This window comes from Ambystoma mexicanum, chromosome 13, assembly GCF_040938575.1.
Source record: "Ambystoma mexicanum isolate Mex_15411 chromosome 13, UKY_AmexF1_1, whole genome shotgun sequence".
In the NCBI taxonomy this organism is placed as follows: domain Eukaryota; kingdom Metazoa; phylum Chordata; class Amphibia; order Caudata; family Ambystomatidae; genus Ambystoma; species Ambystoma mexicanum.
In genome coordinates this window covers 137,320,423-137,464,601 of record NC_090938.1, presented here as the reverse complement: position 1 = coordinate 137,464,601, position 144,179 = coordinate 137,320,423, and the positions used below count along the sequence as shown (strand labels likewise).

General features: G+C 46.1%; 1 protein-coding gene across 1 annotated transcript; it reads left to right on the top strand.

Annotated features, from left to right (window-relative positions):
* The first annotated feature begins 27,243 nt into the window (after nt 1–27,243).
* Nucleotides 27,244–134,745, top strand: PPARD (peroxisome proliferator activated receptor delta). Its single transcript, XM_069633470.1, has 7 exons — nt 27,244–27,375; nt 109,064–109,294; nt 109,763–109,914; nt 124,174–124,312; nt 124,549–124,751; nt 125,672–126,122; nt 130,269–134,745. The coding sequence occupies exons 2-7, from the start codon at nt 109,162–109,164 to the stop codon at nt 130,514–130,516; spliced, it is 1,326 nt and encodes a 441-aa protein (XP_069489571.1). The 5' UTR covers nt 27,244–27,375; nt 109,064–109,161; the 3' UTR covers nt 130,517–134,745.
* Nucleotides 134,746–144,179: the final 9,434 nt, after the last annotated feature.

The window sequence follows — 144,179 nt, the reverse complement described above, 5'->3', positions numbered from 1 at the left end:
TAACTGTTAATGCAGTACTTTTAAAAAGCAAAAACTGTTAGTAAGCTATTATTCATTACAAGAATTCCTAGATGACTTCATGATAATACTTGTAATGTTGCCCTTACTAATGATACCGCAACACACACAGGAAACATTCATGCTAATAGGTTAAAACTTATATGAAGTCAATGCTAAAGAAAAAGAAAACCTATTTGCCCTCCATAATGCTCCTTGAACACCTTGGCTCTTATTATGAGTATGGAGTTAATGGCATTTAAAGGGACTAACTGCCTAATTGGGTGGAATTGCAGCATGCAGTTATTAACACAGCTGGGAACAAAATGTACACTAGCCACTGGCTAGTGTTCATTTACCCTTGGTGAGTTAACAAATGGTGGGCTGTCTGTGTGTAGAATTGAGGGTGATTCACTTTGCATGGCTGGCTAGGAGCCACAAACTTGAAGATTGTTACACCTGACCACAGTATTATACGGTTAAATGCATTATTGTTGTTAACACCAAAAGCAAGAGCTTGCATTCAATACAGGAAAAAAGCGGTTTTATTTGGCCGTCCGGATGGTGTGAAAAGGGGGCATCTGTGATGTCCATCTTTTCAACACTTTTGTATGGTACGATATAGAAGGATCAATGGGCTTCATTACGAGTTTGGTGGTATCTTGGTGGTAATTCCACCCAGATACCACCAAACGGTATTACCGCTAACAGCACTTGGTCCAGCGGTATTACCGCCGGATCACAATGACGGTGGTGGTGTAAGTCCCCATTTTTTTGAGTCCATAGGACTCCATGAGGCATTTTCAACGGAATTACTGCAGCGGTAATTCATAGCTGGAGGTGAATCCACCAAGTTTCCGCCAAACTCCTATGTGGGCGGTGCAATAATGTAGCAGTATATGGTAAAACCACTGCATTTAACCCGCACCACTCAACTTGTTTGAGGCAATTGTATAGAAGGGTCCATAATCCCACTGTGCGTTCTTTTTAAAGTGCTTCAAAGGAGTGAGTTTTCATCCACTTGTGTATGCAATCCATTGCCATTCTCAAAACAAAGGTGGAAATGGAGTTTAATAAACAGAACAATGTATGCAAATGTTCAGAAATACACCATGTGGTACAGGGAATACACATATATTAGAGCTGGTGTAGCTTTAATGAGGTGGATTCACAGAATTACAGCATGGGGTAACCAGCAGACAAAACCTATCGACGTCATGCTAAGGCCCGTATAACCTATATTCTCGGGTCGATCACCAAAGAGCCTTGCCCCTTCAAAATAAATATTCAGAACTGCAGTCTACTGGGGCGCATACATGTTTCAGCATGAAGGAGCATTAGAAGGCTTAATACTTCTTTAGCATTTCCTTTTCAGCTTTCTTCATGGCATATCTAACAATCTGCCTAACTCTTGCTTCTGATATGGAAGGAAACTTCCACTTTCACGCTCCTATGCTATCTCCTGTGGACCCTGACTTAAGAAGAGGGTGTAACCAAAAGTCCTTGGACTGTTTTTATCTTCACTTACAAGTCACAGTAATCATGCACACTCACAGTGAGGGACTCCTTAGTACCAACACACTGGGCCTCATTATAAGTATTGCGGAATGGGTTAACGGGTGCCGCTAATGGTGGCGGACCCGTTAAACCAATTCCGCAATATTACGAGGTCCCCTCGCAGGACCCGATGTGGATGTCTGGTTTTACCAGACGTCCTTACCGGGTTCCGCGAGGGGACCAGGGAGCTAACAACGGGCCGGTCGTAATCGGCCCGTTGTTAGCTCCCGCACCCATTTCCATTGAGCCCTATAGGGGCTCAAATGGGAATGGGGAAGGTCTGGGCCCGGGTTCCCTGAGGGAGGAATTACTGGGCCCTCCAAACTCGGAATAGCCCGGTATTTCCCCATTCAGGGAACCCGGACACGGTTTTGGAGGCAGCCGTGCCCTTATTAAGGGCATGGCTTCCTCCAAAGTCGTAATGAGGCCCACTCATCTGTGCAAAGAGCAGGGGTAAACATTTAAAACTGCAAGTTACTAGCAGGACATAAAACGTAACTTGCCATCTCAATTCTACACATGCATACAGCACATAATTTCTGACTTTTCAATAATCCATTTTCACAAGCCAATGGCTAGTGGCAAGTGCAAAATGTGTGCCCTGCAAGGAGAATAAGAGAAGCCTATAATGGGTGCTCCCATAGCCACGTCCGGCCTCGTGTGTGCTTGCACAGCCAACTTGCTACCTAGTAAAATAAGTCAACAGGCATAGAACAAAATTAGGTGGTGCTTAACCTAATGAAACGTAGCACTGTACCAACAGCACAGGGTAACATGGATAAGATAAGAAATGGCTTGAGTTTAGTAAATTGCAATTAATATGGTATAGCTGAGGTAAATATTTCAAGTTGCAAGCTTCTAGAGGGGCATAAAAGTCATCTTTCTTTACTGTGTCTAAGTCTCCTACATAAACCTGGGGGTACCATGGATGGCATCAGAGGGCACATTACCCAGGACCCTGCAAAAGGGCAGAAGACGTTGACAATCATCAGGACTAGACTCCCACTCGCCAGGAGTACATTGCTGTTGGTCAGCCATATTAGGAAAACCTTGCTGAAGGGTGCGAGTTGGGTTGCCCGAGGGATGAATGGATGGATCCTCAATGTACCACCTTCATAAGTCGTATCACGTACTTGCGGGCCTCCCCTGACCAACAGAACTTTCAGCCTCCCTACCCTCCACTCTCCACAAATGTTACCCTATCACACAGAGGGAATGTACATTTCATTATGTATTTATTTATTTAATTTTTTAAGTAAGGCCCTACATACCCGAAGGCCTTGGAGCGCGGCAAGCCAGAGGAGAGCGAAACAACAAGAATGGGGCCAATCAACAGAAAGGCATCAGTCAGGCATATCAAATTGAAGGGTTTTTATGTTCTTCTTAAAAATGGCTACCGATTGCGAAGCTTTGATGGCGGGTGGAAGAGCATTCCATTCCCGTGGGGCATGGAAGTCAAAGGTGGTTTTGCCAAATATTTTTAAACGGAAATGCGGTTGAGTTAGCTGAGGAATGTCCGAGGAGCGCAGTTCCCAGCGGGAGGGCTTCAGTGACAGCCTCCGGGATAAGTAGAGAGGCGCGCACTTATTCTGGCATTTATAGGCAAGAGATAGTGGGGGTCATTACGAGGTAGGAGGTAACCATGCCGCTATTAGCAGCATGGCTACCCCCATACCGGGTACCGGGTCTGGGTCCCTTGAATGAGGAATTACCGGCCATTCCGACCTTGGAGGGCCCGGTAATTCCTCATTCAAGGAACCCATCCCCATTCCCATTCAAGCCCCCATAGGGCTCAATGGGAATGGGGAGGGTGCTAACAACGGGCCCGTTAATAACGGGCCCGTTGTTAGCACCCTGGTCTGCTCGCGGGACCAGCTAAGGGCGCCTGGTAAAACCAGGCGTCCTTAGCGGGTTCCCGCGAGCAGACTCGGAATGGGGCAGTAAGGGATTGACGGCTCCGGCACCTTTACCGGTGCCGTTAACCACTTACCGACTACCTCGTAATGACCCCAGTGACTTATGTCTTATTCTCTGCTTTACTGGTAGCCAATGCAGTTTCCTCCTAAAGAAAGTTACATGATCTCACCTAGAGAGCCCAAAGACTGCCCTCACAGCCCCATTTTTGTGGTCCGGAGGCGATGAAGATTGCCTTGTGGTGTGCCTAACAGTAGGCTTTTGCAATAGTCTAACCTAGAGTTCACAAGCGATGATGCCAGGAACGCTCTATTAGCAATATATAGATAAGTCCTAATCTGATGGAGCAACTTAGTTACCTGACCACATGATGAGCGTCGCTGTGATACCTGTTTCTTCATAGATAATTCAGCATCAAAATATAACCTCTAGAGTTTTTACTGATTTACAGACGGCAATACTAGTGCCTGCGATTTCAAATTGTGAATATTGAGTGTGGAGTTTCTTCAGGCGGGGACCAGATGCCATAATAAGGAGCTCAGTCTTGGAGTCCTTAAGGGCGAGAGAGTTTTCTGCCATCCATGTCTGAATTTGATGATACACTACATTTACTGTATCTGAGTTCCTGGAATACTCTCCAGAAAATTCAAAGAGGATCTGGGTGTCATCCGCATAATTTGCTAATTGGACACCCAGATCATCCAAAAGATCAAATAAATTCCTGCTTGATCTGATCTGCAGTGATGAATATTATATTTCGTTGTGTTGAATCAGAGATCTAAGTACAATTTGGGACATGCCAACATTTTCAGAGGTTTCCATTTCCATAGTTTGTTGTACGAAAATAAATAAACATTAAAAATATATGTCTAAAAATGTAAGCATGAGTAAACCCGAATTGTACTGTATCCTGCAACAATGCAGGCAGACCTGCACATCAGTCAGTCGAAATTGTGACTGGCTATTGGAAGGAAGGCATGGTATTAACAATAAGACAGACACAAGTGACCACAATCCAAGGGTATTTATTGAACTTTCACAAGGGTGTGATAAACGCCTGTTTAAACCTAAATCTACAGATGGGAGAAAGCTACGAACATCAAATAATAATAATGCAGTCCTAGAGGAGGCTTGTCAACATATAAGGGCCTATACTAAAAAGAACTATTGCCAATCCTTACCGCTAATTTACAAATAGTGTGGGGGAATGTTTATGAAAAAGAAAGAAGTGTTCACAAAATGATATGCCAGGATGTTAGGGCCGTTGGCCTCCCATCCCCACGTTTTCAGCACTGGGTAAGGCGGTCACTCGAGCAAAGCACATACTCTGGCTTCTTCAACACAAGGATACAGTTCTATTTCCAGCAACAGGGCCTTCTGTGCCCAAGTCTCTTTTCTCATCAAAGTCTCTTGATTCAGAGGGCCTGATGTACAAAAACAAATAAAATACAGTTCTTTTCTTGTCACAAGTCTTCAACTTGGGTGCTTTACCCTGGATCCCCCTCATCTGGGCTCAGATCCCTGTTATTTCACGATCGTTACTACGGATCCCCCTCTTCCGGGCTCAGATCCTTGTTGTTACAAAGTTCAGAGAATATTCATTATCTCGGGTGACTCATGGTTCCCCGGATCCCCTCAGCCGGGCTCAGATCCTTCCCTTTATTCAATTAGTCTCCCTCAGCCGGGCTCGGACAAATTTGTATTTCACCTTGGTTTATCAAAGACTTTCGAATGTACACAGGATTTGGCTTGACCTGTTACAGGACCACATTGATGCAAACTTCCGTTTCACAATACAGTTGCCATGCAGTTGTATGCCTAACAGAGACCTTCGAATGAGCACCCATGTGGTGCCGGACCACTCTGTATACCGTATTTCACCTGGCCTCCCAAAGTTCATTCACTCCTTTGGTTTCCAATTATATTTGCCTCGCTCGTCACATGCGTTTCACACAGTGTTCTGTTTGGATTTGCTTGCAACCTTGGTTCAAATCCAAGCTGGTTTGGTATGAGTCCCTCTGACTCACCGGCTGTGCTGTCTTTACTGGCGCTGCTTTGTTGTAGCCTCCAAGGACAGCACCACAGCGGGAATCGCTCCTCCCCGCCTTGGTTATTGACACAGGGGAGCCCTGGGTACCTTCGATGCACAGTGTAGGTTGGTTCGGCTTTAGTTCCCGGTCGTAGGCCTCTTACTTTCCAAGGTTCACAAAAGTAACGGTCTTTAAAGGTCAAATGCACTTCCTTTCTTGCAACCCTTTCTGGTCTCCCCGTCTTTCTCCTTGTATTAAACTGCCATCTTGGAACTGCTTTTTCCTCGTTTGCTTTTCCTCGCTCAAAGTGTGCTTTTGTGCTCCGCCTTTTATCCATGTGGGGAAGTGTAATGGAAGTCAGGTCTGTGTAATGATCTGTAATTACCTGACCTTGCCTGACCATGGTATCGGGACATCATGGGTATACGTCTCTGGTGTTAAGTCTGTTGTCGCACACAGTGAACTGTTTGTGAGAAAGTGTTCAGGAAGGGGTGGTTCAGTTCCTAGGTATTCTACTTGGTATGATGGGGAAAAGGTGTTACAGGGAAGGAGATACCATGTCTCACCATCCAGTGTCCCACTTCCCTCCCCGAAGGCCCCTCATCCAGGTGATCCTCCCGCACTTGTCATACCCCAGGAACTGGATCCAAAAGCGATGGCCGTATCCTGGCCACCTGGATGACAGATCCCTGGGGATTAGCGGGTGAGACACCTACAGGTGTCTCATATTATACAATTATGAATGCACCAACCTTTAGTTTGTATTTTGTTTGCATAATGCTTATTTTTATAATAAACTGTTGGCAAACACAAAAAAACAGATTGATATTTATTTAGTTAGCGCTCTCTTTTTTATCTGTGACAAAAGCAAAACAAGAAATGGCGCGTAAAACCCGGGAAATAAAATTAATGCAAATGGCCACCTACTGCAACATGGCACAAGGTAAAGAAACCATACACAGTTGTGGGTGATAGCTTTCAAGGCAGGTGCCTGGAAAGATGTTTCCCTGAGTGGGGTGATGCAACCCTTTAGAACATGGCTTCGAATATTTGCCATTCCCAGTCAATCATCTGCAAGTAAAACCTGTTAAAACATTGTTCCAACAGGAATGTGGAGACTACACTCTGCACAGCCCTCAACCAGATGACATCTGCACATGTGTTGGGATGGAAATGAGTATATCCCACCACCTAGGCAAATTAAGGTGAGGCAAATCCTCTATGAAATAGTGTAGTGAACAAGGGGGGAGAGAACCGCACTATGAGACCCGCTGCTGATATAATATAGCGCGAACAGCAGATGCATAACCTTAGAAGGCACATAGAAAGAAATGCCATTTTGTAAAAATGGCAGAGGCGCAAGCCTGCATGGCCACGCTGCACCAATAGAGCTTCATGGAAAGATTTGACTAGGCCTAAAATCATTAAGGTAGAATGAGCCCCCACCACCATTTCTCATGGAAGTTCACTTCCCCCTTGTCCCTTCACTGTTGCAAACATTTAGTATCATTGGGAGGAATGCGCCCTGCAAGGCCGCAAGACAACTCCAGGCTTCTCGCAGTGCCCATTCATCACACCCAAGCTGCCAGCAGGCCTCTAACACCCACCCAGCCAACCCAGAGCCAGAGCCCACACCACTGACCTGACCCCCACACCCTTGCATTGCTTGATAAGCGAGCGTCCCCCCAGCGCCTAGCATAAACCAAGCTACCACAAAAGATCTAAGCATGCACGACTGTTTCACCCCTAAGCATAAAACACATCCTTTGCAACACAAGGTACAGGGAGGGATACATTATAGATCAAACCTAGGGTGGAAGCCTTGAGTGAGAGAGAAGCGGCATCAATAAAGCCTAAAATGTGTGGGTCAGTGTGACTGTATTTCTTCCTCCCTCCCCCTGGCACCAATCCCCCAAGCGTCCCAGGTGCATGCCACAGTGATGTAGTAGTAGGCTTAGCATGCTAGCATAGTTGTAACAATGTAACTTATGAGAGACCTAACCTTCACTTTGCGGAGAGATGAGCACAGCTGACCCACGTGGAGCCTGAAAGACGGCAAAGAGACCAACCAATTGTAGCCTGGCATCCCCTATGGAGCAGGACCTTGTATACGTTTTTACCAATCAGCTGTGTTGGTTTAGATGTCATCAGTGATGCTGTGGCCTCTTAAAAGTTATCAACATTCAGTCTGAAGTCAGAACGTTCTCGAGCAGCAGAGTCCTTTGCTGATATATTGTACTCTGTACAATTAAACCTTATTATCCTTGTAAGCTATCTCCGGGCTTATTTACCTAGAGGGTTGTAGTCATTCTGGAGTGTGCGTAGACAGGGACTTGCCTTCACATGGACTGCCACAACAACTATAGACCTGCATGTAGAGCATGGTGAGGCAACCACACAATATGAATTGTCCCCTATGATGAATCCTGCGGAATCCTCTCAGAATCCCAGCCTAAAGTCTCCTCCCATGTGGCCAGGGAAGGCAGCCACTACCTGATCCCGTCCGTGGGGGTGGTATTAGCCCGTGGATCACATGGGCGGAGAAGGCCATCTAGGGCAAGTGAGGACTCGGTCAGGGGAAACACAGTATTTATCCTCTTTTGAGGGTAAAGGTTCCCTAATGCTTGAATATCTAATGGCTTGTTATCATAGTAAAACCTCCTCTCCCAGATTTCCCCTAGGCATAAAGTATGGAAATCCTTATGGTAAACAGGGAAATAAAGTATGTAGAAGTATGGGAATGAATACTACTTCTGATTGTCATCATTCTTCAATATATTTGAACGGTGAAAGCAGGACACAACCATTCCTTCCTTTGAGAAATCTCCCTAAATATATATCTTATAAAGCACCAAACCGGAGTAAGTTGAATAACTATAAGAGGAAAATGAACATTAGGGATTTCAAGTCCCATAATGCTTTGTGTAATGAGATGAGGAAGAGTGGCTCAGACTTGCAGAACCATAGTGTGCAGTCTAGTGGTTATAATGACCAACACCTGACGAGAACTAACAAAATATTGAAAGCCGCTTCGGGTGCAGGCCATGAGAGAGAAGCAGTGAGAGCAGCAGAAGCAAAAAGAAGATGCTGGAACCGCTGCTGTGTTGTCTGCAGGACACAGTGACAAGAGAGTTGCAGGAGTCGAGAATCCTCAATGCAGAGAACATGCAGCAGGAAGCTGGGCAGGGACTAGGTGTCCCATAGGAGAGAGAGAAACTCTCATATCCTACCCTGGTGGTTGGCGTTCACCAGAGTATGCGAGAAGCAAAGAAGGCTCCCTTTCCAGGAGGCGCAAGCACCAGGAGTGTGACTGGAGCTGTCAGACGCCCAAACGATCCGGATGACTGAAGAAGTCAAGGCAGCAGCGTGTCAAACAGAAGAGCAAGGAAAGACTGGTGAGTTGGCCTTCGCAAAGTAATCCCGGGGCGCACCGCAATAGACCGCTGACTCAAAGCAACCCCTTTTGAATATCGAATGATTGCACTAAAGCAATGTTGGCGAAAGTCTTGTGTTGGTGGAGATCGAATGAAACAATATTGTTACCACCATTGCCAAAGTAAAGAGGGGGCACTATTGGAACAAAGTGACATAACCCCCATTGCCAAAGTAAAGAGGGGGCATATTGGAAAAAAGTGAATGTAACCACTATTGCCAAAGTAAATACAGGGCAATATTGGAACAAAATGAATGAAATCTACAAGAAGAGAGATTACCTGAAAGGGAATATAGCAACCAGCAGTGCCTAAGCCAAAGAAAGGCAATTATAAATAAAAAGGGATACATCTTTCCTAATGAGGGATACCTGAGAAACATTACCAGCAGCTAATTGGTGGTGTAGAAGGAACTCGGAGATGGTAGAAGAAAAGCCATCCTTGTAGAAAACATCAAGGATGGAGAGGAATATAACCTTCATTGCATGGGGCAAACAAATCAGTGGGAAAAACAATGTCACTGTGTATTGTAACATTGTGGAAGACATTGTGATCCTCGTTGTTGTTAAAAGTCAAACACTTTTTCAAAGAAGCAGTTTTTAAAAGATTGGCATTCCACAATAAGAAAAATTGGAAAGTGTGAAGCAAATCTCACCACAGAGTACGTATAGTAGTGGTAGGAGTTTTATCCTGGCAGGCAAGTATACCAGGAATGGGACTATTAGTGGTTAGTCCTGGCAGGTTAGTAGAGCAGGAAGAAGATAATTGAAGTACTGCAGTGTGGTAGAAGGTTGTGGTGGAAAGAAAGTGGCAGGTCCAATAATGTGAACGTGGCTGTTCTTCAGAGAAGAGAAATTATATTGAATAATGACTGGAAGTGTGAAGACAAAGGGCCTCATTATCAGTTTGGAGGTAACCATGCCTATAATACAGGCAGGCAACCTCCAAACTTGCGAAAAAATCCAGCACCCGCGAATGGGCAATTAGCTGGTCATGCCGAGTTTGGTGGACCCGGTAATTTCCCATTCGCGGGTGCTGGTAATAAGGGACTCCCCATCCCCATTTGGCCCCATAGGGATGAATGAGAATGGGGAGGGTGATAGCACCGGTACCGTTAATAATGGTACCGGTGCTACCTCATGTTCTGCTCATGGGTACGGCCACCAGGTCAGACCTTGTGGCTGCAAGGGCACCTGCAAGCAGAACTTGTAGTATGGCGGTACGGTAGCAACGGTGCCGGGAGCGATACCGGCACCATTGTTGCCTTACCGCCATACTTGTAATGAGGCCCAAAGTTTTTGTGGTTTATCAAGCAAGAACTTGTGGAAACTTTGACAATCATGCTGAAAAGTGATACATTCTGTTTTACAATAAAACCCTCAGAGAGGCAAGTGAAAGAAGTATGGAATGAAAAGAACTGTGTGGTGTACTTGGAGCAAAACCTGGTAATTGAAAAGAACTTTGTTGAATTCAACTTCGGTTTGAAATATCCTGAAATAATCCAAGGGAAGGGGATCCGACCCTGGATACATGGATTCATGTTTACAAAGTTTACGTTTGAATATAACTGTTGTTTTATGGAGTTTAAAAGGCCATATGATACCTGTATGATTCTGTTTTATGTATAAGTGTGAGGGACAGATAACTTTTGATATTTGAGTGTTTCCCTTTAGTCTTAGTTTGACCGGTAGGGAGATCCTCGTTAGGTTAGGGAAAGTGAGGTGGTTATCTCACCTTTATTATTTAATAAAATGGCTACTTGTGAGAATTCTCTATCTATGTGTCTGTCTCGCATTTCTTTACCCCTCAAACCAAATAGAACCCTCAATACATAGCCCATCAAGATCATGGTCCATAAGAGAGGTAACAATTTCAAGTTTCAAGCTACTAAAAGGCATAAAAAGTAACTTGCCCCCTCAGTTACCACATATACAGGGATCGAAATTAAGATTGGATAAGCAGGAGGTAAAAGCAGCTCCTGGGTATCCAGCATTAACCACTGACCAGGAGCTGCCACTGGGGAACAAGGAACTAATACCTAAAGTTCTACAAATCCAGCTTCCAATTAAAATGCAAACATATGATTCTGTCCATTATTTATGTCCTGTGGTAAGTCACACTCAGGAAACGGACAAGAGGCCATTTTCGATACAGTATTTTATTAAGAAGAAGAGAGTTAAGTCCTCTCATAACCCTACCTCTATGGCACTTTCACCCTACTCTATAAAGAAAACTATAAAGGGTGCTTGTCAGGATGTCTAACCAACATAAAATGGCGTTCTGTCCAAAGCATAATCTTCCCATGAGTTCTGTCCCTAGAACTAACAAAAGGATTAACACAAACTCAACCAAGAAAGGTCTGGTAAGGAGTTTCTCCACTCAAATGTGTCTCTGGTTTCTTCCAGGCTGCATGACCAGTTGTACAGCTTAAAATTCAGGACTGCACAATGTTTCTTTATTCTTGTATAATAGTCTCTGACTCTTGCGTTGGACCGTAGCTACTAACCCCTGAAATATGGTTTCTCTTACCCCACCTTGGGGTTGTGTGCCTCTCTTCCCGTCTTGGGATATTGCTGCTATCACCCTGCTTTGGGATGTTGTTTCTTTCTCCCTGCCCTGTGGTCTTGTTTCTCCCACCCGGTCTTGGGAAATTGCTTCTCACACCCCGCCTTGGGTTCTTGCCTCTCACACCCCTCCTTGCGGTCTTGCTGATCACACCCTGCCTTGGGATCTCTTGTCTCTCACCCGACCTTGGGTTATCTTGTTTCTCACCTCACCTTGGTGTATTGCTCCTCTCACCCCACCTGCGGGTGTTTCTTTCTCCCCGGCTTGGGGTCTTGTTTCCCCCACCAATCCTTGGGGTATTGCTTCTCACACCCTGCCTTGGGGGCTTGCTTCCCTTACCTTGGCTTGGGGTTTGGCTGACCTCTCCGCCCTCCTCTGGGTTCCCTGGCACCAACACGTACCTTGTTCATTGTGGCGGTGTTCCTTGGGGGAGGCTGTCTCCTCAGCTGGTACAGAGCAGTGGCTCCAGTTTCTCTCCGGTCTTCAGCATCGGTTCGGCTGGCTCGGTTCTTCCCGTTGGGGCTCAACTGGGCCTTGTCGTCAGTTCCAGCAGAGCTGCTCGTCCACTTCCTGTGCAGTCTGGATTATTTTTCGTTCGGCAGCCTCGGGCCTCCCTGGCTACCAGCTGTGCAGGAAACAGATGCGCTCTGTGGGCTCTATGGCTTCTCCGTGCTGTGTGCATGGTGCCACTTTCCGCCTCTGCCTCCCAGGCTGAGGGCTCCTCCTGTGCGCTACTCTGCTGGCTTTTCTCTCCTTCATGTGTCAGTCCCTACAGGACCTTTATGTTCCACCCCACAACGAAAGTAGGCAATCCAATGTTCCCGAGCTTCATACACAGATGGCAGAGTGAAAGTGTTAGAAACTACAGCAGCCACTTCCATGGGGCCTTCACACAGCTATCTTTTGTAATTCCCATACAGCCACCAAAGAAATGTTGATCTTGATACAAGCAAGGATAACTCATATCCTTTCCTGTCCTTTAAGTGGGGAGGGATAACTCATATCCTTTCCTACGCTTTAAGTGGGGGAGGTCACCCCCCAGTTGGATCCCACTTGCCCCATCCACTAGGGGTTGTTAAGCTTAGCAGGCTCACCACCGTAGTCCCAAAGGGGTTTGGCCCCCCTTGGGCAGAGGAGACGAATACTCTGGATCATCACAGATCTCCTATGCTTTAAAGGGCATATAATTGTGTCCTAATGTTTATTTATAGACTGTCTCAAACGTACAGAGTTGAATTCACATAGGTGTGTTTGTTCTGCATCAGTTGTCCTGGGGAGTCAAATGTAGCACCTGGGAGCTGTTTATGTCAAGCTAACAAATCTCTTCTAGATGACAAGCAGAGCTCTCCCCAATTTCGAACCCTGCATATACACAGTACACCATTTCTTACTCGCCAAGTCATTTATCACTAGCTAATGGCTATTGGTAAGTGCAAATTGAGGTCTGGACTGTAATACCTCATGCACATCTTCCTTGTAGCATTTTCCTAGAGTCAACAGAATTCTGCCCTCTCTGAAATACCCACTCTGAATTCCCCTCAAAACATATTTTCATCCATTGTCTATTTGGTAGCCAATGCTACAAGCTCCCTCTGTCTTACTCTACATGTTTCCCTACTCTCATTCAGGACCGGTCACTGCACACTGTCCCCTGCCATAGATACCAGCCCACTCAAGAGTGCCTATGATGTTTTCTCAAAAGCACTTTACATGAATAGCACCTTTGCCGAGATGCGATCATGGGCACACTGGATTGATCATCCATATTTCCCCCTGGGCACTTCCACTAATCTCCCAGCACTACAATTTTCATGCTAGATGCCCAAACACACACCACCCCACCAACTGAGCCACTCACACAAGGTAATTGAATAAACATCCCAAAAGACATCAAACACCAGAACACTATACCGCTACAATAAAGTAATGCATCCTGGCACAAGGGGCATGCAAGGTCCCATGTACACAAAAAGGCCTCTATGATCATGCATTTTCCTCTCCCTCCCCACTAAACCTCTATTTCTTTCAGGTCTGCAAGAGCACCTGGACACCATGCAAATAACAGCACTATGGGGTTTACCAGCCTGCGCAGCCACACTCACCAGAGGCTTTATCAATGCTGTTGTGGAGGCATACAGCCACTTACCACCACCGGCAGTAGCAGCAGCATCAGGAACAAGGGTCAGGACACATAACCTTTCTTCCTGCCTCGTAGCCTTATGCCACCAGTGCTCCGCCCTTCTCCATCATGCACACCTTGGGCATTATCAACAATCTCCACTTGGCAACCTCAGTAAAGGAAATACAAAGAAAAGGATGTTGCCTCTTTTTGCCAGGGAACAGACATCGTGTTCCTCTTCCTAGGAGGTCATCACCATGTGTCTCCCTATACCCAGGCTCATCCCTACGCTTTCCAGGAACCACCCATTCAAACACTTTCATCCCCAACGGTTACCCGACTCAGTTTACCTCCTCAAACTACCTCTGTGACCCCAAATCCCACACACTCTCTAAGCTCACACACCGTCATGCTGATCAACACCCAATCAGCCATCACAAACGCACCAGAAATCTCAGACCTCATCACCTACCACAAACTAGCCAGAATCGTCATTACCAAAATCTGGCTGACTCCAACCTCCTCCCATAACTTCAATGTCCTCGTACCACCCAGGATATCATTCATCATGCAGTCCAATCAGGGAAAACAGGGGGGGTGGCAATCATATGCAAAATTGACTGGCCATATTTGGTTCAAAGCCAACCACCCTCAACACAATGGAAACCATTACGTACAAATTCCCCATCTCGCATAAAGACTCAACCACCTTCCATCTCAACCACATATCCACCTCACAGATTTAGTACCTTCTTAGATGAGATCACAAAATTAATCTTGATAGCCTCTACCTTGTATGAAAATAATGTCTTTCGCGGAGGCCCCCGTATACCGGGACCCACCTAACCAAGAGGGAAGCCCTTCATTCATAGCTGAATCGGTAGGCCTACCTCAACATATACTATCCCCCACTCACATTAACAGGGACACAGAAGACTTAATCCTCTCCTACACATCCCTCCTAAATTGTGCTGACCCCATAGGCCTGGAGTGGCCGGATCACATGGCCATACCCTCGCCCCATAGCTGCCCATAAGGGCCAGGATAAATGCCCTATGCTCGCCTAACGATTATTCAAAACCTTCCCGGTACACACTGTGGAAAAAAGATTCTCATACATGTTTATAAGATCCTCCTTAAATACATCGAAACAAACGGAATACTCAACCAGTCATAAGTTGGCTTTAGACCAATGAGAGGAACAGAATCAGCATTCCTATCGATATGGGACGACCTGAAAATTAACACAGACAATGACACCCAATCGGCGCTCACACTACTCGACATATCAGTGGCATTTGAAACAATCAACCATGCAACACTAATAAAAAGATTGATGGAATGTGGCATACAGGAATTTGTACTAAAGTGGCTCACCTCATTCCTAACAAACCAAACCAAAAGAACCTACCTACCACCGTTCACCTCAAACACCAAAAATATATCCCGCAGAGTCTCAAAGGGATAAAGCTTCTCTCCTCTGCTTTTCATCATCTACATGTGCCCACTGATAAAAATCATTTGAACCCACAGACTTACCGCCTAAAACTATGCAGACGACAAACAACTGATTGTGAAAACAAACAGAACCCAGGAACAAAATAACTGGCTCAACAACTGCCTCACAGACATCTACAATTGGATGACAACGAACAACCTTAAACTGAATCAGGCAAAAACTAAAATAATGCTCTGACCCGCAGGATTCAACAGAGGGAACACACAACTGCACTGGCCGCCTGGAATGGGAACGCAACCGGAGACTACTGATGTTGTAAATAACCTAGGAATACTAATGGACAAGGGACTTTCCCTGCAACCGCAAGTCAAGGCAATCACCAAAAAATGCTTCTTCTTCCTAACACTACTCAGAGGATTACTCCCCTACCTCTCCTTCCCTCACAGAACCCTCACATTCATTTCCCTGATACTCACAAGAAGTGAATACGCAAACAGGAAAACCGGAAAGACTCACCAAGAAACTCCAAAGGGTGCAAAATACAGCAGCCAGGATCCTATTAACACTAAACAGAAGAGACCCCATAACCCCAGCACCGAAAAGCCTACACTGGTTACCAGTAAAAAACACATAAAATTCAAAGCACTCTGCACTGCCCACCAAGCCTTGTGCAGACAAGGAGATAAAGTCCTCCAAGACAAGATTAGCCGATACTGCCCGAAAAGGGACTTAAGATCCAGCAACGACCTACAAATAGAGACAAAACATTATGAAAAATGGAAATTCAGCAGAACAGCGTTCTCACATCTGATTGCTAGCCTCTGGAACACCATGCCCCAAGAAATTAGAACCACAGAAGATAACATCACCTTCAGGAAACAACTCACAACCTGGTTATTCAGCAGACAATGACAACCGCAAAGGAACACTGGCAACAATAACATCACAGACAAACTACTACAGAGAAGGTGAGATGGGCTGACGAACCCCAACCAAGAACCCAGAAGATATCATAAAGCAGCAACTAAAGAGTGACACCAGAAGCTCGAACAAACCGACAGACTTACTAAACCACTTCCCAACATAACCAAGCCACTACACCAGATCTTGGGCTAACCACACTACACATAAACAAACCAAGAATCAATTCTATGTTCACACCCATCATCTCTGACATGCTGGAAGCACAACTAGAGTGAACCACCCACACAGTCCATAAAACCGTCAACAACTCAAGTACACCCCAAGACACCAGATAGTTTTACAGCTACAGGCAACCGTGACTCTGGATCACTTATGGACACTATCCAACGAGTGCGCACAACCACAACCCACCCAACACCACACAACACACTAACACCAACACAAACAGTAGCACACACTTGAGGCATTGAGTCTTACCCTTACAGTTACAACGCACTGGGGCCTCCCGCACAAACTCCCACATGCAACACAACACTCACAGACATCAGTTCCTCCTGGTTCTGAACCTATCCTCTCATCCTATCCTCACTAACCTCCCAACCCCATTTCTTGCAGAGCCACGCGAGCACCTGGAGGCTGCACCAGGGTGGTAGTGGTGCACAGTATAAATCAACATAACATAACATAACATACTTTCCTTCCTTGGAGAAGATGTCCTCCCTTTGGGACTACTTTTGCCAAACCTGAAAGTAGTCATCAGACACCTACGCGCCAATCAAACTAAGCCGGACCATGGCAACCATCTGCCTCTTGGTACAGCAAAGAACTCCACAGTAACATACGTGCAATTAGGCCATTAAAGAAACAGTGGGGCAATACAAACTAGAAGACCTCCTAGCCATCAAGGCCTTATGGTCCAACCACTGAACCCTCATAACTGGAGCCAAAGATACCCATTACACCAACACTATTGCAACAGCCCTAAAGGGGAGCAAAGCTTCTTGGCAGCTATCAAGCAGTGCTATCCCCCACACCAGACTCAGTGGTACCAGATTCACAAAGGAAATCAACACTATCATGACACACATTGAGTCATCTCGCCAATTAGGCCTCTCCTAATCCAATTTGATCCATACAGCCCTGGACAGACCTCTCCCTCCTATCATCTGAGGACCGCTCTAAAACATTAATTTCCCTAAAATCTGCTGCCTTCTAGGATGACATTATCCAGACAAAAATCTAAAACAACCAAGAGGTGTGATAAGGCCAGTAGTTTGGCCCTTTCCAGAGGGGATGGGAACCCCTCTTAGCCGTTGGTGGGATGCCTATGTGAGAAACCTGAAGGTGTCTCACCCGCCAGTCCCCGGGGATCTATCATCCAGGTGGCCAGGACATGACCATTGCTATTCGATCCAGTTCCTGTGGGTGGATCACCTGGATGAGGGGTCTTCGGGGAGTGGAAGTGGGACACCGAAGGGTGAGACACGGTATCAACCTTCCCTGTAACACCTTTTTTCTATCCTACCAGGTACAATACCTGGAAGCTCAACCCCCCACCCCCCTTTCATGACCCAAACACTTTCTCGCAGACAGTTCATCGTGAAGGACAATGGCCTAACACCAGAGCCATATACCTGACATGTCCCAACACAAGGGTCAGGCAGAGTCAGGCAATTACTGATAATCACACACACCTGAGTTCCATCACACTTCCCCACAAGGATAAAAGGCGGAGCAGGAAAGCATACTATGAGCAAGGCAAAACACACAAGGAATCAGCAGTTTGGAGATGGCAGTATAACACGAGGAGAAAGGCGGCAAGACCAGAAAGGGTCGCAAGGGGGGAATTGCCCTTGGCCTTTTCAGAGGAAGAAAACCGCTTTCATGAGCCCTCGAGAATAAGAAACATAAGACCGAGAATTGAAGCTGCAGAAAGGTTCATTGTGTTTTGATGGTACTTGGGCTCTCCCGCATCGATAGCCGAGGTGGGGAGGAGCAATTCCCACTGTGGTACTGTCCTCGGCTCCTACAAGAAAGCCGCTCCAGTAAAGTCAGCACAGCCGGTGAGTCGGGGAGACTGATAGCAGACCAGTCTGTGTTTGAACCAAGGTACAAGCAGCAACATTGTATGAAGAAATTGCAATGAACAGAGTGTAAGGCGTATGTGATGAGCAATGCAAATATAATTGAATACACAAGGAGTGATAGAACTTCTGAAACCAAGGTAGATGCCAAATATAGAGTGGTCCGGCACCACATGGGTGCTCATTCGAAGAACTATGTTAGGCATCCAACTCAGAGTATAAAATTGTGAACTGTGAATCGAAGTGTTCCTGCAACGGGTCAAGCCAAACCCTGTGCACATTCGAAAATCTTTGATTGCTAATACGAACTGTAATTGGTCCGAGCCCGGCTGAGGGAGACCAATTGTGTAAAAGGGATCTGAGCCCGGGTGAGCGGGATCCTGGGTGAACCGTGGGTCACCAGAGAAAAGATATTCTATAAACATTGGAGAAGAGGATCTGAACCCAGAAGAGGGGGATCAAAACTAAAGATTGTGGTAGAAAAAGGATCTGAGCCCGGCTGAAGGGGATCCACGGTGAAGAGTGAATCCCCCTACTTAAATACTTGGAAGGGAACTTTTTTGTTTGTTTGATATTTCAGGCCCTCTGGATTAAAAGACTTTTGCTAACTTAAAAGACTTGGGCATAGAAGGCCCTGATGCGTGTAATAGAACTGTGTCCTCATGCCGAAGAAGCCCAGGAGTGTGCTATGCTCGAGTGAACCTCCTTGTCCCGTGCTGAAAACATGGGGAAGGGAGGCCAATGGCCTGAACATCCTGACTTATCATTTTGTGAACGCTTCTTTTTTTTTCATGAACATTACCCTGCACTATTTGTAACTTAGCGGTACGGTTTGGCAATAGGTTTTTTAGTATAGGCCATTTTATTTTGACAAGACTTGTCTAAGACTGTATGGTTGTAGCTTGCTCCCATCTTAGATTTAAATTTAGATAGGCTTTTATCACCCCCTTAATAAAGTTCAATAAACACCCTTGAACTGTGGTCACTTGTGTCTGTCTTACTTTGATTCCATGCCTTCCTTACACCTACCAGGGAGGGGTCCAGAGGCAGTCCTGGCCAAGGCAGATAGTGGCAATAGAGAGGTCCCCAGTTCATGTTCCCTCCCCTAGTATCAGCATGTTTTCTAGCAGATACTTATCTCCAGCTTTACCTTGTAAAAGAGATGCTTGCAAGTCCCTGTCTGTTATTTTTAGAAAACCTGCACCGGCAGTCACAACTCAGCCCTAACAGAAAAGAAAACAGCACTGCCATTAGAACAACATGGGGCCAGAAAAGTGGGAAAAGCTGTAGACGAGAGCCTCGGCAAAGCTGGAAACACCAGTACTGCTCAACGGAGGGAGAGAGGAGCCGCCAAGCTGTCCAGCCACACTGAAGGTCTCGCAGAGCTGTCGATGCAAATCTGCAAAGGCACCCTTAAGTCCCCTGGACCAATTAAGATTGGATAAGCATGAGCTAAAAATCAGTTCCTGGGCATCAGGCATTGACCAGTGAGCAGGAGCTACAACTGGGGAACACAGACCTAGTACCGTTTTCTGCAAATTGAACTTCCCCAAAAGATGCAAACTTAGCATTGTGTCCATTATTTATTACCAATTATGCTTTAAATGACAAATAGATATGCCCTAATTCTCACTTAACAATCGTCCAAAATGGAAAAAATTTATGTCACATAGGCATTTTTGTTAAGCATGAGTTGACTTGGGAAGCCAAAAGTAGCACCTATAGCTGTTGGTGTCACGTTAGCCAGGCTCTTTTCGGCTGCAAGCAGATGCCAAATAGCTCCCAGCTTCGCTCAATTTCGACCCCTGCATATTCACCCTGCCGAGAGATACTTGCCACATAAACGCGACTGCAAGGGGAACTGGCCTCCCCTGGCATTTAAAGGCTATTGTAAACCATTTCCCCTCATTCATACCATTATAATACTGGGACGAGGAATAGGCAACTAGGAGTAGTGCCCAGTAACATGTCACTTCACCACTCTAGTACTGAGACGAGGAAGAGCCCTGCAGACTGTTGTAAGGGTCAGGCATGTCAAGAGTACTCCACTAACTGTGCTCAGGCAATAGGGCCCGAGGACTCACACCTGCAACCTGTCAAATGGCTGCAGGTGTATAAAAGGTGGAGCCGACAAGGAGAACAGAGAGACCAGCAGGAGAGAAGCTGGCCAAACATTGTGGGCCTGAGGGGAGAATCCTGTGCAGAAGGAGACAGCCGCGTACGGTCTTGCTGGGAAGCCAGGATGCCGGCAAGTATCATATCTGTACCTCCATCCCCCTGCGCTTCCTCCCGTTTCCGCTCCTTCCAACTCCTTGCTCCGCTGCACTGGAACTCTCTCCCTCTCACAATCCGCTCTACCCCAACCTTCTCCTCATTTCGCACTTCCCTTAAATCCCTCCTCCTCCATTCTCCTCCTTAAAAACTCCACCTCTGCTCTCTCCTCTTCCCCCCTTCCCTGATTCCTCTTCCCCCTTATCCTGCTCTCTCTCCCTTCCATTTTCCCTCCAATCCGTCACCACCACCCCCACATCTAGTCCCACTCCCCTTTCCCCACCCCTTCCGTTAATTGCCCTTTCCACTGTTTTATTGAATGACTCATGATGTAAATTTTTGCTCCCACTGTTACTGGTTCTTGTTATCTTGTATTTTGTTGTTCCAATGTACAGCGCTCTATAAATAAATCAATCAATCAAGTATCCTGAAGGAGCTGTGGAGCCGAGGCAAGGGCGGGCTGTGAGAAGTTCACAGTAGAGGAAGCCTCACTGGTCGAGTGTCCGTAGCAGGAGCTCCGAGCATGGAAGAAATATGATAGCTGCAACGTGTCTGCGGACCAGAAGGTGAGAAAGCAGCTGTCCGTAGGAGACCGCAGGTACCAGTGAGTGCACAGGAGGGAACACTCGAACCGGGGCGCTCCTGGGGGCTGTTAGAGAGCAAAAGTGAATGCTGAATGAACAAAAAGATGACATGCAAACTATAGTGAAACCAAAGCATTGGGGTATGATAATACGAATAAGATGAACTGTGAGCAACAGAATAAAAGCTCAAAACTATTGAATACCGAACTAAATGGAAACTTTTGACAAACCGATAATCAGATTACAAGTTTGTGTGATGTACATGCAGTGGCGTCGCTAGGGGGAGACCTGGGGGGCCGAGGCCCCTCCTGTGAAACCCTGTTCCCCCCCTTGTGCGCCCCCTACCTAAGACGAGCAGTGACCATGTTCTCCCCCTACTTTTCTCTGTGCCCCCCTACTTTTGTCTTTGGCCCCCTCTGTGTCCCTCCTAAATTTGATTCCTGGCGACGCCACTGAGTACATGTACACTATAGTGGAAGCAAAGAATGAATCTTATGAAATGCAGTGAAAAGCAAAGATTGAATATTGCTGAACAGCGTGAAAGCAATGTGGGGAAGGAAACAGAGCATCACAAATGAACTGTATGAAAGAGCACATTGTGGCAAAGTTAAGAGACGGACAAAGAGAAAAAACACATTGTGGCAAAGCGGTAAAGGCTGGCAAGGAGAAAGCCAAGTGAATGTGAACCAGAACACAGGTGCAGTTACATAAGTATTTTGTGGGCAAGAAAGCCTAGGGTTACCGGTTAAGTGACCTGTAATGAGTGGACAGTGTGGTCAAACAACTGCGCCTAGACCGGGGATATCCTATCTGTGAAAGCCAAAGAAACATATAGAGAGCAAACCCAAGTGTATGAAAGAGATTGCTGAAGTGAAGCAGAAGAAAGCAATCTGTATCAACTGTCAAGAGAGACCAGAAGGAGTATAAAGTTGACTTGGAACTGGTTTTGAATATTGAGAGACTGAGACCAAGTACACGTTAGCATGCTGAACAAGCTGAAGTCTTGGGGAAGGAAAACCTGAGACTGTATGAACATTGTTGTGGTATTGAGGAAAGGAACCCCAAGATCCCTTTTTGGAACTGTGTCTTTTTGGGGGAAGGGAACCCGAGACTTTGTGGAACTGTCTTGAATTTAGGGAAGGGGAGCTGGAAAGGAAGCCAAGAGCTGGAAGAATCCCACAACTTGATTTGAACACTGTTTCTTTTGTTGCTGACATCCCTACACATTGTTTAGCTTTAGTTGAGGGCAAGTATAGGTTTTGAACACAGTCAGATTTTTAATTTTAAACTTACTGACTCAGACTTTCCTTAGTTTCTTTAGGTAGGGATATCCCACTTTAGCATAGGGCAAGTTAGGCCTTCAACCATACTGTCACTTAAGTTAATAAACCATTTTAGTTTGAACTTTGAATCTGTTGTCTGTGTCTTTCTTCATGATGCCTTCACAGTACATAAAACTAAGAGGAACTTTGAATCGAAGACAGAGAATCCGACGCAGAGGCGAGCCTCTGGCAGAAAGACGTCCTGGAGTGACGAAACCATGCTAGACCATGGAGCCAGCGGTAGCGTAGAGAGCGGACAAGAGGCTCACAAGAAGCTGGAAGGCTGGTGACTTGTCTAGCCAAGAAGCCATTCTTGGAGAGATGGAGATGGATCAGTGACCGTCTCACCTGGTGGCGCGACCACATGGAAGCCGTCATGGGCCTGGGGCCCGTTAACTGATGCTGAGACCAGAGTGCAACAGAGAGCCCAGAATGCCGAGAAATATGTTAGCTGCAGAGCCAAGCAATAGAAGAGGTAACTCCATGGGTGAAGGCCAACAGAGACATTGAGGCTGGAAGAGCTATCAGGGTTATGGGAGCCTGTAAAACACCAACGGGCAGACGCCCTACTGAGGCCCTGCTAACGCAAGCTTGACAGAGGGGCAGAGGGTTCGGAGAATCCTAAGAAACAGAGACTTTCAAGTTAGTGAAAGCCGCAAAGGTTTCGGGAACCAGACAAATCTAAACAGAGATGAAACAAGCCTATCATAGGGCCACAGGACTTTGGAGTCCTGAGAAACTGAGAAGTAGCCCGAACTGGAGAAAGAGAGAACCTGCAGGGTTCCAATAATTAAGTATCATATCAGAACATTGTCAAGCCCCGAGTCCAAATGGGGGTATCGTATGAAAAAAACCTTTCTTCCTGCAAAGAGGAAACCGTTTGGAAGTAAGACTTGTAACAACAGAACCTACAGAGAATTATAATTTTTTGTAATTGTAATTGGTTATTAATTATTAATAACATGCTTAATACCCAGAGGTTTCTAATCGTGGACCCGGGATCAAACCTGTGTTGCTCTGTGTCGTCTTGCTTCCTAGGCAAGCATTTTGCCCCTGAGCTATCCTCCCAAGAAGTTGTGAGGTGCGTTGCGAGACATTGACAAACTTTTCAAACTTAATTAGCTTAAGATAAACCTTTCTTCCTGGAGTGAGAGAAGCATAGGGAATTGAGATTTGGAGTACATAATATGCAGAAAGGTTGTGAACTGAGTTACGAGAAAATGATTAACTTTTAAAACCTCTTGGAGAAAGAGATCCAGGTGATTGGGCCAGGCAGAGGCCCAAAGATAGAGGCCATTGTTCCAGCCTCCTTTCTTTTTGTTATTTTTCTTCTAAGTGGCAGGAACATGTTAGCTAATAGGATTTGGACTAAGGACTATTTCTTTGGAATTTGATGAGCACCCTTACTTTTTAGTGTGTTAGGCAAGGAACTTCCATCATAGCAGTAAAGTTAGATAGGCCCTTTTTTTGTTTAAATTAAACATCTTAAAAATGGCACACCAGAGTCCTTCTGGTGCGCCACAACTGCACAGAGAGGGTTGGCAGGCTTAGCCCCCTTTTGAAGACTTTCAAGTAGAGTGAAAGAAGGGTGCTTGAGTAGCTAGTGGGAGGAGGAGAGTAAAAGAGTAAAAGTATGGAAATGGGGAGTAACAGTGGAGAAGAGGAGTAGTGGTAACACCAAAGGGTGGCAAGAACTAAGAGGAGTGAAACATCAGAGGGATAGAAGAATGGTGAGTGGATTAACCAAGAGGGGTAAGTGAACTATCCTGAATCCAATCGAGTATGTGCAAGGCACTATCCCAATTTACATTACAAATACTAGAAACGCTAACCACTCGATAGAGTAGGGACAGTTAGCAAGTCCCGTGATATGATATTTTATTTGTTTCGCGCACATACACAAGTGTTTTGGAGCGCAACAAGGGAGGACAAAACAACAATTTTACTAGGCCCAGTGACATTGAGAACGCTCAAGTGCAGGGGAGAGGGAAGTGGGAAAGTGCAGGGGAGACGGGAGAATTGGAAAGTGCTAAGCAAGGGATAAAAACAACAACTGGTAGTGCAGCCAACAGGGTGGCAAGTGCAGGGTTTAACATGGAGACAAGGGGTGTCTGATAAGTGCAGGTAAGGGGACTGTAGGGTGACAGATACAGTCCCTAGTACAAGGGCTGCCAGGAGGCAGTGCGGGTGAGTGGATGGGTCAGCAGGGACCTAAGCCCGAAGTCAGAGGGTAACCAGGTGCAGGTTACCGAAGCAGTCAGATCAGCAAGGGATAGGAAAAGCAAAGGCAGAAGCAAAGAGGTGGTCCTCCTCAAGTTTTAGAGTGTCAGGGAGGCTGCTTCAGAGGGAGGCCCCATCCTAGGAAAGAGATCTACCCCCAACTCTTTGCCTGGAGAAGCGACTGACCCTGAGGGAGTTCGAGTTGGAGGAGCAAAGAGCTTGTGTGGGAAGGTATTTATGGAGGGAGAGTTGAAGGTATTTTGGACCTAGGCCCCAGAAAGCTTGTGAACAATGGAAAGGGTCTTGAATGTAATCCCTGCAACCACTGGGAGCCAATGAAGACAGTTCAGGGCTGGAGAGATACAATCCCAGGGCTTGAGGCCTAGGGCAAGTGTTGCAGTCCTGTTCTGGATGAGTTGCAGAGGGTGGAGAGTAGAAGCAGGCAGATTTAGAAAGAGGTTGTTGCAATAGTCAAGCCTAGAGAGAACCAGAACTCGAGAGACAGTAAGCTTCTGGGGGAAGGAGTCGAAAGGAAGAATACTTCTGAGGAGGTGCAGTTGGTAGTTTGTCTTCTTGGAGACGTCAGAGATGTGAGGAGAAAAGGAGAGTGTGGAGTCGAAGATGACCCCGAGGTTCTTAGCCTCACAGGTGGGAGCAGGAAGAGCACCAAGGGAAGCCGGCCAGAGAATGACAGGGAAGGAGGGTGCAGGTATGCCGATGAGGAGAATCTCCATCTTGCTGGCGTTACGGCAGAAATCATTGGCGGCACACCACTCCTGGATAGCGGACAGTCAGAGATGAGAGAAGGAGAGGAGGTGGCAGAGGGAAGCCTGAAGACCAGCTGAGTGTCATCAGCATAGCACTGACAGAGCAGAGAGCGGCAATGCAGTGGGCAGGGGTGCTAGGTATTGGTTGAACAGCCATGGAGAGAGGTTAGACCCCTGGGCAACACCAAATGTAGGGTGTGCGATAGAGGAAAAGAAGGACCCAAGTTTGACCTGGGAGGGTTGATAAGAGAGGAAAGAGGTCAACCCATCCTCAACTTGGAAAGTTTAGACAGCCACCATCTTAGCATTCCACCTGCAGTATAAGTATAAGATTACTTTCTAGACAGTCAGAGTCAACATTCGCTAGCACCAACCAGGGGTTACGGACCCCTGGGTTAGGGAGGAGGTTCGAAAATAGGCAAGAGAGAAAGAGCAGGCAATAGGCCCCACAAAGGAAAAAAATAAAAACCCCTTGAACTGTTGCTACGTCTTGGAGTGATTTTTATGAAAACTGCAACAGCAGTCCCACCATAACTGCCTTTCTCAGGAGAGTCAACATCTAACTCAGCGAACACACTTTTCAAGGGAGACTTCAAATAGGGCTCATCATGTTGAAAAAACTCTTCTTCGGCTAAAAGGATCTGACAAACTACTGTCCTATCTTTAGGACAAAGATGACCTCCGGTGTCATACTCTTGAATTCATTTTTGCAGAGGTCAACAGGGTGGTCGTCCATGCAGTCTTCCCTGTGGTTTGGAGCGACCATTTTATTATCCACTTTACCTTTCTGACTTCTGGCTACAAAACGGCCATCAGGCCGATATGTTCCTCTTTTCGATCATGGAATCAGGAGATTTACTCTCTGTGGCTAGCGCTATTAGGACGCATTTTAATGCCATCAGTACCAAGTCCTGTATGGATCCTTTTTCTGCTTTTTACTCGGCTCTTATTGCAGCAGCCGATGAGCTTGGCCCAGTTAGGCAGCTTCAGAGACCTCAGAATGTCTCGACCCCCTGGTTCACTGAAAAGGAGTGCGCTCTCATACTTTTGTATAAACTTGCTGAGCGCAAGTTGCGCCAAGGTTATTCCGAGTCTGACAGATCCTTCCTGAAAGCTCAACGGTTTGTGTATCATCAAGCTATTAAGCCAGATAAAATAGCTTTCTTTTCTAATTGTATCCATGAAGCAAAAACACATTCTAAAGAGCATTTACTCTGGTACAGGAGCTGGCTCAGCCCGCTGTAATCTCACTTAAAGTTTTGGGATTACAAGCTTTCCTTGATCTACGCACTGATGTTTTTTGTCCAAAAGATTATCAAGATTCAATCAGACATACTGGCCTCTAATGATGTTCAGGTGGCCTCTTTTTCTGTGGAGCCACCCTCTTCAACTCATACTGATCATTGTTTTCTTTCTCTCTTGCCCATGAGGGGTGAGTCCTCCAGGTTAATAACCTTCTTAAATCTGTTTCCCTTTGGACACAGTTACTCTTCGGTCCCCTGTTGTGCATTTAAATTTAGTTGTGCCAATAAACACCCTGCCAAGCATCCATCTGGTCCTGTCATTATTCAAGGCCACTACAATGTGGTCACCCTAACCTATGCACGAGAAAACGATCCAAAAACCAACTTTCCGCCTAATTATACTGGAAATTCGTACCCAATGTATCCCCCTGCTCAAAACACACATCCTCTCCCCCAAAGTACCCCTCTGCAGCGAGCAGGACAAAAAAAAGCCTCCCCACGAGAAAACGAAAAAATGCGCGTATTAATGCAAAGTGGTATTCTGGAAATTCGCCTAGGAACAGAGGAATGCCAGTGCTCTGCCGCACTGCGAAAAAAACACACTTTTGCACACAAAGAATTCCCAAAATACACCGGACTATCCCTTTTTCTGGCAGGCCAAATCGCCCCAGCTCTCGGCCACCGCCATGCACTGCCCTTCCCCTCTCGGCCACGAGGCTGCGCCAGCCTTCCCGCTCGCGCCACGCCTTGCAAGACGACACGTTGAAGAAGTGCTCAACCCCGAGGCACGTGACGGTGGCCCACGTGACGCCGAGGAGGTGGAGCGTTGCTAATGTCCGTTTCTCGGATGGGAACTAGACACTACCGGAGAGGCATGGAGCTGCCAGGTAAGGGAGCCGGGCAAGAAGAGGTGAAAGGTGAACAGCCCGCCCCCCCGCCCCCACAAGCAGGTCTAGAGTAATCCAGTCATCTGTTCACCAGAGGGGTGACTCAGGCAGGGGTACCGACTTCTGGTTTTCATGGGAGCGCCCAAAAAAACAACAGCCCCTCAGGACTCGGGAATGCAGAGCCTCTGGGACCATGGAGCGGATGCAGGCTGGGACTGGGTTCAGAGTCACCCTGTGGGGGTGTGTGTGACGGCGGGGTGGGATCTAGATAGCGAGGCGTCTGTGTGCCACTTCTTTCTGTAGCCCCTCTTTGCCAGTGTTCAGTTATTTGGTGGTTTAAATATCCACGCTGTATGCAAAATGCAAACAAGATGCCGGGGCAGTGGTGCAGGAGTGGAGAAAAGGGGAAAGGCAGACGGGGGGCGGGGGGGGGGGACACGCGCTTTTTGGGTAATCTTGAAAGGGTTAAACCAAAGTCATCGGCGGCTAGGCAAGTGCAGTATGTGCTGCTGCACTTGGCCTCGCACTTTTGGGGCCCTGCACAGAGGCTGAGCCGCTACGAGAAAGAGGGGCCGCCTCTGGGAATCTCCAATGCTGTCGTCAGTGGTGGCTCCAGCCATCATGCGGCTGCATGACCCTTCTCAGCCAGGCTGGTCTTCTTTCAAAATATGATCGGGAAATGAAAGATGGCAGGGCTTTCATGTGTGTGTTTACATCGTGAAAGAGAAGCCAGGACAGGCCGAGAAGGGTCTCCGTCCCTGCAGTTCAAAACAGTGGCAGATTTTCAGGCAAAGATGACGGGATGGGGGTCCCAGGTAAGCGGGTCATGGAGGCGGATCTAGAATGGGCGGAGGTGCACAATGGGGACAAATGCTACACTGTTGTGTATTTTATAGTTTTCTTTGACAACCGCACCTCCTCTTGAGGTTTTCCTGTCAATGGTGGTAATATTGAATGATGAAGTCTGAAGCTAATGTTGGAAATTATAGGGTTGGGGCAATGGGAAAGAACATAAGAGGTGAAATCCCCCAGATGATTCACACAGCATGCAGATCCATTTTGTGCATCTCCTTGGTGTTCTTACCCCCCACACTTGAAATGTTATTGAACGTCGCAGACTTAAAGGCGTTCCCCTTTTAATCTCAAAACCTACTAGTAGTTAAGTTTTTTTTGTGGATGCTGTTGTGGCACTTGAACGACCCCTTAACTCTAACCACGCCCCCCAGCTCCACAGTGCCATGAAAAAGGCACTGAAATGCCATGCCCCAGACCTGACGCCGAGCAGATCTCCCCTCACACATGCAAGACCCCAACACACACAAACATGCGTGCCTATGGGGGTGCGTGCACACATGCATGAAAAAATAACAGTGGGTATAACTAGCCTTAATGAACTGAAAGACCTTGTTTTCAAGTGCAAATAAGTCTATGTTCTCAGCCATAGAGGCACTGCGTGCATGCACCTTAAACCCACAGTACAGCACCTTTTGCAGAGACCAGTGTGGACCATGCAGGTGATAAAGGCTGATCTGCACCATTATCCTTGGGAGTTTCCACGAAATAGTCATCACAGAGCCTGGCAAAAAAATGCTCCTAATTAATGCACCAAGATAAATAATCTATCTTCCATAACCAGCAATATTACTAACTGCAACGACATTACGCTACAAATGCGTTCGGGAAGTCTAGACCACACTCTAAAAAAATAAAAAATATATGTTTTTCTGGTGTGCATAAACTGAATTGTCACTTTCTGCAGTACTATACTTATTTGTACCCATCTCTATGGTACTATACGGAAGGATGATGATCAGAGCTGGGATTGCTGAGACTTGCAAATTAAGCACAGATCGCTGCCGTAAGAACTGAACCCACTGTGCTACCTGAATGTCTAAGTGCTCTGAATAGGGGTTTACACTGGAGTGCACCCGTTGGATTTGTTCTAAAGTGGAAATTTACACATGGTACCCCCAGTATGTATCATTGCGGTCCCCACACCTCTTCATTCATTAAAGGCAACGTGTGTAATGGCACTTGTAAATAGATCATCCTCTGAATAGCCTATATAATCTGCCAGCAAAGTCTGTGGTCGCCAACCAGATGAAGACAATGCACCATTCAGCTGACAGCCTAGCTCAGTGAAGTAATACACCTGCTGCACAGATCGGTTATGATTATTTCCTGGGTATTAACCTTTTTTCAAGCCAAAAAAAGTCCTTGGTGCTTATTACAAACATCTAGAATCATTTAGTTTAAAATATGTGCAATAATACTGGATTGCGACTGAAATAAAACCTGGTTACAACAGTTGCCGAAAACTCTTTGGCGTTCAAAAGAACTGTATTCCATCAATCTAAGGGTGAGAAAAGTATCACCTTTTGTTTGAATTACAAAAAAAAATTGGTTATAGAGCTTTGAAGCTAAAATCCTGGGTCTAAGCACTATATTAAAATTGCATGTACTTCGTTGTTAATTTCTATAGCTGGCACAGTATTTAAAGACCCAGCACTGCTTTGTTGTTTTACAGTTCTGCTGTCAGATAATTCAATAGTTGAAAATGTTCCCTGTTATCCACAATACGGGGGTATAAAAATGTTCACTTGGGAAAAATCCATTTTGTATATACGGAAGTTTTAGAGAACTAAGTTTAAACACTGTTATATCCTAAAAGCTGTTTTGCTTTTAAAGGTAGCTTTACCGGTCGACACAGGCTTCTCTCAAAGATGTCTAACAAACATAGATGTGTCTTGCCCAGTTTGGGGGCTTATAAGGGTTATGCGGCTGGCATGCCTCTAAGCGCAATGAAGTTGAATGACTTGATAGGCTTGTGTCCTGCAATCCATGGGAGCTTTTAACAGCGATGTTTTCCTTTTCCACTCTCATTGACGTTCTATGTTTTCTCCTTTTTGATTCCTGTTTTCACGCCCTTGCCTTCTCCTTTCTTTCTAGGCTTCACCTCCTGTTTCTCGAAACTTGCCCCTTCTCTCGTCCCTCACCTGCTCACTCCTTTCATTTCAGACCCCTCGGCTCTGTAATGATCTCTCTCTCTTGGGGGAGTTAATTGTGACACCACGCCGAAGGCATGCAGGGCTACAACAAAATTGCGTGTTGGCCTTGCATATGCAACGTGCCCCTTTCTCTTATCTAACACACCCTTTATTTGACACTCGTGGGCTCCTTACCTTATCAAGAAGCAAAAGGGTATTCACTTAAAATAAAGCTTCACTTTTAAAGGATTTCCATGATGTCTGACAAGTACAAAAAAAGAGGGGGTTGCTTTATATGAATAGGCACAAACTCTTAACATCTTGCACAATAGCCTGCAGAAAGTTTGTGAAATAAGTAACTTTTATCGAAGTAGTGGTCTTAAAAAAAAGATTTTCTTTTTTCAAGCTTAACATATTTAGCATTTTTGGCCCTCTGGTTTTCCATTCGGGATGTGGAAAATCAAACAGCAATCTTTAGCTTTACCGTGTGTCTCTAAGGACTGTCAGAGCTCTGAAGTTTCTCAGGGCCATGAAGTTCTTGTTTTTTTCAATTTGGATTCTGGGACCTGTAGTTTTTGCTTTCCTGTTTTGAAATTCAGGGCAACTTAAGTCCCAGAATTCCAGTGAAAATAAGGACTGGATGGAATTCTCATGCATGGTCATAAGAAACTTGAGAGCTGTGCTCTAAACGATATTATTGTAGGCCTTGAAGTCCAAACTTTAAATATGTGTGCTAAATGGGGCTTGGCAGGTCTGTGTTTATGGGGTTAAACTGTGCATGGGTTAACATCCCAACTTCACCGTTTAACTACAGTGTGTAATCCTGGACAAATAATGTAATCCCTTGCAGTTTAGAGGTCTGGCCTCCTCAGAGCCCTCATTAACTTCTTCTCATTTTCTGCCAGTTGCCAAAGTGAAATGGGCCATCCAGAGTACTGCCCAACAGAGAATGAGTGAACCTTTTTGCAATACCCTGTTATGCTACTGAATTTTGCACAGTCTACATAAAAAAGCTATTCTCAGGCCCCAGCCCCTTGCACCCCTTTCCATGGCCCCTTTATAAAGCAGAGTATTGTTGCTAGCCAAACCGCGGGTGTGGAGGGGAGATGAGAGCAAGTGTGTCATGAATATTTAGCCAAGATGTGGCACGAGAGTTTGCAATCCTGGAGCAGTTTTTTTCCCCTGATGTTGGACCGGTGCTGCTTTGCAGGGCAAAAGGAAAGAATACATGTGGGTGGACGGTGCTGCTTTTTTTTCCAGAGGGCAGGCGCAGCAACCCTTTGGGTGTTTTTGAGGCCAGCAAACTTGCTCAAGTGTTTGGCTACCAGGATTTCACCCAGGTTGTCACGTTCCCAGTGTGGACACTTACGCACAAAACCACATAAAATTGTCATCAAAGCACATGTCTCATCTCTGTATATTTTGTTTTCCAAGGAATATTGCACTATAGTTTTCTGGGTTAAAAAGTTGAGCACCTTTTATACTTTGCCGGTGTTGTTATTGCAAAGGAGCAGCATGAAAGAAATTGTACCATTTTAAAACTCTTATTTTGAACATTTCCTTTGAGCAGAGTTCAACTGCCAGCTCTGCCCCCCTGAACTTTGCCTCCTTGGAACTCCACCCTCTCCTCCAAACTCTGTCCCCACCCTGGCCCTTGTGGGATCCCCCTTTAAAAAAAAACATCAATTTCCTCCACTGGAAAGGTCTAGAGCCGGCTTGTCCAACCTTTTTGAATGTGGGGCCGAAGCATTCACTTTTTGTCACCCGGAGGGCCGGCGAGCCAAAAGTGAACACCCTGACCCAAAGCAGTATATTCAAAAGCGATGGTGTGTGACCTTTGACACGATAGCATCACAGGCATAGCCATGCAGTCCCAAAGATAGCTTTTGGTGTCAGGGGCAGTGATCAAAGGTTAGTTTCTTGTGATTTCTTCCAGTGTGTATGTGTTGATATTTCTCAGAAATAGTCGGGGCGACCGAGCGTAGCGAGGGAGCTATAACAATCAAGGGAGTGTTTGGGGGGGGTCTAGCCCCTCTCCCCCCCCAAGATTTTTTTCCAAATATGGGGCTGAAATTGTGCATTTTACAGCAGGAAAGGTGACCAAAAAGCCATAAGCTTACAATCCGTTCTAAAGGGGAACATGTACATTCCATGTCACTAACAGCAGACAAGAACATTGTAGAACACAACACATTTTAATGATCAATGTGTCCACAGTGTAAAACGGCACTGTCACTGATGTAACACATTGACATGCTGGTTGTGCCCAAAATATGCCTCTATAGCAACATGTCTATGCTGGCTGTTCCCAATTTAGGCCAGCATTGTCCTCTACAAAGCATGATTGATGCTGCCTGAGCATGTGCAGTGTGCCCAATACATATGCCAGCTTATCTCTGTAATACACATTCATTACTTCTGTGGGAATGAAAGAAGCATAATCCAATTCCAGGGGGCACCTGAGGCAGTAAAAGTCCTCCGCCACGGCCTGGTTTGTTGGTCGGACCCAACATTGCAGAAATAAATTAATCGTGTCCACGGACCTGACAAACATTGAACAAATAAATAAATCTGGCAGGGGAGCCGACTTATGAATTTCCCGGGGGGTGCCCAAATATAGGAAGTGACATAACCAGCACTTATATGACCGCATTTGCACGTAGTCGCCAACTTGGTGCGAGGGGGACGGGAGGGTGCAGAACAGTGGAAACATTGGCTAGCATGTATTGCATATACTAAAGGCAAGTAAGAAGGAGGTTTAAGCCTTCCAGTTGCATTCAAGTTGGCCAATATTGCCCCTACTCCACATCCAGGTTGTAGTAGCCCTCAAAAGGCAGAGCAACACAACTAGGATAGGAGAACGAAATGCCATCCCATCCTGTGAGTGTGTCCAACCTCAGAGCAAAGACTGTGCGTGTGCCTTGGAGCACAATCTCACTAATTTGGTGCAAATCTCGCAAGCGGGAGCATGGCAATCCCCTGCATGTGTGTGGGCTGCATACCCCGGATCACTTGCTCACTTCTTCAGTGTGAAACTCTGTCCAAGGCAGTACTGTCCCAATGGTGAGAAGTGTAGTATTTTCACATTAACTATGCTTAAGCACTTTGGGTTATTGAATAGTGCTGCTACATTCAGAGTAGTTCCATCCCTTTAAATATATTAGCTCTGTATAACCACAACAGTGTTGATTTATTCTGATGATGATGATGATGATGATGTTAGACTTGCTCAATAGTTCTGGTTCTGTATCATTAAATGTACTTCAGATCTTCAGAGTCTCGGGAGGATAGCTCAGGGGCAACGTGCTCGCCTTGGAAGCAAGACCACAAGGAGCAACATAAGTTCGATCCCTCTGGGTACATTATACCTCTGTACATCTGTGCACCCCTCTTGGAAAGAGGTGTGCACAGATGTACAAATACACCCAACCTAAAACGATTTTTAGAAATTGAGGGACAGACTTGCTTTGCATCTGTGCCTCCATTTCTAAAAATCGTTTTGGGTTGGGTGTACCTCTACATCCGTGCACACAGATGTATACCCGAACCAAAACGATGTTTAGAAATTGAGGGACAGATGCAAAACAAGAGCATCTTGCTGTGCATCCGTCCCACAATTTTTAAACATTGTTTTTTACCCGGGCCGCCAGAGAGAGACACAGTATGGATGGAACAAAGGGCCATCCATACTGCGTCTCTTCTCTCTGGCCTGGTTGGGGGGGGCGGAGCACCCGCATACTCTGCGCCCCTGACGCCGGGCCGTGGCCTGTAACTGCCTCTGGTGCTGGGGGCACCAGAGGCAGTTACAGACCACGGCCCGGTTTATTTTTATTTATTTGTTCAATGTTTGTCGGGTCTGTGGACCCGATTAATTTCTGCATTGCAGAAATAAATAAATTAATCAGGTCCACAGACCCGAAAAACATTGAACAAGTAAATAAACCGGGCCGTGGCAGAGGCAGTAACAGTCCTCCGCCACGGCCTGGTTTATGTATTTATTTGTTCAATGTTTGCCTGGTCTGTGGACCCCATTTATTCATGCAATGTTGGGTCTGCCCAACATTGCAGAAATAAATTAATCGGCTTATTTCTTTATTTGTTCAATGTTGTCTGTACAGCCTCGCGGGCCACATGAAGTGGCTTGGAGGGCCGCATTGTGGTCTACAGGCATCGAAGATGGTTGGCAAAGAGGAAGTTGGAGAACAAGAGGAGCAGTGACAAATTAACGAGTTGTGAGGAGCAGTGAGCATAACCTTTACAAGTGTACACTGTCCGGATGGGAGGGAGAGGTAGCTGAGTGCAGCGAAGACTGGTATGAGACAGAGGGTAGCTATTCAACCATCTCTTTGAAAGCTGTTTAAATATTCGGGGTAGGTGGTGTGCCTTACGTAGGTCCAGCAATGATAAGTAGGTGAAGAAATGTTGAGGAGGCATGCAGCTGCCCAAAATGTGTTCAGCATCCATTACTGGCTAATATATATTAGTAGATATAGTAATTGATGTCGTCTCTGGGGCATAGCCACTAAGCAATTCCTTGAGTCAGATGGGCCGATGCATCACTGACAGCATATGAGTCATTGGTGGCATGCAAGCCACTTGGAGAGGGTGCGACAAAGGCCAGGGAAGTGGATGCCCAGGGGAAGGGGTAAGATGTCCCAGAGGTCACATGAGCCCCTTTGGGAGTGGGGGTAACGGATGCCATGTGAGCCCTTTGTGGATGATGGGCCTCAGTGGAGATAAACAGGGAGGTCAGGCAGGTATATGTGCTGACTCCCCCCGCTATTTAAGATCTACTTGGCTGACTTACCTTACACCGATGCCTTCTGGTGGTGGAAGGCTGTCCTATTAGGGTTCTCCCATTAAATTGGGTTCCGGGCATATAGCAAGCCTACTGTATACAGATGACCTCATCTTACTTAATTGTACCATAAGTAGGGCCAAAAATGTAAGGAACTTATTGAATATGCAAATTTAAACAACCTAGTCATTAATACAAATAAGACAAAGATGATGGTTGTGTCAGGGGGTAAGATCAACCGGGTTAACCTACAAGTTGATGAAGCTCGGGGAACTTTTTGTGCAGTCACTCTCGGACCTCCGCGACTTAATGCAGCATAACAGTGTTAGTGTCGCACTGGTGGGAGCAGAGAACGGAGACATAGAGTTCCCCCACTCCGTTTGCAAAAAGTGAAAAAGGGTTTCTGCGCCCATCTATTACTGCGCCACAGTGAAGTTCAGGTATCAACCAAAACCAGATAATATGATTGGTATGCATTTGGTCTTTTGGGAACCCCTGGGAATCTGTTTTATTTATACATCACATAAATTCACTTTAATTTTATTGTAATTCCGTTATCTTGTATATAGTATATCGAGCCTTAATGCCCAGATTTGAAAAGGGCACATTTAGGGTGCCAAAACACGTGTCATCCTTATGGGCTATCAATAAATATAAGATGAATCAAGAAAAACTGGTTTTGGTTGATACTTGAACTTCACTGTGGCGCAGTAATAGATGGGCGCAGAAACCCTTTTTAACCTACAAGTTGATTCCCATAGGATAGACTGTGTACAGTTAACCATATTTGGGACTGGAGTTGAAAGCGGATGGGGACTATAGAGCAATTATAGGTGGTAAGAAAAGAAAGGCTCGACAGTTGACTTTTGCAATTAACAAATTCTCCAAGCAGACTGCCGGATACTCAGTGGAAGGAATTATCAAGCTTTATAAACAGAGCTTTACACCAGCTATACTTTGAGCTTGAAGCCCTGCCTATGAAAGATTTGTTATGGTTGCATGTAGCAGAGGGGATGTTCTGGAGGAAACTCCTGAACTTATCACTGTCTACACCTATGGCTTATCTTAGCCTTGATCTAGGACTGGTGTCTTTTTAAAGAATCAAGCTCTGATACGAAGAGGTACGCTCAATATTTTTAGATCTAGGCTCAAATGCCAGTTGCTGAAATTCATGGGCTCTATTTACGTGACGGAAGCCAATGGTCGAGCCAGTAGTGTACGTTTCTAGAGCTAAATGAGTGTTTTTCCACCATTGATTGGTTTCCTGATTTCAAACGAGGCACAATATTTGAAATACTCGAGGTTATATTCCGAAATAAGATCAAGCAATGGGATTGGACAAACAACTACACCCACCTCCAAACATTACATGATTACAAATATGTAACTAATATTAGCCACCAGTATTTTAAAACGCAATGTTATCTTTTGAAATGTCCTAGCTCGGCAGTGAGGAATTTTGTGTTGAGACTTCGGACTAACCAATTGTCTGTATTAGCGTTGCAAGGGACTTTCTGCAGGATACCCAAGGAACAGAGAATATGCAGGTCCCAGGCGAACTTCGAATCACCCAGGCACGTTATGACACAATGCTCAAAGATGGGTCCTACATATGACAATATTGGGGCAATTTGTAGGTAGCTACGAGTCCATAAAAACGGATGATTTGGGAGTTTTTGCGTTAAAAAAAAAGACGCAAGTGCACATATAGCTGTTTCGAATATGGAAATTGGCAGCTCAGCATTTGGCGATTTGAGCAGATGTGATGTGGTTATAGGCACCAGGGTGCAAGGAGGAGCGAAGGAGGATGCGATCAGGGGTACAGACATGCAATGGAATGAGCAGGGGAACAGAGCATCTGCGGAAGCCATTGATAGAGAGTGCCTTTGCTGATGAGCAATAGGAAATATGGGCGAGAAAGGGTTGGAGAGTAAGACAAAAAGTGAGTGTGAGAGGAAGGATCAGAGAAAAGTAAGGGCTGAAAGCAAAGGTTAGAGTTGGAGAACGGAATAAGGGGATATCTTAAAGAGTGCCAGAGGGAGAGTGACAGCACGGCAGAGAGGGAGAGTTTACGCCACCAAAAACCACCAAAACCAAAAATCGGGGTTAGGCACGCACATGGTGGTGGGGGGGGCAATTGGTGCGTGCATTTTAAAAGTACCTTTCGAAAATGTGAACCACAGCTAAAATAAAAAGCAAAAGGTGCAAACGTTTTAAAAAAAAGCACTCCCGGAAAAATAAGGGTGAATGAGATAGAGTAAAGGGCAGTGTAAGCAGACTGGAAGGGCAGAAGACGGGAGAGAGAGAAACAGAGCGAGAGAGAGAGAGGCAGGATTTGGCAGTGAGAAAGTGAAACGTGCTGTGTTTGCAGAGGCTAATGGTAGGAGAGTGGATATTAGGCCTTTTCATGCACCACAGTCACTTTTCAAACCTTGGAATGCCACGTTCAACCTTGTTAAATGGGACTTATTGATTTTATTGCAACCCTCACTAACCTGCTCACCATTTTACTTTGGACCATTTGCTACATAAATCAGTTAGCTCCTCGTGCACTGTTAGTGGCACTAGCAAGTACACAACATGTCGCACACAGGCCTCCAGTATCCCTCTACCCATCTTTGTTCTCGGGGCATACCTTGTTAGTAGGAAACCTAGTGGGATACCACACCTAGAAACATACCACCACACAGAGCTTAGTTTCTTCTGACCTTTATGCATCAACACAACAGCAAAGCAATGTTGCACTGCTCCGACTTATCAAACCCAACACTTCCTGCGGCCCCCATAGTGCAGGAATAACCAGAAAATGGCAGCAGTGCCCGATATAAAAACAATGAACATAGCTCAATTCTGTGGCCGATTATGCCGATCTCGGCAGCAGTTCATTACCTTTATCCAGCAGTAGCGCCAAGAGACATAGGGCCGCCCAGCCACCAAAGGAGTTTCATACATCGCCCTTTGCAATGGAAGTCTGGTCAGAGATCCTGTTGTACTGGAGTCTAGTTGGTCTAGTTGGGCTGCTCTTGTACTTTACCATGCAGCACTGTTCACCTTAATACTCCAGACGTACAACTGTATTATGTGTATCCTTGTAGTCTGTATTCTTTTTGCCTTTTTAAGGTATTTAATTGGTGCTGGGACTTGATATGCAATATTGATGTGCTGAATGAGCCACAGTATGGCACTTAAAACCAACTCAAAGGCTTGATATGGACTGAAGACAGATTCGGGCTCTAATATGCCTATAGTAACCATAGATAGAACTTTTTTTTTTTTTAATATCTATTTTCGTGCCCGTTTCTTATTATGCCTGAAAGTATATATGGTTCCGTCGGGATGACTGTATTTTGTGACTTGTTGACATTATGGTGATTTTTAGACTTGTATGCATGCATTCCCAATTAAAGCTGCGTTGAACGACCTATACTGCAAAAGATTGCCATCAAATGTTCAGGTACGAACCCGTTGATCAGTGCCATGAAATGCCAAGGAGCAGATGTTTGCCCCATTGTCACGGATTGCTATCAAATGCCCAGGTTTTCACATGTACACCACTGTTGAATGCAGATAGTAAAACAGTACTTCTGCAGCACAGAGGCTGTGGTCCCCTGACAGGATGAACATACATGGTATGCCAGTACCGTCTCAAACTACAGTCGGGCAAGCGAGAAAGCAATCGTGTATGTGTGTAATTGTTTCCGCAGTACAAGATTGATGAGAAATGATGTGCTTTAAAGACGTTTTAGAAAATAAGTCCAGATATGAAATGATAGTTTATTTATATAGCGCCTTTACACAATGTGTTTCAAAGCGCTTCAAGGCAAGGGAGGGAACAAGGGAAAAAACAATGACATTCTTACAGGCCATGAACAGTAAGGATGTGAAATTAACTATCATACTCGGCCTGACTACATTTCAGATAGTGCAAGAGCTAAGACTTGGATGAGGAAGGGAGGGGGAGAGTGGGAAGGAAATGGAAAGAGACAGGCAACTACCGTATTAGGCCTCACAACATTTTTGGTAGAGCCGTCGAAAACAAAAGATGAGGGAGTGGGTTGCAGAAGGGGAGGGGTGGAATAAAACGAGCAACTATCATACTAGGCATGCTGACATTTCAGATAGTGCTGGGGGGGTGGCGAATAAGGGGAGGAGACGGAGGTTGCTATCATACTAGGTCCAGGGACAATTCTGCTAACAGTAAGTGCATAGAAGAAAGTAAGGGGGGGGATGGGAGAGGAGGAGAAAACGGATAGTAAACCGTCAAAAAAAGAGTGGAAAAGCAAGTGCAGAGGGCGAATATATTTGCAGAAGTCAGTAGTAAAACATAATGTTGCAAGCATGGACACAAGATGAGGGCTGTAGCATCCCTGCGTGACCAGCTTCCCCCAACAGGCTTTGCCACTATGGCTTTGGGAAAATGGGCATCGCAGGAGGGAGAACTAACATGGGAAAGTAGCTACACAATGCCCCTCTCCCCCAGCTTTCAACAGGAGAGCGGCATGGCATACCAGTCATGGGTCCAAATTAAGCTTGGCTAAGCAGGAGCGAAAAGCAGCTCCTGGGTATTCAGCATTATCCAGTGACCAAGAGCTACCACTGGGGAACGAGGAGCTAGCACACAACTTTCCACAAATCTAACTTCCACATAAAATGCAAACTTTTTCATTGTGTCACTATTTGTGACTCCTTTATGCTTTAAATGTCGTATAGATGTGTCCTTATGTGTATAGATTGTCCTAAATGCAGAGTTAAATTCACATGGGTATGCTTGTTCTGCATAAATTGGCTTGGGTAGACAAAGATAGCTCCTTGTAGCTACTGGTATCAAGCTAGCCATGCTCTCCTAGGCTACAAGCAGGAGCTAAATATCTCCCAGCTGCCCTCAATTTCGAACCCTGCTGTTCGACCCCTGCAGGCCCTGCCAGACTGTGCGAGGACCCATGAGATTCCTAGAGGTGTGTTGTACCCAAACACGCTTTCTGCAGCTAAATACTCCAGTATGTCTGTCCACATCTCTGAAATAATACAAACCGCAACAAGATTTCTATTTTGCTCCAGCAAAGAGCCACAAATATACATATTTCCACCTGCGCTCACTCAGTAGGCAACGTCTGTGGCACACGTACCTAACAGGCATCATGAAGCCAAGAGCTAATGCTCTTTGAACCGTATGTCAAGAAACCGAAGCTCGCCTGAATGGCTTTGAAAACCACAAAGATGTCTGTGAGCAATATTGCCTAGATGGCATTGCACAGAGGCTGCCTCATGTCAAGAAAGTTGATGGGATCAAATATTCTTCCTGCGAAAACCTCTCAGGTCTGGATTTATAGAGCCATAACATATACACACGAGCACCTATAGGTAACAAAGGGGTGTCATGAAAAATGACCATCCAAATATAAGTCTCCGGAACATATTTGCCATAAAACGTCCCTACGATGTAACACTCATTGCCTTTCAATCTGCACTATTTATGGCATTGGCTGTCAGGCTCACTAAAGGGAGCCAATGCTTGTTGTGTTCGTCCTAAAGCAGTGCAGAAGGGTAGGGACGTGCCATCACATTACAAAGCACGTATTTTTCAGAACTTCTCTTTTCGTGCTGTTGGGCAATGGGTCGTCACAAAACAACTTAATGCAAATTGCCATTAATCAGTAGGTTGCAACTACAGTAAGTGACTCTGCTTTAGCACGTGTATTCAGCACACACGTTAACCACTGAATATTATCTAACCTGTTTACGGTTTGCTCGGGTCACCAGAGATCAAAAGCTAATGAATGCGCGCACTCGGCCCTATCGCCACTTGCGACTGCTATTTCCACGATCCTAGCTTCTATAAAAAAGAAATAAAGGAAGGGGAAAGAATTTGCAAGACTGCCCATGCACCATAGGACACGCCGGTGGCAGTACTTTTTAAATGGGATACTATGCTATTTTCACTGCGGTTGCCCCCAGCCTTGTCTGATCCCGGCAGTTAAATAAATAGCCCTTGTTTTTATTTTATGCCCAATTGAAATCAATGTAATGTTTGGCAGGGGAGCTGAAATGTGTTCTAGAAACAAAATGGACAACCAATCCAATCCAATCCCATTCATGCTGACATCACTAACTACATATTTAATCAGCTCGTGTGTATATCACAAGACGCTTTAACACCACCCACAAATGAGTACATGGACAATCTGAAAGCCATTTTACAAAACACGTATCTTTAACAGAAACTTCTTTATTTTGAAAACCAAATACATCAAAATATGTAACATAACTTAAAAGAAGCCATACAAAATGTCAAAAGCATGAATCAAGTCAAATAACCTTTTAATAACATTAACACAGTGCGCCCATTGTTTGGGAGGTAAACATGGCTGACAAATTTAGCACACAATGCAAATGCAGGAAAGAGTGCAAAAAGGGGTGTGGTTTGAGGGAAGATGGGTGGGAATGGGAGGAAAATCCTATAGATTTGACTTGGAGATGGCCGTTAAATGGGTGGGACACAGCCTAACAACACAGATCCATCCTCCTATGTCATCTGCATTGAAAAGCATTAGAGACCTTCATTCAAAGCCCCTATTTCAAGCTCTTACTTTTATTTTAATGACAATAGTTTCGGCTTAAAGGTAGCGCTTTCAGAACCACCTCACAGCCAAAACTAAAGAAAGTATGAGACAATTGGGATTCTCTTTTTCATATTTACGACTGTAAGCCAATGGAATTGTGTTAAAATCTGTCAAAACACAAATTGATTTCCTCCAAAGCAGCCTCCCAGACCGGAGTACTTCTCCAGCCGCAGACTAAATGGAGAGTCGGAGAGTAAACAGGATTACAGGAAAACATGAAGAAGACAACATTAATTTGTGCTATCTCTGACTCCCTGAAAAGGCATTTTTCTGGCAGCACGAGAAGTGCATTTTAGCTCATTCAAAAATGTCTGTCTGCTTCCTTCAAGTGGTCTATTTGAGATTGGGCATTCTCCCAGAGACCGATGGGAACAATCCTCCGAAAATCACTGTATGCAAGACTCTGAATGTTGTCCTACAACGGGAGTCTGCAACCTGCAGCTTTTCAGATGTTCTAAACTATGCTGGCTAGGGCCGATGCGAGTGGTAGTACGGAACGTCTGTAGAGCCAAAGGTTGCTATGTCCTAGAAACATTTACATCTGTTCTTGTAGAACATGGTTGATGTCGCTTGCCCCATCATCGCCAAAGGGCGATGTGATGGATCTCTTTTGGGTTCTTTCACCCGATAAATGTATGTCCCCTTTATATACTCTGAATAATAGACAAAGTAGCCTCGTACCGTGACAGGCGTTTCATTTCAAGTTTATATTGCACACATAGCGGAAGGCTTTTGCTGTAACTTTATCATATATCGATTGAACGCCGATACATAGGCATATGGCGCCTGTGTGCCATAGCGCCTGTGTGCCATGGCGCCTGTGTGCCCAGGCGCCTGTGTGCCCAGGCCAGGTTGAAAGTAGCAGGCCTGGCTCATTGTTTACCCTGATGCACCCTCCCTGTTTGCAAAGCACTCATGTTTGCATATTATTGTTGTTTTTGGCAGTTTATTTGAAATTAGAAGCAATGGCTAACCTTCTCCCCTCAGCCAAATAAACATGGGCTTTTGTCACAAGCCCCATCTGTTCTGTTTGTTTGTTTATTTAATATAGCGCAAAATCAAACCCGCAGGTAGCCGAGTGCAAACATTACAAGGATACTTGAGAACTTAGTTACAGTGACACACACAAAATAGGCAGTAGGACAGTTCAACAACATTACAGTCTGAATATACTTATACAGTTAATGCCAGGTGTCGGAAGCATAAAGAGCTAAGTAACAATCAACCACAGTTTTGTAGTCCCGGTAGGATCCAGTGAAGTTCCTAGATACTAGCAGTGGTAGTCGGAGGTCCCTATGGGTGGACAGGTTAACTATGGGCATAGTCGGGAGGTGTCACTCAGAACGAATGTTTCTAGTAAAAGAGGGTGACCACATTAGATGTCATTAGATCGTATCCATGAAAGAACCTTGCGCCTGAAACTTGCGTAAGGTTGGTCCGTTCTAAGGGGAGTTTGTTCCAGGTTTGGCCAGCTATGACTGGAAAGCTAGCTTTTATTTATTTTATTATTTTTTTTTTGTATCTAGGCACCATCAAGGTATAAGAGTTGGTCATTCTTGTGGGGCGGTTTGAGATTCTCTTGTTGATTCTGTTTGCTAGATAGGGAGGAGCTATATTGTTGAGGCATTTGGACGTGAGCGAGAGAGTTTTGAGGGTGATCCTGTCTTTTTTTAATTTTTTTTTAAATATATTTTTATTAGTTTTACAACATGAACAATCAATATAACACCCTCCATCCCCCCCCTCTCTCTCCCCCCGAGATGTCCACCCTTCTATTTAGCTTCTGTTTGTAGAGTCAGTGACTTATCTGAACATATCAAGAATTCTAATTTTATGTGGGCACCACTGTTCCATATAGTCACTTTGTAGGTACTCCAAGGTGTCCGACAAGTCCTCCCTGAATTTCTGATAGTTCCCTTGTAAGTTGTATGTCATATGTTCCATTGTTATATGGTACCATGCTCTTCGTGTCCAGTCTATTGCAACGGGCAGGGACCTATGCTTCCATTTTTGGGCGATTTCCAACCACACCCCAATTAGAAGACCCATGAAGTTTCTTTTCTGTGTTTTGGAGAGGGTTTTGTCCTTCGGGTTCCAAATCCCACAAAGCCACACCTCCTCCCCCAGAGTCTCAGCCCCCTGGAACATTGAGCTCATGTGGTCTTTCACATCTGTCCAGTATTGTTGAAGCTTTGGGCAATCCCACCAAATGTGTCTCCAATGCCCTTCCCCTCCACATGCCCTCCAACATACATTGGGAGAGTCCCGGAACATTCCGTGGAGCCTTTCTGGCGTGTAGTGCCATTGTAGGAGAATTTTTCATCCACATTTCTTTTGAGTGGATGGCTCTCGTTAATTTAGATATCATTCCCCACGTGTATTCCCACTGTCCCCTTGGGATCGTCCTTCTCGGGATTTTTTCCCACCTCTTAATATATTGCCAGGTGACCTTCTGTCCTGCAGAGTTGATGAAACTATATGTATTTGATACAAACTTATTTGACCCGTCGTTTGACATGATGTATTGCTCAAATGGGGTTAGTTCTCTGGTGGCTGCTTGTCTTATTCTCGGTGTGTCTAGCCAATGGTACAGTTGGTCGTATTTATACCTATCCGTCCCCTTCAGGTGCAGTAGGGTCGTGCAATCTTCAAAGGTCCTTATTTGTTGTTCCTGATACATATCCCCTACCATATTGCAACCCCCTTCCTCCCACTTTTGGAATGCCTTATTCTCTAGACCTGGCGGAAATTCTAGGTTTCTGAATAGGGGCATGAATGGGGCTGGGTCTTTGGTTAGTGTACCTTTCTTAGTTGCTCCGTCCCATATTTGCAATGGTGCCTGCATGATTTCGCTTATGCTTAGATTGGGATGTCTGTGTGTCTTCCCTGCCCATAGCATGTGTCTTGTCGGGGTATTCGCTAATGCCCTATCTTGAGCAACCCACAGTTTTTGGGACTTTTCCGGAATTCATTCCTTCAGGACCCATAGTTGGGCTGCCTCATAGTACCTTCTAAAGTGGGGTAGAGCGCAGCCCTCTTCTTTCCGTGAGGCTGTTAGTACCGAGCTTGAAATTCTAGGGGTTTTCCGTTGCCAGATATATTCCTTGACTGCTTTCGTTAGGGATTTGAAGAACGCCCTCAGGAGTCTTATTGGTAGGGACTGAAATAGATATGAGTTTGGGTAAGATGGTCATCTTGACGACCGTTATGCGCCCCCACCATATCATCGATAACGGGTTCCACCTTTCCATGTCCCGTTTGACTTGTTGCAACAGGTTTGGCTAGTTTTGGGAGTATAATTGCTGTATTTTATGTGTTAAGGTGATACCCAGGTATTTGGTCCCTGTTGTAGCGATTTTTAGTTGGAGGGCGCCTGCTACCGATTGGATTCGGGTTGTGTCTCCCGCCAGTATCAGTAATTCGGATTTCTGTCTGTTTATCTTGAGGCCGGATATAGACCATAGTTGTCTATCTCCTGCACTAGTATAGGGAGAGAGTTTTTGGGATCTCCCAACGTTATCAACATATCATCAGCATATGCCACAGTTTTGTGGGTAATACCTCCCGTGTCTATTCCCTTTATGTTTTGGTTGTCTCTTATTCGCGCTAGCAGTGGTTCCAGGAAAATTGCGTATAATAGGGGGGATAGTGGGCAACCTTGTTTCGTCCCTCTCGATCCGTATTTTATTAGACAGGAACCCATTCACCGCTATTCTAATGCTGGGGGATTTGTAATTGGCTTTTATCATTTTAATAAATGTTTCTCCTATGCCCATTTTCCTCAGTATGTGGAATAGGAGGGACCATCCTACTCGGTCAAACGCTTTCTCTGCGTCCAGAGTTAGTATCGCTGCAGGCGTGCCCGTTATTCCCATCTTTTCCACGATGTGGAGGACCCTCCTAATATTATCGTGTGTTTGTCGTCCGGGGACGAAACCAGACTGATCCTGATGGATCAGTTTTGGAAGCACTTGAGTAAGTCTGTAGTCCAGAATTTTAGTATACAGCTTGGCGTCTAAATTTATCAATGATATTGGTCTATAGGAGGTCAGAGATTCGGGATCTTTCCCCTGTTTGTGTATCACCAGCATCTTGGCCTCATTCATCGTTGGGGTGATGTCGTGTTTTTCTTTGAAGGAATTAAATAATTCGGTCAAGGTCGGGGCCAGTATGTCCCCATATTCCTTGTAGAATAGCGCCGTGTAGCCATCAGGACCCGGGGCCTTGTTTCTGGGGAGGTCCCTGATTGCCTTATTGACCTCTTCAATCGTTATGTCCCTATCTAATGTGAGTTTTTCTGTGGCGGATAGCACAGTAAGGTCCACCCCCTCCAGATATGTTTTTTGGAGATTTTTATCGGGATGGTCTGTGAATTACAACGTTCTGTAGAACCGCTCCATTATCTCCCCCGTTTCGGATGTTTGGCTCTTTCTGTTACCTTTATCGTCGCGGAGGGCCAATATCGTCCTATCTAGTTGCTTCCCCTTAAATTGTCTAGCTAGAAGTTTATCTGCTCTGTTAGCCTTAGTGTAGTACCAATGTTTTAGCCTCAGCAGGTGCCTTTCTGCCTTCTTAGTGCGGATCGCTTCTAATTGTCCTTGGACATGCCGCAGGGCTTTTTGTAGCTTTATAGTTGGTTTCAGCAGTATTTCTGCCTGAATATTGGCCTCCAGCTCCTTCTCCCACTGATAGTTGAGCTTTTCTTTTTGGGCCTTCAATGCAATTAGGTGTCCCCTGGTTACTGGTTACTGCCTTTAGAGCCTCCCATTGTGTTTCAATTGATATGTCAGGGTGGTTATTACTTGTAAGGTATTCAGTGATTTGTTCTCGGATTTTATTCCCCATTACAGGATCTCTAATTATGTCCTCTGGGAGTCGCCATTTCCATAGCCCAGATGCCAGTGGGGTTAATGCTATCCCCGCCCACAATGGGGCGTGATCCGACAGTGATATGGACCCAATATCTGTCTTTCGTGTTTTGCCCAGTATGCCCGGTGAGGCTCATAGGTAGTCTATCCTAGACATCGTATGGTGTACGTGTGAGTAGTATGTATATCCTCTGAGATTAGTATTTGTGTCTCCAGATGTCCCCCAGAGCCATATTAGACATTTTCTTTTTTAGGGCCTCCGGGGAGGGATTTGCCCATGCTGTCTGGGGGTCGATCTATCGAAGGAGGGGTCCCATGCGATGTTCAGGTCTCCCCGCAATATTATCTCCGCTGTGGCGAAGTGTTCCAGCTTCTCAAGCATATCCTTCAGAAAAACCCCCTCCTGTCCTGTGTTGGGGCATATACGGCAGCCAGAGTTAGAGGGAAACCTTCTATAATCATGTTGGCTAGGAGATATCTGCCCAGAGTATCAGCCTCTGTTTGGAGCACTTGTACCTTTATGGAGTCCCTGAATGCGATCAGGACCCCCGCCTTTTTGTCCTTAGCGTTTGCCTGTATTATCTGGTTGTATCCCTTCAGCCGTACCTTTCCCCTGACCTGTCTCTTTATGTGTGTTTCTTGTAGCAGAATGATGTCGTACTTGTCTTGTTTTAGGTAGTGTTCCACTTTTTTCCTTTTGACAGGGGAGTTAAGGCCTCTGATGTTATATGTTAGTACCTTCATACCCATCCCGTCCATAAATGGAAAGTGTCTGGTTGACTCTTACGATAAGAGCTATGGTGGTTCCTGGTATCCCTCCCCTCGCCCCCTAGGCATGCCCCAACTTACCTTCCTTCCCCCCTCCCCCCAAAACTGCCCTGGGATGAGCCCTGGTTCCTATGTTCGCTCAGGTGTTTCGCCGTGTGCGCCATGCTCCTCTGACCACAGGGGTAACTTGTAGGGTATTCTAAGACCCTCTGGATTCCAATAGGTGTCACCGGAGCCCCCTCCGCACCTTATCTTTTGGAAAAAATCGCCTTCTGCCATCTTGTTTTCTTCGTGTATGTCTGCGTGGGCAGGCTGTATTTACTCCGATGGGGGCTTCTAGAGCTTCCATTTTGGCGTCGGAGCTCTCCCCTTTTTCTCTACCCTCGTCCAGTGCCATTCTGATCTTTTCTGGGGTTTTATCTCTCTGCTCTTTGTTGTTCTACTTCTCGATCTTGCGTGCCCAGTAGTTGTTTCCCTTCCTCACATGTCGTTATTCTCCATTGCTTGCCTTCCCATGAGAACAGGAGTCCGAAAGGAAATGTCCATTTATATTTGATCTGTTTTGACGCTAGGATCTTCACCACCGGACCCGTTTCTCTGCGTTTCTGTAGTGTGGACTGTGCCAAATCTTGGTATAGTTGTACCTCTTCTCCATTCATCCTGATGTGCTCCATTGACCTGGCTTTCCGTAATATTAGTTCTTTCTGGGGATATGAGGAGAGGGCAACTAGAACGTCCCTTGGCCGCATGCCAGGTCCGGTCCTCTTCGGACCCACCCTGTGGACCCTGTCGATTCCTACTTCCTCTCCCTCCTTTGCGTCTAAGATTTCTTTAAAGACCTGTTGCACTGCTTCTTTAAGGTCTCTGTCCTCCACAGTTTCCGCCATATTTTTTATTCTTATATTCGATCTTCGTGATCTGTTTTCTAGATCCTCGCACTGTAATTCAAGGTTATGAGTGCGGGTCAAGAGTTGTTCTTGGAGTTCCGCATTCTGACGTGCCTCCTCGTCTAGGTTTTAGGTTATTTTTTCCAGGGTGTCCATCCTTTCTCCCAGAATCGTAATCTCTGTTCGTAGGTCTTTTATGGCAGTTTGCATGTCTTTTTTCATGGCTTCGAATTGTGACTGTGTTGTTGCTAAGAATTGCGTCTGGAACTCCCCGAACCACGATTTCATGTCTTCCTTAGATGCCATGCCTGTGTCCTGCGAGTCCGTGTTCTGTGTCGCGGAATGGACCTTTAGAGTCTTCTTCCTAGTGGATGTGGAAGGATTGGAGTGTTCTGGCCCCCACTGTTGCGTCAGGCTCTGATCCCCTCTTTTCTGTGATGCTTGCTGATCTTGTTGCGCTGTCCTCCCTCTAGATTTTGACATAGGTGCGGTAAGATTCTTCTGTAGTATTGGAACTGTTTCTCTACCTCCCTCTTGGGGGTATCTGCTCCTCTGTTTGTCCGCTATTCACTGTGGAGTGTTATTTATTAGCCCAAACTTTGTCTCCACTTTGCGTGTGCTTTTCATGCCGGGTGGGGTAACATCTTTCTGGTGTTTTCCGACTTCCCGTTGTCTGTGTTTCCCCCTCCTCCAGTGTATTAATGCTGGTTACCTCCGTTCTGTGTCGGCCTTAGGGAATCGCTGTCACCGTATTATTGATCCACGATATGGGTAGGGGGAGGCCCGCCCCTGCGTTTTGGGTATTTGCTGGTATCAGTGTGTCCCCGTGCAGGGAGTGGGGGTTATGGTGAAGGGTCCTGTGAGGTCTGCCTGAGGCCTCTACATGCGTTCCGTACGCCCGGCCCCTCTGCCCCCTGCTCTGCGTACCTGGAGTGTAGGAGTGTGGAAGACGCCCGTGTTCCCGCGCACTGGTCGTCCCCCCGGGCCTCGGGGCCTCTGATGTTGTCCTGCTCGGTCCGTAATATGATCTCCACTTAGTGCCGCCTTGTATTCGCTCCGGTCCCCCGCGGGATCGGGTCGCTGCTACTGCTGTCTGGAGGTGGTGCTTCAGTGCTGCGTTCCTTCTGGTACCTTCTGGTGCGCTCCTTGCCTCCTGTCAGGGCCGCCTCCTGCTGGATCGCGACACCTCCCCTCCTCAGCCTAGAGGCGACGCGTCTACGGTTCTCCTCCTCGCGGACACAATCCACACAAGCGCCGTCTTGGTAGCCCAGTCGCGGAGTCTTAGCGTTTCCCAGCTGGGGAGCGACGGGGCCTCTATGGTCTATCTCCCGGGGATGTTCTCCGGCGCCGGAGTCCGCGACACGTCCCCGCCCCAGGGAGTCGCCTGCAACGGGGTACGCCACCGGGCTTGGGTTGCTTATGTGGTCTCGATTCACTCCCAGTCGAGCGTAGCATTTGCTGCCCATGGTGAGTTCTGCCGTAGATTAATTTTTCCGCTTAATTGATGTGTTTTGCTGGCGCGGCCTAATGGGGGGACGGAGCGCGTCTCACACATGTCTGTTTCCCAGCGCCGCCATCTTGGAATCCTGTCTTTAATTTTTTGCCAGTGGATATTCCTTCTGGCGGTAGAGACATGGGCTCTGTTAGGAATGTTTAAGGCTACTCAAAGAGCGTTATTTTGGAGTGTTTGGAGTTTAAGGATATAATTGTTAGATCCCACATATAGGGCATTACAATAGTCCAATCTGGATATGATAAGTGCATTAGCTAGGGTAATACAGCTAGCCTTTGTTAGGAATGGTCTACATGCTTGGATCAGTTTACAAGTATAGGCTGTGGAGGAAGCTAGGGAGTTAATTTGTTTCTTAAAAGTGAGTGCTGAGTCCAGATAGACCCCAAGGGTTTTGACTGCAGGCATCACTTTGATGACATTGTTGTCAATGTTAAACGAGGCATAGTTAGGTTCAAGTTTTTTAATCGCTGTCTCTGTGCCGAGGATTAGTATCTCCGTTTTGTCGTCATTCAGACAGAGGCCAGGGGATGCCATCCATGCCTGAATGAGGCTGAGTCTTCCAAGAAGTTACCTGAAAGGGGGATGAGGATCTGAGTGTCATCTGCATAGTTAGTGTAGATGACACACAGTCTATCCAACTTGTCAAACAAAGGTTTGGTAAAGATGTTGTACATAGTAGGAGACACACATGATCCCTGGGGGACACCGCAGGAGACTTGTATGGGATCAGCAGCTGCTAGGGGGGAGAAGACTCTCATAGTCCGGTTAGCAAGGAAGGATTGAACCCAGGTTATGGCATTGCTTGAAAAATGGGCAGCGGAGCCGAGGTGATTCCATAAAACTGCATGATTACCAGGTCAAAGGCTGCCGAAAGGTCAAGGAGGAGTAGCATAGCTGATTTCCTATTATCCTTCAACTCGTCAATTTGAGTCTTAAGATCAATCAGGGCTGTTTCAGTGCCGTGAAGGGGGCGGAAGCTGGATTGTCGTGAGTCTAGAAGGTTATTAGTTTCAAGGTAGTCCTGGATTTGCAGGTAGGCTACCCTGTCAATAATTTTGAGTAGGAATGGGACGGTAGTGATGGGTCTGTAATTTGTTGGGATGGAAGGGCCGAGAGTTTTTTTTTTTTTTTTTTTTTTTTTAGCAGAGGTAGGACCCAAGACTGTTTAAGGTTATTGGGCACTAGGTTAGTCTTAAAGGAGGCGTTGATCAGTTTAGAGATGAAGGGAGCTAGGTCTCTCGCTGCATCTTTTATAATTTGAGGAGGGCAATTATCTCCTTTACAATTAGAAGGCTTTAGGGAGAGTATAATTTTTCTGTCTCTAGTATGGTTATTTGTTTGAAGCTAAATGGGTGAGAGTGTTATTGGACTGGTTTAGGGAGGGCTGTACCTTGTGAGTAGGCTCCGCTGGCAATAGCAAGGCAGCTTTTTTAATTGCAATTTTGGTTTGAAGAGAGCTAATTTTTCCTGCAAGGGCATTTTGTATATTAGTGCACCAGAGCTTATTTTTGGGAGTATTATCAGTTTGCGGTATGGGTGATTCCATTTCACCCAGGATGGAGAATAATTCCTTAGTGTCAGATTTGTCTTTAGCTATTCTGTCGTTGTTGTTTTTTTTTTTTTTTTGTGCTAATAATTTCCTTTTTATATTGTTTTGCATGGGTGGCTAACTTGATTTTGTTCTCCTCAGTAGGCGAGTGTCGCCATATTGATTGCAGTTTTCTTTTTTGAGTTCTAAGGTCTTTCAGTTGAGGTGTGAACCAGTTATTCAGGTGGGAGAGTTGGTTGCCTTTACGGATTTTGGTGGGGGCAATCAGATCTAGTGCCTTGGTCATGGTGCTATTATAGGTTTCCACAAGTAAGGTCGGGTCTGTAATATTGTCTAAATTGTTAAGGGTGGGGAGGAGGTGTGGAAGGAGTTGTTCTACTGGGATGTCTTTTTTTACTTCTAGTGGGGAGTGGCGGGCCATAATTATAAGTTTAGGTTGGGTAAGGTCAGGTTAGGCAGAGAAGGAGATTAAATGGTGGTCTGTCCATATTTGAGGAGCTATACTGGTGATACTGATGTTGCAGTTCAAGTCAGCAACCCAATCTAGAGTCCTGCCTTTAGAGTGTGTAGGGGTAGTGGCTTTTTGCGTTAATCCATAATCATGCAGTAGTGTGGCGACAGATGTTGCATGTTTGTCATTACAGTCATTGAAGCCAAGGTTGAAGTCTCCTAATAGTAGGATTTGTGCATGGTCTTTTGTATTGTTAGTCAGGATACTAGTTAGGTCGTCCTCGAAGGTTCCTAGTGGTCCAGGTGGTCTGTAGATCACATAGATGGTGAGAGTACGGTTCCATGAGAGTTGGAGTTTGGCAATGAGGAGTTCACAGGACAGAAATGGCATAGTAGTAGCTAGTCTGATAGGCAGGTTGGCTTTGTGGATAATAGCTAAACCACCTCCTTTGGTGTTAGGTCTGTCAACTCTTAGCAGTTGGTAGCCGTCTGGTATTGCTAGCATAATAGCAGGGCCAGCAGCCTCATGGAGCCAGGTTTCAGTTATGCATAGCAGGTCTAGGTTCTCATTAGTTAGGTGTCTGAAATCTCAGTGGCGTGGGCTACCATGGATCTAGCATTATTGAGGGACCCAGTTAGCAAAAGGGTGCTAGTTGGTATGGTAGTGGAGGGTTGCATCTTTTTAGTTAAAGTAGCTACTTGAGATAGTAACTGCTTGGTAGGTGAGGCGCCTAGGGGCAGAGGAGTGGGCTTGGGGTGTTATGAACGTTTGTTTGTTGGGTTAGTTAGGTTGGTATAGCCCCTAAATGTGTGGTAGGATGATGGTTCATGTAGATGGGACAGTCTAGCCCTTAGTCTCATGTTTCTATCTTTAGGTGGGCAAGAGGCAACGGGTGCAAGTGCCATGATAGTAAGGAGGCTCAATGAAAAGTGTGCTGTATGCTTTTGGGAAGTTTTCATTATGGTCGTGGGCAATGAGTAACTAAATTGGTTGGTGCAAGTTAGGCTAGGACCTGGCCTTGTATGGACCTGTGTAGTTTAGACAATGTGCTGGAAGTTGGCTGGACTAGGCACGCGCAATTATACTATAAGCTACAAAGGCATAGACATATGCAGATTAGGCAAAGTACTGGGCATAATGCTGACTAGACAAGTACAGATATGCTATGAACTGCAGAGGCAAGGTCAAATGCAGTCACAAATTAGGCTAAAAGCATTGTGCAGGCAGGTAAGAACCAGTATGGCAACAGGGTCTGTCTAGGTTTGACAATCGCAGATTAGGCTAAAAACACTGTGCAGTCAGGTAAGAACCAGTATGGCAACAGGGTCTGTCTAGGTTTGACAATTGCAGATTAGGCTAAAAACACTGTGCAGTCAGGTAAGAACCAGTATGGCAACAGGGTCTGTCTAGGTTTGAAAATCACAGATAAGGCTAAAAAACACTATGCAGGCAGCTAAGAACTAAGGCAACTGGCAGTAGTAGTTCTGTTTCCTTCATCTCCACAAGAAGACCTTTTAGTATTGGGTCACATGGATTTCTGTGTGTTTGGATGCTACTATTTTCTCCCATTGAAGATTTTGATCCTGGTGTCTAAAAAAATAAAAATAAAAAAGTGATTCATTTGTAATTTTGCATCACGCTAGAAACGTGCTTCTCCCTGTTCAAGTTGTAGTGTAGTAATTCGTTGATGATGGCTTAGTTGCATTATCGGGATATAATCCAAATGCCAACCGTTTTCTCAAAGTAATTTTTATAAAATGGGGAAATACCATCCAGCCTATAAACCAAAAACACAGATTACGTTGGGAATGACAAACGCACATACTGAAATTGTTTTTTTAAACTTGTTTGTCGTATATACCTTTTAACCAATTCATTGTGGTTACATTCTAGCTGTTCACGTAAAGGTACTGCCTTGCATGATAGCATTTGAAAGACTGTTCACTATGCCTAGTTTAGGCAAACCCCGTTCTGTTGTACATCATTTGTATGCCTCATAATTGGGACTTAAGGTGTGTTGTTACATTGATGATGCCACGCTGGATGCATCCGAGATCGAATGTATTTCATGGGCCTTGATAGTAGTGCGTGCGTGCCTCTGTTGCTGGTTTAAAATGTTTAATCAGCCAGCACTGGCTTACGGGTTACTTATTAATGCTCAGATTGACTGTCACTTTAGCGTTGATGTTCTTTGCGCCCAACTTAAATCCTGAACTACTAATGTAAAATGCAACGAAGAACGTCAACGGACAAAGGTTTTGATTTGCTAATGCTTGCTTTGTATTCTCAACTTTAGGCTGTTCTATATCTGTACCGCCATTTCTGAGAAGAACTAGTTTCTCTTCAGTTTGAACTTTCCCCTGCATGACGTTTTGTCGTGTGACTTTTGTCCTGGCGCCACACCTCTGCCAGCGAATGCCTGATTCCTCTTTATGTGTACGTATTATGGTCTTTAAATAGCTCCCTCCCATCCTCCACTTTCCGCATACTAAATACATTTGGCCCAGAGATGTAACAAGGTAGACATTTACACATTGTTACCCAGTTTAATCATTTGCATAGACTTGTGAATTTACCGTATACATTTGGGGCTGATTTAGTGACTAACCCTGCTAATGTAGCCAGCCTTTTATACAAGGTAAGATGTGGGTTGGGTTTTTAAGCTGCCTAAGCCAAAAAGGTGTATGTCCAATGGTTACAAATTTGGTCAACAGAATTGAACGGCAACGTTTTAAATAGTTCAGCTTTTTTAAAGTGTGCATTAGCCTATGCTGCCTAAAATCTACCCATGAAGGGATGGCTTCCCTTTTCAAATATACGAATTCTCGATCCTTTTATGCAGGTGCTTTCGCGAATATGATTCCCGCTTGCTCATTGAGATCCCACAGTTCTAGATTCAATTTCAGGTCTCCTGCTAGAATTGACTTAATCACTTACATAATAAAATGAACAGCACTGAACACAACACACACACACTTATAAAGATAACTTTACGAGTCCTCTCTGCACAAGAAATGATGTTCCTGCACTTGTAATGTATGCGTTGTATCCTCTTCTTACCTTTTCCTGCAATGCCATGTGCTGTTTGAACATGTAATGTTCTCCTGAACTCCGAGACAAGCTAAACGACCTCGTTTGTGGCCGAGAGCTTGTTTTTAATTCTTTCCATGTGCTTCTCTGGCAGCAGCCATTTCTTTTAGGTCGGCAAAGTCTGGGGCTCTAGTCTTTGCTTCTTTCACATTAGCACTAAGGTTGGGCTCGAGTTTGTCTGCTAGGCCCTCAGGTTTTTTGCTCGACTTGTGCAGCATGCTCAGTTTCGTGTAGGGAGGAGTATTGTACTGATCTATTTTTTATAAAATGTTCATTATGTTGGCGAAGTGCCCACTCAACTTCGATTTACGTGCTCCTTTTCGTTGCGACATCTACCCTGCGTTTTTCCCAAGGATCTTTTCTTCTGCGTCCTTTCATTTAAATAATTTTTCCATTTTAAACAATGTATTGCTTTTAACTGGGACCTTGATGTTTTTCTCCCCATCAATGTGTGTGTCACTAGGGCAGTAGACTGTGTTCTTTGCAATCTGGAACATGATGTCAGATTTGAGTGCGCAGTGTTCCTTGGACTTCGTTCTATAGTATTGCTCATTTGCACGCTCCTACGGGCACCAGCTATTCATCAGGATTCAAAACAGCACATGCTATGCCCAAGTAGCTATAGTAGGTATTTATCGGGACAATGTGGTTTGCCCTTTTCTTTGGACTGGTCAGCGTTGAGTAGATGGATGCCCCTTGCTTCATGCATTTAATGATCACTCCAACTGCAGGCACCATCCAGGATTTTTCCTGAAACTATATTTATTTATTTGCATTTGTAATGCGCACAACTGCCCTCAGGCATGTTATGTTATAACATTTATAAAGCGCCAAAGCCCTCAGGCATCTAAGCGCTCCTACACAAGCAGAAAAGGTTCAGTGAGGTTGAGCCGAGAGTTGGACAAAGAGTCGTTTTCAAACGTTTTCGGAAAGATAGGAGGTTACTTTCCTCTCTAAGTTCCGGAGGTAAATTGTTCCATGCCTTGGATGCAAGCACTGGAAAGGGGCGTCCATTTGTCTGGCTCTTAGTCTTTGCCACCTGTAAAAGCCAGGTGGAGGTAGAGCGGAGATTTTTTGTAGCTGGTATATAGTAATCCTGTTCTTAGCTAAGTTGGGACTGTCCCATGGATGCATTTGTGACACATAGTACTTTAAAGGAAATTCTGGCTGATATCCGCAACCAGTGTAGTTCCCTTCTGGCAAGAGAGGTGGGTTCATGCCTTTTCATGCCATAGATAATACGCACGGAAGTATTTAGAATTTTCTGCAATCTAAGGACGTCTTCTCTGCTGGCACCCCCCAATACGGCATTGCAGTAGTCCAGGCGTGGCAAAATAACTGCCCTTACTAACTTAGCTCGATTTTCTTTGGAGATTAAAGGGGCAACTTGTCTCAGTACTCGCAGATGGTATTGAGTGTTTTTTTCGATAGCATTACCTGGGCTCCTACGTCCAAGGAGGCCCCCAGATATGCACCCAGGGTTTTCACCTTATCAACCACTTCGATAGGGCTGTCCTCGATCATGAAACTTGAAAAAGCAGGAACTAGCCCCTCTAGATTTTTTGGACCCATAAATCATGAGTTCCGTTTTGCCTGCGTTTAGATATAACCAGTTTGAAGTCATCCAGTTCTTTATCACTTTATAGATTTCGTTTAGTTTATACTGATCCTCCTGGTACTCCCCTGACAGCTACATAGAAAACTGGAAATCATCTGCGTAATTAGTATAGAAAAAGCCCAGCTTTTCCAATTCTCTGCAGAGGGGAACAATGTAAATATTAAAGAGCAGGGGCGACAAGCATGCTCCCCGAGGGACGCCACACAAGATAGTTTCTACCTCCAGAGAATGCGTCTCCCCAGTGTACCCTGGATCTTCTGCCCACAGAAAGGATCTAACCCAGTTTATAGTCTCGGTGGCCAGACCACCCGTATCTAGCAGCCTATGTAGTAGGATCTTATGATCCAAGAGATCGAAGGCAGCACTAAGATCTAATAGTATTAACAGTCCTGGTCTACTCCTTTCCACTAAAGTTAGCATGTGGGTTTGGAGGTCCACTAGGGCACTTTCTGTGCTGTGGAAACGACGGAAGCCTGATTGTCTTTTGTGTAGCCTACCTGTATTTTCGATATGAAGTTGAAGGTGGATTGTGGCTACCTTATCGACCAATTTCAAGAGAAATAATGTGTTTGTAATTGGCCGAAAGTTGGTGGCATCTTTTTGGTCTAGGCCTGCCTTTAAGAGAGGTGTGACTGTTAGGAAAGATTTCTTAATTGTAGGTAATTTTCCTTCCATGTGGCAACCCCTGATCTTTTTGCTTTTGTTTTCATCCTGATCTAGACTTTGCCAGAGAAGCGCAGCCTTCCGCCGCACTCCTCTGGGCTTTCGCTCCATTCTTACGGGAAAACTGACATGCCCTTAAAACAGTACCGGGAAACGTTGTTTTCCATAGTTCTTTTATCATGTTGCAGCTTTCGCGCAACATGACACAAGAGGGCACTGTAAGCTAAGTTACTGCTCTCTTGGGCCTCTAGTCTTCTACAGGTCCTAGATACTCTCTTTGGATTGTTAACGAACGGTGCAAGTGAATCACGGACAGGACTGGTGGCAGCGATCGTTTCTTTGTGTTTTGAGCTCCTTTTGGCTGTTTAAGCGCGTTTCTCGCGCTTAGCCCAAAATGGTGGCCTGGCTTCCAAAATGGCCAGACCACGAGGCTCTTTGTCCTGCCCGCTGACCGTCTTGCCCCCTTCACCTTCCCCAGGTCGAGCCGACCCGGGCCTTCCTTATTTGGGCATGTACTTTCCCGCGAAACACAGATGCTTTCGCTGGCTTCTACAGGCCTTGTGTGTGCCTCCAGGATGTGGGCTGGGATGTCTGGTCCCAATACACATCCTGGGTGCCAGAGAGTCTAGTGTGTCTTGAATGCCTGGGACCCCCGTGGTCCGTGATAGGTCCACGTATGGTGTGAGTGTTTTGTGAGCGGGTCTCCCATTGGGTCCCCTCCGTTTTGGCGCGAAGAGAACTCTGGATAAGAGGAGATTGGAAACACCACTGCCATGTCGATCTCCTGAGTTCTCATGAACGACGGATACAGGAGCCAAGTATCCTGCAGCTAAGAGGCCGAACCGAGGAATCGCTGGTGACCCGCTGAAGGACTGCTCCTCTGCACTGCTGTCGCCCTGTGAGACCATTCTGCCTCTGATCGAACGAGAAGGCCTGTACTGGTACTTCGACCCTTTGGAATAGTGGGAACAACTATTCTCGGCATCTTATCTCCTGCACGTAAGCCTTCGGATACGTCTCTGGGCCATCCAGTGGACTGCCCAGCCTACACAGGAGTCTTGTTCTGTTACCGCCGTCAGGTTGTGTTGTATTCCGAGTCCTTAGCGCTCTCACACGATTCGTACACTTGGCATTCCCAGGCCTGAAGTGAGAAGTGTACATTGGGCTGAAATACACACAGCCGCTTCGTTGCCCTGCTGTGGTAACAATATGTGCGGGTTCATTGCGTTTGGGACATCCTCAATTCTAACTTCTGCTGCCGCGGAATCTACACGACACCGAGACGTCCCCTGCTCGTATCTGAACCTGCCAGCACTGAAACTGATGCGGAGAAGCCTGGGTCTGCCTGTGTCAGGATTAGTCAGGCGAGTACAAAGGCAGCGAATATGGCAAGGGAAATGTGCACCCAGGAACTACGACTCAGGTATGCTAGAACCCAGGAGTGCAAATAGAGTGTGACATCAAAACCAATATATGAAAAGGGATGTGGGGTAAGCACCTGACCGCGAGGAAAGTCGGCAAGCGCCTTACCCCCAATTGCTGTTACAGGTACTGACAGCGCTAAACCCACGTGGAGGGCAAGCAATGACAGGATCTGTGTACTAACACTCTTGATGGTATTACAGAAGGGAACTTAAGAACTGTACTCACAAGGACGAGATAAACCTCTTGAATGTCAGCTAGCCCACGAATCCTGTTGAAGAAACTGGGACCCCGAAAGGCTAGAACAGCAATGGAAGGAAAACTAAATACCTAAGTGGGAATAGTGTTTACAAAATAGTGAGGAAAACATAAGCATTCACACAGGAGCTAGCTACTACCGCACACCACACCTAATAATCAAAGGGAAAATAAATGCAGAAGTGCAGTGGAAAACATGGAATGGATCCTCTAGAAAGTAAGGATCAGGAGCAGGGAAAAACGAAATAACCTATGCAAACTTCTCCCTACCCCTCCAAGGAAAAGACAGGAAACTAAACTAAGAGGAAGGCTAAGGCAAATGGGTAACAGCAGCAAAGGACAGAGTCAAAGAAATATAGAACACAGACAAACTGGGCTGCATCTAAAAGGGGAAAGCACTGAGAATTGCTACCTGCAAAGAGAGGAAGACAAAAAGGGAAATCAAGGGAGCAGAAATCAATTAGCTCATGAATCTGAAATTCAGGGCGGAGGAAACAAGAAAACAGGAACAAGGAAGTAGGTACAAAGGCAAGGAACCAGGAACTAGTCAAAAAACAGGAACACTGCAAACGATGACCAGCGCTGGACTGAAGTAAGACTGAGGCTTTTAAAGCTGCTTAACGAGCACACGCCTCGGGTGTGCTGATAGCTGCACCTGCCGCCACAGCTGTTACCTATCCTCCACCCAACCTTGTGTTGCAAGGGTGGAGGTGGAGCAGTGGGCCAGGCATTCTGGGAAGCATAGTCATTTGGTTAAAGAAGCATGCTGGCTGCCAAAAACCTGGAATGGATCCGGAAGGGAAGTAGCTGGGAAAATAGGGATTTAGCGCTCCCAAATCATCACAGCACTGTAGCATAAAGTTCGGAGGAAAAGTCCAGTAGGGAATAAACCCCAAATCATGCCCCCAAATGGTGGGAACGGGAGCGAAGGGAGCGAGTCGTGACAGCCTGCATCGGGGACCGGTGAGTAGCAACGCTAGGAACCGGTCGCCCTCCTGCAGTAGCCTGTAACCTTTCCTCGCTGTGTTAAACAGCACGCCTTTTTTCGCACTCGCGCTCTGCTTCTGCCCGCAAGTGGAGGCCGCGCTTGAGTAGCAGAGATTTGTTCGCCCTCCTTTGTTCACCACTCTGAACTGCCCGATTCCCTTGAAGTGACTCCCCTTGGCCCGTTGGCACCAGTGTGTGCAGGTACTTTTGAGCACAAGGCTCCACTCTTCGTAGGGCTCGGACTTCCTTCTAGTTAGGTGGCCTCTGAAGGCGAACTGGGTTTAACGATTACTTGCACTGCCTGTTTTCCTCCCCATCTAGGTGATCTGCATATTTCGTGCTTCTAACTGTTTAGACCCTTCGGTAATTGTATCTATATTGTATTTGATGGTGATGTGTTGGTTTACTTGAGTTTTATTGTGATTCTATGCTATGGTCAATATTACAAAGGTCTTGTAATGTGTCTATATTTTTAATATAACACCTGCTTGGAGTAATTTGTAAGTGTCCTTGCTTTGTGTGCTCATTGCGGGCTTTCAGTCACTCTCACCCCTCTTGAGACCTAGTCTTGACCGCCGAAATCGCTACCTTGATTGGTCTGGCTTGTCCAGAGGTTACCCTGTTCCAAGAAACTAGGCTGGCCTTCTGAACCTCTGCCCCTCCAGGACAGAGTTCAGAAATCCATCTTAACAGTGACTGCCATTGTTTTAATGGCTTGCGGGACCATACCGTGTCGGGTTCATGGCTCTCATAATGTCTTCAATCTCCGCAATTGAAATATCTGCAAATTTAAATCCTATATGAATAGATTTCAGTTCCTCATTTATAGTAGGTGTCTGATCGATCGGATGTTTGATTCCTACATTCTGTAAATTGGGGGAAATTTTACTTGAGGTTTGATTCTGTAGCTCTCTCCTAATTTTGTCTTGGGCGCTTAACAGTTTATTTGTGAAAGCTTTCTGTGTTCTAACGCAGTCCTCCTCAGTCGGTGTCATTAAGAACTTCTGGCTTCTCCCAGGATCTGAAGAGGCGAAAGAGTTCCTTAGTATCATTATCTGCTGATTCAATTTGATCATTATAATAGGTTCGCTTGGCCTCCGTAATTGTTTCTTTGTATACTTTCTCGTGTAGTTTCCAAGTGGCCTTCTTATTTGAGTTTTGGTCTTTAAGCCAGATAGGTTCTGCGCGCCTTTTGCTCGCCTTCAATTTAGTCAGCTCTGGTGTAAACCAACTTTGTTGGCGCACAGATTTCCTAGTAGTTTTGGATTTCAATGGGGCCACATCATCCAGTAAATTAGTTATGTGCGTATTATATTCTTCCACAAGTGTATCAGGATGGTCCGACTCATTGGTTTTGTGCATAAAAGAGTTCATACATTCCGATAGATTAACTGCGATAAGTGCCTTGTAATTTCTAAGAGTAGTTTTACGCAGTGGCTCATGCTTGGTCTTTTTAGAGTTGGGAAGCAATATTTGGCTGGAGACAAGAAAGTGGTCGGACCAAATACATGGTGTAGTAGTGATCCCCGATAGTGTGATATTCTGGCTCGCCATCCAATCCAAAACGTTCCCTTTAATATGTGTTGGATCATTATTATGCACCAAGATGTTATTTTTTTTTTTTTAGGTTTTTCCAATTCCTTAGCTTTTTTATCTGCAGTATTTCCCTTCCATAAATTTAAGTCTCCTACTAATATGATGGCGGAGTTCGTGGTTTGGATAGCATTGAGTACATTTGTAAGTTCCTCATTGAAATATTGTGAGACTCCTGGTGGTCTATATACCCTTATCGAGTGTATGCTAAAATTGGGATTAGGAATACATTTTGTATGTAGTTCATCGCATTCCTCAGTCAATTTGGGTCTCATACATTTTCAAGTCCACTTTACAGATAACTGCGACGCTACCACCATGGCCCTTCTTGCGATGTTTCCCAAAGAATGTAGAGCCTGGTGGGGTGACCTGTTCTATAGTGGGTACATGCTCCTCGGATAGATAGGTTTCAGTTACACACATGATATCTATATTGTTATCGCTGATGTAGTCCCGGACATCCAAGGTGTGTTTGACCAAAGCACTAGGGTATTCAGGGGAAAGGAAGGTACTTTGTTTGACTCGGGAGAGAGGCAATTTGCCATGTCATGTGTCATTTATCGAGCTAACTTGAATGATGTCATCTGCAATGTTGACATTTCCCTTATCCGTGTTTAACTTACCCTTTCCATTAAATGGGAGTACGATCACAGGATCCACATTACCATTCTCTGTAACCAGGGATATTTCTATAGTAGGGATGGTATTTATAGCAAGCTGACTGATCAGTGGCGGTGATGTGTCACTGGTATACCTAGAAAATGTTGTTGGCTCCTCAGCCGGTGCTACTAAGGGCGGTATTGACAACCTTCTATTTTGGGCTTTAACAGTACGGGCTAGTGACCTACCGCTTGCTGCTTCGATGGCAGCAAGCACTTCCTGAAGACCCATCTCGTCGGGGGAGTCGCCACACCCACACTACTCGCCACGGACCTCCTAGTCACGTGCGCGCCGGCACGTTCGCGCCTGGGGGGCGGTATAAATCTGCCGGAAAGAACTACAGTTGCACTGGGGATTGTAGTTTTAATACAGGACGAGCGAATCAAGTACGTTCAGATAATTCAATCGACTTGCAACTTAGGGGTACAAGTAGGTTTCTGTTTCGAGTGACTAGGAGTCACAGCTGCAAACACAATTACACAACAATTTCTAAAACCTGTTCCTCAAAAAAGCTAAAATTCCTTAATTGTGGCGCTGTTAAGAAGGCTTACTTAGTTACATAAGTGCCTGTGAGAGTTCTTAATTACAGAAGTCCTAGCAAAGAAACATACAGTTTGCCTGACCCCTTTTAGACGGGGGATGGCAGCATATGATGCAGAGTGTCAAAATGTGTGGCACAGACATGAAGCACACCCCGTCTTGAAGGGCGGCCTCTGCATACAATGCAGAGAGTCAAAAAATATTGATTGATTTGTTTATTTATAGAGCCCCTTACACCAAGGCACTGTACAATGGAACAACTCATACAGTGAACAACAATAAACATTGGGAGCAAAATTACATAATGAATCATTCGACAACAAAACAGTGCAAAAAGCAATTAACTGAGGGGGAGGGGAAGTGGAGAGGGAGTAGGATTGGTGAGGGGGAACAGAGCAGGATAGAACGATTGATTAAAAGGGAGGGAGAATTAAATGGGAGTGGGGAGAGAGGAGTTAGAAGAGGGAAAGGGGGGGGAGGAAGAGAGAACAGGGGAGACCTTCAAGGAGGAGAGTGGAGGAGAAGGGATTTAAGGGAAGTGCGAAATGAGGGAAGGGTCGTGGAAGAGCGGATTGAGAGGGGGAGTGAGTTCCAGTGAAGAGGACCAAGGAGTTGGAAGGAGCGGAACCGGGAGGAAGCACAGGGGGAAGGAGGTACAGTGAGGAGGAAATGGTCAGCAGAACGAAGTGAGCGAGAGGGGGAGTAAAAGGTGAGAAGGGAGGAGCAAGACCATGTAGGGATTTAAAAACAAGGCAGAGAAAGCAGAATTTTAACTAAGTGGAAAGGTAGCCAGCGAAGGTGAGAGAGCGAGGAGGAGATGGAATCACGGGAGGTAAGGAGACAAAGAGTACGAACAGCGGAGTGGTAAATGGATTTAAGGGGGGCAAGCTGGGATCCAGGAAGTCCAAAGAATAAGGGGGAGCAGTAGAATAGTCGGGGAAAAGATGAGAGAGGAGATAAGGAGTTTGGTCGCATGGAATGTGAGGGAGGGACGGATTTTACGAATGTTATATAGGTTGTAACGGCAGGAGCAAGAGGTAAGTGAAATGTGTTGTGAAAAGTTGAGAGAGGAGTCAAATATAACGCCTAGATTGCGAGCATGGGAGGAGATGGGGAGGTTGGAGGGAGGAAAGTGGTTGAAAGGGGGAGGAGAGGGAGGAGGAAGTGTGTTAGAAGGGAAGAAAAGGACTTTGGTTTTATCAGTATTAAGAGAGCGGAAGCGGGAGGACATCCAGTTCTTGATGGCTGTGAGACAGGAGGAGAGTTTGAGATGGTCAGGTGTGAAGGAGGAGAAAGAGAAAAAGAGTTGAGTATCATCAGCATAGAAGTGATGGGAGATATCAAAGGAGGAGATAACAGGGGCGATGAGTGAGGTGGAAAGAGAGAAGAGGAAAGGACCAAGTACAGAGCCTTTCGGAACACCGTATATGAGAGGGAAGGGAGAAGAGGTCTGGCCCCACCATGAGACGGTAAAGGAACGAGAAGAGAGGTAGGAAGATGGCCATTTCAGAACAGGGCCTTTGAATCAGAAGAAGGAGAGAGTGTGTAGGAGGAGTGGGTGATCGACAGTGTCAAAAGCTGCAGAGAGATCAAGGAGAATAAGGATGGAAGATTGCTTAGCAGAGAGGAGAGAATTGAGGATAGAAGTGAGAGCGGTTTCAGTGGAGTGTTTGGGTCGGAAGCCATATTGGAAGGGAGGAAGGAGAGAGGAGGAAGAGACGAAAGAAGAGAGTTGAAAATAAGCGAGACGCTCGAGGAGTTTAGAAAGGAAAGGTAGAAGGGAGATAGGTCTGTAGTTAGAGGTGAGGAGTGGATCAGCAGAGGGTTTCTTTAGGATAGGAATAATCGTTGCATGTTTGAAGGCTGGGGAAAGGTAGGAGAGGCAGGAGTTGAAGAAAGTGGTAAGGTATGGGATAAGAAGAGGGTAGATTTTGGGGATGAGAACGGAGGGGAAAGGGTCGGAGGGAGCGGATGTGGGGTGGGCTTTGGTAAGAAGGGATGAGACATCCGAAGCAGAAACAGATAAGAAGACAGACATAGTGGAGGGGGGGGGAGAAGAGAGGGAGCTAGAGAATAAGCAAATACTCGTCCAACAGACCTACCAGAACCTCCAACGCTAATCTACTCACCGTCCCCAGATTCAAACGCACCAAAATGGGGGGGGGGGGCAACAGCTTCCAAGTGAAAGCAGCCCAGCACTGGAACTCCCTACCACCCCCACTAAGGACACCCCAAACCTACTCACACTTTAGGCGCAACTACATACACTGGATAAAGAACAATGACTGCTAATCCCATCCTATCCAGGCCCGGTACACACCTTGTAAATAAGTTTACTGGCAAACCTGCATACCCAACTTGTAAATATGTATACTTGTAACCTGCATACCTCTTTGTCTTTATCATGATTGATGTAACTGTTTTCTATCCGATTGTATTTACTGTAACTACTGCAATGCAATGCAATGCTATGCGAAGTGTAACTAAGCTTTGAATAACCTTGCTTCTCCTGCGCTCTCCTACCCTCGGGTTTGGTGCGCATTACAAATGAATAAACTAAACTAGAGGGGGGGGGGGTTCATTTGTTTGGTGGAGTGAGATGATTTTGTAGGAAAAGAAGTTGGCAAAGTCAGAGGGAGAAAGCGTGGAGTTGGATGAGGGATCGGGAGTAGGGGGAGAGAGAAGACGGGTAAGAGTTTGAAAAATTCGATGAGGATGAGATGCTTGAGACTGGAGAAGGTTAGAGTAGTAAGAGGACTTGGTGGTTGCAAGACAAGAGTTGTAGAGAGCTTGGTAAGAGAAGTAAGAGGTTTGATTAGAAAGCGAGGGAGTTTTGAGCCAGAGTGTCTCTAATTGCCTGAGGAGGCATCGCATAGAGCGGAGATGGGAGGTAAACGAAAGTTGAGAAGGTTTCCGAGTAGGGCGAAAGAGAGAAAGGGGGTAAAGTTGGTCAAGGGCAGTGGAGATAGAGGATGAGGAAGAGAGAGCATCATCAGCAGAGAGTAATGCAAAGTCTTGGTGAGATGAGAGAGAAGAAGAGCAGGTGTCGAAGAAGAGGGTAGCGTCAAAGCGCCGGAGGTCCCGACGTGAGTAGATTGGGGGAGAGGGATTAGTAATAGTAGGTATAGAGAGTAGGGCATGGTCAGAGAGATAAACAGGGAGAGAAGAGCGGGGAGGAGGGGTGGGATGAGTAAAAGATGAGGTCAAGAGTGGAACCAGAGGAGTGAGTAGAGTGTGAAGGAAGGAGGGAGAGGAGATAGGAATCAAGGTTGGAGAGGAAAGGAGAAGATTGTGGGGGAGAAGGCAGATGGATATTAAATATGTGGCACAGACATGAGGGGACAGACATGAGGGGCACCCCGTCTTGAAGGGCGGCCTTCGCATACAATGCAGGAAGGGGCATGTTTGTTTATATAACTGTGGTTGATATTTGCCTGAGCGACCTGCCTGATCTCTGCCTGATTGGAAAATGGCAAACTTTTCAGACATCTTCTTGGTGCTCAAAACGTCGGATACCATGGCTTTGTTGCGGCTGCATGATCTGGGCCACCACTGCCAGGGATGTGGCGCCTGCTGCTTCCATCACACTATTTTTAATTGCTTCATGTATTATTGTGCAGCATTCAATGGCTGGTTATGGCTTGCCTCTCCAAATATTTTCATCTTTCTGTACGAGGTCCAATTCTTTTTGGTGTTGTATTGCAAATTAACGGTGTAGAACATCATATCTTTTGTCCTACACAATAATATTTCTGTTGAAACACAGTTCCGAGTCTCTGTTTATTCCCAATCTTTTGATGTGTACTATTGATAGAAACATTAACTGAGTAAGAAATAAGTCTACTCAAGTTAAAGTTCTTACTTTAATTTTTTACTCTTGTATTATTCTCATTTTATATATGCCTGCCTTGGTATGTGGCATCCCTCGACGTTACGACGAGGCATCTACAATAATCGGCAATCCTTTCGTGTTGGGACTTTGTCGATCAAGTAGAGTCTTTGTGGTAAAGGGATATGATCTGTACAGTAAATCCTGTCTATCGCCCAAGGGCTAGTTCAACAGAGGATCCAGGATGTGTTAATTTTCCGTGAAGATCTTTTCACACATTGCCTTGTATCAAGTACAGTGAAGGAAGTATGCATTTTGATGAGGGGGAGAACTAGCTTGTCTTTGGGATCCATGAAACTCAACTTAGAAGAGCTGAAATTAGCTGGTGCTCCACAGGAATCTCCCGTTTGATGCTCTCAGTGAATTCGCTTTTAATGGGCAGTGAAACTTTAGACTATAAACTAATTTTAAAAATCGGAGTGGACGTTTGTACTTTTTTTTTTTTTTTTTGTGTGTATGCATTGAAATCTACACCGTACTACTAAGTAACGTCTTGTATAGGTTTCTTTGTGTAGCTTTTTTTTTAAAGAAGTTTTACCTCACTTAAAAAGTGATTCGTTGTGATTGTTTTAACCTGAAAGAGGTGATTCTGTGCGAGCAAATTAGTGTGTGTTTGCAGAGGTTTAGGGATGCAATGGTTTTGGCCGGGTAGCGAAAGGTGGGCCAGGAGGTGGGAATAAAATATAAACTTCATAAAAAGAAATCCTACCAACCTTGTAGAAGGTGGGGGCGCGTAGGGGAAGTGTCTCCAAGGGTGGTAACCCCCTTGAAATTGCCATTTTACTGCTCGTTGAAAATCGCCCCAAAATAGGCTGGCTTTTTTGGGTGCAGTGTGTATAACGGGGAGGTTTTAGACATAGAGCTGTGATTTCAGGCTACAAGTAGGTCAAATTTGTGAGAGGCACCGCCTATTTAAAAAATGTTGCCACCTACATACGAGTGGGCACTTCGAAACACAATTTCTTGATGTATAAGTGCCTTACAAATGCACAATAAATAAATGTCAGCCTGTAAACAATTAGTCCACGAGTAGGGTCTAATTTTCAAAGCTAGTCATCACCATCTATGTGTTGATCTCTGGCTGCAACAGATTCAAATCCTCAAAGTAGGTTCAATGCTTAGAGATGTCCCAAACTGTGTACGAGTGCCACCCAAGTCCATCAATGTGACCTCCAGTACTTGCTACTCCAAGCCATTCATCTGCTTCTATTCTCGATGTTGGAATCTGATTTCAAACTGCAGATCATTGAAACCCTGTGTGGGGGCTCGGGGTAGTGGTTTGTGTTTGTATGAATTCATTTTCATGTATTTAATTCATTTATGTAGTGCTTTTATACAAAGGGATTTACATAGCACATATTTACATACATTATTACTTTTGTATTATTGTTACCCAATCGAAATTGGTGCTCACTTTATCGTCCTCGGAAGGATACAATTCTGAATCGACCTTGCCAGGATTTGGCCTTGTGACCTGCCGAACAAACACAGATCTCAGCAACGAGTGCTTGACCCGCTGAACTATCTTACCGATATTGTGCCTAGTCGATCGAGTATAGGCTCGGACTAAATTACATTTGAGTCCCGTCTGTCCATGCTACAGTAATACCCAAGCGAGTTCTTATACGTCACGCCCAACCCAAGGAATGCTTTGGCTAACTTCATGCAACTAACAGCGATGTAAAAGGAAGACCTTCAGTGGGAGGACGGGCTGCCCTGTACCACAGTGACTCTTTACCGCCTGTCTCTGTACAGTGCTTACAACATTCGGCTATAGTGAGTATGCAACTCCATTTTAATGAGGTGCTGCTATAAAAGGCTCTCCACTCAATCGACGATACTAGTTCTCCAGAGCAAAATAAATGTACACACAGATCATACCATTTTATGTAGTATGTGTATTAAACCAGTGAGCTCTCATCAGGTGTGTGTGGTGAAGGGTATATGCATGATAGGTTGGCACAGACGGCATGGGAATGTATTTTTTCAGCGCCATTCTTACTGGCATAATTGGCAATGCCAATATGAGTGCTCTTTGTGGGACTACAGGTATATATTAGCACAGTCTGTGTGTAGTTGTCTTGAATGGCATTGCTGGTGAAGCCAGCCTAAGTGTGTTCTTATGCGTTAATACTGGCAGATCTATGAGCACATTTTCCTTTGGGCGTTCTGCGCAAAGCCAATAGGAGTGCTTTTGTATATGCAGACGAGCATGAGCTCGTCCTCTTACGGTGGCATTACTGGCATTTGACGCCACAGCATGAAAACGTCTTCACGCACTGGTAGAATACAGGCAGATATTGTATGCAAAAGCATCCTTAAAGTGGTGAAAGGGCTGCTATGTGCTTTTGGTGGCCTGGCATCCATTGGATTATGTGTAACGTCTTACCCTACAAAACCGATTGTGAATTGCGTGGCCTTTATCCAGTTTTTCACACAAAAAAGTGTGCTTAATAATGAACTTTTTCTTGAAGCCATTTTTTTAAACCTCTATTTCAGAGGTAGACTTCCCAGACGCCTCCTTCTGCTCTGTCATTCGTGTGCATGTATGTGAAATAGTGATCACATTCAGCAGCAGCCATTATGTATCACTACAGCACCCGTTTAGGTCGCCGTTCGTCGCTGGGTTTAGTTTCTGTGTTGTCTATAGATGATGCATCTTGTTTTTTAAGGCATTAGTTTTATGCACAGCACCTAGGCTATATAAAAGTGCTATAAGTAGAATTGTTTAGTACTCGTTTAGGATTGTAACTGATCGGTGCAAGTGATTCACGGACGGGAATGGTGGCAGCGATCGTTTCTTGTGTTTTGGCTCCTTTTGGCATTCTAAGCGCGTTTCTCGCGCTTAACCCAAAATGGTGGCCTGGCTCCCAAAATGGCCAGATCACGAGGCTCCTTTGTCCTGTCCGCTGACCGTCTTGCTCCCTTCACCTTCCCCAGGTCGAGCCGACCCGGGGCCTTCCTTATTTGGGCATGTACTTTCCCGCGAAACACGGATGCTTTCGCGGGCTTCTACATGCCTGATGTGTGCCTCCAGGATGTGGGCTGGGATGTCTGGTCCCAATACACATCCTGGGTGCCAGAGAGTCTAGGGTGGTGTGAATGCCTGGGACCACTGTGGTCCGTGATTGGTCCACGAATGGTGCGAGTGTTGATGAGCGGATCTCCCATTGGGTCCCCTCCGTTTTGGCGCAAAGGGAACCGTGGATAAGAGGGGGCTGGAAACGCCACTACCATGTCGATCTCCTGAGTTCTCACGAACGAAGGAATACAGAAGCCAAGTATCCTGCAACCAAGAGGCTGAACCGAGGAATCGCTGGTGACCCGCTGAAGGACTGCTCCTCTGCACTGCTGTCGCCTTGTGAAACCCTTTTTACCTTTGATCGAACCAGAAGGCCTGTACTGGTACTTCGACCCTTGGAATAGCGGGAGCAGCTATTCTCGGCATCTTCACCATCTCCTGCCAGTAAGCCTTCGGAAGCGTCTCTGGGCCATCCAGTAGACTGACCAGCTTACACGGGCGTCTTGCTCTGTAACTGCCGCCAGGTTGTGTAGTATTTCGAGTCCTTGTCACTCTCACACGCTTCGTACACTTGGCGTTCCCAGGTCTGAAGTGAGTAGTGTACATTTGGCTCAGATACACACGGCCGCTCCGTTGCCCTGCTGTGGTAACAAACTGTGCGGGTTTCTTCGATTGGGACGTCTTTTACTCAACTCTGCTGCTGCAGACTCAACACGACGACGAGACGCTCCCTGCTCTTCTGAACCTGCCAGCGACTGAAACGGACGCGGAGAAGCCTGGGTCTGCTTGCATCGGGGACCGGTGAGTAGCATAGCTAGGAACTGGTCGCCCTCCTGCAGGAGCCCATAGCTTTTCCCCGCTGTGTCAAAACAGCACCCTTTTCCGTACTCGCGCTCTGCTTCTGCCCACAGTGGAGGCTGCGCTTGAGTCGCGTAACTTGTTCTTCTTCATTTGTGCACTGAACTGCCTGATTTCCTTCGAAGAGACTCCCCTTTTTGCCCGTTGGCACCAGCGTGTGCAGGTACTTTTGAGCACAAGGCTCCACTCTTCGCAGGGCTCGGACTTCCTTTTAGTTAGGTGCCTCTGAAGGCGGACTGGGTCTAAGCATTATTTCGCACTGCCTGTTTTCCTCCCCTTCTAGGTGGACTACACATTTCGTGCATCTAACGCTTGAGACTTGTTGTATTTGTATATATATTGTATTGGTATGGTATGTGTTGGTTTACTAGAGTTGTATTGTGATTTCTCGTTACGGTCATTGTTTTAAAGGCCTTGGAATAAATGTGTATATATTTTTAATATAACACCTGTTTGGAGTAATTTGTAAGTGTCCTTGCTTTGTGTGCTCATTGCGGGCTTTCAGTCACCCTCACCCCTCTTGAGACCTAGTCTTGACCGCCGCGATCGCTACCTTGATTGGTCTGGCTCGTCCAGAGGTTACCCTGTTCCAAGTAATTAGGTTGGCCTTCTGAACTTCTGCGCCACCAAGACAGAGTTCAGAAATCCGTCTTAACAGGCCTTATATAGAGAGAGTCCGGGAGTGTGGTTGTCAGGTGGGATTCTATGCAGATGATGGAGTGATTTGGGTTAGGGGTAAGGTGGGAGGAGTGATTCAAGGAAAGTTGCAGGCGGCTTTGGAGGTAATGGAAAGGTGGTGTCAGGGTTGGGGATTTAAGGTGTCCTCCTCTAAAACGGCGTGTATGTTGTTCAACAGATGATGTAGTGGTGTCAGTTTGGATCTCAAGTACAGCGGGGAGGAGTTGGTTCAGGTGACGGAATTTCGATATCTTGGTGTGCTCTTGGATCAGCGCCTGTCATGGAAGTTGCAAGTGGAAAAGACGGTGGCAAAGTGTAAACAGCGTCTTAATTTGTTGAAGGCGGTGTCGGGTCAGGAGTCGGGTGGAGGGCAGAGGAGTATGAGGATGTTGTATGTGGGGTTGGTCAGGAGTGTGCTGTAGTTCGGAGTTCAGCTGCAGTGCAGTTATAGTAGGACTCGGCTTAATGTGTTGGATGGTATCCAGGCAAGGGCAATGAGAATTGTGACTGGCACTGTTCGGTCATCCCCACAGAGGCTGTGGAAGTGTTGGCAGGGATGTTGCCAATGGATTTGAGAAGGGAGGAGCTGATTGCTAGATATTGGCTGCGTTGTAAGTCCCTCATTGTGTGGCATCCTGTGAAGAAGTGTCTGGAGGTTAATTGGGTGCATGCTTATAAGAGTGGGAGTTGGGAGAGGAAAAGGAGGACTTTTGGATTCCATGCGGACAGGCTGGTGAAACGATTGGGGGTGGAGGGGTTGTGTATGGTGGAAGATGTGGATAGGGTTGTAGGACCGATTTGGATGCAGCATGATCCAATTGTCCGTTTAGATCTGGCCAAGGTAGTGACCAAGAAGGGTGGTGATGGAGGGGTGATTAAGAGATTGGCGGTGCAGTATGTGGAGGGGAATGTTGGCGCTCAAGAATATATGGATGGTTCCAGGGATCCGGAGAGGAAAAGGATTGGTATGGCTTGCTATTTTCAGGCGGATGAGGAGTTTCGGGTGGCTAGGTTGTCAGATGATGTATCCATCTGCATGGTAGAGTTAATGGCTATTAATATGGCGCTTCGGATTATAGGGAAACAGTTGGCTAGGGTGGTGGTGTTTGTGCTTTCGATGAGTGCGTTGTTGGCTATCAAGAGGGGAATTGTGATAGGAGGGATATAGTTGTGCTCATTAGACCGCGATTAGAGGAGTGTGTTGCAGGGGGTACCGTGGTGGAGTTGGCTTGGGTTCCCAGTCATTGTGGGGTCTTGGGTAATGAGTTGGTGGATCGGGCTGTGTATGGGGCCACGTTGCGGGGGTAGGTGGATGTGAAAGTTCCATTGAGTGTGGCTGAGATACAAGTGATGGTGGGTGGAAAAATTAAGGGTATGTGGCAGGATCAATGGGATATGAGTTCAAAGGGACGTCTGTTGTATAAGAGAGGAAACTATTTTGAATCGCCTTAGGGTGGGGTCATGCGAGGTTGGCAGGATGGAAGTGTTTGATGGGTAGAGTTACATCAGTGGTGTGTGAGGCTTGCGGGTGCCCAGGCACTGTGCCTCATATGTTGGATTGTGTGAGGTTTGATGTGCTGCGGGAATTACCCAGGGACCGGATCAGTGTGGCATTGGGGTAGCTGTGCAGGGGTTATCTGATCTGTTCAGTTGGAAAAGAGGGGTGGTGAATGAACAGTATAGGTTCCTGCTTTAGTTTGCGCGGGAGACTGGGAAGTGGGATGAGATCTAGTGGGGGTCGATGGCTGGTTGGTGCTCTTTTTGGCGAACATCTTAATAAATGGAAATCGCCGGCTTCAGATTTCTGGAGTGATCCTAACAAGAAGAAGATTACAATTTTGCACATTACAAAACTACATTGAATAACAATGTATTGAATTGTTTCTAGCTGAGAAGGGCATTGGTTGTTTACTTCTTACCTACTTACTTCTAAGACAGTTTCCCGGAAGGGACTTCCCAGCACCCTTTTGATGCTGGCTTTCAAGGGACCCAGGGTGGCAGAGGCCCAGTGCTCTTGAGATCTGGCCTTCTGAGAATACCTAGAGTGTGTCACGGGTTCTCCGATAATCATAGCTATGGATGTGTAAACCAGCATTGTGCCTTTGTTTCTTTGTCGGCTAAACACGGTTTCCAGTAATCCCCTGCGCGTTTGATGGTGTGAAATGTTCAGCTTTTTGGCGTCATGAATCCACATTTTTTCCACGTGCCTTTTACGTCTAACACGTGGCATTGATATTTTTGGAATTTAAAACTGGACATGGTTCTGCGCTCTCTGGAGGATTCTGCTTTGAAGACCTTATTTTCAGGGTAACGGAAGACTTCTCGTAAACGTGTTTAATCTAATTCCCTGATCTTGTTTGTTGATACAGCTAAAGCACACATTGTGCAGCTGGCCACTGTCACTGAAGGTGAACGTCAGCGAAGTTCTTAGCAGGTGAAAGTTGACTGGCATCGGGACTGTTTATTTTGCCGCTTGGTTGTGTTTACTAGTTCTGGGATGTTGTGGCGGAGAGGGGGCAGCCCGCCCGCCCTGTTAGGGGCAGGTCCCTGCTTTCTGCACCCTTTCTATCTAGGGTGTCCATGTGACTGCAGCTCAATGCTTCCTGACCTATAAATGCTTGGTGTTGTGGTCTATGCTTATTGCGCTTCAACACTCAAGCTCACGTTGGCATTGCATGCACGCTTGTTTGTGTTGCTTGCGCGTAGCTACATTTCACATGGACCACATGTTAACCCCACTCTAGGTTTGATGGTTCGCCTGAATGTCTCATATTTAGGAGCAAAAAGACAAAGGTCGTCTGTTTTTGGGTTTCATACTTTGTTTGGTTGTGGCATTCTTTTACTGTTGATTTACAGTTATGCTAAAAGACCTAGCATAAAATAGTTGCAATAGTTATGCACGCCTTTGAGCGTTTACAGCAGCACGTTTTTCCCTTGCTTGCCTCTTTTTCTCCATTTCCAGCTCTCCTACCTTCACGTATGTTCTATGTCAGGGATCTGCAACTTGTGGTTCTCCAGATCTTTTCGACAAGGACTTCCATGATCCCTTACCATAAACTAGGACTGATGGTAGTTGTAGTCCAAAACATATGGAGAGCCAAATGGTGCATATCCCTGCTCTACGGAGTGGAGTTCCTTCGAGGTCCCGCTCCTGGATTGAGATTTTTCTCATGCGCCGATGATCATAGGTTGTAGGGTCAGGGCGATTTCACGGAATGTCTGCTTTTGCTGGTAGAGTGAACTATCCCCGACTCTGGGTAAACTCTCATAAAATTAGGTGTTGCATGTACAACTGCTGGAATATTTTTTTCTTAGAGTATGTAGCAGCTCTGTGTGCTTCTCCTTGGGCAGGGGGCAAGCTGAACAAAACCTTTTCCATGCTCCCCTTAATTCTGTCAAATGTCTTGCGTCTTACACCTCTAGGCTTTGAGGGACGTATATCTTTGTATCTCCCACCGCCCACCTATAGTTAGTCTCAGCTACCATGTTGGTCTGGCTGGAATACTAGAATACCCTGTTCTTGGGTTTCCCTGACTTCTGGTGAAGAGACTGTCCAATCAAATGTCATATCCAATTTGGCCTCAATAGGCTAGGCAAAGAATCTTATTGGAAGATTGGCCGCCCATGTCTTACCTCTAAACTCTAGTGTTTTTGCCCTTTGATATTTCTAAATTCTATCTACGTAAACCTATGGAAAGTCCCTGGGTTTTGAGAACTGCGGCTTGGGGAGGTTTCTTCTTAGTTCTTGCTCCAAGCCTCTGCAACCTCATCCCTATTTTCCCCTGATTTTCGCTAGTCGGTCGTGCTTTTAAGATTTGACTTACCTCATTTTTAACAGAGCCCCCTTCCTTTATTCTCCCTTTCTGAATCCTGGCTCCAGCAAATCTCCAAGTATGGGTACTCCAATTTCAATCCTGCACATATTTTACCTCCTCCACAATCATGTTGCCAGTCTGCTATGAATCAACCCACCTAGATCACTTGGTAAATGTCGCAGCAATCTTTCACACAACGCATGAATTCCTCCAGTGTAACCATTGCTGGGTGAAAACACTTTCCAAAGCAATGAAGTATAGCATCTGCTTTCCTTAACCTTCCTCTAGATGAGTGTAGTGGGGCTTTTGTCGTGTGGCATTATTTTTAGTTTAGGCTATTGGGTGCCACTTGCTACACCTAGAAGCCTAAACGATTGCACTAGAGAGCAGATGGGGAGAAATGGCACATTAGGAGGGGACACACAGTTTGTAGGTTGTAGTATTTGAGAATCTCAGGTAAACCAGCCAGCACGCAGGAACAACAAACTGGAAATGAACTTTGCTTAGAGCTCAGTTAGAAGCTTACAAGTGAGAGATCCTTCTGCTGCAGGTTCCCATCCCCAAGTCCCTCAGCAATTCTCATTCTACATTTCCCCCTGGCATTTCTATGGTATCTAACACACATGGACCGCAGGGAAAGCATTCAATCGGCACACTAATATGCAAAACAAACATGGCAGACACCACACAGGTGTTTTATTTGCCCACCCATTGACTGCCCATGGCCATTCCCACCCAGTTCCTGCCCAAAACACCTCCTCATGGGGGCTCTTTGAGCTCACTTTAAGTGTCTGCCAATATTTTTTCAAATCAGTCTTCTGAGAGGTAATGGCTTAATTGGAGTTATAAACCGCTACTGGTGTAATACAAATTGTATTAACCAGGTCAGCCTTCAGCCACTCGATTTAGAAGCACTCTGTGTGGCCTTCATTGAAGTCCTGTTAAAAACAAGCATTGACCAATCCAACAGTTTTGGCTTGTGTATGTATTAAGCGTTTACCAGGCACTGCTATCAGATCCCCAGGTGCTTCACCTGCTACCATAATGGCCAGTTAATACCACTATGGCTTTGCCTGGCAAGTGCCTTTTCCATGCCTACACAAAAGCTCAACCTGTTGACATTGCCAATGCTTGTTTAGCTTTCAAGTTTCCTTGCCTGGTAGATGTAGAAATCCACTGTAAGGGTATCTGCTTTGTGGTTCATGTACATTAATGAACATGAACCCTTTCTATTCCCCATAATCTCTTGGAGGTAAGCCGTCAACGCTACCATTGTACGGCCCATCGATGTATTTGTAGAGATGACCACTGTGATTGCAATATCCGATTCATTGTTGTACATGAACACACGATTTCCATTGCACACAGAGTCGTTTTTTGTCTTGCATCCGTTTCTTCGTTTGTTTTGTGGCGCTTGGGCTCTAAGTGTTGTGGGGAGCAGAGTAGTGTATTCTGATGAAGATGGGTGATGAATGAGGGCATACACGCATTTCAAAGCTGAGACTGGAGACTATGCACAAACCTTCCAGGGTTGGGTCCAGATATTGGTCCTGCTGTGAATTGGCTGCCTCCAGCTGCTTTCTTAGGACAGCAATGCTCGAGTAAAGGCGCTCCCTAAACCTAGAGGAGGAATGTAGTGATTACAATGGCTTTTGGCTGCTTGCAACATTTTCTTTTCCATCTTTCCAATGTATTGCTACTTCTGCTTCAAGTTCATATTATTCCTAGTGTGGGAGACGCAGCTGTGGCAGGATGTGGTGGTGTGCATGCGGCAGTTGTCCAGAAGGGCCACTGATGGCTGGTTGTGACTCCGTTGTCCATTTCCGGAAAAAGCAACTTGAACGAGTCGGGTTGGTCCTCCTCCACCTCCATATTTGAAACCTGTCGTAATCCATTCAGCTAAACTTCGCATCTGATCATGGCTTATCATCTTACTGAGAAATGATCACCCGGGAACCCGACCCGCTGTATCAAATGTAATTGTATTACATCAAGCAAGCTACTGATAAAATTGTACTTGTGATCACCCTGCTGCCCTCTTTTAATGAGAGATGGTAATTGCATCTCAGGAAGAGATGGGTGAAAGACCGAATTAAGCAGATAACCGAGACGGCCCCATCCCTCAAGAATTCCTAGCAGGAATCGGGAACTTGCAGGCCTCGAGGTCCAATCTCTCCCTCATTTGCAAGTGCCCTCAGGACAATCGCATTTTTCTGCCTGAGTAACTGGCTATGCAGTGTTTTAACTCTTTCTTGTACACAGCCATTTTCTCCCACTTGAAATGACTCATGGACCCACATGGTTAGCTTAGCAGAGCTGCACATTGCTTTAGCTAGCAACTGTCCTATGCCCAAGTGCTCCTTGCAGGCAAGGGGACAGAAGCATAGGTTTCCTGGCAGATGTCTGCATTAGCACCGTCTGCCCTTTCGCAAAGGATTCCAACACTACCGTTTCAAGACCACTTGCGGGTCTCTCTCGCTTTCAGATGCGTCGAATCAACACGGGGAGCAGACTTCTACCGTATCCAGGGATGCCATCCGTCACGTTTCTTGGGGGCTTGTACTCGTGTTGCCACCCTTGGCTGTTCGTGCTGTCAGATGAAGTGACATTCCGTATTGGATGGGGTGGGGTGATATTCCAAGCTCGTTATTGAGACATCCTTCTGACTAAGAACTGGAATTGGATCGATGCATTTAATACACGTGGCACCTTTTTAATAGTTTGTTCTATGTACATCTGAAAAGGTTATGGCTAATGCTGCTTGAACTGCTGTAAACTAGAGGGTCTGAAGACTTACAGCTGAAGATGGAACAGCAGTCTTACTCATTGAACAAAAGCCACTCCCTGGATGGGCAATGCCGGTCTATTATCTGAAATGCCCAAGCTTACTCATCTAGTACCTGTCACTGTTCTCCAAGTTACAGGGCATTTATTGAATCTGGGTCCGAAATTGCCAGGAGCTTTTTAGTCCTTGCTTTTACTCTAGAAGAGGCTGGTTAATTTGGCACCAACAGCTACCAGAAGCTACTTTTGACTCCAAGTGGGTCCATGCAGACTGCCTTGCATCAGTGTTGGGGAATGGGTATAAAGGAGAACTATGACATAGTACAATGGTCCAATTGAACAAAAGGTCATATTGTGAACGTTGGTTTGGGAGTCGCAGTGTAGTAGCTCCTCATTCTCCAGAGGTAGTCTCTGGTAACCAGGTGATTACACCAATATGAACTGCTTTTAGCTCTAGTTCAGCAGATCCTTATATTAGTGGATTCTCTTCAATGCGTATTGTATTTTTAAATGTAATTTGCAGCAAATTCTTCCAGAAACTGAGATGCAACTGTCAGTTGTTCTGGTTATCAGTCACCCAAAGAATACAAAGCAAACCTGTGTATTTATTTGGTCATGTGGCAGGCTTTTCTAGCAGATGTGCCCTAAAACAATACCGATTTTGAAGACGGCCCCTACTCATGGGGTGGGGGCTGCCTTATAATAATGGTTCTATAATATACCGTATGTCAATTGATGAAGGGGTAATGCATAGGGGCATTGACAGGTGAACCAACACAAAATATGATGGCTGTGTGAGTATTGGACCAGTATTTACACGGGTGCAGGCTAAATATATACATGTCTGAGATTATTCTTGGGAGGGAAGGCTGGGCTGTCCGATTTTGAGAGAATCCTGTGGGTGTAAAGGATGCCCTTTCATCAGCTTAGCCTGGTCTTGTTTAGTAAGCAGTATTGGTTTGAGCTCAGAGAAGAACATTTCAGTTTATGAGAGGGCTGATGGTGAGAAAGCACAGAAGCCAGAGGATACACTGGGGGCACAGCACAGAGTTCGAGAGGCGAAGAAGGTAGTTGAGAGCAAAGTCCTGAATTGATTTGAGAGTGGGGAGTAGAAATTTGGATCAAGGAGCATTTTTGTAGAGGTACCCACCCAACATATTTAGGGCAGGGCATTAGTTAGAATGCAGAGAAGGTGCGTGTATCAAAGTTCATAACTTTGTTAAAGGGAGTGAAAGAGAAAAGCGGAATACCTAAGGATAGAACAGTAGTCCAGTTTGCTGACCACATGGGTAGCAATTTTGTATTTTGAGTGGGGTGCCAACAGATTTTCCTAATGTTTAAAAGTTAAATATTGAGCATGGTAGCAGTGATTTAAAGAACTGAGTTTGATGGCCCTGTCATGATGGTATGAGGAGATCAAAAGGAAAGGAGACTGGGAAGAGATGGTGGTTTTGGCCTTTCAAGGCTATAGGCAAGTTTACTTCAGTCTTGAGGAAGTTGGGAGCATAGAACCATCCAGTGGTGGATGGCAGGTAGGTAACAGGAGATGCACTCCCTGGCATGTAGTTTGAGAAGTAAAGTAGTTGATAATCTGGTCGTCACAGGCCATGATGTGTTGGTGATAGCCAAAGGGCAACATTAGTTTACCCATGAAGGAGCTGTGCATGGTAAAGATTAGTAGGCATAGGGCTGATCAGAAGGGGGAAGCTGGGGCGGGCTAATGGGATGGAGCGGGCAGAGGGATAGGCCACCCAATGTTTGATGGTGTCCTGGGTTTGGAAGAAAGCGGGAAAGAGCCAGTGTCGTGGGAATGTGGGCGATCGAGTAGAATCAAAATGGAGAAGAGGGGTGAGTGAAGGATATTCCTCGCTTTGCTGCTTTTTCCAGGCTTTCAGCTGATGGACACGTTTTTTCCCACTAGATGGTCTGTTCAGTGTTGCAAAACTCTGGGGATTTTCCTTTTCCATGTTCCGCCTACTTCCTCCTTGGTACCACTTCCTTTTCATATTCCTGTCCTCCTTTCTCTTTCACTCTTCTCCTCTATTGCCGCCTCCTTCCTGTGGCTTGTTTATTCACCTCACAATTCAACACAACTACGCCTCAGCTGCACCTCTGGGTTTCTCCTTTCATCCTCCAAACTTGCTTTCACCTCTATTCAACATCCGCAAATGTTTTTTGATCTTGTTGGGCCTCACCAGTGAGGTGCATCTTGAAGCCCTATGGTGCAATGATCAAGGGACCCACATCTGTGTGTTCTCTTTCTCACCAAGGAAGATAATCTATAACCAAAACAATGTGCTGGTGGAAGGTTATGAATTCATATCTACACTGGCATTGCTCTGGGCAGCCTTTCACACCATCGTTTTTAGCTGATCTATGCCATTGCAGAAGGTCCTTAGCCAGTCTTGGTCCTGCCACTATCTTTGGTCAGTGTGTGTCTCCTTAAGTGAGAAATGGTATGCTCAGACAAGGGCCCCTTGCTCAGTACGTTATGGGGAACCAAGCTGCACCTCATTCATTAAGCCCAAGACTGAATCATGCCTAGGGTCCTTGTATTTCCGTCCACAGGGGATGTAGCATAGCTTTGATAGCAGGATAAAGATTTGCATACTGCTGATGCCCTTCTGCAATGGTGCAGATGAGCTGAAACAACAATGGCATGGAAGGTTACCCAGAGCAATGCCAGTCAGGATTATTCATAACCTTCCACCCTTCACGTTGAGGTAAATGTTTTCCCTTCTAATCATGAGTGTTGATCTGATAAGTTGAATTCTTTTCAGGTGTCCCCACATTCCACTCTAAATAAGCCACTTGTTGCCATGTGGCATTTTCATTATCCAATTTAGAAGTTTAACAAGGTAGATATTGTTTTTTCGTTACTAATTTAGTTGTAATGCCGCTATTTCTTTACTTTTCTCAATTGTAGACACAATGAGCTAGCTCCTTGGGGTCAGTAAGCTAAGACTGAGCTCAGTGTGAAGGTCCGATTTGAATTGCAGCCCTGCCGCAGTGTCTTTTTGCCTCGAGGAAGATCAGATCAGTCCGTGTTCTATTGGAAATTGGCACCCTGAGAGGAAGTGCCAGCCAATCTGTGAGCTAGGTGCACGGCTGCATTGACACAAGTTCTCATTATGACCATCTATTTCACAAGAATTATGTGGGTATTGGCAGTAAAAATATCAGATGTATAGATGCATAAATGATTCTTCTAGGTTTTTTTTTTTTGTTGCATTGACGTTAAGAAAAAGGCACCTTTGTGTAACAACCATTGCCTTTTCTTCTTTAATTTAGGTCTGTAGTGAACCAGCCAGGTCTTCGAGCTGGAGAGCATAGAGGCAACCTGGTCTAGAGCTCTAGCTATCTAATTGGCAAAGATCTCGTAAGTCGTACTAGGCTCTGAATCCCATGTTGAGGGGTTTGAATGGCAAAAGAACAAGAGTCCTCTGATTTTTGAGTGAACCGTATTCCTTTTGTGGGTTGAAAAGGTACTTGTAGATAGCCGAGAAGTAGAGGAGAAAATGGGCAAGAAAGTACTCGCACCTAATGACTTGGGTAGACCGAATTAATTTTCCCAAGATCAGGCGGATACAATCAGTTATATGACATGCTTTGTGTGGGTCTAGCAATGTTGTGATGTAAATCAATGAGCTCTGTAGATTAAGGAGGATACTGAATGCTGGGATTGAACCAGCCTCATTTCCTCAAACAACGTTTCCAGAGAATAATACGTAGCCGTGTGTGTAAATAGGCTTGTGAAACCAGTTATATGAGAGGAGGGACAGTAAACAAGTGAAAAAAAGATCCTCTATATGAAGGAGAGCGCTGAGATTTAGCTATTTAATCTCCTGGCATGGGACTCAAGTGTTGACTCTGGCTATATGTATGCATATCAATATAGATAAGGGCCATACCTGTGCGTGAGGGCCAATTCCATTTACACCCAGAATGTTATATGATGATGATGGTGGTACTTATTGGACCAAGTCTCGTCCGATCAATTGATAACCTGGAATTCCACGATAGATGTTTTCAGGAGTTGCAGAGGAAATGCAATCCTATATCTCAGTTGACTATTTTGCAAGGGATATAGCATTTAACGAATAACATTTTATCTTGGGTGAAGGATTTCCGAAGTGATGGTATTAATTGTTCACGAGGACACAGAGGTCTCAAAAAGGGTTGGAAACCAAAAGTGTTAATGGTCTTTAAAGCTAAAGCAGGGAGATAAATATTGAGACGTTGCAGTGCAACGAGGGTGTTGCTTGAATATTTTAAATATCCAACATTGACTGGTCTGGTCGTGTCCTCTAATGCTTTTTTGACATAAATGACTGCAGATGGGCTTGCCTCTGTCACACCACCTGAAGACATAGGCCAAATGTGCTGCTTCATAATGGCCTGCGGAGGTCATTGGCCAAAATACATCAGGTGCTGTGTGCTGGGGCTACATGTTCAAAGTGCTGCGCAAATTTGTCTTCTCTGGGTATTTTCTGCAGATGGTGTGGCCTCTATATAGGGCACCATGCACCTCGGTAACTACAAATGGCTTGACATCTGATCCTTTCCCTCTAAACACCGGGACTCGACAGGGCTGCCCGCTCTCACCCCTGCTATACACCCTGCCGATCTAACCGCTAGCTGCCAAATTGAGGAATGACGACAGATGGTCTAGCATAGTTAAGGTACCGATGGAGCCCCTTCCAGAGAGTGCTATTCGCTGAATTTGACCGTCAGATGACGGAATTAATATGGAGAGGGGAAAAGGGAGAGATTAAACGTGTCCTGCAGGCCACCAAACCGGATGGAGGACTAGCACTCACATCCTGGCAGACATACTATATGGGAGCCCAGATAGGGTGGGCTAAAAGATGGCTCAATGCAGAGGAAAATACAAGTTGGTGTGCTATTGAAGTGCAGACCCTCCTGCCCCTTCCCCTTACACCTCTGGAAATACTGGCAATTCCTCGGCGCATTTGCCGAAGACCTTTGCATGGCACCCCATATTAGGTCCCACACTAGCACAGTGGCACAGGAAGTGTAGGATCACAGGTACCAATACACATACCGCCCAACAGTGGATCTCACTTCGTGCCCTACTCTCATATGGCAGTACAGAGCGGCTTTATGCGCTGCGGCAGGCTTGTTGGGGGCAACATTGGACTCCTAGACCTTTTTGAGGATGACGACCTATGCCATTCTCCGAGGTAAAGACTAAACTGGGGCTGGCGGACACAGGCTGGATATAATACCAGTCCCTTCACTCTGTAATAGCCACACACAGGGACACCAGGCTGTAGGAACCTTCTTGTGCGAGAAAGAGGTAATGAGGGATCCCACAGAAAACCCTAGGATCAAAACTATTAGAATGCACAATATATCTGACCCTTGAGGACATTTGGAGTGAAGACCTTGGGGTGGAAATAACTGGGAGACGTATCTGCCCAGGGTCTGAAGCAGTCCTTGCTAAATTCAGGAAATCTCTGAAAACTCATCTGTTCAAATTAATTCTTTCAGCTTAATCTAGTTGCCCTTGTATCTTGATGGTTGTCATTCTGTGTTTGTTATGGCGCCTGATGCCTGTGGGCTTTCGGCACCTAATAAATAAATGAAATGCAAAATATGACGACTTTTCCACGATAACTCAAGTGTCTTGCGATCTCCGACACAGGGAGATTAATCTATTTAAACTTTTACAGAGGGCCTACTACACCCCAGTTAGATTCTATAGTATGGGCATAGCGAGGACGGCCGAGTGCTGGCGTGGCTGTAACTGAGTTGGGACTCTGGGACACATGTTCTGGCATTTCTTTGGACTCGAACCACTCTCGTCAAAGGTGGCTCAAAAGCTCAGAGCGATACAAGGGATAGCGGTTGAATCGACCCTGATGTCGATACTATTTGGACAGGGACTTGCAAATTGGCATGGGGATGCATTGACTCGCAGGCTGATGCACATTGCACTGTTTTCCACCTGCAGGGTGATCTTGCTCGGCTTGAAGAAACCAAACCAACCGTCATATCGGCAACAACGAACACTTCTGTCCAGAATCTGCTCTCCCGAGTCTAATTGCTTTCGAAGGTCTGCGGATCCTGCACGGGCGGAATAGTTCTGTTTATCTAGACCCCAAATCTCTTTGTACTTGTATGTGGATGGCTGTTTTTTGATGCACTCAGCGAGACAAGTGTTTCTCCTTTTGTTCTTGTGGGAGTTTATTGCTCCCCATTATGTTTGTATTGTTATGTTATTTTGCCTATTGGCTGTGGGACTTGGGGAGAGAGGGGAGTGGAGGGGGATTATGGGGCGTGTCGGCCCACAATGTAACTTGTCTTCGTGTGAGAAATTTGATCCACAGAAGTGGTGGAAAATCTAATTGCAGCGGAGCCCAGGCACACTCTAGGTCCGACAGTACCTCCAAGGAACTTAAAACTGCAATAAAGTAAAAAGAAATACCCCAGGCAACCCTAGAGCTAGTCTTCTACAAGGCTACAAGGAACCAAGCAAACAAAAAATCAAATGCGCAACCGCTACTCTGGTGAACCAGGTAGGAATGCTTCAGTATTATTTCACTTTTCCCAGTGAGCATTTTCTAACCGCATTAATTTGCTTTTTACAGGGTGGTATTGTGAGATATTAGACCTACAAAGCTGTTAAGGGTTTTACCTATGTCTCATGACGTAACTTTGGAAGTGGTCAATTATCTCCTCATAACGGCATGTAGACTGAAATCCAACACTGGATGGTGTGAAGATTTTGAGCGTTGGAATAAATAACATGTGAAACATATGAGAACGGCTGATTTTTAGAACGTATGGTTCCACACTTTTGAAAAGGTTTCATGAATAGCACTTACCTGCCCAGAGAACAAAAAAGTTGATAGATGCCCGTAACAGGATCAAGTGCAGCAAAACACTTAGTGTACTGCCCATCTGAACCTCTACACCCCAAAAGTTCTCTTATGCCCCTTGCTGTAAGTGTGTGGTCCAGTTCAGCCCGGACTAAGGGTCCGGGATGTGTTATTGGAAGAGCATGTCATTTTGATAGTATTCGAAAGGACATTGAAGTGCTAGTTTTTTTTACTTGTTTACATTAAACACAAAGCACAGCAAACAGAAAAGCTTGAGGTCCGATATACCATACCTGAAAATGTTCACTTTCATGTACACATTGGCGATAAAGATGTGCTTCCTTCTTGTCACTGAATCCCTCTGTAAAGCGTGAGTTTTGCAAGCATGAACTTTGTACTAGAAGATGGTATGCCTCTTTTGAAATGGGCATTCCAGACCCGATGCTGACCCTAAGGATGTATTCTCTGGACGGCAGCTCAAATTTGCTGTCCGTGTATAATATTTATCTATTTGGAATTCCTAGGCAGCACGAACTGTTCGAGATCTTCAGTTACCACAAAAACAGACGATTGTATGTTTCAAAACGATTAACACCTTAACCGAATACGTGTTCAATACTTCTAATATACAATGTAGGTGTGGCGCAGGGCCGCTTGTCCTCTGTAAAAACTCACAATGATAAAATTAAAAAACATTACCATTGTGCTAAGTTATGTTGTGAACTAAAACCATTAAATCAGTTATTTAACGTGTACATTGGGCGCAATGTCTTGCAAAATGATTTAACGTTCTAAACTATTTGGATTTAAAAACATGTATTTAGAGAGGGCGCTAGAGGACAACCCAAGATGGCGGCTCCTCTAAAATCCGGATTAATAGCTGCAATCCCGGGCCATCGACGTGTTTGCCTTAGATACATGGTCCCGCTGGGGCCCCGCAAACAGATTGTGCCCAAAATTGGCAAGAAAATACTCAGAGATTCCTTGGACCCGGCGGCGGTGGCCAGCGCCAGAACAGGCCCGCGGAGACGAGAGCGGTGCCCGCCCCCGCCCCTTGGGAGACATAGCAACATACTGTGTCCGATCACCGGTGTGTGGGTGCAGGTGCACCGATGCGGGAGGTGAAGGCAGCGGCAGCTCCGTGGTGGCCTCCGAACCGCGTGGAGAGATACTGGAGCAACATGGTGGAGAGGCCGCGTAACGGAGGAAGTCAGCCGGTACCGAGAATGGCTGAATCGGTTGAGGGCCGCTCACCAGAGGTGAGGAGTGTGGCGGAGTCCCCTCAATGATATTTTACGCACGTACCGGGGTGTGCAAGGGAGACTTGTGAGAGCGGGACAGACCCGTGAGGGGAAGGCGGGAGTAAGCGGCCCCCCGTGGTGCTCCATCCCGCAGATGCAGACAGACAACATAAAAGGCAGCCTCGGGGCGCTTGGAACATACTAAAGGCTGCATTTACATCAACGTGGTCTATGCACAGCACCCCCCAAGACTAGCATAGTGTATATGTGCCTCTCCCACCGCCTCAGCTGATGCGCGATGTGTACTGGGGACTGATTGGCAGGTTTCAGTCAGAGCGGCGCCATGAGAGCGATAGCTGGGGCCCTACAGAACTTTTCGCTCAGCAGCGCCATCCTGACTCAATTTGTCTGCGCCTGCCTTCAGACACACTGGGCCGTGCTCCCCCTCTACCCAAAAATTAAGTACCTGTGCCTACCTAGTTGGGACCTCTCGGCGCCGAAATTGACAGAGCTGCATTGTGTGGCTGGCCCCGCCCCTCCTTGCCCACAGTGCTAGCGCTTACTGCCGGGACCATCCTGGAGTACAGTCTCGCAAACTGCCACCAGGAAAACAAGCAACACTTCAGGCAAGGCAAACTTGAGACACCTCCTTCTCCTGCCAACCCCATCGTTCCAGTACTGTAGGCGGCGGCGCTGAGCAGTTCCGGACTAACGGCAAGATGGGCAAACAGGACAGATCGCACCGGAAACTTAACTTTGACGCTGGTCCAGCGTTTAAAACCTCAAGACAATGATTCGTGTTCCCCGCGAGATCACGGCGTATTGGAAGATGAACACCAGCAGCAAGTTGATGTCCGTGAGATTCTTCTGGACCTGAAGTCAGGGATAGGCAGTCTAGACAGTAAAATGGACACACTCTCATTTAAGGTAAATCTTCTCCAGCATCGCCTGGACAAACATAAAGACAGATAAGATAACGTCGAGCAAAGGATCTCGGACCTGGACGATGGCGCAGTTTCATTAACGGCAAGAGTATCCTCCCTTGAAAAACAGATGAAAACAGTCATGGTCAAGAACGAGGACTTGGAGGGGTGATCCCACCGAAATAATATTGGAGTGATAGGAATACGGGAACAAGCTACTCCTAACAGAGTGGAAGAATATGTGGAAAAGTTGTGCAGAGATCTATGTGGCGACACGGCTCTAACTCATCTATTCGCCATCGGAAGGGCTCACAGGATTCCTAGTAATAAGCCAATCCCTTGGGCACCCCCGCGCCCAATTATCGCCAAATTGTTAAGCTACAAAGACCGAGTTACTGTCCTAAGGCTGGCAAGAGAGAAAGGGAACCTGCAGTATAACAGAGACACGATACAATTCTTCCCCGACTTTTTACCAGCAGTCCAAGCTCAAAGAAGGTCCTTTATGGCGGTCAAACAACGGCTACGGGAGAACCAAATCACGTATTCAATGCTTTTTCCCGTAAAACTCTGTATTCAGTTCGAGGGGAGGGTCCACTTCTTCAATACACCGGAGGAGGCCTCCCAATTCTTAGATGAACGAAGATGCAAAATCTCAAACAATCTGCTAGTCTCACGGAAGGTGCGAACTAAAGGAAACCCACCATGACTGATAGATGCAAGGCACAACATGACATGACACCCACTGGTAAAGTTCGGGATTAATTGAAAAAATTTAAAAGGAGCTTCTTCCCTTGGGAGGTCACTAGTGCCCCATGCGCAGCAGTAACATGTGCTCTTCAGGGGGGGAGACCAAACTGACCAGTTTGGGGTTGTCCGTGTAAGGCATTGTTTGTTAAGGTTGTTTTTGGCTATGCACCGGCCGACCTTGACCTCGTCCTTCCCCACCCTGCTACAGACTATGCCCGACCCAGCAGATGCAATCACTCCCACAGATGGACCACGGCACTACTGCAGATCACCTAGAAGCTTCACTCAACCCATGCAGTGCAATCATGGTATTCATCTGTCTGATTCAACGTAGCAACATGGAACATCAAGGGAGGTAACATTCCCGCAAAAACGAGGAAAATCCTACAGTTCCTTAAACGTCACAAAATAGATGTGGCGATGGTGCAGGAAACACACCTCACCCTGCAAAAAGAGCACACACGTCACCCCGCAAAAAGAGCACATCTGGGCCTGAACCTGGAGTTGCCATTGTTACTTCTCTTACTCCTCGTATGCTAGAGGGGTGGCCTTCCTTATTAACTCTAAAGTTGGCTTCCGTATGAAAAAAGTGGAAAAGGACAGCGAAGGCAGAGGCATTCTGGTGCAGGGTGTCATTTCTGGGAAAGATGTTACGTTTATAAACTCATACGGCCCCAACGCAGATGGTGCGAACAATTTCGATTGGGTCCTCGCACGACTCGCTCAGATCGGACAGTCCACCATTATCTGGGGCGGCGATCTCGACACCCACCTCGACCCGCAAAAAGACAAATCTCAGGTCCAGTCCGTAACGACCTCCAAAGCGAGCTGCCAAGTGCAAGAGATCTGCAAAGCATATAATCTAGTTGACATCTGTAGAAATGAGAACTGGGAGAAACGCGAGTATACCTTCCACTCCGAGGTTCACCATTCTAGCTCACGTATAGACGATCTGCTTGTTTCTGTGCAAAGCGCGTTTCAATGGGGTTGCTGCCAGATACTTCCTAAGACATTTTCAGACCATGCTACAGTCACTCTAGAATACAACCTCCCCTCGGCAAAGTCTTCGGCACCACATTGGGGCTTCAAACCAGGGGCATTAACAGATCCAGTTTTCGCTCCCGGGCTCCGCGCGGAGATTACAAGCTTTCTAAATATCGACCAAAACTCTGTCCCCTTAACTGGGACGCTGTGGGAAACATTGAAGTGTTATATAAGAGGTGTGTGTATCGTTAAAGAAAACGGAATCCTAAAGGTGATACGGTGGGAGTTAGCGATCAGTGAGGAACGCCTGAAGACCCTAGAGCAACAGTGCACCGACTTTCTCCAAACAAACCCAAGCCAAACTTGAAGAGGAATTGCTTAAATTCAGAACGCTAGCGGAGCGTGAGCTGAAATTCCTACACCGCGGTCATCGGGTACGCCAATATGGTGAGGGACAGCGTCCTGGAGCGCTCCTGGCCCGTTTAATTGCTGCCGATAGAAGACCTTCCTTGGTGGAGCGAATCCGTACACCACAGGCAACACTAGTCCACACAAAACCAGAAATGGTAGACACCTTCCGTTCCTTCTATCAAAACCTGTACAGCTCACACTTCCCAGATGACCCTGAACATCTCCAGATCTAGCAGATACAGAGCTTTACTGGGTAGAACAAGAACTACGCTAACCACTAAACATCCCTATCACGCAGGAGGAAATGTTAGTAGCGATAAAGAGCTTACCTAACACTAAAGCCCCCGGCCCCGATGGTTTAACCGGGGAATTTTACAAAGCATTCGGCCCTTTAATCGCCCCCATTCTATTGAAAGTTTACGAGGAAGGCGTTCTCCCACAGACCTTTAGGGAAGCTAATGTAATCCTTCTGCATAAAAAAGATAAGCCCCCCGACCCCACCCCCCCGAGGAATGCAGCTCCTATAGGCCAATCTCCCTAATAAACCTTGATAATAAAATTCTGGGCAAAATTCTAGCCAACAGATTAATCCCACTGATGCCGGCATTGGTACTCGCGGACCAGGCTGGCTTTGTGCCCGGGCGTAGTACATCCTTCGGCATCAGGAGAATGTTCAGAGCTATAACGGCAATAGATCCCGATCAACAGGCAGCCACAGTCCTCTTGGACGCAGAAAAGGCCTTCAACTCGGTCGAATGGCCATTCATGTTTGCAGTGCTCAAACAACATGGCCTTGGAAATCAATTTATAAAACTAGTCGCGTTATTGTACAACAAAGCCCAATCAACCATAGTCCTAGGTTCATCGGAATCGGCACCTGTACACATCCGACGCGGGACCAGACAAAGGTGCCCGTTATCCGTGCAAATTTATGCGCTCGTTATGGAACCATTGGCCTCCGCCTTACATACCCGACATCTTCATAGAGGACTCACCATGGGCCCTCATAGAATGGTCATCTCACTCTACGCTGATGATGTAGTGCTATTTACACAAAATCCCAAGGAGAACCTAAATCCTATAATGCACGAGATAATCAAATTTAGTATGGTTTCAGGCCTGAAAATTAATTATTCCAAGTCGATAATTTTTCCCCTAACGTCTTGTACCAGTACTTTTTCAGACGACTTTAACTTCAAGTGGGAGCGCGCTCATGAGCGCTATCTTGGGATCCTCCTGTCCCTGAGTCACCGAGATGTTTTCCAAGATAATTACGAAGCCACATTAATTTCACTCCAGGAAAAGGTGACCAGATGGAGGTCACTACCACTAACGCTCTGGGGCAGAGTATCACTGGCTAAGATGGTGGTCTTACCAAAACTCCTCTACTTATTCATGAATATACCACTTCTGCTTCCTAGGCGTTTCTTAGAGAAGCTGAAAAGCCTCATCCTATTATTGATCTGGGCCGGTAAACCCGCAAGGGTGGCTTACTCAACGCTTATTTTACCAACAACAAAGGGCGGTCTTGCACTCCCCGACCTGGAGCGCTATTACTGGGCCGAACAGGCACAGTTCCTAGGACATTGGTACTCTACGCACCTTATCAGACCCCATGTCCAGATAGAGCGAGCCCTTGCTTCACCTAATCTATTGAGTGCTGTTATCATTAGTCAGCAGGCAGTTCCTTACTCTAGACTCAACGTAATGCTGATCACGTACGCTATTTGGAAAAAAAATCGCCCAGAAATATGGGGTATCTATTAGATATTCTCCACTATTACCCATTAGGTTCATTCCAGGTATTCCCCTTACGAACGAGAAATTGGGCAGACAAAATGCAAATACAATCGTTCAGCAATCTTTTTAATGATGACACATTTCTATCACTCCAACAGGCCAAAGAGAGGGGCGGTACTTCTTCTTTAGATATATATTCCTATATTGGAGGCTGTGTCACGCTATCCAGGCCTTTGTTCCCTCCTTTCCACGACAACCTCCAACATGACCACTATTACATGAGACAATACAGGCACAGGGGAAAGGCAGGCTAGTTTCAACGTTATATAGATCCATTTCAACAGACACAACACCAGAACATACACGTGCGAAAATCAGGTGGGAAAATACTCTGCAAGCTCCCATTCCTGAAGAAGACCGGGCTTATATTCTCCAACAAACCCAGAAAGTCGTTCTGAACTCCCCGCTCAAACTCATCCACTTTCATTACCTACATCAAACCTACTGCACCCCAGCTAAAAAAACACAGGTACGGAACAGATGACACAGCGAAATGCGAGAGGTGTGGGGAGCCAGCTGCAGACTTTCTCCACCTTGCCTGGACCTGCCCGAAACTGTCTGTTTCGAGTCATACAGGAAACGGGCGATAATCGGAGTAGAGGTAGAACCTATTCCCACAGTCGCACTGCTCGGAATGACCAGACATCATCTACCGTCAGCAGTGAGGAAACTGGCCGGCATCCTATTAATCCTTGCACGCAGAAGGGTGGCTATGGCCTGGGGTCAGGGTCCCCCTCCATCAGTCGCAGGTTGGCAAAGAGATGTGCTCTACTGCCAGAACGTGGAGACTAAGTTCATCAGAACATTGCCCCTCCATGCTCGCCCCCCAGATATCTGGGGGCCCTATGTACTGTACCTGATGAACTCCCAATGCAATTACTCAATCTCCACATCACCGGGCTGATCACCTGGCCGGTACTGGCGAGTGGGCAGCAGAAGTGTGACTGAACGCGAACATTGTCAGACACTTTTGGATAATATTAAGATATAAGTTTCCAAAATGCAGGGGTTCAGGTTATGAATATGTCGCCAGACGGAACGCATGGGTATTATCACAGCTTGACTTTCTTTGCCGATGAGCGTCTGTGGGGTTCAAATTTTAATTAATTGGAAGAACACTGGAGCAATGGGTTGTGGCGGGTGGGGGACAGGTGTATCGGGGAGCGGGGTATTCACGGTGCGAGTTAACCCATTGTTAGGCGATGGGAATGTTTAATTCGTTTTTGTTTTCTTTGTTTTCCCTTTCACTATGTTGATAAAACATAAATAAAGTTTTTTTTGTTTAAAAAAACATGTATTTAAACATCCTTGATCTTGCGGCACCTGACCCGAAGCACTGTATTCTAGAATGACCTTTACTGCTGCTGGAGGCCACAAGTTCTGCATATGTGTTGCCGGCCGCACCCTTCATTCCTCTGCTTTTCACATTAGGAAGGAAGTCCCTGGGGCCCTCAACAGTGAGGCAAGTATAGCTTCCAGGGAAATGATGGTGGGACATATCCAAGACTTGGTGCGGTGAGTACGCAACCGTGTCTGCCTTCTTGGGGCGCTTGAATCTGCTTGCTTTGATTTGGCACGACTTTCACTTTTATTTAAAGCATAAACTCTTGCTGCTACTGCACCAGTAGTTGTTGCCCCCACTCCCACACTGTGGTAGTGCCTAGAGGTCACCAGAGGTGTGTTTGTAGTCTTACTACTGGCATCTCTCCTTTTGTCCTATTGTACAGAGCTCTTGTTTAACCTGCCTAGACACTCTTATTAAAAACTACAAAATATGTAGTCGCCTGTTGGTTGCAGTAGATTACCCTTAGCACAATGTGTTTTCTTCTGCAGAGGAGCAACGAGGTGATTGCTCTTAGGACAAGCCTGGAGATGGGGGATTCAGTTTGGGATGCACATGTCCTTCTATAGTTGATGGCGAGCATGTCTCTTGCAAGCAATGCAGTGTCATCTTGTATCATGAAGAAGGCAGAGGAGCAACGAGGTGATTGCTCTTAGGACAAGGCTGGAGATGGGGGTTCAGTTTTTAGTGCACATGTCCTTCTGTAGATGATGGCGACCAAGTCATCTTGTATCATGAAGAAGGCTGCTGATGCGACGCCTACACGTAGATGTAGGGCAGTGTGCGTCGTCTCTTATTCTCGGTTTGTAACTGAAGTACCTGGGTCCCGTCTGATCTTCTGAAACGGCGGCAGACAATCCATGTTGGAGTTCACCTTCAGTGTATTTTCTATTTTAGTCTTTCCGGTCACCAGCACATTGGATGCCTCATAGGTTATGTGCTTGATCCTCGGCTTTCTTTCTGCTTACAGGGGCTGATATCTTAGTTAAGCCAAGTATATCTCCTGCAAACGATGCGAGTGAGTGTTAGAATTCCCCATCCAGGAATGCACTATTGTACTGGTCTTGGTGAACGGCAGTACCCTAGCCAAGCTAACCACCTGCAGAGAGTTAACTAGATACCCTTAGCTGCCATTCCGGGCTTTGGAGACAAAACCATTCCTGAGTCCAGGGTTCACAACTGAGTGACTCTGTGACTGCAAAGATCAGTTTGTTCAGAAAGTAAACACTGCTCCCATTTGCGATTCTTTCTTTCACAATCAAAGGGAAACCGAAAATAAATTAAAACGGCTTGCTTTCTCATAGCAACTCCTTCCGTCAGACCGGGTTGCCCAAGCCTGGCCTTCATCATAGAAGTGTAGACCAGCGAGTTCTAATCTTGAATTCTTGGTGGCCTTGAAACATGCACTAGTGGTGTAGAACTCGTAAGCTGCCAGCAACAGCTTGCACTTGTAATGAGAGCCTCATAGTTTCTTTAACCCACATTTTAGAAATGTAGTGTGTCTCTGGTAGAAATGTTGTATTTCTGCTGCAAAAGTAGTTCTGTTGTGTGTATTATACTCTCGACTGCACCCTCCTCTCCCACTAACCATCTGACATGTATAGGCCCTACGGATTTCCAGTGCAACATTGCTTCCCAACACTTCGAAATACCCATGATAAAATATATTTGCCTCCAAAAAAAGTATTTCAGTTCCTTTTGTAAACTAGAAAATGCACCGCCCTCTTCGAATCTTGGTCAGATCCCATGCTAGTGTTTCTCTGTCTCAAAATGATCAAGGTGTGTGGGCGCTTGGCGGTCTCCTGGGAATGCCATTTCACTTTTGTAATAAAAGCTTGTGTCCTTTTGAAGTCGAAGTAAACTCCAGGACAAGGCTGCTTGTCTGCACACTGCCTCCACCAGGGTTAAAGCCATTTGTTTCAGGTTTTACTTTTCGCCAGTCCTGCAGAGAAATCCTCGCTCCGGGAAAAGTGAATCTGTGTTTGCCTGAGACCCCACACCCTGATAATGGGTGGGGTAACCTGAACTAGTCTCAGCCAAGGCTCCTTGAAGCTTCTTTTTCTGGAGGCACCTGGTCTACTGCGCTAGTTACTGCCAAATGCTGCTCTGGCTACTCCAGGAGTGGCGAGGTTTGCTTCAACTCCACTCCATTGATCACTGGGCTGGCATAGCTTGTGTTTTCACTGCTCAAACGGTGTACCCTTTGGTCTCTGTCCCACTGTTCATGCCATAGTACACAAGTAGGACCCGCAAGCAACATCCATCAAGCGGTGTAAAACATAGTACTACCATGCTGGCTAACCACAATAACTACCATAATAACTAATGGTAATGGTATTGTATTTTTCTATTTTATTGAATTTATATAGCTCTTTAATCCAAAGTGCTTTACATGAGGAACAAGAAAATATACAACAAGCATAACATGGCAATTGAATCACAACCAGAAAACGGTAGAAGGAACAATTTACATGATTGCTGAGGTAAGGTGGGAGGAGGGAGGGAGGAGGGAGGAGGGAGGAGGGAGGACCGGCAGTAAGAGAAATGTGGTGAGATGGGGAGAAGGGTCAATGTGACGACCAAGGTTATGGGAAGAGAAGGAGAGTTGGGAGGGGGGAAAGAGAATTAAAGGGGGAGGGGAGGGAGGAGGAAGAGTGTTGGCAGGGAAGAGGGGAGGGAGGAGGAAGAGTGTTGGCAGGGAAGAGAAGGACTTAGTATTTTCAGCATTAAGAGTAAGGAAGTGAGAGGACATCCAGGATTTGATATCAGAGAGGCAAGAAGAGAGCTTATCGTGAATGTCGGGAGAGAAGGATAGGAAAAGCTGGGTATCATCAGTGGAGAAATGGTGTGAGATACCAAGTGAGGAGATGATGGGAGCGAAGAAGGAAGTGTGAAGTGAGAAAAGAAAGGGGCCAAGGACAGAACCTTGGGGAACGCTACGGTTGAGACGATAGGTGGGAGCGGTGGAGCCACCCCAGGAGACTGCAAAGGTGTGGTTAGAAAGATTAGAGGAGTACCAGTTATGGACAGAGTCTTTAAGGCCAAATGAGGAGAGGGATTTGAGGTGAAGAGGATGGTCAACAGTATCTAAAGCAGCAGAGAGGTCGAGGAGAATAAGAATGGAGGAGTGCTTAGAGTAGCGTGCAGAAAGGAGAGTTGAGAACAGAGATATGAGGGCAGTTTCAGTGGAGTGTAGAGGGTGGAAGCTGGATTGAGTAGAGGGGAGGAGGGCGTGGTTAGAGATGAAGGAAGAAAGTTGAGAATAGGCAATACATTCGAGAAGTTTAGAGAGGAAGGGTAGGAGAGAGATGGGGCGATAATTGGATACAAGCTGGGGATTAGCAGGTTTTTGAGAATAGGGATAATCTCATGTTTAAAAGAAGTAGGAAAGGTGGAAGTCGATAGGCAGATGTTACAAAAAGGAGGTGAGATGGGGTATGAGGAGGGGGTAGATTTTAGGGATGAGGGGGTTAGGAATGGGGTCAGCGGGAGAAGCAGTAGGATGAGTTTTGGATAGGAGGGTAACTTCAGAATGAGTGACGGGAGTAAATGAGGACATGGAGGGGGAGGAGGTGGTGGAGGGCAAGAGGGGGTGAAGAGGATAGTTTGGCGGAGATTGAGGACTTTGTTAGAAAAAGGAGGAGGCAAGATCAGAAAGAGGAGAGGCGATGGAAGGATCCGGGGTAGCTGGAGAGATAAATTGGGATAAGGTTTAAAAGATGTGGCGAGGGTGGGAGGACTGAGACTGGAGAAGGTCAGAGAAGTAGGTGCGTTTAGCAGAGTTGAGGCAGGAGTCGTAGAGGGTATGATAGGAGAAGTATGCAGATTGGTTGGAGGGGGTGGGGTGTTTGAGCCAGAGACGTTCAAGGCGCCTAAGGAGGCAGCGCATGGAGAAGAGATGAAAACCAAGGTTGAGCAGGTCGGCGAGAATGGTGAAACGAGGAGAGGGGGTTAAAAAGATCAAGAGTAGAAGTGAGAGAGGAAGTTAAGGTGGAGGAGGCATCGAAGGCTGAGGGAGAGGAGAAGTGGAAGGGGGGGGAAGAGGAGCAAGATGCAAGGAATAGAGAAGGGTTGAAGCTGCGTAGGTCACGCCGGAAGAAGAAGAGGGGGGGGGGGGAGAAGTCAAGGGGGGGTGAGGGAAAAAGAGAGTAAAGTGTGATCAGATAGGTAGTTGGGTAGTGTGGAAATGGGAGAAGCGGTGAAAGAGGAGGTAAAGGTGAGGTCCATAGTCGAGCCAGATTGAGTAGGAGGGGAGAGTGAAGGTATGAGTCAAAGATGGATAAGAGAGGAGAGGAGGGAGGGTTAGAAGAGAGATGGAGAGTGAAGTCGCCAAGTAGAAGTAGTGAAGTGGGGCTCGGGGCAATGAGGCTGAGGAGATGGTCAATGTCCTCCTAGAAGGAGCCGACCGGGCCAGGGGGGCGGTAGATGATTAGGAATGAAATAGCATGGGGAGAATTAAAGATTTTGAACATGAATTCAAAGGAAGGGAGAGTAGGTAGAGAAGTAGGAGAGGGAGAGGCGGTAAAGTGTGAATGAAAGAGAAGGCCTAGACCACCTCTGCGGCCTGAGGATCGAGGAACATGTTCAAAAAAAGAGGAGGAAGAGGTGAGGGAAGCAGGAACGGAGGTGTTGTGGGACAGGATCCAGGTTTCTGTGATACAGAGAAATTGGAGATTGAGGCGTAAGAAAAGGTCAAGGACAGCTGTAGTTTGTTACAAATCGGCCTGGTGTTCTAGAGGGCGACGTCAAAGGCTTTGGAAGTGTTAGTGATATGAGGGTAGATGAGGTTGCGACGTTGGAATGAGGTGTTGGGGAGCAGGGTTGAGTGGGTTTGGGTGGTGGGGGGGAGGTTGAGAGAGGAGATGGTCATGAGGAAAAAGCAGAGAGTTTTGAGGGGGAAGAGGGCAGGGTGAAAGGGAGGAGGGAAGGGGAGTTGGGTGGGACAGAGAGGGAAAAGAGCATAACAGGGAGTAAGGCAGCGAGGAGTTGATCAGTTGGTCATGAAGCTGTCAGTGGGAGTATACTTGGGAAGGAGACTGGTAGGTGGTGGAGGGGATCGGAGCCCTGGGAGGAGGGGCTGAGGTTGGGGGACAGGTTCTGCAGACGATAGTACACAGGGGAGATGGGTGCAAGGTGCTGGTGAGAGGGTGCAGAGGTCAGAGGACAGGTAGATAAGGCTAATAGTCTGTGGTACGATGAGGCAGGAAGTCAAAGTACTCTGGGGAAAAGAAGACAAGGTGCTGGTGTAAGGAACTGTAGAGGGAGCGGAAGGTCGGGTGGATCAGATTCCCCAGCCCAGAGCACACAGGATGGAGGATGGCTTCCCAGGGGAAGAAGGAAGTCGGCCGAATGGGAGAGTGTGGCAAGGGGCAGCAACGTATGGGATGGGTGGTGAGGGGGGGAGCGACGGAGACAGCTGGGGAGGATGTTCAGGAGTGGGCCGATGGAGGGAGGGCCCGGCCACCGTTAATGAAGAGGAGCTGGATGAAGACAGCAGGAGCTCGCCCGCAGCAGAGCGGGGGCGAGGGCAAAGCAGTAGGTTACAGTGGGCTCTATAACTCGATGCAGGTGGACGGCGCCACTGAGGTAGGATGCTGGGAAGTGAGCGGAGGTGCAGGATCCTGAGGTCGGAATGAGATTTGGATTGGTGGAACATGCAGTACAGTGAAGAGCACCCAGGAAGGAGGTAGGAGGGGTGGCAACCCCAGCAGGAGTCGTGGAGAAGGAGGTTGCAGTGTTGAATTAGTAGTAGCCAAAGGTGCTGAGTGGAAGCTGGACGACCGATGCAGGGCCGACGATAGTTGTAAGGAACAGAACCAACTGGAGAGTCATTAAGGAGAAGCTGCTCCCCCAGCAGGGGCAGTAGAAGACAGCGGCAGAATAGGAGGCAGCGAGAATGCTGGATAGAGGCGGCACCCACTTCACCCCCCCCCCCCCCGCCCCCCCGCTAGGACCTCAAGCAGACACTCTGGGCAGGGGATTACAGCACGGAGCAGGAGCGACTGCGATGGGCCATCAGGAGGGAGACGGCCCCTGCAGGAGCAGCAGAGAAGATGGAGGCAGTGAGGGGCAATGGAGGATAGAGGCTGCTGCTTCGGTCAGGACAGCAGAGGAGAAGGCAGCAGTACAGTGGAGCGGTACAAGGGGCAGCAGAATGAAGAAGGGCTGCTTGGAGAAGGCCAGTATGTGAAAGCTGGGCCGGCCGCTCTATGAGCAGGCTAGAGGAGGGAGGGCGGCAGGATTAGCCCACACAGTCCTGGGTTGGCGGTAAGCTGTGAGAAAAAGCCGTGGAGGGTAGCAGACTGGTGACGGGCAGAGGGTGGCAGCATCAGCTCACGCAGACCAGGGCTGGTGACGAAAGCCGCGACAGTCGGCTGTGGAGGGCAGTTAACTAACGCTCAAGTCGAGAGCAGCTGGGGCAGCCCATGCAGTCCCGGAAGCGCAGCGGCAGGCAGAGGTGGAGGGCGGCCCGCGTAGTCCGGTGCAGTCGGCGGGCCCTGCAGCTGACATTCGTGGTGGGAGCAGTCCGGAGCATAGGCCGAGGGTGGCAGGACAGCCCGCTCAGTAATGGATGGGCGGCGAGTGCCGCGGTAGTGAGACGTGGAGGGCCCGCAGCACTGAGCAGAAGGAGCAAGCAGGAGCAGTACCAGGAAGGATGAGGCACAGGTGGAAGCAGTAGGGTGACCAGACGTCCCGGTTTTCCTGGGACAGGTCCGGGGAAATCACCCCCTGTCCCGGGGTCCCGGGGTTTTTTTTTTTTTTCCAAACCCCGTCCGGGGTTTTGCTGCGCGGGTGTCTGGTGTCCCGATTTTCGGACGACACCGCTCCGACGCTGCAGTATGAGCCTGCGCTGCAGTGCGCAGGCTCATACTTTCACTTTCTCTGCGCCCAAGCCCCCGCCCAAGCCGGAAACACAGCCACACAGCCTATAGACGCCCTCCAGGACCTGGAGACTTCCTGCAACGTCAGCTTGTGACGTTGCAGGAAGCGCGACTTGCGACGTGTTTGGGGGAAGTTATGGGACCCCTGGCTGGCAACACATAAAAGCCTCGACCACGGGCACGAACGGTTCATTCTTTTTCTTCCGTGGCTGTCGCAGCATCATTCTTCCATCTTCTTCCGTGAGTGGGGCTTGGAGTTTCTAGCAGCATTCGTTTTCTTTTCCTTCGTGACTGCTGCTGCTGTCTGGATTCCATCGCCTGAGTGTTCGAAGAGCATTATTCTCGTGGACCTGCTTCCTGCTTCAGCCTGCAGGGCATCCCTTCACGCCACCAGCTTGACATCAGTCGATCCTCTTGCATCCAGCTCGTTTGTGACCCTCATCCCTGCTGCAGCACACCCACATCGTCCTGCAATATCCAACAGGTAAGGAAATGAAATGTGACTTGCAGGTTACTCATTTTGCATCCATCTGGTAGCGGAGCAGTTCCTCTGTACATGTTCTTTAAGAATACTTGCCAACCCTACTTATTTATTTGTATGATTTATTTTTACATTTGTACAGCGCGCAGACAGGCCTTGGCCATTGCAGCGCTGTTACTTGCACACCTGTGATGTAATTGTTATGCAAGCCAATGTGCTGAGTGTTATTACATGGAGGGCACTACAATGGGGCTGGCTGGGTTGTACTATGGCATGGAATGTTGTGCTCGCATTAAGAGTAAAGCCAACATGTGTGTTCTCAGAGGGGGGCATATGACATTTGTTTACAGGTGTCAAAGGCAACATGATTAATGTTCTTACATGGGTTGCATTTGTGCAACCCACAAGGCAAGCTTTCCTTGACATGTAACATTTTACTGGTGTTAGGAGGCAACTACAACCTGAGTGTTCTTATATGGGGGGCAGAGGGCATTGTGCAGCCAGCAAGGACATGTTTTCAATGGTGGCGTGGCTTTTATTTCTAAACTCAGCCGCTCCTGCCTCTGGGACAGAACAAACCCCCTGCCTTCTGTCCTCAACATTTTTTGTTTATGAAGAGAGCCTGTGTAGGCTTTATGCTTGCCTGTAAATGCTTGCCCAGTTCCCTCCTGCAATTCAGGCACCACTCTACTCTCATTTTGTTTTTTTGGCAAATGCCAATGCTGTGCCCTTTGTTGCACCTGTATAAGTCACAAACACATTTGAGGATTTATTGACTTTCCAGGTATACTACTACAACCGTAGTTCAGTCATCAAGATATTTTTGTTGTTGTTGCGTGAGACGTAGTTCACCATATCACGATGACTGACATTACTTTTTTCTTCAAGCTTTATCTAGAAACACTAGCTAGGTAGCTACCAAAGATGCCCAAGAGGAGATGTACCGCCACTGAGGAGATGCAAACGTCATTCCCTTTCCCGAGTAAGGTTGCAAGGAGTGACAGTGAAGTGTATTGCAAGCACTGCAGATGCTCTTTTTCTATTGCCCATGGTGGAAAAGGAGATATTAAGGAGCACGTGCAAACCAAAAAGCACAAATTTTGGTTATCTGCAGCCAGCAGCAGCAATATCACACAGTTTTTTGGGAAGGCTGTTCGGGGACACAGACCTCAGTAGGGCTGCTGCTGAGGGCACTTTTGCCTATCACCTTGCAAAGCACAACCACAGCTTTAGATCAATGGACTGCACATCCTCATTGATAAGGAAATTGTATGATGAGAAATTTACCTGTGCCCGTACAAAAGCAGAAGCATTAGTATCCAAAGTGCTGGCGCCTTTAGCTATGGAGGATCTCCAGCGTGATTTGAGTAGTGTTACCTGTATATCAGTTTCGGTTGATGCTTCGAACAGGAAAGAGGTGAAGCTCATCCCAATTGTAATCAGATATTTCCAGGACCTTGAGGGGGTGAAAGTTAAGATTTTGGAGTTCACCTCGGTCCCTGGGGAAACCTCATTAATATTATTTGGGGAACTGCTTCAAGCCCTGGAGAAAAACAATCTAAGGGAAAAGGTAATAGCCTTTTGTGCGGATAACACAAACACAAACTTTGGTGGGAAAGCAAGAGCAGGGAAAAACAATGTTTTTTGTAAGTTGAAGGAGGCAATCCCTGAAAATAAACTAATTGGTGTGGGGTGTGCAGCACACATTGTGCATAATGCAGTGCAAACTGCTGCTGATGGGCTCCCCTTGGATATAGAATCCTTCATATTGAAAGTGTATAAATACTTCCACATCTATACTGTTAGAACAGAACAGTTAAAGGAATTTTGTGAATTTGTGGAGATAGACTACCAGAGCCTTCTTGGCACCAGTAACACACGCTGGCTGTCCCTATTGCCAGCTCTTGACAGGGTGCTCCAACTGTACCCAGCCCTGAAGTCATACTTTTTCTCACAGGAAAAAACCCCTACAGCCATTACCAAGTTTTTGCAGAACCCTATTGGTGAGGCGTGGCTCTGTTTCCTGCAGAACCAGCTAGTCCTGTTTAATGATACGATTAAGGTTCTTGAAAAGCAAAACTCAAATGCTATTGATGTTGGCCAAAGGTTGATGAGGCTGAAGGAGAAAATGATAGGGCGGCGTGATGCATGTTTTCTGAGTAACAAAGTAAAAGGCCTCCTAAATGACCTCCGTGAACAAGGGCAACTAAATGAAACCCAATTCAACGAATATGTGTACTCTTTTTATGACTGCTGTGTAAAGTACCTAGAAGAATGGGGCGCTCACTTCACAGAACTGAACGTTTTTTCCTGGGTCCTCCTAAACAGTGTCCCTGTTTGGGGAGATGTAGAGGGCTCCCTACAATTTGTGCAGTCTACATCAGGAAGGCTCAAACTCGATGACACAGCTTTTTGATGAGCTGAGCTGTGTGCGTAATTACACAGCTTGCAGGCTGGCCCAGTGGAACGAGCAAAAAAAGTCTGCAGATGAACGGTGGGTGGAGGTTTTCACCTATTTTTCACAGCAGAACATAACAATGAAAAACATGAGCATGATGGTCCAGTTTGTCTTGTGCTTGCCCGGCACAAATGCGCCAGTGGAAAGAATCTTTTCAATTATGAACAATACATGGACCGATGAACGAAACCGAATGGACATTGAGACTTTGAAATCCATATTGGTTACTAGGGTTAATTTCAGCCTGAGCTGCTCTGAGTTCCATAGCAGGCTACAGAAAGACAAATCGGTGCTACAAAGAATACATTCATCAGCAAAGTACTCATAATAGTAATAAAACGTGTACAGCAATTCTCTTGCTTTTTATCTTCACTGTTTTCAATCTTCACTGTTTTCATTCTTTGCAATAAAGGCATAGTTCTTTTCATCACCAAAAACCTTTTCGGGTGAAATAATTCCACAATAAAGTTTGCCATACGCATGTGGGGTGCATTACTTTTGTGCCATTCTATGATGCAAGGGGGCCAGCAGTCTTCATAAAGTGTGTACAATTGTGAAAATGCTTGCTTTAATCTCACAGCGAAATATTGTTGGGTTGACAATAACCCCAGTCCACTGCAGTGCTCTACCTGTACAGGTGGATCCCCAAGAATTCACTCTAAAAACAGAAAACCGTGCCACATAGTGGCTTCACAGGTATGTGTACATTAATCCAGCATTTGATCTGCTGTGGCTGCCCCCAAACTTCACTGTCATAAGTGCTATGTTTGTAGTCCCTTTTTTGTCTTTATCAGTGCTACGATATGTAGTCCTACTTTTGTGTCAGTGACCCGCGAAATTGTAGTCCTACTTCTATGTCGGTGGCCTGTCCTGTCCTGGGTTTTTATTTTGAAAATCTGGTCACCCTAGGAAGCAGTCTCTATAAATCTAGGTGAGGGGGACGAGCGAGGGTCAGGAGAACCAGGATGAGGACGCCATGTTGCCGCCCGCCGGCTGGAAGAGTGCAGAAAAGGCGATCCCATGGAAAGGGGCTGAATTATCAGGAAACGCGGTAGTCCAGAAAAGCACAAGGCTTACAGAATAAAAGAGGCAGGTTTGCAAAATGAAATTTGTACATTATACAGCCTTCAGAAGGGGTGATTCAGCCTGATGAAGGGAGACGTCTGATCAGACATCCGATGCTTGTGCGCCCCTGGGTGGAAAGTGGTAACCCCAACCGGGGGAAGGAAGAGGGTCGGCACAGCCTGTACATCAGGTGCACTGTAATACTGAGGAAAGGGAAAGGTTACATTACTTGCAACAAACAACAACAAAAACTTTGGGTATATGTAAATTAGAAGTATTCCTGCACCTTTTTTATCTCCATATAGACCGCATGTCCAACAAAGCTGTTTCCATTCTTACAGAATCGCAGTATATTGTGCGAGCGCGGGATGACCATTTCATGGCCAGGAGCTGAAAGTAGCAGATGAGTATCAAATCTCACTGAGTAGGCAGGAGCTACCCATTGGAGACATTTTGTCAGCTGTATATGACCTCTTTTGCTTCAAATGTGTTCTAGATATGCGTTTATGCTCCTTTATACAGATTACCAAACAAGTTAATGTCGGGTAGGTGTTTTTTTTATGGCACCCAGTGGCCTTTGAAATGAAAAATTATTCCTCCAAATGTTGAAGTTTTGTGAATAAATTCCCTATGTCCTCTTGATAACTGACAAAGAATTGTTATTCATTCGCACTAAGGAAATAATTGGGTGTAAATTGGGATTGGTGGTCGGACCATATGACTGCGCCTGTCATGAGAAATACGTTTGTAATGGTGCAGCTAGCTGCAGGGCTGAGTAACACACAACCGTGTGTAACATGTATCTAAGTGTAATTGTGAAAAGGTTCACCCCAGGCATGCGCTCCATAATTCAAAATCTTGTAAAGGATGTTTTGTCGAGTTTATTGGCAACGTTAACAGATACGGCAGGTTTCAGTTTACAGACACTCACATTTCTGTTTTGTAAGAGTGTTAGTAAGTGGAACTTGATACCTAAATTAAATAATATGAAATTGCATAGTTTACAATTGACTCCTAAATTTAGTAGAAGGCAGAGGAGATCTGCTCACTGTATGGCCATCGGTTTTGGCCATCCATGAATTCAATTAAACACGTTGAGGAGCTGTAAAGTCAAATTAACCTACTGTTAGATCAATTCGTAAGCAGTTGCATTTAGAAAGTGACTGGTTGTCAGATACATGACAGTTGATTCTTGGCAAATGTCCTGTAATTGGGTGCCTGGAATCCTATTGACTTTAAGAAGATGGCCCCAAAAAAACAGAACTATATTCCACTTTCTTCCTGCGTGCCCTAGTACAAGTTCTCATCTTACATTCACAATCCAATCCAAAAGGGGAGGAAGGATAGCTCAGGGAAACACGTTTATCTTGGAAGCAAGGCGCAGCGCAACGCCGGTTTTGAATCCTGATCCTGTGCTTGGAAACCACTCGCGGGTATTAAGCAGGTTATATAATTATCCTTCATCAGGGCAGGATTCTTTTCAATTGATCTTTTGTCGAATGAGTTTTTAATCGGAATCCATGACCCTGTCCAAACAATTACTTTTTTACACCTGGTTTAATTTCCTTTATAGGTTTTGCAAAAAAAAATGTAAATGTCTAATAAAATGAATTCCATTATCAGTAGAATCCTAAAAGCACATATAGCTCAAAGTAAAACAGATTAATATAAAAGTTACAATCTTTTTAAAAAAAAGATAAAACGATTAAATTATTGTAAGAGTTCCTGTTCATCTTGCATCCTCCATGGTATCATCCAAATTCTTTTCACATGACTTGTCGGCTATGATCTTTACAACAATCACGCAAGGAATGACGCTGATAACGTGTGTCTTCATCCCTGAGTCCTAAAAGAGTATCGGAGTGCCAAAAACTGTCTTAAAACTAAGAAGCAAACATAGAAATTGTCTTGAAAGGCAGATTTATACGTTCTCCATAGCTTCTGCCCCGTCCGCTGTCCATTATCGCAACAGTGAGAAGTGTTCCTCACTAAGACAACCACCCTTAACCCCAGGCAATACAACAGGAAGGCCTAGACAACCTAAGCTGAAGATGGCAAACCCAATGTAGCCAACGTTGCACCAGTAGCAAGCAAATGCATTAGACATTAAGCAAATATGCAATCCACACAAAGAACAAACAAATACTAGGTCGAATATGCATTTATACATGAAAAATATTAAGATAGCAACCATAAGACATGAAGAACACTAACAGAATCAATGGATACGCTGAATGCAACATGAACGAAACGCAAGTATAGCTCACTAACCTAGAAATTGCAGCCTAATAAGGCAGCCTTCTTTAAAATGGATGCTGCAGCATGCTTTTAAATGGACTGAGGCCTTAAGACTTTCAGCAAATTTGAAAAGCTGAAACCACAGTAAATACAGAGCTGTGCCTAGCTCAGACGGTAGCTCGCAGTTCGTGCCAAGGTTTGAATGTTATGGGGAGGATGGAAATGGCAGATCAACTACATAGCAATTCCCAGGTGCAAGCAGGATACTCCCCAATTAATTAATAGGTGCAATAGAATAGTAAGCCAATAAGCTCCATGAACCATAACTCAAGAGTGACTCTGGTGTAACCAGAAAACACGACACACAAGTTAAATGAGCTTTAGTCCTAATAAATAAGAGCTAATTCCATTTTATTCACTGTCCTCTAACACAAACTCAGAATTGACGAACACTAGCCATTCATTAGCGGCCTGCATAAAATTTGACTCCTGGAAGACTCCCTAAAAGTACACAGAGACCTAAGCCACCTTGCAAGGTCAAGTACAAAGTAATTACACAATGTCACGGCCTGAGGACGAGGGATGGTATCTTTAATGAACAAAGGACAATCCATGGGTGTCTCTGCCTACAAACCGTCTAGCTAATATCTTGACAACCTGTGAAATGTCCAAGGTTGGATAGTGTGGAGCCAACCAATCAAAGTAAGTAGCGTAATGCCGCCCATCTAAGAAGATGCCAACCAAACCCTCTGCGTAGAGATGGCGCATTTTTACCTTTTATCAATAAAGGATGGTCCCAGGTGCAGCCATCAGTCCTAACCCAATAAATGCTTAACCCATATATGATCCATATGTACTGTGAGGGGTCGGACATGAGACGGTGTTCTTCGTTTGTGCAAATACATTTATTTAAATAATAATGGGGGTTGGAAAAATGACTCACTGGCCCCAAGTCTCTCGGGGGTTTCCCTGCCTCATCACAACTAACTAATGAAACAGTCTTTGGCAGGATGTCCAGGTTCTTCGTCCTGTGTCCAAAATCTAATCTGACCCTCACACCCTGAATTCTACAAAAAGGTGCAACATGGGGAAAATTAAGTGTCTGTCGGCTGCTCCTCTACAGCCTTCCTCTTTAGTTCCAAAAGCAAGTTCTTATGCATAAATAGGATGTTCCAAAATAACAGTTGCAACACAAAAGCATTGTAATTCAAAGTTAATGTTCTATGTTCATCCTAAAGGAGTGACCTTCCCTTCACTTTTACGATCACTGGTGTGGTGGCTTTTCCCTTCTCTAGTTACAATTTGGATCTGCAGTGGTTTTTCTCTCTCGGGCTAGTTCCACATGAACCTGTTATTTTCACAGTTCTCCATTGGATTTCACCTTGGCTTAGAGTACTTTCCTGCCATGGTTATTCTGCCTTTTTCAATTATTTCTATGTAGTTGGTTGGTAATGTTCTTTCAGTAATTCTTTTGTGCCTGGCAACTTTGTTCTCACAGTGTTCTTTTACTGCTTTATAACTTGGTTCTCATTCATCACGAATGCCAAATGCCCCCCCTCCTCCCATTCCTGCACTGTACCTTCCGAGTTGAGTTTGCAGTGTGGCTCGTCTTTCAGCTGTTTCATGGTTACTTCAGTTGATTTCCCAGGACCTACCTGTCCTTCACATCTCCGACACCATCTGATGTAGCCGCTCCTCGGCAGACTTCTCTCCCGTCCTTGCGGCTGGGGCTAACGTTGCGTTTCAATGTGTGAGCCAGTGCTCTCCTACTTCCGATATCCTGTCTCAGCCTTGCAGTGCCACCGTATATCATTTCCGTAGCGAGTGTTGTCTGCGCTCAGATACTGGGTTCTCGGCTCTCTCCTGGGCTCGACGACCGTTCCAGCGGAGTCCCGCCCCTCCTGGGTGGGGTGGTTGATTTCTCTGTTGCCCGGCTTGGGGGAAACACCGCATTGGCAAGGCTTTACTGTTCTTTCTCGGTTTAGCCGTAAGCGAGTTCCTGCTCGGGATCTCGCTCTTGTTCTTTCGCTGGCCCATGGCCAGCCACAGTCAGTGTTGTTCGACTGACATAAAGTTCAGTCCGCTTGGGGACACCGCTGGCTTTTAGGCATGCAGAGTCCAGCCCACAGATAAGTGACGAGTCAGTCGAAAGTCTCCCGGCTTGTTGTCCACAAACCGGTATAGAATTTCCCTGCTTGCTGTTGGACGTTCAATTGTTCAGTTTCTTTGTATCTCTCTGCTTCTATTGCCGTGCCACACCGTTCTGCCACTACTAAACCACTGGTTTCCCCTTTCTTCCCATTTTATTGGTTGCATATTTTTCAGACATAGGACCCCAACTAGAATATTTGTAGTGGTTTTGTCTTCTCTCCCTATGGGCCCCCCTCATCTCAGTACTGGTTTATCATGTATACAATGTTGCATTACAAAAATATATATGACCATTGTAATCTGAGCGTTAGTCTGACGTTTTGGTAACTTTTAGGAAGTATATAGGTGTGAGTGTGAAGTTCCCTTTCTTCATAAGAGACCCTTTAACTCATCACAGTACCCATACCTACTAACCAATCCTGATCCCCTTAGGTTTTGTAAGATTGTGATGATGATATGACACCATGTACGACGCGTCCAAGATACTTAAAGCGTTATTTTGTATTTGCTCGCTGAGCGCTCCAAGATTTTACTGTCTGTATCTTGTTGCTGCTTTATTTGGATGATAATAAAGTTGGGGTTTGCCTTGCACTTGTCGAGCTCATCATTGAGTCCTGTTTGGATTGACTCCAGTTCATCTGGCAAAGTTGTGGCTTTTGTGCCGAGTCATAACAATTGCTTGGAGCTGAGATTCATTTGCTGTAGCTCCTGCTTGTGGCAAAGAGCCTGGTAAGCTTGCCAACAGCTACAATGAGCTGCTTTTGACTCTCTAGCCTGATGTCTAGAAACATAACTGTGACAATTTGGTTTATTTGAAAATGTGTCTGAAGGAGCATCGACACTGATATAGAACACCTCTTGTGCTTTAAATGTTTTCTAACAGAATAATAAGCCTCACATACTACGTTGCACCTTTCCAAACTGGTATATATGTCTTGCAATTTACAGACTTTTTTGTTTTGTTAGTATGAGTATTCTGACCAATGAAAACAGCAGAATCCAAGTTCCAACTCAAAAGGGTTTCTTGTTGATCACTATAAGACTTGTTTCACATTTAAAATTGTGGAAATGCTTATGTTCCCATAATGCTCTTTACTTTTATGCACATGAAATTCTATGAAGGGGACCATGCCCCTCAGTCCAGCACCCTCTTCTCCACAGCTCTTCGGTTCCCTCAGTAGTTTTTATTCCATTTCCGGCACTGACATTGGCTCGATTCATGGCCGCAGAGGACTGTACCAAATGTTAATGACCCATAGCTCTCGTTAAAGTCCCTAACTTTGCTCAGGCCTGTATTTTATTTAGCTGCTAATCCCACTCAAAGCAATTTCCAAGTACTCCTGATGTATAGCTGCTCGTTTAAGTCTCATGGTGTGTCAATTAGTAGAGCTGAAGTATTATTGTATCGCGAAGTACACTTCTCCAGGCCATTTGCAGGTAAGTGGTGTCTGTGCTGCTCTTGAGAAACGGGACCGATTCAGTTTGTCCACCTTGGCAGTGTAATTTGGAAAAATCATTGTGTAGAATGTTTGTAGACTTCTTACTCTGTCCTGATTAGCACTGCTCTGTCTGTTAGATTGCCAATGGACTGAAGTAATGTTGCCGCTGGCACTTTACTCGTGGCGTTCTTTATGCGTTTATCAAACTATTTGTACATTTAAAAAAAGTTATGAACGTAAGCTTGAGTTTGGTCCGTTTGCAGTGCAGAACCCATAGAACTGCTCCAGTTTTCCCCTAGTGTCGAAATGCGCCACTAACCGCCCCATTCAACTAATGCACCAGACATTTATTTTGTCTCTATAGGGCAGACAATATGAATGGAAGACCCTTTTCCGGGCATACACAGATGATGCTGGAGCTATGAGTGGGGCATCGGTGTCAATCCTGAGGCGCCAGGAAGCATGGATCGGCTGCAGGAAGAAGGATCTGAGGTCAAGGAGGAGGCGACGGCGGAAGCGGAAGTGACCACAGTGGAAGGAGGTTCAGACGTGGATGTGGGACCAGAAAGCTCTCGGCCATCTAGTCATGACACAGGTAACATTGGTGATTTGTGTAGCTCATGGGGGGGGGGGGGGGGGAGAAGAAGGTGCCTAGACTAACGGTTATCCCTAACTGCCTGGACTTGGGCTGCACCACAGAACTAGGACAATCACTTTCTTCCCCTCTGACTACTCTTGATACTCCCCCCTCCTAGTACCCTCCCTGTTATACTTGTAATTATCTTTCTGGTGCATCAGTCCTTCCCTCTGCATTTGTCTTTTCCGATGGGCACTGGATCTATGCCTACATTTCTGCCTGTTACCTAATGTATGCTGACCTTCTCCTGGCAGCTGAGGTGTACAGGCTTTTCTGCATGTTATCTGCTGTATGCTGGTTTTCCTTCGGGATGAAATGTATGCACGCTTTTCTCCCAGGTAGCCTTTGTACTACAATAATGAGCACCAGAGTTGTGCAGGCTTACTGCCAGTTACTATCATTTTCCGCTCTCTTTCTCTCCCCCAGATGTCTCCCAGAGTTCCCCTCCTTCCCTGTGTGAGCAGCTACAATTGGGCCGTGATGAGACTCTTGCTGGATGTCTAGCGGTGGAGTGCAGGATATGCGGGGACAAAGCATCTGGATTTCATTACGGCGTCCATGCATGTGAGGGCTGTAAGGTACAAGATGGAGAGCGGGTTTGTTGGGAAATGAAGTGTCACACACTTGTCACATCTGGAGAGATTATGGAATGGCCTTTAACAGTGGCCTTGGTAAAGTTGGACATATTGCACATGGTTTTCGCAAATGAAGATCTGCCTCTTTGCCGCATCACACCTCGCCTGATGGAGCAGTTTCTCCCAAGGTTCAACAACAGTCAGTTTCTACACGTTGCATCCGTTTGAAGGCTTCCATAACAGTATTGGGTGATGATGGCGAGTCGGTGTCATCGCAGTTGAAACAGTACTGTAGTCACAGCCCCAAAAACTAGCAAACGTGTTAGGTTTGCAGTTGGCAACCTCTGAATCCTGTCTTTTGCTCCCTTCCCACCATGTGCACGCTGATGTTCCATGTAATGGAATGATGCCAAACTTGGAATGGACCTTTGTGCACTCACCACTCCCATATGATGATTTGCCTTGCCCCTCTGGTTGCTCTTTTCCTTGGCTTTGTGCTGTTAGTACAAGGTGGCTGGCTGAACAAGATTTGGTGCTCCCTTTCCTGTTGTGAGAGGTTTCTCTGCATGTAGCCTGGATCCCATCCAATTTCTCTCTGCTCTGGGTAGGATGGTGTTTTGAGTAGAATCATGGATGCAAGGCCTTGTTTGGAGTTGATGAACCCCTTCCCAAATTACTTTCCTGTCGATGGCTGATGGTTTCACTGGAAGGCTGGCATTCTGTTCTGGGTGTTTGCCTGATTTTAGAGGTCTTTTTATGCCAGAGCCCTAATAAAGATCTCTGCTCTAAATAAAGGGATGGGTGTGACGCCTCTCTGTACAGATGGAGGTTGTATCCTTCGTCTGTGCTCCATGAAGGAGGGTTGCTTTGTGCCTACTGTGGTCATCCTCCTGCTGTTTGTGTGCTTTGTCTCTGAGATATAGGCACACAAATGCCAAATTGTAGTATTGTATTGTTAATCTCTCTCTGCATTGTACAAAAGTGGCCCTATTCAGGTGTCAAATTAGTTGTCTCTTGAGTTAGTGGAATGGTTCCTGCTATATTCGTAGTCTCCTCTTAACGCACTGTAAGTAGATGATACCTTTCTGAAATCTGAATATCCCACGGTTCGTACTGTGGGCACGAAGACCTCTGGCTTTTTGTAGTGTTATTGCTGTGTGATTGGGGCGGCACTGTCTCAGGACTGTCTTAGGTCTGTCTTTGTAAATTAGTTCAAGGCTCACTTCCTAGTTCTAGACATAATGTTGAAGCCTCTGCGCCCTGATTCTTGCTGAGAGAATTTTTCTACTATTGGCAGCTACCTTACCAGTGTCTTCATTGCATTTCCCTCCTGTAAATCCAGCTGAGGATTCACTCAGATAATGTATTTCCTTAATTCCATCAGGTGGTTGTGGTTTTGATTAGCCATAATTTCTGTACTTTGGACGGTTCTGCTAGTTTTTATCCTTATGCAAAGTAGTATTGTCAGTTAATTGTTTTATTGGGGGCAAAGCCCAGAAAAACACATCCTGTATACACACATTTAAGATCATTCCTAAAAACACTGTACATTTAAAACTAAACTAATGCAACACTATCATCATTCTTGAAAAGAAAAATTCAAATTAACGTAGATTCCTTCAAAATCTAACAAACACTAAAAATGTTAGTCTAATCAATCCATGGAACGTATATGTTAAGGCTGGTGCCAGCAGTTTTCAAAATAAACTGAGGACAGATTATATACCTTGACATATTTTAGGTTCAATGTATATAACCTTTTCTTTTCCTTATTCTCAAAGCTGATGTCAAATACTTTGATCTACCATAAGTGACAAATCCTGAGGTGTTATGAGGCATCGCCTTCCCACGAGGCCAGGGTGGCGAGGCTGCTGCTAGATAGTCCCCTGGGGCTGGTGCTCAGCGGGAGGATCTCATGAGGAGAGAGGACCCCATCGAGATCAGTTACCAAGTAGGGAAAACACAGTATCCCTTTGACCCTCCCACCTTCCCTCAAAACCCTTCTCTTACCCTTCCACTAAGTGCCCCAAGGTACCTTTTGTCATACATCCACGTTAGAGACCACTGAAAAGAAAGACTCTTCTCAGGTATCCGTTGATAGTACTGTGACGAGGAAGAAGCCAGGAGCAGTGAAAATTGACACTAAGAACCAACCCAGGTGGTCAAGTGGTTGGTTCACAACAGCTGATTGGCCTGCTGTCATTTAAAATGGAAGAGGGAACAGAGAAATTGCGTTTTCAGAAAAAAGCGAGAAGATAAATGCGTCCGCAGGTGCCTCGCATAGCAGGAAGCCTTGTGGAGAAGTAGACTTTCACTCACTGGGAGTGTGGACTGCCGGAGCGGAAGAAACTCGCCAGCTGGCTGCTGGAGAGGCTTGTGGTAGACCTGAGAAGGCTCTGCACAGCTGGAGAAAATCCTGAGCGAGCCGGACACAACCGTAAGGTGGCCGGCAGCACCCTGCAGGTACTAGGCTACCTGGGGCCTAGGTTTGGGAAAACACAGAGGGCATTCGGGGACACTAAGTAAATTGCGAACTGGCCAAACTGAACTCTTGCTTACGCATGACACAAACTGAAGGGGTCTGGGACCCACAAGGGGAAAGTCTACACCAATATCAGAAATTGATGGATATGAACATTACATTGTCAAATTGTCCACACATTCCTTGGCAGGGGAGTAAACCATGGTTGTGGGTTGGAGTGAAGTCTGAAAGAAGAGACTGTGGGACCAAGATAATAGAGTACCCTACTTCGCAGGAGAGTGGACTAAGGAGGGGGCTACTGAGAAATGGGGTCGAAGACCCTCAGTACGGCTTGGGAAAGTTGGCCAGGCCATTCTTCCTTATGGGGCCTGGGTCGTCGGCCCACCAACCAAAGATAAGGATCCATCCTTGGTCATAGAGAATACAGCAATCATGGTCGAAAGACTGGGCGAAAGGGAATCCACCCCCAAGTCTTGCAGAACTTTCTATTTGTATTTCTTCACCTTTTTTAGAGCTGTCCTTTTCAACTGCAAAGCTGGTCTGCAGGTTGGCAGCCCAAAGAAATGTTTGCTTTTCAGCTTATATTAAGTTTAGCTTGTGAGGGACAGGTTAGGATTTGGACACAGGAGGGAGAAACTTTATTTTGGACATTCTGGCACAGACAGTTCCATCAGTTTTGTTGAGGCAGGGAATCCTCTCTTAGAGGTAGAGTTCAACACCCCCAAAACCCCTTTTTGTTGAGAATAAAAGCTTTGGCCAATCAACCCTTGTGGCTGCCTCTTACTCCTAGAAGCTCGCACAGGAATGTGCATCCTTTCCCAAATAGCACAAGTTCAGTGCATCACCCATTACCCTTTAAGGAGTGGAATATTTCTTTTAGAGTACTTTTTTTTTTTTCTTCCTTTCATATGGAGGTTTTGTTTTCACTATGTAGACACATGTCACCGGTCGTGTGTGTGGCTTGTAGATATGCTTGGTTAGCATGCTATGCATAGACCACCATCTAGTGGTAGGCGCAGAGTATTACATGTTTTGTTTTCGAAACTCAAAAAGGGACTTCTACTGGACATGTCAGTAATACTGTTCCTAGTGACGTCCACTGTACCCATGGTCCTTCGCGCGTCTAGGTCCCTCGGATTGTTTTTTACACCATCCTAGTCGGATGCAAGTTGTGGAGTTCCTTCTTTCTGGCTAACGCCTTTTATTGTACAAGTTAAAAATGAGATTTCTTTCTATCCTTTCAACGGCCGTATCGCCTTAAGATCTTCAGCAACGGCTTTCAAGGACGAATTCATCAACCAACTACTCGTACTGTCTCAACGAACTTTGACTGTGGCCTATCTAGGCCTCGGCCCTTCACAGTAGCGAAAGTGTGTGGGGGTTCATAACTTTCTTTCCTTACAGAATGCCTATTTCCCTATTCTTTCATTTCCATCGCCGGGCTGCCACCATTGCGTTTTATGGAAAACAAACCCTTTTAAATGTTGCCCTTCCTGTAACAGGTAGTTTCCCTGGAAGGACTCTTACAAGGTGTGTAGCCTTTCTCCCCAGGGACCACCCTGAAAAACATTTCGGCCCAAGACATTAAAGGACCGTAAGGCAAAGCGTTGGGCCATCAGGCCATGCAGGCCGAAGCCGCTATGGTTGTGAAGAGAGCGTCCAGCGATGTTGAAGTCCAGGCGGTTCTTCTACGGAGACAACACCCGGCAGCTCAGGCACCCACACTGCACGCCACACAAAGCACACACCCCTGCGGCTGACAGTCGAACACTTAGTCGACCGTTGAGGCACACGCAGTGTCGAGGGGGAAGGTCCTCAAACTTCCTGTCGCGTTCGCCACATGATGGGCCCCCAAAACAGATGTCGAAGTCTGCTCCCGTCACTGCGAATAAACCTGACAAATCCTCGGGTACCCGAGAATGTGCGTCGAAAGACGCTTCGACGGCCCTTTCAAATAGCTCCAAAATGAGGGAGCTTAATAAAAAAAATAAAAAACTTGACCCAGACACTCTCCTTAAGGCCAAGGCATTGAACAATTAAATCTTCGACGCCACTACTCTGATCTAAGGAGCCCTCTCTCCCAAGCCTCTACATCAGAGTATCTCTACCCGTGTTCCCTCATGTTTTCCAATCACCACCCAATGGACCCCTGAAAGATTTGACATAATTATGCAAAGAATGTCATGCTTTGTAGACTTCTTTGATAGTCACCCTGATGAACTGTCCAACCTCCAAGAGCCCTCACAAGTGGAGGCAGCTAAAGTCCAACCTGCTGCCTAAATATCACCATTAGACATCACCCAACACCTTGCGGGACACTTCCCAGGATCTCTATTTCATTGACACTTCAGGCTCTCAAGATCCTGGTTCACTAGGAGATGAACAGGACCTATATGACGCAGACCAGTATTATTCTAATGATGACCATGTGTACATCCTACAATTCCCCAGACCACCATGACCAACCCGTGGCCGTCTCCCCTGTGAATAATCAGCTGCAGTATTACGTGCTCCTCCTAAAAGCTGCCAAACATTTCAAGATCGATGCACAGGCAGACAAAGATTTTTGTAGAAGACTTCCTTGGGGATAAAAAGTCTGCACCACTGTTTATACCACTCCTGCAGTCATTCAGAGGTGCATTCAGCCTTTTCTACTCACCCCCAATCTTATGAGGGCAGTAAACCCCTGCATTGACAAAATGTTCCGACCAGACCCCTCCAACTCCTTCTACATCAGGGGTCAATTAAAACCCGACTCTCTAGTCATAACTACCACAAGAAAGAGGGTGGGCGCGTCCTTATCCTCCAAGGCCCCTCCTGATAAGGAGATCAAAAAGATATATACACTGGGCAGGAAAGGAGCTTCCTCTGCTGCATACCAAGTGAGAATAGCTAATAACACTACTCTCTTGGCGAGTTAAAACTGCCATAAATGGGATGAGATGTTACAACAAATTGACTACATCCCAGAGCCTTTTAAATCACAGCTTCTAAACACAGTGGCTCAAGTTAAACAGGTGGCCAACTGCATCCTGAAAACGAATCTGGATGCAGCAGATAATGCAGGCTATATAGTGGCAGAGGGTACTCTTATTAAGTGCCATGCATGGTTAAGACAATCCGGCTTTAAGCTGGAAACTCGAGCCACCCTACTCAATATGCCAATTGAACCAAATGCCTTATTTGGGGAAAGCAGTCGAGGACGCACTGAAAAGTGCTAAAGAAGAGTAGGACACCATTAAATCCCTTGGACAGTTAACTAAGAAACCCTCTGTTCAAAGAGGCGTGTTTAATACATGCCGTTTTCAAGGACAAAATTCCCAACGCTCCTCTAACTTTTGTTGAGGGGTGGACAAGCGTCATCTTGGGGTTCCTTGCAGGCCCCCTCCCCCTCCAAAGCAATAACGATCGGCTCCAGGTGCCCTCCCCTGCCTCTCCAGTAGGTGTCGTTTCTCAATTTACCCATGCATGTCAGGGGGATCACCTCAGACAAGTGGGTATTATCCACCGTGGCGGGCGGCTAGTGTATAGAGTTTATACAGAGACCATCCAACCATCCGGCAAGACTGAGATAAGCAATGTAAAGCGCCTCGATGCGCATGGGCTGTAGTGCGCTATACAAATCCAAAAATAAATAAAATACTAAATGTAGGAGGAACAAGGCATTCTACTAGAAGAGGTTAAAGCGCTGCTGGAAAAGGATACTATTGTCCCAGCAAATCGGGTATCTATTCAAAGTACTTTCTTGTGCCAAAGAAAGGCCTTAAAATGCACCCTGTCCTAGACCTGCATCCTGCAAACACATATGCCAAGCCACAAAAGTTCTGCGTGACAAGGCTACAGGAAGTAATCCCCCTGAACCCCCATGCTAAAACTAGGGGACTACATGTCTACATTGGATATGAAAGATGCATACTTTCATATTTCAATGTTGCCAGCACACAGAAAATTCCCGCGCTTCAAAATAGCAAATCAACACTACCAGTTCAAGGTGCTCCCCTTCGGCATAGCCTCGGCTCCAAGGGTATTCACCAAGGTATTGGCGGTAGAGGCGGCGCACTTACGAAGATAATCTATCCCAGTGTACCCTTATCTGGACGACTGGCTGATAACTGGGGAATCCCCTCAAATTTGAAAGCAAAATACCTAAGAACAATCAATCCTCTTTTCCAATTCGGGCTTTCAATCACTGAGAAGAAATCAAGCCTTTTTCCGAGCCAAACCAAACCGTTCTTAGGAGCTATCATAAAGACAAAAGAGGGGCTAGTCTTCCCCCTCAAACGAAATAGTTCAAAACATGCTACTGCAAACACCTAATTATCTCGCTGATCGCCAAGTAACCGTACGCAAGGCAATGCGCCTGCTGGGGGATGATTGCTTCATGCATTGATCTAGTACCACACGCACGCGGCTGCGCATGCGCCCAATGCAAGTGTCGCTAGCAAAACAATTGTCTCAGGCAAGCGGTCAGTGGGACAATCTAGTGGTTGTTTCGCCAACCCTAGTAAAAGCATTACATTGGTGGTCCAAGGAAAATCTGCTAAGGGGGGTGAAACCCTTTCGCAATCCACCAGTTCAAGTGATACTCGCAATACATGCCTCACTTTCCAGATGGGGAGCCCATTTCCTTCACCACACAGCTCATGGCCTGTGGATACAGCCCTAATTCACATCAACCTGTTGGAGCTACTGGGTGTACTCAAAGGCCTGCAAGCATTTCAGCTGCATCTAGCAGGTCAGACAGTGCAAGTCCTCACAGACCGCACCACTGCCATGTTTTACATAAACAAGCAGGGAGGCACGCAATCTCCAAGTCTGTCCAGGCTGCCCCAAAATGTTTGTAAGTGGGTACTCTAGCAGAAAATGTTCCTAGTCTCTCAACACGTTCCAGGGGAACTCCATGCTCTAGCAGACACTTAAGCAGAATTCCTCTATCCACGTAGCACGAGTGGCAACTCAAAGAAATCGGAGGCAAAGGCTTCACCTTGTGGGGGTTATCCTCCTATAGACTTGTTCGCCTCAAACCTAAACGCACAATGCCCAGACTTTGCATCCAGGTTTCCCCAACCACAGTCCAAGGGGGTACGCCCTGTGGATGAGCTGGTCAGGGACATTTGCTTGCGCTTTTCCCCCAATGCCACGCCTCAGCAGAATAGTGCACAAGATGCATCAGGAACAAGCCACAATAAGCCAGATGGTGCCTATGTAAGCAAGACCACCATGGTTTCAACATCTGCTCAAACTAGCGATGTACAACCCGATCAAACCCCCATGCCCCTACAACATGCTGTCTCAGCATGGGGGTGGGAACTACATTCCATCTGCATCCTCAGTCTATGAACTTGGCAGCCTGGCTCCTGAAGTCAGTGTTTGGACACTTAAAACTACCTCAAAGGTGTATGGGTACTTTCAAGGAGGCACGCAAGCCCAACACCAGGCACTGCTATTTCCACAAATTGAAAAGTGTGATGTGGTGCCGATCAAAAGATCCAAATCCAATTGAATGTACCCCATCAAACATTCTTCACTACATGCTCTACTTACTAGAGGTTGCCAGTCAAAGGATCGACAGTGAAAGGGTCGACAGGCCAAATGATCGACACCAAAGGGTCGACAGGACAAAGGATCGATGGTTTTTTCTTTTTTTTTTTTTTTCTCCCCCCCACATATGTTTTTTTTGGGGGGGGGTCCCTTTTTTTTCTAAAAAAAAACACTTTTTTTCCAAAACGAAAACCTAAAAAAAATCATTTAAAAAAAAAAAATCGACCGTTTGGTGTCGATCCTTTGTCCTGACGACCCTTTTGATTCGATCCTTTGACTAGACACCCTTACTAGACTTTGGCCTAGCATGGCCGCTCTGTCTGCGTACACCACTTTGTTAAACATGGTGTCCTGATGGATGGTTCCAGTTATTAAGGCTTTCATGGAAGGAGTAAAGAGACTTTACCCCCAAATTTCCAATCCTTCTCCAGGTTGGTATCTTAATATTGTGCTCAAAGCTCATGGGTCTCCCCTTTGAGCCTGTGCACAAATCCAGCCTTAAACACTTAACTTACAAGACTGCTTAGTAGCCATCACCTCTATAAGGCGAGTCAGTGAGCTACAAGCACTGTCGGTGCAAGATCCTTTCTTTGTTATCCACAGAACACACCCTAGGTTTTCACCTAAATTCATATCCAAGTTCCATGTTAACCAGTCCATTGAATTACCCACGTTTTTTCAAAATCCATCTTACTCCGTTGAGGGAAGCCTCCATGCACTGGATGTAAGGAGGGCAGTTTGTACTATGTAAACAAGACAAAACCGCTAAGGAAGATGATCAACTATTTATCTCCATAGCACCTGGCAGGGAGGGTGATTACATTTCAAAGAATGTCATTTCCAAATGGATAGTTACAGCTCTGCTATTCCCTATATAAGAAAGCCCTGCCTTTCACACCAAGAGCTCTCTACCTTAGGTCCAGGAGCTACTTTGGCATTTATTGCAAATGTCCCTCTAAACGCCATTCACAAAGCAGCTACTTGGAGTTCCATACATACATTTACCCAGCATTACTGCATTGACACACATTCTGAAGCAGATTTACAGGTGGGACAAGCGGTGCTAAAACATGTATTGGCTTCTCTGCCTTCTCACAACCCACCTTCTTCCACAGGTAGTGCTCGCTAATCTATGCAATCAAATCACTTTATTTTGGCAAATTGCCATAAAAGAATAAAACACATGTAGATATGCATGTAGACATTATAAATAAATGACACACATCTCAGGAGCAGTGCAGAGTTCTAACAAATGCAAATGTGGGAGTACAAAATACAAACTGTTTATGCGTTCCAGATACCACAAGGTTAACAATTCATCCATTATAAATAGAAATAATAAGTGGGAAGAAACAGCTATATGCGTTTTGGTCAAGCCTTTTGCAATTTACACATATTAGCATGTGCCTCCCCCATTTGTTGTTGTTATGGGCTAGGCCACTTTTGTGAAACCAACAACTGACACAGATGGAGGAACATAAATGCCCTCCTGGCCATGGCTTATTTCAAGAAGGATAACAATGGCCAGCTCACAAACAGATTTTCTGCCTAGAGGAGATATAACAAGGCTGGTCGGCATTGTGTGAATCATCTGTCTGCAAATGTTTTTCTCGAATGTCCTTGAAGACTGGACAAAACACAAAGTGCAAAGTATCCTCCAAGCATCACAACCAAAAGGGCACACGCTGCTCTCCCTGCCCCCTGGCCATCGGGATAATGTAGATCTTATTGAGAGGCAATTTAATCTTGCTCGCGTTATGAGATTTCTTTTGCCAGGATTATTTGTTCGTAGTAAATAGTTTTGTATTTCATCTGATGAAATCATTTCCAGTTTCTTGGTGCCCTTTTCCAGTTCGGAGTATTCTCTCTCTCAGCCCTAGATATGGAAAATGCCTGAGGCTTTGGTGATTAACGTGGGGTTCGTCAGATGATCACTGTTCAGTTTTACCATCCACTTCCTCACCTCTGACAGCCATGGGACTTTCTTAGGTCCACCTCTGCTTATCAGATTTTAATCAGAGTGTGTGTTACCCCCGCTTTCGGGTTAGCCATATCCTAAGTCGGTGCAGGATTGGCTCCAACTCTATTTCATCCTACACAAACGGAATCCGTAGCTCAGTGTGGACACCATATTTTATAGCTGATTGGGGGAGACCAAGGATACGTTTCAAGAAATGGTTCTTCGAGGCTTGAATCTTTTTTCTGTTCCCATGTCCCCAGTGCGATGCTCCATATGTCGCAACTGCTTCAGCTTTGCTTCTATATACCGTCCTGATCAGATCTAATGGCTTGGAGCTCGACATTGACCTAAATCCCCTGACCCCCCACACCCCGGGGATTGAATAAACCTAGGCCCTTGCTTCTCGATATGGGCCGCAGGTTTCAAGTTTGGGGTTAAACTAATCCCTAGGTGGGCAAAGTATATAACTCCTGAGGATTATTATATCCTTTGTGCATATCAGTGCCATTTTTGGGCTGTCCCTAGTTAGATGACAGGACATAACTGCCGACTTGGCGGTGGTGACTCTTGGGTCCAATGGTGTCGCGAAGTCTGTATACACCGTGACCCAATGTTGCAAGGCTCTTGGAGCGTGTGCGATCAGAACCGTGTCATATGCCAGGTCTGGATGACTTCCCATTAATTTCAGCACATCAGTTGTAACTTGAATCAAACCCTCCCGCTACCCATTGATGTAAAAAGAGAACAAGACGGGAGTCGTCACAAATCCCTATCACACTCCCGCCTGGGCCTGGAAGTAAGCAGTGCAACGGCCAGAGGAGCCACTTCTCACTTAGGCCTGTGTGTTTTTATTCAGACTAATCAACAGGTCTGTTATCCCCACCGGACAATCATGTGACCCAAGCACAGCCCACAGCTTTTTCCTGTTAACTTTGTCAAAGGCTGTGCTCATGTCCATGAAGGCAAAGATATATGGGTTTGCCTCTCAAGTAGAGTGAATTTGCTAGGATCGGGTATAGATTGAGAATCTGCACACTCGTCCCTAGTCTTCGGCAAAACCCCAATTGTATCTCGAGTGCACCGCTATTGTCGATCCAAGATTCAATGTTTTTTTTGGGGGGGGGGGTTTGTGTTGCCCCCTCCCCCTCCCAGCAACGCTCTTCCAAAGATTTTAGACAGCAAATCAAGGAGCGAGATTGATGTATTGGAGGATGACATATTTCTTGGACCCTTTTTGTAGATTGGTCGAATGCCTTCCTCCATGATCCCAAAAATTGTGCCTTTGCACACATAACATTAAAACACACCATTAGTACTGGGCCCCAAAGATCAAATTTCAGTCGGGTTACTAACTGATCCTGGTGATCGACTGAGTTTTTGATGAACAATTGCATCCGCTATTTCCGTGATTGAGAATGACACCAAGTACCCATATTCTCTACATGGTCTGTTCTAGGAGCTCCTGTGCCTTGTTAGGCGCAGGGTTTATCTCACCCGGTGTTACTTCGGACAGGTTGTAAAGAGTGCAAAATGCTCAATCCAATCTGCATCCGCCACATGCAGCTTATCAATCCTGAGTTCCAGCACCAGAGGATGATGATCATCACTCAACTCATCCTCCATTGGGTGAAACTCCTTGATCATGTTCTAAAAAAGTATTTGGAGGCAGGAGAAGTCAATGGTAGTGCTTCCATTCGTGCCTTTTGAAGGCTGCTTTTCCCGGTCTGTCACCCTTGGTCCGGCCATTGATTGTTCTCAACCCCGATTCATGCAACCACAATGTTAGCTTGAGCCCATCCCCCACACGTTCTGGGATCCATCATTTCTGGATCTTGGACTCCCCAGAGGCGCTCCTCTATGAATAGATGTGGTGATGGGCTGCTGCCACAATTTATGTTAGTCTCCCGCCAACAGGATCATATGTGTCCCCTTACCCAAGTCACCAATGTAATCATTGAAAAGTTGCTTCAGTTGAGTTAGGCACTGCCCCTTATTGAATTTATACGGGCTGTTGTAAAAGGTAACCAAGACTATACTCATAACAGAGTCCAGGCTAGCTTTTACCACGTGGGAGCAACAATAATCTGCATTTAATTCAACGTGATCACATTTGTACTGTGACTTGACAAAGGTTGCCATTCCCCCATATGAGCGACTCCGTATGTTTTTTGATTCTGGAATGATTGAAAGCCATCCTGGTACAATGTGTCTTGTGCCCATGTTTCCTGTAGGAGAACAAATTCAAACTGCTGCATCAGAACTCGTATGTCTTCCCTTGAGCTTAGCCCCTGCTATGTTCCATGATAATAAAGAGACTGTGATAGCACCTTTCGTTGGATCCCAGCACTGCATTGCTGGCTGGTTCGATTTACATATATGGGTTATTACTGACCTAGGCGCTCTTCATCATGCGAAAACCCAGCCTTCTTCAACCTCCCCCTTGCAGAACATAGCCTGATAGGATATGAATATTTGGAAATAAGTTGAACGAGCTATCGGCCGCGCCAATGCTCTTACGTGAGGCCCTTGAAGCAACAGATATGATTCATGTTCCTCCATCCTGCCAGGGGGGTCCGAAATGTTCTCATATTTAGGTTTTGTTGGTGGTTCTGCTGTTCAGGTTGGGTTTTGTTCACCATCCCTGCTTGTGCCAGTTCTTGTGGACTCTGCTTTCTGCACAATTACTTTGTTATTGGATCCTCATGTTGTTCTGGTCTGCTGTGAGGCATTGTTTCTTGTCTCCTTTTTGTTTGAAAGTATTGGCTCTGTGTGTAGTCCTGTATTTATTCCGTTGTCCCCTTTGTTCGTACTAGGCAATCCTCTGGTGCCGACATTTATGAAACCACAACCTGGTTCCTAGCTTTACCAGTGGGGCCCTTGAGTGGGTGTTCGTCACTATCTTGATGTCTTGTTTGCACACCCCATCCCCCACCCCGGCCGCAGAACTTTCTCCTCCCAGCATTGTCATGCATTTTTTCATTTTGCCATGGTGCCGATGATGCCAGTTTTTCAGAATCCCTTTCAGATCTGTCCAAGAGCTGTCTGTACACATCTTTCAGCTCCAGGTATGCATTGGAGAGTCTATTTATATGTCTAGAGAGGTGTAGCAAGTTATCCATATTTGTGCTTATAGTTGTTTCATTTTGGGGATTTCCTCCAAATATTATGCTGCGATCATGGGCGTGACATTCTGGGAAGCAAGGTTACAAGACAACCTGATTGGGCTTAGGTGATCACACTGTCTAATTCTCTCGAATTGGTAATTCAGAATGCCTTTTAACAGAACGTGAACATCGGAATGGAAATGTAAGCTTCATTCCCCCCAAACCCCTCAGGTTAGTGAACACCTCTTCTGGCTAAACCATTCCATTTTCCCCAGGTCTTCGGTAGTTGTTAGCTATATAAACATGAGTTTTACAGTTTACTTTCCAAAAAAGAATCTGAATGACCAGAGTTTTGGTAGCAATAGCTAAGACGTATCCTCCAGTGCTATGGGATGCCCAGGTTAGCAGACTCCCTCTTAGGCTGACCTCTCCTCCTTAGTCACAAATGTTGGTTGTTTCTAAGCATATATCCACAATTGCAGAAGTAATGTTGACACATTAAAAATGCTACTGTTGTTCAGCAATGGTAGAATTTCATACTATTGAGGAAGTTTTGCACAATTCTTGGCGTTGCTAGGCATTGCTTGTTTCTGTTTTTCTACCCTCTAGTGGGTTTTATGACCCATGATTGCTGATTTCTACCAGCAGGGTTTTTAATTTTACGAAATGTATTTGATATCTGGAAAGGGTGTGCAACAATGTTTGGACCGGGAGCCTGCTTTATGAACTTCCATGGTTGGTGCCCTCCAATACCTTGCCCGGGTGATTCTTCAGGGCACCGCCTGTAGGCACTGTTACAGGTGTTTTTCAAAAAGAGGAAATCGTTAACCACTTTCTGAGGGATGACCAAGCAGAAAAATGTATTACTTTCCGAAAATTGTGGTGAAATGTAGTATGCTGCCAGCAAGAGTCCACAGTAATCTGATGTGATGTTTGTGCCCTAGGTGGAAGGGCATGATTGTATTCTTGTTTAGTTGTCTTGTCTCTTAGCTAGGACAACTGCTGTCTTTTTGGTCTAAATGTCTCATGTTTGTCTTGCCTGTGGATAGGTTCTGTCACTTCATATTTCAAAGGTGCGTGTGTGAAGGTAGAGGGTTTATTCTCCTAGTACAGGTATCTGCTGGTCCGTCTGTGCTGCTCACACTACCTCTTTCTGCTTTCTCAATTTACTGCAGGGTTTCTTCCGGCGGACCATGCGCATGAAGCTGGAGTACGAGAAGTGTGAACGCAATTGTAAAATCCAGAAGAAGAACCGAAACAAGTGTCAGTACTGCCGCTTTCAGAAATGTTTGGCCTTGGGAATGTCGCATAATGGTGAGGCCTGCAACTGGATCCAGGGTGCCCTAGAAATCTGGAATAACCACAAAAGCTGTGGAAAATCGAGGGTGGGTAGAAATAGGGAGGTTTGAGGATGTCTTGCATCGGAGGCTCTTGACTCATGTAGTACCTTGCTGATTCTGTACTGCTTCTGGCCTATTGCCCCTCACTCCTATAATCTGTGCCAACCTTTGCCCAGTGAGAAAGGAATTATCTTTGACTTTCTCTCCCAGCCATTCGCTTTGGGCGCATGCCGGAGGCGGAAAAGCGGAAGCTGGTTGCAGGGATGTGTGCTGGTGACCTGGCTGTGGAGACTCTGCAGGTGGGTGACGTAAAATCTTTCTCCCAGCACATCTACAATGCCTACCTGAAGAACTTCAACATGACCAAAAAGAAAGCACGTGGAATCCTGACTGGGAAAAGCAGCAACCCTCCAGTGAGTATGAGTGACTCATTGTAAAGTTGATGTCAAATGTATGTTCTGCCATCAGTGTCCCTAAATGTGTTTCAGAAAGTACCTATGTGCTTAGTGGATAATAGTTAGGCTTTTGCTTTGTGGTTTGTTTAACATTTTAACAGGTTCCATTTTTGAATACCTACAAAAGCAAATCTACCCTCTCTAATTGAACCAGAACTCAATCAAAAAGTAAGCTCCACGAGTAATGTTGGTGGCTCTTCTTATGGTTGCTGTACATACGCATTGACTGTCTGCTGTTTTCAGCTCCTAGTCAGTTCCCCAGAGAATACACATGTTTGTGGGTTAGTTCAATGCCGGTTCAGTCCGATTGACTGGTGTAAATTAAGCACAGGCTTAAAAACACTTGCATTGCATACTCTATAGTAGGGTGCGCTTGGTGCGTGGTGTTGAGCCATCTATTAACGAAGCTGGTGCCCAGTCACTACTCTTTCATTTTAATCTTGCATGCTTGTGAGAGCCTTTGAGTGCTGATTTTGTTCTGAGTTTTGTTCCCCAACTGCACCTCTTGCTCAATCATCTTATGCAATCTGATCTGCTATCGCTCATGACCACCATGTCCTGTGCTTGCCAGTCCCAAGTCCAGTTTTTTTTTGTTTTTATAAGGCTCTACCAGGTCAAATCTTTGCTCTATCTGTACTAGGTCGTCCCTACACCGAATGATGCACTGGTTAAATGTTACAGTTACTGCAATGGATTAACAATGACGTGTATGAAGGCTGGTCAAAAGTTGATTGCCGGGGGTAATGGGCTAATTTTGGTACATGTGGGCCGGGCTGGTTGAACTTAGGTTTACGTTTAAACACTCAATTAACTGTCCCGTCTTCTCTCTTGTTGCTGTGTTCACTTTGAAATGTCTGGTACCCTTGCTTTACCTGCAGCCCTTTGTGATCCATGACATTGACACCCTCTGGCAAGCGGAAAAGGGCCTGGTTTGGAAGCAGATGGTCAACAGCATACCTCTACACAAGGAGATGGGTGCCCATGTCTTCTACCGCTGCCAGTGCACCACAGTGGAGACGGTGAGGGAGCTGACTGAGTTTGCCAAGTGCGTCCCCAACTTCCTTGACCTCTACCTGAACGACCAGGTCACCCTGCTCAAGTATGGTGTGCACGAAGCCATCTTCGCTATGTTGGCTTCTATTATGAACAAGGATGGTTTGCTGGTGGCTAGCGGCAATGGCTTTGTGACTCGGGAGTTTCTGCGCAGTTTGCGCAAACCGTTCAATGAGATCATGGAGCCCAAGTTTGAGTTTGCTGTGAAGTTCAATGCCTTGGAGCTCGACGATAGTGATCTGGCACTCTTTGTGGCAGCCATTATACTGTGCGGAGGTAATATGGGGGTCAATTCTTGTTATGGGTTAAGCTGGGAAGCATTGTTCCTAAAGATGGGTGGTGGTGAACTGGTGATTAAGATTGGGGGGAGGAAGTGGGATTGAGGGTGGGGGAGGGGTGAGGGAGGGGGCTTATTGGGGGGTGGGGGGGGCGGCCAGGGGGAGGGTCTGTTTTCCTGTGGGCTGAGATTATATTTGGAACAGTACACTGCCAAAATTGAAAGTGCGTGGTTTGTACACTGTATGAGGTAAAATGGAGGGGGTTTGGAGGGACCGCAAAAGAATTGCGGGGGGGGGGTTGTAGTGCAGCTGAAGCACTTCAGCTAAATGAGCCGGGCAGTATCATTTCGGAAGTATGCCAGCTCTATTCGTTGAATTTGGGCAGTGCGTGTACACTGTGTGTGAGAAAATTGTCAGTGGGTAAAGGCGGCTGTCCTCTATATTCTATGGATGAAGATTGGGGCAATGGTAAGAACTCAGTCTGGACCCATCTGCAATGTGGCTTAATATGAAGTTCATATGGCAGGGAAGGGCCAGGGCTGTACAGTGGTAATGGAAAATGGGGTTGTGTCAGACTATATAAAAAATAAAGTGGGATAGGAGCTCACTACAAAGTGGTGTATGGAGATGTTGCTATGCCATGCGAGTTATGGTGATGGTATTGTATTTTTGAGATTGGGTGTAGAAGCATCATGAGTGTAATTGGAATCAGAAGACTAAAGAATGGTTCCCATAACATCCTGTTCTTTTCAGCCTATCTTGGCTTCTGAAATGCCCAGTACGTGTTCCAACTGTCCCTCTGTGCAGACCGATCACTGGCAGTACCTACATGGTCTCTTCGATGCTTTCGACAAGTGTCTCATTGAACAGTTTCACAGTTGCGTTAAACCAATCTGGTGATTGAGAGCCGAACGTTCCTTCATGTCTGTATTGTCCTCGGTTTCCCTTGCATATCAGTATTCTTCCCCAAATGTTTGCCATTATCTGCTCTGCTGTAGTATAACTAGAACTGTTTAATCGGCACAAGTATATGTTTACACTATTGCTTGGCTCGTCCCTTTTTTTAATTCTGATGCTTGGTGAGACACAAGATGCCCACAACTTTCGTCTCCTAATGAATCATTGTAGGTCAGGTTTTCCTACATGCCATCTGAAAAATCTCTTATTTCCTAACTATGAAACTCTTGTCTTTAGGTCCATTGCCCTTTCTTCTCTCATTTTCTGTTGTCAAAATAGACCAGTTTGCGGGCAAATATTATTTTTCTCCCCTGTGGAGAGGTTCAGGAGTACTTTTAAAGCCATGTTCCTCCTATGGGGGTAACATGACAGTTGGAGGTGGTTATTTAGGGCAACATGTGGCACTCTGGAATTCCTTCCAAGCTGTCACACCATCCATTTGCCTTCTCTGGCCTGTTTCAGCCAGTTAGAAAGAAGCAATTTCGTATTGGTGTACTCCCCGGACATCAAGGTATCGCTATGCATTATTACTCTGCAGACAACCAATTAGAAAATGCTTGTGAAGGGGTGAGCGCTGGGAGGACCCACTGTACCAGAGCCCTGCAGGATATAAAGGCATTGGGCAAGGATCGTTGGATGTTCTGGGGACTACAAGCCAGAGTCCAATAGAATAATTGGTGTCTGTATGTGGATTTACTTCACCTAGTGACTGTCCTTCGGTGATGATCAGTAGGTGGCTTTAGACTTTATTCTAGTCCAGTTTTTTTTCTTTTTTTCAAGACTCACTTAGCGTGTAGTATTTTGGTCCCCTGTGACTGTTACAAATTGCCCAGCATGTCTGCAGAGCAAGGGTAATGTGTTGAGAAATATTTGTTTGTGCAAGGACTCACTTGTATGTCGGTAGCATATACTGTAACAGGTTTTGGTTCCAATTAAGAGAGCTCATATAGCATTGCTTCCTTGATAGTAGAAAATCACACTTGTTTAACAGGGTGTTGGGAGGGTTCTGTTGCACATGGTGCAACAATTCTTCCCGAAAATAATTTTTGGGAGTTCATTGCAGACTGCAGAGAGGAACCATGTTTTGAATTTCTCTGCATGGACCTCCTAGATGTGGCAGCCAGAGGTACTGGTACATACAATATTCTTAAGAATGTCCTGTCTCCATCTGACTAGCTTGTTTTAGCTGGCTCGGCTTCGTTATCAAATGATGCATTCTAATGTACAGATGAACCCTTGCATCAGCTAAGCTTCTCCATTTGATGGGAGTTATATTTTAGCCATCCGTGGATATTCGCCACTTTGCTCAACACCCTTCATACAAAGGTGTTGATTTATGGGTATTGTGCACGGTAAGCTTTAATCTTCCCTGATGACAAAAGGTGTGTCTGTCTCCCTCCCCCATTTTTGGCTATCATACACCACTGCAAGACTAACTTGCCCGACCAGCTCTCATGAATATGGTCACACTGTGTAGCGATTTCCTCCAAGGCTAGCTACCACATTATGATGGTGGCTACGAGGAAAACCTCTGTTTTGGTGCATGCCTTTGGAAACCTTCTCAGCTACAGGAACTGATGCTTACCCATTCTACACTGGGACAAATTGTGAGATTCATTCACTTTTCCCCGTTAGGGAGAAAGGGGTGGAGCCTTTCCCTGTGAGGCTAGGGAGGTAAGCCCGATAATCTATACCCTCCGAACGGCTAGAGGCAAGCGGTTCCCCGTTCCCCCGCCACCAGGGACAAGGACTCCTGTTCTGATAAGGGACTCCCTAACACAGAAACCTGGAACCCACTATTAATCAACAATGGGAAGACAACATGAAGGTCAAGTTGAGATCTGTTCTTGTCAGGTTGAAACCTTAAGAAAAACCTGAAAAGAAATATTTGTACAATACTGAGAAGAGGAACAACATGGGAGTAGTACTGAGCATAAACAGAACAGAGAGGAAGGATTTTAACGCTATGCCGGGGGAAGTCCCATTACAGAGTCATACATTTAGTTTAATACATGGAGGACTCCGCTAGGTCCAGATTCTTTCTCTTCTGGTGTTATGGGGGGTGGCTAACACCATACTGGAAAAAGAAAGGTGCATACCTGTAACCAGTTATTCAGCATGGGTAATCCTCCTCTAGATACCGTAGTATATAGGCAGATGAAAAATGGAAATATGGAGGGATGGGTAGTCCAGCAAGGGAAAGGTTTTCACAAAGGAGAGGGATAGAATCCGAGTGAAAAAAAAAAAATGTAGGGGGGGGGGGGGGCTAATGCTTCTCCCGAAAGGGGCAAAGGTACTCCACAAAATGGAATGTAATTTGTGACAACTGTGCTAATGAAGACCTTTAGCAGAAAAGTAAAACGCAGCGAAACAGTACAGACCCCATCTTCCTGCTGTGCTAGAGGGAAACTGCAACCATCTTAAGGCGATGAAGATATGGGTGAATAAAGGCTCAGTCTTTCCAGTGCTGAACCCTCTGCACTGTACACAGGTTGCCCTAGAAAGTTACTTTACAATGACCAGTAGTTCGACAGAATAAAGTGCTGTTTAGGCGATGGTACCCCCTGCTCTTGTGACCCGCAACTCTCTGTTCATACCCAACTCCTAACTGCGCTCAGTACCCACCTGGCATATAGCTCATTTAGCCAGCATCTCATCCCAAACTTGGCTCTCTGCTTTATTTCAGAGCTCTTATTCCTCCATTCTACCCAGAGGTGTTGCTGGAGTTGCTGGGGGGGGCGGGGGGGCTATAGCCCCTGATGCTTTGGTTGTTGCCCCGGATAGAATCTCAGGAGCTACAACCAAAAGGCTAGCTAGCCCCAAGTCTCAACAGGCCCGACGTCAGCGTAGCCCCAGGTCTTTTCCAGATCTAGCAACACCCCTGATTCTACCTATCTGACACAGCAAGCACAACAAGAGGGAGAGGATGTTACCCTCAGATGTTCATGCCTGTGCAGTGTTATTGGCACTATTTATCTAGCGCTGATGAAGCTACGTCGTCATGACCTAAGCCTTTTCTGGTGCCTCTAAGTCTAAAGTGCAGGTATGGAAAGGGTTTTAGGATAGGACACTGAAGGTTTTGGGTGTGTAACACTGAATGGGATTGTGATGCTGTAATTTTTTTTCTCTTCCCCTTGTTCCTATATTAAGGATGACAGCTCTGTTTGCTTTTGTCATCTCTCCTCAGATCGCCCAGGCCTCACGAATGTTAAGCAAGTTGAAGAAATCCAGGACAGTATACTTCGTGCCCTGGAGTTCCACCTGCAGGCCAACCACCCAGATGCACAGTACCTCTTCCCCAAGCTGCTTCAGAAAATGGCCGACCTGCGGCAGCTGGTGACTGAGCATGCTCAGCTGGTGCAGAAGATCAAGAAGACTGAAACTGAGACCTCCCTTCATCCACTGCTGCAGGAGATCTACAAGGACATGTACTGAAGGGGCCACAGAATCGATTCCACTTGCAAATCAAAGGAGAAGCCATGGAAGGGAGCTGATCTGTGGTTCTGGTCTTCCGTGCACTCTGTCTGGACTGTCAGTAGGCAGAACTGCTTTTGATGTCATGTCCAAGTAAATTAGGGTTACCAATATTGTGCACATGGTACAGTTTGCAGCGATGCACCCTGCCACTGTGGCAGAAGCACTTAAGCGGCACCATTCACAGTGCCAACATGGATTCTTAAACAGTGTGGAGGTGGTTACGGGCAGGATTGAAAATGACTGTTACAACTGAAATTCATTCACGAAGAGGAACTGCACTTCCCAAACACCTTAATAGCTGATAAAGATGCTGGAACCTACACAAGTGTGTGCCAGTGGGGGATATTTTGGTAGCTTGAAACAGTGAAGGCAATTTGGACTGTGGCATACATGTTTCATTGCTGAGAAACTTGATGCTGTGCTGATCAGCAAGGGTGTGCATTGTGCGACCAGCTCCATGAGCTATTTTGCTAGGGGTGGTGGTTGCAACAAACAGTTGTAAGCTGTTCTTGGATGGTCGATCTTATTGGTGCACGCACGTGTTGAGCATGTATGGCTGGATAGCATCCTATTGCTGTTTAGGAATCGGCATTACTGAAACACCCTCCCAAACAGTTTGATCCATGTCTAGAATTCCTTTTGCATTATCCCTTCCAGACCACATCTGAGTGACTTTGGTTTGCACATTCTGGTCAGTATTGACACTATAGGAGTTGCAGGATGAGCCTTCAAGCAGGTTCTGACTGTCACGGACTTGTGGTAGAGAGATTAGTATGCATGAAAGATTCTGGTTGGTATATCATCTTGGAGGCCCATATAAGTGCACCATGGTACTAAAGCACAGTGCTCAGCGTGAAGTGCTATGAGCCTTTACTAAACCATGTAGAATGGGCACGATCAGCTGTCGCTACAGCATACTATGGGCAAATGGCAATGCTGCTAGACATCACGGCACACTTTAGTCTCATGTGACGGCTCCAGACGTGACAGCTGGCTTTCCCAAATACCTTGGTGACCAAACTGCCTCCTACGGCCCCTCCGTTCTCCAATCCCAATGCAGTCTCCACACCCGCCCCTATCTATAATCAGCCTTTCTTATTATTCCCATGGCCTATCTCAGTCCAATTGTTTTGACATGTCTTGGTGTACAGAATAATTGTGGTCCTGAAGTGGCTGCAAGGTGGCATTTTAGTGCTCTATCAAACACAAATAAGGAAAACACTACGCACAAATATGATCATGTCATGGGGAAACTATCCGTGAAGTTTTGGCTGGTCTGGCACTGCTGTTTTCATGAGCTGTCACGTTAGGGTGGAGGAGTAAGTAGTCAGGTTGTTGGCTCTGGAACTGTAGTCTTGGTTCCAGTTGAGCCACTTTGGCACATTTTGTGAGCCTGTGCCTGTTGTTTTATCTTCCTGTGGCCAGGTTTTTGTTTCTACTAGACTGGAGAAGCACTTAGCAAATCAACTCTCAGTATTAAGCGCTTTGAAAAAAACGTATGCACTACACCACCGTCAGAGCAATGTGTTCAGGCACTATAGCTCACTGTGGACAGGGAAATGCCCCTGTAAAAAAAAATTAAAAAAGGAGCTTGCCATAGACTGGGGGTAGTGCTGTCTGAGGGGGGTGGGGGGAGAAGGCACACTGCAGAACCCCCAAAAAGTCCCCTCCACCCCCTCATCTGTGTGGACGCTAAGATGACGGGATTGGTGCTTTATGAAATGCATGTTTGCGTAGTGTTGCTTTACTGCACCATTAGAGTGCAACAAAGGCGTCTTGAAAAACTGCTAGGGAATATTCTGAGCCAGGAAAATCTTCTTTCCTCCCAGTGGTTGAAGCAGTGTGTGCAGCGATTGTGCGTGGTAATGAAAGTAGTGGGTCTTGAAAGAAATGAGTGGTGAGCAGCTGTGGCTACATCCTGTTCCAGCTAGTATGAAACAGATGCATTTTATAAGGCCGCCTTTGTGCCTCACCATCCCCTGTGCCCACTCGTAAACTGTAGCATGCACGCACTTGAGGGAACGAAAGCAATTCAACTTTCAACTTTGAGGCTGAAAGGGGGCACTTTCGGGCTGCCTTTTCTATAGTGTCAGGTAGCTTTTTGGGACAGCGTTTTACCAAAGCAACCCTTTTTTCTTGTATGCGCAAATGCTGCGGACCGTACATTCTATAGTTGAAAGAAGTTCACTATGATGATTGACGGCTTGGTGCATACTGCACAAATCTTTAAGCTGAAGGAACCTTGTAGCGGTCATTCCTGTATTTGAATGCCCCATCTTGTTGCTCTGGCTTGCAGCTAAGATAATGATCCACTAAAAATGTTTTGGTACCTATGACCCTTTCTGACCGGTCTAGCTATGTTGCTCAATTGCCACCATCTCAGTATGATGCAGCCTGTCAAAACTCAGCTGCCGTAGGTGGGATGATGACAGGGTAGCGCCGTCACTTCTATACTCCCTAGTATTGGTCAGTCTGTTGTACTACGAAACTATGAGGGTTTGTGACTTACTGATCGGATTATGTAGGTGGACAACAGAATGTCTTGTTTGTTTTTTGCTTGGGTGGTATAACCGGCAATACCTCTTCCTGCCTTGAGTCCCACATTATAAATGCCATCTTATTGCCCCTCCTATCAACACCAATAGATTCACTCTGGCCCCCCTGTTTTTTCTTGCTTTTGATTTGGCAACATGCATGCCCATTTCTTTTGTAAATGATCCAGTAGGTGCATGCCTTGGACTCTGCAGGAATTAAGGCTCTGCCTTGCCAATAACGCATTTAACTCAGGGTGGGTCACCAATGATTGCTTAAGATGGTGGGGAAGGAGGGGAATCTTTTTAACATTTTCCTCTTTACTCTCTGTGGATTAGTTAAGGTAGAACCTGTCTTCGTCTTTACTATAATTGTTTGTCATGGGGGTGTGCCTTGCTCACTTCAGAGATAGGTTGGTGGGGTGCCTGCACTAGTGTCCTACAAGGATTGGTTGAGGGATGTCTCAACTGGGATTTGTTCCTTTGTGTCTGGATCTCTTTGTTAGTTTTTTCAGGGATTGGTTGCGGTGGGCTCTGCCTTTGTTGAGGTGTTGTCTGCCTTGCATTGGTTGGGGGGGAGGACTTGCCTTCGGTTTATCTCTACTATGGTTGGGAGGTGGGCTACCCCATCATGTCTGAACCTCTCTATTATTTTGTTCACTCATTCTCCTTGTGCTCTACCCTCATCGTTTTGTTTGTTTTATTTGGTCTTTTCATATTTTAGTGAAATATAACCTACATTTTCTTGTCTGTGTTGATCAAAGTTGAAATTCCTCTTTTGTGGAAAATTATCTCTGTTATCTAATGTGAGATCCTGTGCAATTATCGAAATGTACAGAAGTCCTAAATCTGATGAAATTAACCGATGCCATCCACGGATTATGCTTTATGAAAAAGTACCTTTCTTTTCCCATTTCGGACAGGTGTGTTGGACTTATCCTGCTAACTGAAAATGAAGCAGTGAGCAGTTCTGTTTGCTTTTTGGGCAGCATTATATGACTCTTGCCCATCTGTTACCTGGTGCCATCTCTTGTGTTCCTGTCCATTAGCCTGGCATTTGTTATATATAGGCACCCCTTATTATTGGTATGAGCTATAATCGTCCCACACCTGAAGTTGTCGGATGACATCCTTCCAGCACCCGCTCTGCGGTCCATGCCCACCCAGGTAAATTTGAATAACTGCCCCTTTGTTTATATTTAATCAAATATACCCCCACCTACCCAATTAGCAAGCTGGAAATGTTCCTTCCCCAGTGATCTAGTATCCCTGATCCTCTAGATAATTAGTATAGTTCAATCCTTTGCTAGGAATCTAGTAGGATTGTCCCTCATTCTGTCCCCACTTTGCTAAAATTGCCCCCTTATCTAATGACCTGGTTAACCTGTTCGGGCATCCACTCTTGCTGCTACAAGTGTCAGGGTCTACCTTGCCCGCTCCTTTTATTTGGGGCTGATGCTCCCCACTTCTGATTTAGGTAACAATTAACCATCATGATGGATCCTTGTGCATCTCCTCTTTTATTTATTGCTTTTTACTCTTTTTACTAAAGCTGAGATGTATATTTTTGCTAGAAATTCCATCAACAGTATTTACTATAAACCGTATCTGTAGATAGTGTTAACTGGAAATAAACCATAACAAAACCTGCCTGAAGACAGCAAGCTGTACTGCTTTGTTTTGGTCGCTGGCACAAGGTTATTAGAATGTGATGTAAACTTGTGTGGTAATGGAGCTGAGACGGAGGCATGTTTGTTAACGTTAAGTGTTTGTAATTAATAATGTGTTTATTGCTTTTACACAACTTATAACAAGAACAACAATGGAGCAACCGGAAATACACCCCTAAGTGTCAAGGAAGGATTGCCCACTATGTAAGGGTGTCAAAGAAGGACTCTAAAACAAAGATGACATGATTTTGGTTATAGACTTTTATGTTGAAGTGACAAAGGATCCTTACTATCCCTAACTTGTTAGAGGGCTTTTACTGCCTCAAACATAATACTGAAGGTGTCTATCAGAACGTTCATCAAAGTAAATTCCACCGTCCTGTGTCAAAACCTACTTCTGTCCCTCACACTAAAATGTAGCAAACAAAAGTTCCTTCTTTAAGGAGAATGGTTCCCTTCTCCAGCTTCTTGGGTTTGGTACAATTTACAAAAAGGTCTGGGGGAATATCTCCCCCTTGCTTCTTCACCTCAAATCAGTACCAAGAGAAGGCCTCCCTTGTCTTGGCATACTTTGGCACAGTTCAACACAAAACTAAGGGGAATTTAGTCCCTTCCCCCGGTGGCTCTGTCACCTGGTGGACAGTGGGCTTCACTTTCCCACTGGTACAGCGACGAGGAGGAGGTTGGAGGCACTCTTGACCCTTCAGGAGTCTGTCAGCGATATGCCTTTTAAGAAGCCAGGTAGGGATTGCTTGCGTGCCTCCTGCCTGCGTCCCCTCTGGGTCTCCCTTACCACCCTTTACTTACGTTCAGGCTTTGGTACGTCATTGGAGTTTCCAGGGATGGCGATGCATCTTCTCGGCTGGCTCAGCTTTCCCCGGTGGCTGGGCCATCAAACATTTCATGCCCTTAGCGTTGTGCATGGGTCTGCTCCTGTGAAACCCTGTGAGGACTTGCTCGGCCAACTGCCGGTGTCCTTGGTCCTTCTCCTCCGGTCTGCCACCAGGTGCTGACTACTTTACTATTATTATCAGTTTTTATCCAATGTAGCCCATTCTTGAGGGGTGGGTTGTCAAAGTCCATTGTTACTTTTAACCGGTAGATCTCTATGCCTTCTCAGGCCTAGTGTCTTAGTACCTGTATTGAGAGCAGTTTTTGTGGTTTCTGTGTTTATTCTTGATCTTGCTGTTTTCAAGGCCATTTGTTTCTTTTCTATATCAGTAGTACATGGTTTTGCTTTCTACAAGAAGGTTGGGAATGAAAGGATGGGCTAGAGAATGTGGAGATGTTATATTATTCTCTGGGCTAACCCCAAGATGGTTATCCTTGTCCCCAAGGAGGGAGTCCCTACCCGTGAGGTCGTATTGCATTAAAACGCACCCTAGGGGGACTATTGGGTAGTGGCCTCCCCTTGCTAGCCTCATGAGAGTAGTGGCTCCTCCTAGGGGAGAAGTGACTACTCCTTGTGAATTGTCACATACCCTTCCCCCTAATGCTGCTGGCTTCCCCATCTCCCTCTAATGAAAATCGGGACAGTAAATTGACATTTCCCTGCTGTTCTTTCTGTGTCCTTCATGAAAGCAGAAAGGCTGGAGATCAAGGAACCAGCGCATAATCCTAGGCTTTGTTTCTTTCTGGAGACTGAGCCAAGTGAGTGGTCAGTTATCAATGTGAATTTTCTCCTTTTTGGATATTTTAAATAACCCACTGTCCGTTTCATTGCTAATGCCTCAAAGTCGATGGTAGCATTATGTGTTCCCTTGGGAAGAGCTTCCTACTGATGCATAGAACTGGATGCTTAATCCCATTGTAGCCTTGGTATAAAACAGTGCGGATCCCTACTTTGGAAGCATATGTCTGGAGGATGAACTCTTTATTGAAAAGAAGAGCTTTCAGGATAGGTTCACTACACAAGATGTGTTTCAAAGTATTAAAGCTAGCCTGTTCTCCAGCATGGGGTTTGGCATGGATTCACATGCTGAAGAATATTCCCTGTCGTCAGGCTGGGAATCATCGGTAAAGAAAAAATCGGTTTGTTTCATTTCTGAACTGTCTTTCTCCTAACAACCAATCACTGAGCTTTGGCTCATACTGCCCCAGCCAATGATTGCCCTCTAACTAAGCTCCTCCTCTGTCAGCCGTCTCCAGATTTTTACCGCACGTTCAAGTGTTGGGAGTCTTCGTGTTTAGCTCTCGAGCTTTTACTGCGTGTTTTCGCTTTTTGGAAGAGTATTACTCTATTTTTTGGTCAATCGGGCCTTGTGCTCCATGGATCAACCCTCTGGTTAACAGGGACCTGTTTTTCGGATTCTTCAACGCCCCTCAAGGGTGAATTTTGTTGAGTTTCTTCACGGAGGCTTCCAGAAGATTCTTCAGGCCTACGCCGCGTGGACCATGTCGGAGGAGAAGAAGGATTCGGCTCCCCTGTTCAAGATCTGCTCTACCTGCGGCTCGCAGAGTGTCTTTTCGGACGACAAGCATTCCGAATGCCTTTACTGCCTGTACCCGACGCACAAAGAGGATTGTGCGTTTTGCCAGGAGATGGTTCCCTGCATGATGGAGCGGCTACAGGTCCCAGCAGCATGCTTCTCCCGCTACAAGAAGGCTAAGCGGGCTTCTAAAAACTTTGAGGATGCCTCTCCCGCGGGTGTCCAACAAAAGGCTAAGCACTGCGAGTCCACTGCCACTGGGAGCGTTGTTGCGACAGGCTCCTCGGCGGCGAGGGTGCCTTCGTTCGTCTCCGACCTCCAGTCAACGCTCAGGATCTTTGGCCAAAAGGAAATTAGATCACCTGGGCAAACTCAAGGAGAGGCACAAGTCTGACCTACTGGAGAAGACTAAGGGGGCTTGTGTCATGATGCCTACCCCTGGAGCACCAGGCCAGGCCCAGCACCCCCGGAAGCAGGCATCATGCCCTTGGGTAAAAGCCCAGCGGCCCCTTATAGGGGCTCTTTGGACTCAGTCCTGGCGCCTTTGGCGCCAGGCTCATGTTGGACATCAGTCCTGGCGCCATACTCATAAAGGGAGGTGTTTTGTGCACTTACCTGATGCAGACCATGCTGCACGCTTCAGGCCTCCCTGAGACCTGAAGGGGATTATTTTTTCATAGGGACTATTTTTTCACTCGGGCGTGGCCAGGGAAGGATACATACCTAGTTGGGGAAGGATACATACCTGGGACTTCTTTGGAGGCTATTTAAGCCACGCCCAGACAGCAGCTCATGCTTCGCGTTGTTCTGCTTCCTGCAGCTTAACGCTCACCGTGTCTGCTCCTGCTCCTGGACTCCAGCCACGCCTGCCTCGAACCTGGGAGACCTGCAAGGAAGGAAGAGAAGAGAAAGGTGAAAACCAAGGACTATTTCAAACTTCTTACCTGCATCCGGAATCTTCTCGCCAGCATCCCTCAAGAAAGACTTCCATTTAAAAGCATCGCGTTGCTCGCTGCAGCGCCACGCTTCACTCTCCTGTCCTCGAGACATCTCCCGGCTCCATTGCGGCTGTCAGCATCGGACGCCACATCTCTGCACCTAGGGGAGAGAGGAAGAAACAAAAGGTGAGCAGAAGGAACACAGAAGGAAAGCCTGATTAACAGCCATAATACTTACCGGCTTTTCTTCCACATTTCGGGTCAGCGCCGCCCCGTTGGCAGGTACCGTACCCCGGCCCCTATGGGGAAAGGACAAGAGACATTTCTGGGGAATGATAAGGACATTTAGAGGGATCGCCCTCATCACTACTCACCTCGGCAGTTTAACCCCTCGACGCATCGCCTTCATTCTGCACCTGAAATAAAGGACAGATCACAGGTTAGAAAGACAACATAAAGGGGGCCTCACTTGAACTTTGAACTTTCATACTTACGGCGCATCGCTCAGGAAAGTCAAGTGGATTTTGCCAGCGCCATTCTGAAAACCAGTGAAGTAACTGGCCGAACACGCGCCCCTGCACCAGAAGCAGGATGGAGAGTTCATCCTTCCAAACCATAAGGTGAGCTTAAACCGGGGTTTGGAGGAAGTTAGAGAGGAACGAAGGGGGAAAGGGGGGAGCTAGCACACTATTCTGCAGACTGTTAATCCCCTTTCTCATCTGCAGAAGGATATTCCTACGGGCCAGGCAAGCACGATTTGTAGGTCCTGTCCAATCGGTGTTCCGGGTCCTGCGCATCACGCTAGAAGAGGCCACAGCAATCCAGACTAGACCAGCGCCCCGTGGGAACCAGGTGAGCGTTACAGCTTGGGGTTTGGAACCACCACGCCCCGCCCTCCCCCCCCCCCCCAACACACGCCCAAGGAGGCCAAATGGGACAAGACGCCGTCCCTGACCGTGAAGGCCCAAGTGCACCTGACGAAGGCTGCCGGAGGAGAAATCGTTGCACATCAACGTGTTGGAGTTGCGGGCTGTGTTTTGGGCCCACAAGTCTTTTCTTCTGTCCCTCAAGGGCGAGGTGGTGTGGGTCTTCACAGACAACCAAAGAACTAACAAAAGACTGGGTTTTTTTGTTTGTAGAGGCCTAGGACAGTGCCCAATGGAACTCGTACTGTCAACAGAAAAAGAGTCCTAGCTCCTCTTGTGACCTCACCCTTAGGGATCCAAAAGAACTGTTTGGATACCTGACGACCGGCCCTCCTTAGTTGAAACAAATTACACTTACAACCATCATTGAAAAAATATATAATATTGCTATGCTTTATTACAAAATTCATTACATATTAAAAGATTTTTAAAAACAGCATATCAACCACAATAATTCTAATGTGTGGAGCAACGGAGAAACACTTAAATGTAAATGGAAAAATAGAAAATGAGTCAAGAAAGAAAACAGAAACCCTAAGGTAGAACTAAAGGAGTGCTGTGTCAACGTGAAAAAAAGTACCTGCACCTTTAGTAAACAAGAAAACAGAAGCACAATTAATATAACAAATGTTACTCTTTTGTGGTTGTTATTCACACTCCAATCAAAGACATCCAATTGTATACTAAACAACACATAAAACATAATAAATATGAAACATTAGCATCTTGGGTCAAACCACAAATCTGATGTCTAATTATGAATCTCTTAAATTGATGATGAGATCCTATTATTAATTCTGAGTATGCAGCAGCTCTTAATGCCTTGTTAAAATCATGACATCTTTCTCACAGCCAAAGAAACCTGACATGTTTCATTCCCATAGTTCCTCAAAAGGGTTGTTAAAGGGAAATTCTTCAGGGGGGTATGTACTGTAAACAACAATCGGAATTGTAATTACTGAGATAAATCACAGTGTTGACAGTGTGACTTGATGCAAGGAAGAGGTGACAGCTCTTTGAAGGCGACACTTATCACTGTCTAGTGCCAACCTAAACACAAAAGGGGAGGAAGAAAAAGAGACAACCGGACAAATCAGTTGAATGTACAGAGTACAAACCCTAATTAAAGTGGTTCATAGGCCTTTTAGAATATAAACAATTTTGAAGGCTTACCTCACTGCCAACTTATTAATAGTAGCAGGGATAACAGGAGAGTCTTTGTGTGCGGAAATTCTGCTCTCTACAAAAAAAGTGGAAATGCAACGCCTCGTCAATGATGTAACCGAGACAACTACATATACATCTAATAAAAAACAAGTGGTATCAAAAAGAGATCACAGCACTCTATCAATCTCTAGGCATGTGGCAGAAAAAACCTTTTCTTCTCATGTTGACATATATCGCACACTATCAATCACGTGTGCCCTTATATGTCGCACAAGCTAGAAATATGCAAGTGTTCTAAAATGCTGCACATAATAGAAACCCTACATTTATTAAATCTTCTGTGTGCATGACCGCAACTCTACTGTATAGAAAAAAGCTGCTTCAGTTTCATATCATTATCTTAATGATAACTGACCTTAGGCTTGAGGCTTTGTAATATAGATGGCAGCAAGAAATTGGGAATCTCCATGTAACCGGAAACGTTTTAGAAAAGACTCGGCTTCAAATGCTTTCGCAACGTTAGCCTTTCAACGCACTTCACTTTGCCTGTAAACAAATGAGAATGAAAGCTTCACTACTAATGCGAGCGGGAGCCGCCGGTAAGCGGGTTAACAATCTAAATATAAACTACGTTGATGAACGGCAACATGCGCTTGTGAAAGTTCCTTTTGAACTTACCTTGCTATGTCTAAACTCTGCGTAGGTGTCACGATGCCTGCCCCCGGAAATCCAGACCAGGCCCAGCAACCCCGGAAGCAGGCATCATGCCACTTGAAGCATGCCCAAAAACCCCAGTTAGGGGCTCTTTGGCTACAGGCCTGGCGCCTATGGCGTCAGGCTCATAAGAATAAAGTCAGTCCTGGCGCCATGGGCACCAGGCTCATTACAGAAATCTTACCTGTTGCAGACCATGCTGCATACCTACCTGATGCAGACCATGCTGCACGAAGCCACAAGCCAAATGAGGCTTAAAGGGACTACTTTACCTCAGGGACTCCTTTCCTCTCGGGTGGGGCTGTGGAAGAATACTTACCTGGGACTCCTTCCAAGGCTATTTAAGCCACACCCGGACAGCCACACGTGCTTCGCGTTATTCTGCTTGCTGCAGCGTAACGCTCACCGTGTCTTCAGCAGCTCCAGTCTTCAGCCACGCCCGCTTCAGCCCTGGAACACCTGGAACAAGAAAAGGAGAAGGGCAAGAGGTCAGAACAAAACCCTTACCTGAATCCTTGATCCAGCACATCGTCGATCTGGAAGAGAGAAGCCTTCTCAGGTGCATTGCCACGCACCTCGCAGAGCCGCGCTGAACTCACCAACCGGGGCTGCATTCCTTTACTCCATCGCAAATCCAGCATCTCCAGGCCATTCTTCAACGCCTGGGTGAGACAAGAACAGATAGGTGAGCAAGGGCAATACAAACCACCCCCAAAGACTTACCTGATTTACCACAGGGGGGTACTCATCTCGGGTCGGCGTAGTCAATTCTGCATCACTGCTGCACCCCGGCCCCTAAGGGGAAAACAAGGACAATATAAATCACCCCCAAAGACTTACCTGATTACCGCAGGGGGGTACTCACCTCATCTCGGGTCGGCGCAGTCAATTCTGTATCACCGCCCCGGCCCCTAAGGGGAAAAAGCAAGGACAATACAACCTAACCCCAAAGACTTACCTGATTACCCAAAAGGGGGGTACTCATCTCATTTCGGGTCGGCGCAGTTAATTCTGCATCATCACTGTACCCCAGCCCCAAAGGGGAGAACCACAATAGACTTACCAGGATCTTACCAATTGCCACTTGGAACTCTTCTGGTGTTTAAATCCGCAACCTGCAAGGAATCTGGCAGAGTGAAGATCAGACTTTTGAACTCTTACGAACAATTGGACTTAGAGTCAATACTGGAACTCACCAATTCCTCCACGCCAGTGAAGTAACTGGTCGTCTACGCGCCCCTGCGCTCGACGCAGGATGGAGAGCTCATCTTTCCAAATCTTCAGGTGAGGTTAAGAGGGAACTTCAGGAGTGTTCTGTGGGCAGACAAGGGGAGTGGAAGGCGGGTTAACGCTCAGATTATGGGAGGTTAATTCTCCATTGCAGAAAGATATTCGTACGGGTCCAACAAACAAAGCTAAGTGGGTCTGTCCAGTCTGTCATCTCGGCTCTACGTGTTACTCTGGTGGAAGCAACAGCGGGCCAGTCCAGATCGACGCCCCCGTGGGAATCAGGTGAGCGTCACAGAACGCGAAGCCTGCCCACAAATACCCACCTGGGCGTCATGGAGACCTCGGAAACCGATCAGTTGGCCCAATTATTAGGGGAACTAAGGGCCGAAGTGCATTCCGCCCGCCAGGAAACCAATGCCCTCAGGAGGGAATTGATAGTATCAAAAGAACGAACTGATGATTTGGCCAGACAGCTATTACAAAGCCAGGGTGGACAAACACCTCTACCTGGACTCGGGGGCAGCCCAGCTCTGGTGCCACCGAGTAACCCGGTGCAGATAAACCTTCCTGGAGCCGTTCCCTTGGCTCCGCCTGAACGCTTTGCCGGAGACCCTAACAGGTCTGCTATATTCATGAATCAATGTCGCTTACACTTTTTATGTAGACCTGGAGCTTTCCCAAACGATCAAGCCAAGGTAGCTTTTGTACTGTCATATCTCAGCGGCAGTGCAGCGGACTGGTCCATTCTGCTAGTAAATCGGGATGACCCGATTCTTCGAGATTTCCAAGGTTTTCGAACTAGCATGGAAAGACTGTTCACCCGACATTCCCAAGGACAGGCTTTGGATAACGAACGTTTATCCTTACGGCAAGGTAATCGGGATCTTTTGTCTTACATTGCAACTTTCAATAGATTAGTAGTGGAAACCGAATGGCCTGAAGCCAAGCGAATTACATTATTCCATCGAGGGCTTCGGGGAGAACTCAAGGATGTTTTAGCCCAAGTCGTGAACCCACCTTTAGACTGTGCTGAATATATAGATTTTGTGGTCCAGTTAGATCACAGACTTCAAACCAGAAAGGCTGATCGAACCAAGTTTAAAAACAAGGTCTTGGTTAAAACCTACGTACCCTCGAAAGGGGGTAGATGCCTCAGAACCCATGCAAATCGGGGGGGTTAGAGGACCCTTAACCCAGAAGGAAAGGGAAAGAAGACGGCAACAGCAATTATGTCTATATTGCGGAGCTACTGGTAATTTCCTTCGGAACTGCCCTGTAAAACCACCCAAGAAAACTATAGGAGCAGCAGGCGAAAACCACTTGAAACCTGACTCGGGAAACAATCACGCCCGGCAAGCGTAGAGGTCAGCTTGCCGAGCTTAAAGAAGGACACTCTGACCTCGCATTTCACCATACCCATGGTTCTTATAGATCCAGAGCAGCCATCACGCATGCATGCGGTAAAGGCGTACGTAGATAGTGGAGCCATAGGAAACTATTTGGACTACGGATTGGCTTCCAGGATGAATCTACCTCTCACCCGAAAGACCACTACCGATGTCGTCACCACTGTTGATGGAATTGAAATTGCCTCTGGGCACGTAACTCATTCCACTGCAGAGATGACTTTGCTGGGTCAGGATGGACACCGAGAGGTTATGGTGTTTGATTTAATCAAGGCTCCACAGTTTCAACTGATACTGGGAATCCCTTGGTTGGAAAAACACAATCCCTGTATTGATTGGCGAGAGAAGAGACTAACCTTCCCAGAATGTGCTAGCACCTGTTACCCAAAGAGAACTCTAAATTCAGTACTGGCCCCAATAATCCCAGCTGCCATACAATTGCCTGCTGAATACCAAGACTTTCAGGATGTCTTTCAAAAGGAGCAGGCAAACACCTTACCACCGCACAGATCGTATGATTGTCAAATAGATCTCATACCAGGAGCACAACCACCTTGCAGCAGAATCTATTCCCTCACGGAACCTGAAAATCTCCACTTGCGCCAGTACC

Excerpts from the sequence above, each read along its gene's own strand:
- PPARD (XM_069633470.1), top strand. The coding sequence starts at position 109,162 with ATGGATCGGCTGCAGGAAGAAGGATCTGAGGTCAAGGAGGAGGCGACG. Across the intron at positions 124,313-124,548 it reads CTTGGGAATGTCGCATAATG|CCATTCGCTTTGGGCGCATG; the intron begins GTGAGGCCTGCA and ends TTTCTCTCCCAG. Across the intron at positions 126,123-130,268 it reads AGCCATTATACTGTGCGGAG|ATCGCCCAGGCCTCACGAAT; the intron begins GTAATATGGGGG and ends ATCTCTCCTCAG.